At 36.2% G+C, this 144,179-nt stretch overlaps 6 protein-coding genes, 1 long non-coding RNA gene and 1 other non-coding gene across 9 annotated transcripts in view; 4 read left to right on the top strand and 4 right to left on the bottom strand.

The window, feature by feature from the left end:
• Positions 1–7,254: 7,254 nt before the first annotated feature.
• Positions 7,255–9,848, bottom strand: LOC125678844 (uncharacterized). Its single transcript, XM_048917565.2, has 3 exons — positions 9,529–9,848; positions 9,153–9,286; positions 7,255–7,651 (listed from the first exon to the last, which is right to left on the bottom strand). The coding sequence occupies exons 1-3, from the start codon at positions 9,593–9,595 to the stop codon at positions 7,259–7,261; spliced, it is 594 nt and encodes a 197-aa protein (XP_048773522.1). The 5' UTR covers positions 9,596–9,848; the 3' UTR covers positions 7,255–7,258.
• Positions 9,849–9,919: 71 nt separating this feature from the next.
• Trnam-cau (transfer RNA methionine (anticodon CAU)) lies at positions 9,920–10,013 on the top strand. The gene is made up of 2 exons: positions 9,920–9,956; positions 9,978–10,013. It is a non-coding gene; the product is annotated as a tRNA-Met (tRNA).
• A 4,571-nt stretch (positions 10,014–14,584) lies between these two features.
• LOC125678832 (maltase A3-like) lies at positions 14,585–49,962 on the top strand. Its single transcript, XM_048917544.2, has 10 exons — positions 14,585–14,952; positions 30,210–30,389; positions 32,320–32,492; positions 33,511–33,636; positions 35,068–35,175; positions 36,547–36,659; positions 37,136–37,322; positions 37,458–37,643; positions 44,138–44,269; positions 48,236–49,962. Exons 1-10 carry the CDS (start codon positions 14,724–14,726, stop codon positions 48,575–48,577), a joined length of 1,776 nt encoding a protein of 591 aa, XP_048773501.1. The 5' UTR covers positions 14,585–14,723; the 3' UTR covers positions 48,578–49,962.
• Positions 41,205–43,829, bottom strand: LOC125678841 (uncharacterized). Its single transcript, XM_048917561.2, has 2 exons — positions 43,042–43,829; positions 41,205–42,602 (listed from the first exon to the last, which is right to left on the bottom strand). Exons 1-2 carry the CDS (start codon positions 43,306–43,308, stop codon positions 42,219–42,221), a joined length of 651 nt encoding a protein of 216 aa, XP_048773518.2. The 5' UTR covers positions 43,309–43,829; the 3' UTR covers positions 41,205–42,218.
• An 8,950-nt stretch (positions 49,963–58,912) lies between the features above and the next one.
• LOC125678843 (myophilin-like) lies at positions 58,913–66,960 on the top strand. Of its 2 annotated transcripts, none has more exons than XM_048917563.2 (6): positions 58,913–59,180; positions 61,646–61,701; positions 62,794–62,874; positions 63,200–63,273; positions 64,027–64,231; positions 65,695–66,960. In XM_048917563.2, the coding sequence occupies exons 2-6, from the start codon at positions 61,651–61,653 to the stop codon at positions 65,875–65,877; spliced, it is 594 nt and encodes a 197-aa protein (XP_048773520.1). In that variant the 5' UTR covers positions 58,913–59,180; positions 61,646–61,650; the 3' UTR covers positions 65,878–66,960. The 2 variants fall into 2 exon arrangements, with proteins under 2 accessions (XP_048773520.1, XP_048773521.1); XM_048917564.2 differs by lacking the exon at positions 58,913–59,180 and adding an exon at positions 60,295–60,413.
• Positions 66,961–74,254: 7,294 nt separating this feature from the next.
• Positions 74,255–107,445, top strand: LOC125680067 (WD repeat-containing protein on Y chromosome-like). Its single transcript, XM_048919508.2, has 26 exons — positions 74,255–74,737; positions 80,015–80,155; positions 82,419–82,448; positions 83,638–83,871; positions 84,756–84,815; positions 85,286–85,374; positions 87,180–87,272; positions 87,509–87,601; positions 88,118–88,238; positions 90,738–90,807; positions 91,239–91,452; positions 91,809–91,914; positions 92,145–92,296; positions 94,058–94,078; positions 95,532–95,634; positions 96,135–96,241; positions 96,791–96,870; positions 97,414–97,468; positions 98,076–98,187; positions 98,635–98,797; positions 99,485–99,636; positions 100,169–100,331; positions 102,260–102,388; positions 103,819–103,979; positions 104,669–104,817; positions 105,999–107,445. Exons 1-26 carry the CDS (start codon positions 74,384–74,386, stop codon positions 106,159–106,161), a joined length of 3,315 nt encoding a protein of 1,104 aa, XP_048775465.2. The 5' UTR covers positions 74,255–74,383; the 3' UTR covers positions 106,162–107,445.
• A 7,379-nt stretch (positions 107,446–114,824) lies between these two features.
• LOC130051502 (uncharacterized protein K02A2.6-like) lies at positions 114,825–116,081 on the bottom strand. The gene has a single exon (XM_056153470.1). It carries the CDS (start codon positions 116,079–116,081, stop codon positions 114,825–114,827), a length of 1,257 nt encoding a protein of 418 aa, XP_056009445.1.
• Positions 116,082–140,935: 24,854 nt separating this feature from the next.
• LOC130051601 (uncharacterized) overlaps positions 140,936–144,179 on the bottom strand; it is a 3,994-nt gene continuing 750 nt past the window's right edge. The window contains exons 2-3 of the long non-coding RNA XR_008799857.1: positions 141,834–141,980; positions 140,936–141,381 (exon numbers count right to left, since the gene is read on the bottom strand). This is a non-coding gene — a long non-coding RNA (uncharacterized LOC130051601). The remainder of the gene's footprint in view (positions 141,382–141,833; positions 141,981–144,179) is intronic.

The raw sequence follows: 144,179 nt of genomic DNA, 5'->3' as shown, positions 1-144,179 counted from the left end.
CTATCAACAAAGTACGAGGCCAGTGTTATGACATGGCTGCTTCTATGGCTGGTTAAAAGACAGGTGTTGCAACACAAATTCATGCACTTGAATACAGAGCCCTTTGCATGTAAAACGTATACGGTACCAATACACTGTTATGGCCATGCTCTTAACCTAGCTTGCAGTGATTCTATTAAGGGGTGTAAGTTGATTAGAGACACCCTGGGCACTGCAAAGGATATAACAAAGTTGATTAAAGAATCTCCAAGAAGGGAGATGATTTTCAATACATTAAAAATGCCCACAATCTAGAGAAAATGTCAGTGGAAATAAGGGTTTTGTGTCCCACAAGATGGACAATAAAAGCCGACACATTTTGAGCATTTTGTCAAATTATGAAATTCTAAGAAATGATTGAGATGAAAGCCTCCAATACGTGCGTGAGGTTGAAATGAGAAACAGAATTAGGGGAGTGGCTGCTTATATGTGCAGGTTTGATTTCTTCTTTGGGTGTTTACTGAGTGAAAAACTTTTACGTTATAGTAATAATTTGGCAAGGGCTCTGCAGGCTCCAAATCTCTCGGCGAGTGATGGTCAAAAAATGGCATCAACGACAATGAGTGCTTTGCAAAGTATCCGAGATGAGACAATCTTCACTCAGTTTTACGAGGAAGTTGTTGAAAAAGCAAAACAGATGAACATCGATGATCCTGTTCTTCCTAGAAAACGTAAAATTCCTCGTATGATGGGACAACAGCACATACTTTTTCATCGTGTGCAGATATGTATAGGAAAGATTTCTACGAGGCATTAGATCTGCTTTTAGCTGGCATAAAATCTAGATTTTACCAACCAGGTTACAAGGCTTATGATTGTCTTGAAAACCTCGTAATTAAGGCTTGCACAGGTCAAACGTTTGAAGAAAAATTCAATTTTGTCACGACCCTATATGATACAGATTTGAAGCCAAAGGATCTTCACTTCCAGCTTATAATGTTAAAGACTGTTTTGCCAAAATACTTTACGCCAGATATACCAAGTGTGGTTGAAATTTTCAGACATTCAAATGAAAAAAGTCTGTTTGCCGAGATCCTCAAAATTCTCAAACTAATTTTGGTACTTCCTGCAACTAACACTACCAGTGAGCGCTCATTCAGCGCCTTGAAAATATTGAAAACATCACTGAGATCAACAATTAGCCGAATACGAACAAACAATTTGCTTTTATTGCATATTCATAAAAATGAGACTGATGAACTGAATCCAGAAAAAATAGTTCGTAAGTGAAAGTGAACACAGACTGGCGATTTTTGGAAAGTTTACCGAGTACTAAATACCTTACAAGTAAAGCTTTTTAAAAAAGCTTGCCGTCTTTAGCAGCAACTCTATAGAGCGAAGTTGAATTATGTCCCTTGTCTTCATTATTGAATTGAGCTAAAATAAATAATCTCACGGACATCATGCCTACAAAGCTGTGTCCTGACTCCCATTGTAAAAGTTTGTATTTATGAAGGGTATATGTACTGGAAATCAAAATCACTGTTCCCTGTATTAGCACTGATTGAAGCTTCTATATCAAATGAAACTGAGATTTTCAGTGTGTATATCAAAATATTTATTTTTTAACAAAGTTATGAAACAAAACAAACTAAAAAGATTTAAATTGCTCAAATTTGCATAAAAATTATTCTTGCATATTGTACAGTACAACTGCTTTAGAAATTAACCAGGATAAAGACCTGAGAATATTGTAATAGTTTTGCCAAAAATTATATCATAAAATACATAGAGTTTGATTTGATGGAAAAGATTAATAATTGTTATTCAAATTTGAGCAATTGTAAGGAAAAAAATATTCTGAAGGAATAGGATAGTTTTAGAACAGATGTGTTGAAAAAAACAAAAACTTCAAGTTTACCTGATACAGACAGGGGTAATTTTAAGCAACATAATATGTAATGAAATGTTACTATTCTATTCCTTCTTAACAAAAATGGTTGCATTGGAATCACTAATCCCAAAACACAAGCAATCAAAACAAAAAACGGCGAGTTTTTCTGTTTGTATGCAAAAATGAAAACATTGCTGTAAATGAAGTAACCATAGAAATGCTTTGTATTAGTTGCTTTAAAAAAAGTAATGTGTCAATTTCATGAATTGCATTTTCTTTTGTTCGTTTTGTCGATTTTTTAAAGATTGAAAATCTTGAAAAATTGTTAAGTCGTACGAAAATTAGAACACCAGAAAATTATCTCCCTTGCCTTGAAGAGCATTTCAACCAATGAAATAATTGAAAATTTTCACTTCATGCACTTTCTACCAATGAAAAAAGAGAGGAAGTGCAAAGTACGAAGACTGTAAAACACTTCAACTCTGTATACCGTCTTCCAAGGAAGACGGTAATGACTCAGAAATGATTGATAACAAAATGATAAAGATATAAACAAAACACAAAACAAAAAAAGATTAAAAATCCTTAACATCCCCCCCCCCCTCCAACAACAAACAAAGCAGTTATCTTTTTACTAATGGTTTTGTCGATATCACTTTTTTGTCGTAAATTACTTTGGTGTGCCCCCCCCTCCCCCCCCCCCCCCCCCAGTGAAATTGCGCATGTAAATCCACTTTTTATGCTCCGAGATCGAAGATCGGGGGGCATTTTGTTTTTGTCAGTCACTCCTGTCTGTCATTCTGTAATTATGTCTGAAACTTTAACCTTGATAATAACTTTTGAACAGTAAGGGATAGAGCTTTGATATTTCACACGAGTATTCCTTGTGACAAGACCTTTTGACCTACTTTTTAAAAAATTGATTGTTCATAACTTCTAAATGGTAAATATTAAAGCTTTCATATTGTACATGAGCATTTCTTGTGACAAGATCTTTCTACTGGTACCAAAATATTTGTCCTTGTGACCTTGGCCATCTTCGGAATTGGCCATTATCGGGGACATTTATGTTTCACAAACACATCTTGTTTTTTACGGCTATAAAACTAAGAATATCAAGAAAATGTTGACAAGCAACTATTTGTAGTCCCCCCCCCCCCCCCCCCCCCCATTTTTGCATTCTTATTGTACCTTAGTCCGAAAAAAGAGGACCTGGCACGGTAAATATCAAAATCATAAAAAAAAAGCCAGGAAAACATCAGATATTTCGGACTACATGTACATATGTATAGGCAACCCAAATCAATGCCTCTTGTGTCACAAAAAGACTTGACATCTGCTCAGTATTTATAAGCTCTTCTGAGCCAAAGGCTCAAAGAGCTAATGCTATGGCCATTTGTGCGGTGTGCGTAAACTTTTTAGAAAAAGGGCTATAACTCAAGAACCCCTTGGCCAATTTTTTTCAAATTTGTTACAGGGTATCATTGGCCCAAGGGCTTTCATACATACTAAATAGAGAGATGTGACCCTTTAACAAGGGGAGATAATCAGGAAAATACAAAAAAAAATAGTGGTTGCTAAAAAATCTTCTTCTCAAGAACCACAGGGCAGATTATCACCAAACTTACACATAAGGATGAGGATATGTTGTAGATTAAAAATTGTTCAAGGCATTACCCTGGGGCAAAGGGCGTGGTCTCAAGGTCACTTTAAAGTTGACCTAAATTTAAATTTTTTTTAAATTCCTTAAATCTTAGATATTTTAGTCATTATAAGGACTAGGATCATCAAATTTTGACAGTTGATGCATCTTAGGACCTTGTGTCAAGTTGTCTCAAAAGTAGGTCACGGTGACCTACTTTTTGAATTTTGCAGGTATTTATTTTAAAATTAATTTTGATGCATATCTTGGACACTTTGAAGCCTATGATCATCAAAACTTGTCAGTTGGTGGATCATGGGACCTTGAAATGCGTCAACTGAAAAATAGGTCACCGTGACCTACTTTCTGAATTTTATGGCTTATCATTTATAGATATATTTTAAGTTGTTATTTCAAATACCGAGAGGTCTAGAATCATCAAATCTTGTAAGTTGATGCATCTTGAGGCCTTGAAACATATTTATAAAAAAAGTAGGTCACAGTGACCTACTTTTTGAATTTTTGCAGATATTCAAATTTCACATTTTCAATTTTAGATGCATATTTTGGGCACTGTAAAACCTAGGATCATCAAACTTTGTCAGTTGATGCGTCTTCAGTCTTCGGTTTGTGTCGACCAAAAAGTAGGTCACCGTGACCTACTTTTGGTATTTGACAGCTAAATTACTATATTTCAGACACTATTTGACCTGCAATCATCAAACTTTGTCAGTTGATGCATCTTGAGTCTTCGGAGTGTATTGACCAAAAAGTAGGTCACTGTGACCTACTTTTGGCATTTGACAGTTATATTTATATATTTCAGTCACTAATTGACCTACAATCATCAAACTTTGACAGTTGATGCATCTTGAGTCAACAGAGTTTGTCGACCAAAAAGTAGGTCACCTTGACCTACTTTTGGAATTTTGACGGCTATATTTATATATTTCAAATACGATTTGACCTACAGTCATCAAACTTTGTCAGTTGATGGGTCTTGCATGTTCGAAGGGTTTCGACCAAAAAATAGGTCAACTTGACCTACTTTTGGAATTGGACGGCTATATTTATATAATTCAGATACTGTTTGACTTACAGTCATCAAACTTTGTCAGTTGTTGGGTCTTGCATGTTTGAAGGGTGTTGACGAAAAAAATAGGTCACCTTGACCTACTTTTGGAATTTGACGGCTATATTTATATATTTCAGATACTATTTGACCTACAGTCATCAAACTTTGTCAGTTGATGGGTCTTGCATGTTCGGAGTTCGCTGACCAAAAAGTAGGTCACCATGACCTACGATTGGAATTTGACAGCTATATTTCAATATTCAGATACTAATTGGCTTAAAATCATCAAACTTTGTCAGTTGATATTTCTTGGGTTCTCAAAATATGTAGACCAAAAAGTAGGTCACATTGACCTACTTTTTTTTTAATTCTTAGGATTTAACTAAAGATTTAGAATACTAAGAGGCTAAGAATAGAAATGGTGGGGTTGTACAATTTATCAGAAGAGCGATTCTAGGCCCTTGGGCCTCTTGTTTATTTACGTATATTTTTTGTAACTGAAGTCGATACCATACTTTATTTGAGCATACGTGCCATTTTACAAGAACCCTCGCCGCTGTTTATGTGAGAGCAAGGAAAGACAACTCTGGGTAGAGATTGGTAAGCATACGAGGCGCAACTGACCCCAACGCACCCCCTCCCCCTAATTTTTTTTAAAAAGTTGTTGCAGTTATGCATGTGTACTTTATCAGAACACAATTCAAATTCTCATTTTTTATGAAGTAAATGCATATAAATAAGATCAATATTGTCGATAAATTCCATAACATATCATGTATTTGAAGGTTGTGATGTGTGCTTGTTTCACACCATACAACGTACACTGAAGACTTTCCCCTGTTCCCGCGACATATTGCATACACTTGTTATCTTGGCTGGATATTAATTTTTTTTAATATTGGAATATCGTTTTATATTTCTCTGTTGGTATTGTATTGGTATGTGACACTTTGATAAAATATTTCTGATTCTGTTCTCATGGTGTCCATTGTCCCATAGTTTATGTGACAATCTAAGATTTGAATTCCTTTGAAATTGTAATAGTTAAATTTAGCTGCAAAAATATAGTTCTATCCGATTTTTAAATTTTTAACGCATTTTTATTTTATTTTTAACGCATCCCAAAAAACCACAATTATGGAACCCCCCCCCCCCCCCCCCCCCCCCCCCCCCCCCCCCCCCCCCCAATCGGAGAGGGCTACATTATTGCAGGCTTGCAGCTAGGTTAAATTATATATTTCCTGCGTGGAGAACTTTGATTGTAATTTTCACTGACATCTGCATTCCTCTTATTATCCTACTATTGGTTAATCATGTTAGAACGTGGGCGGAGTTAAGGAAAATGGCCACTTTACATTGACTGTAGAATTGTTGAGGGTAAAAAAAAAAATAGCATTTGATGTACGATTATGTTAGATAATAAAAGAAGAAACTTTATTATGTAGTGACGTGTTATTATAAGTAATAACCACATCGTCACACTACCAATACTTATTCTTAAATTAGATTGCAGCAGGTGTACATGAAAACAACATACAAAAACAAAATTCAGCCTTTTTAACGCACATTGAAAATTCACTTTTAATCATTTAAGTAAATCGATCCCCAAAAAAGGGAGAAACTTGATTTCTTTCAAAAATATGTTCATAATCATGATAATTTGGCAAACTATAAACAGATCGAAGAGTAATCTCCCTTTTGGTTCAACCGGACAAGGCCTTGATTTGAGCTATCTTTCTTTGTCCATGAGTTTAGATTTTTGCCTTATAAATAAATTTCCTGAACTGCAAATTACCGGACCGAGATTCGAACCCGAGATCCTGATTAAATCTCTGGCAAATGATGGTTCTGTCACCAGTGATCGAACCTGCCTGACAACCCCCCCCCCCCCCCCCCAAATTTTAGCTATTTCACAGAAAATGAAAGGAAATCCAGTTGATGATATTCCAAATGATAAACAATAAAATTTGAAATGGAGAGAACATATGTATGTATTGCCCCGTTATATTCCTCTGAATTTACTTCTTGTTTGAATCACACAGTAAATTCAAGGACCGGTCACAGTGCTCTAACAAATCAGGTCCCGTGAATTTCCAGTTAGGAGGACTAGCAAATCAGGTCCCGTGCGTTTTCAGTCAGGAGGACTAGCAAATCAGGCCCTGTGAATTTCCAGTCAGGAGGACTAGCAAATCAGGCCCTGTGAATTTCCAGTCAGGAGGACTAGCAAATCAGGCCCTGTGAATTTCCAGTCAGGAGGACTAACAAATCAGGCCCTGTGAATTTCCAGTCAGGAGGACTAACAAATCAGGCCCTGTGAATTTCCAGTCAGGTGTATTTACAAACTAGGTCCTGTGAATTTCCAGTCAGGTGTATTTACAAACTAGGTCCTGTGAATTTTCAGTTACATGCTTAATATAACAATTTAAGCACAACGAATCTTCAGACAGGTGCTTTAATAAACCAGACCCCGGGAATTTCCGTCGGGTGCTCTAACCAATCAGGTCCTAATAATCTTCATTAAGACGGTCTAACAATGCAGGTCCTGTAAATCTTCAGTCATGCACTCTAACAAGTGATTATATTTTCTGTGGCCTCCTCCACGGATACAAGTATAAATAGATTCCGATAAACGTCAACAATGACAAAATACAAATATCTTAACACAATATTATTTTTCATTTTCATTTATTACAGTTATTTTTTTAACAACATTATTAACATTTTTCTTTTTCACCCAGCCTTCATTTGGCCTAAAACCAAATCCATCAATTGTTCCTCCTTTCAATGAAATTTGAACCAGCTCCTGAAAATTCTCATCTGAGCAACAGATAGGACTCAAAGCATCATCAAAGTTTGGCTCATAGAACAGAAACAATAGAGCTTGAACACAAGTCTCAAAGTCACACTGACCGCTCCAGGTTCCGTGATCCAGGACACTGACGCACACATTGGAGGTGACCAAGTCTTGGTCTAAATGGTCAATATTTGGGTGGTAGATGTCGGTAAGACATCGTATGATGGGTGGTTCCTGGGACCATTGTGCCTCGTTCTCAACAGATATCTGAAACAGGAAGGGAGACTGATTATCAATGCATGATATAGTAAAACATAAAACTCTCATGATTTAAGTTACGTGATCATTTTCTTTTTCAATATTAATCAAATCAATTCATGGGTCACAAAAATATCTTCATCTCCACAGACTTTTTTCTTTGAGTTTTTTAAAAATAGATTTATTCTAAGCTTTGCATCATGTCTACTGAGGTCAAAGGGTGCAGGAATGAGTATCTGGGTATATGATATGTATATGAAAAGATATTCTATGTCCAAATTCATGGGTCCACTGAGAGGCATGAAAGCATATATATTAGGGCAAGAAGAAGAAATTGCGATGGTTGTTTAGAGGAGAGAAAAATATTATTTAATATTCAATTGAAAGTGCTAAAAAATTGAAATGCTGACACATTTATCATTTTTATATATTTACATTTCGAACGTTTTTCGATATGGTATCTCTGTGTAATGATAGCCATTTTCTCATGAACAAGGCATGTATGAATCTTTATAAATATAGTTTGTGTATTTTAACAACTGGGAATTCCAAGAGATAGAAAAGTAGAATGTAAATATAAGAAATAGATCTTATTTTTGGAAATACACAGAGTAGTTCATGCTGGCATGCTTTTCATGAAGCGCTAACGTGCTTCATGAAGTATGCCAGCATGAAGTATCACAGTTCATACCCTGATCGATGTACATAATATAATGTATTTTCAAAAATGAAATGCACATGTATACTTTCAGCTATTATCTGAATTGTGCAGAGAAAATGTACCAGAAAGACTGAGAGGAGGAAATGAGGGAAAGATTGGAGGAAAGAAAAAGCTAGACAAGTAGGGGACAGAGGGAGAAATGCTCCCTCTCAAATTATCAATGGAATGTCTAAAATGATCAACTGGGATATTTTAATCAGAGCATCATGCAGACTGTCCAGCACTCTGAGTCTCTGACAAAATATAAAGGCTAATTTTTGGACTGAAATTATGAAAATTTAGAACTAAATTTAGGAATTTCAAAACTAAATTAGGGCAGTTTTACGAAAATTTAGGACTAAAATTAGGAATTTCAAAACTAAATTAGGGCAGTTTAAGACATTTCAATTGTTTTACTTTCGCAAATTTGACATTAAAGAAACTCACAAAAATTACTCTCCATGCAGGAAGGGTGTTTTCCAGCTATAATTGGCCATAACCTTAATAGTCACATCTTTGTCACAAAGTCACAAGCAATAAACACTTGACACATGGATTCACTGGTCAAAAATTTGAATGCATTTTCAAAATTGCTAAAATAGAAATGTATTTTTAAAAAAGGAATTGGCAGGGAAATGTGGGTTTTTATTTAGAATTTCCCCTTCAATTTCACATTTTAAAAGGAATTTTAGCAGAACTTACACTAAAAAAAAATTTTTTTAAAGGAATTTTAGGGCCACTGGAGTGGACAGCCTGCTTCACGTGTACATTATATATGGAAATTGTTTCTAATGACATTCTGGTCGTTACCTCAAACCTAAATGTTCCTCCTTGGTAAGGCCCCCCACTAGGCGTGATGTCCACTTCAAATCTGAACTTGTTCTCCTCTTCATTGGAGTCGTGGGCGCCACTCTCACCTTCCATCACAATGCGGGCTTGACCATCTAAATGACAATGGCAAGAGTTACCTCGCTTTGTACACCTTCCCAACGCATCGATGATTGAGAAATAATGCCATTTTATTTCCAGCTTATCTTTAATTAAGTTACACACACGGCTAGATCAAATATTATATGCACTCTTTTATTCTAATAGATCTATATATATATAGCTACCTATAATGGACAAGAAATCGAGCAGTCATGTTTAGAAAACAAAAATCCCATCTGCTTGTGTGAATTCTCACCTGAGAAGCTCTTGATGGTCCTCGCTAGGCGATGGAAGTCTTTTGTTATTCTGTGTGTTGTCCCCATGATTTCTCTCAACAAGGCCTTTTTTAATGTTTTTAGAAGGACACATTTTTGATATATAAATGTACGCACTTTGTAGTGCGAAGTATCTTCACATTGTAGTTTTGTACATCTTGCCCTCTTCAGTACATTTCGATAACTGTGTACCTATCGCGATAATCAGCTTTATTTTAAGTTCCAAACCTAAATTTAGAATATCGCTAATCTATATGATATGATGAAACCACGTTGCAATGTTTATATATACCATTTAGGTACACTGCCAGGGTATTCCGAGTGAAATAAAAAATAATATTTCGTAACACTTCTACCCCTCCATTAGTATGTGCCTCGGTAGCGCAGTAGGTAGCGCGTCAGTCTCATAATCATAAACTGTCACTGAGCGATCTGAAGGTCGTGAGTTCGATCCTCACCCGGGGCAATTTTTTTTTTTTTTTTTTTTATTATTATTATTCATTTAGTCTACTGATTGCGTGGTAGTTTGATTATGTTTCCACACCGATTTGACAATATTTCAGCCATTTTACGGCGGTATCATTGGCTCATCGCTTTAGTCGTTAACTAGGCCTAGCCATGATATGTCGATTACTTCTTGTAGTAGACTACATATCATATGATGTTATTATATGTGGCTATCAAGCGAATGAGAAATTGATTGGCGTAATTTGGGGTATTTTATATCTATTCTTATCGAATCTCTCCACAAATTCTCCTTCCAATTTGAAAAAAAAAAAATATTCAGAATGACTGACACCACAGTCTTCCACTTCTGCTTAACACTGGCTCTTGATCCAACACATTGAGAGAGAGAGAGAGAGAGAGAGAGAGAGAGAGAGAGACAGACAGACAGACAGACAGACACAGACAGACAGGGAATAAACCTATGTCAATGATTTTTTTCCGAAGCACATTAGATAAACTATTTTTATTTATTTAACTAAATACGTCATGTATATGGAAATATTTACTCAATAAAATGTTTAGATATGATTAGGCCAACGTGGTAAATATCCGCGTATTATAGGCTTATCGATAATGTTTTTGACTAGACCACAAAATCTGAAAAGGTACTTAAAAAAATATTAAAAAGGTATCCATTCCCTATACATGTGTAGTTTACGTGAAATTCAAACTTTTAAAATTTAATTCAGAAAAAGTTTGTAAGGACTTATCGGTTTCCATTGGTTTTTAGGGAAGGTAAATCTTCCATGCCCATGGCATGATCAGAACATGTTTCCATGGATATTTGTATAATTGAGGGTCCCTTATACGAATATGCCTCAAAGTGGGCCCTGTGCACTTCACATGGAAGAAGAAAATTTTACCAAGGATGAGGAAAATTCATCGACAAATAATGTTTCCACTGTTCTGTCTACCTGTGAATGCCTATTCCACCTCCACCAATATTTACAATTTTCAGCTCCAATCTTGATTAATCTCAGAGTGACTCAAATGCTATTCATTTTCTTTCGATGAAATGTACAGGAAAAAAAATTTACAAACAGATCCATAGTTAAATAGATAGACTGAAAACACAAACAGATACGTATAGTTAGATAGACAGAAATAATGTTCACCGCCACGACCCGTCAAATGTTTATTAATCATAATTATAAACAGATGAGACTTGGTGTGCATGGGATAAAATCATGTTAACCTCGGTACAACAGTTGACTTAATAATAATACATATATCTTCAATTGCTCAAATAACTATATTTCAAAACATGTTCCGCTCCATTTTATTGCATGTAGGCCTATTTAGATTTCTTTCACAATGACATGGTATCATTACGTACAATTTTGGGTTGTACAAAGGAGTGACAAATTATTTGCACAACCTTCTTACATTATATACTCATTAATTAATCTTGGACAGATGTAATTTGACCCTTATTAAACTGATCTTTGCACGTCCAGCTGAACTCTTTGAAACACCATAGCTTAGATCATCACTCCCAAGGGACAAATGGAATTTAACTGGACAGACTTTGGCTGAAATCAAAACTTCCAACTGAACTCCTTGAAACACCATGACTGAGATCATTATTCCCATGAGACAATTCCTCTATCTGTTCTCTGATGTGTGACTTTTAAGGACTATTTACACGATCTGATTTGTAAGAGCTGTTTTCAGATATGATTTCACAGTTTCATGTACACTATGATTTGTTAGACGTGTACTTCATTAATATTTCCCTCCATATTTTTTTTTGGTGGTGGTGGTGTGTTTGTTTACAATTCAACATTCTGTAGGACGACAAGTATATTTTACCCGTTTGCGCCCTAACGTTAGCGACCGTCTACCATTTGAATATCCGTAGAACACATATAGAAGAACATTGGTGAGACCTTGGTTTGGTATAATTGCATTAAGGATGTACTCTACATCGTCATAATGGCTGACTTCCTTTTAAAACTTGTCTATTCGTTTCAAGCATCATGGCCTAGCTGAGGAGCTAAGTAGGTTATTACGTCGACTGATGAACTGTAAATCGCGGGTTCGATTCCAGCACGGGTTTTAAATTCTTCTTTTTTTTTTTCTTTTTTTTTAGATTGCTTTCTACTAAAACTGCATTTTTGACTAAATAAAATAAATTTGAAAGTTTTAAATTTCAAGATGTTGTTGTACATATCGTCCACCTTTCATCCATATCAAATTTCTTCGTTGTAGCATTCCTTCTTAACCGCTCTGTTCAGTTGTTAATTTCAACTCCTCTTTTTTCTTTCCTGCCATCTTGAACTCAAACACGTGGAATGAAAATTTCCAACCAAGATTTCCCAACATCTTGATTCCCATGATATATCAAATTAATTTCTAAAGTCATCTAAATTACTTTGGAGTAAATATTTGGGGGAAATTTACGTGTTATTTGTGCTGTATTTAGATTAACCTTCATGACCTGGTTTTTAATTGGTTGAAACCATCTGACTTGCCAGACGGAATAGAGCATGTCTCTATTCGATCTGACTCCATCTGACTTCATAAATGTCATATGATTTTCCTATTTCAATACGATACGATTTGCAAGATGTAGCGAGTCAGATCTGAATAATCAGATCGCAAATTTTGTAGTACAATACTGCATCCATTTACATCAATATAAATGTTTAAAACAAAATAATTATTCATATCAATTATTATGTAGCTACATTTTATGGGGAAAAGTGTATTTCTTTGGTGTAAAATTATTGAATAGGGTTGCTGAATTACTCTCTCATATGTAGTAGGGATTACCTCCCTTAAAACACAAGCCAAAAAAAGTTGCCATTTTAAAAGTTTAAATGATCTGATTTTATGCTGCAATTCATATTCCTCTATAGATGCACAAATTGACAAAGTTTGTTGATTTTAGGACTCAAATATATATATAAGCCCCCAAAATGGCTAAGCCATATATGACCTTATGTTAATTATAGGTCACTCTGACCTTGCTTTAGAGTGCGACACACCTTCTACCTAAGATGCAGAACTGACCAGGTGAGGATTCTAGACCATATGATTGTCCAGTTACAAGTCTGACAGGATTTTGGCTTATTGGCCAGATCGTCTTAATCAAAGGTCACAGTGACCTAACTTCAAAGTGCGACACACCCTCTACCCAAGATGCATCAGCAGACAACGTCTGATTCTGTCTCACAGTATCTAAGTCATGAGCCCGACACGAAGCGCGACAGACGGACACGACCGCCATACCATAAACCACATCAGAAAGATTCAATCAGTTTACAATTCATGAAACTTTGTTTTATTATCACCCAGACCCTCTAGGGGTTACGAAAAGGATTTGAGATTTGGGAGGGGGAGGGGGGATCAATATCAACAATGATATGCTATGATATCAGTTTACACATCTTCGCTAGTCAAGGGTGACGAAACACCATGTATCGTCACCCTTGGCTAGCGAAGATGCAGTTTACAAAGATTTGTTTGTTTGGGTTTCTTTTTTTTTTTTTGCCTCATCGCTGCATCTATCACATACTATATCTTTGGCAATGCTTTTTGTTTATTATTTTTCCCAACTTTGTACCCTCTTAGTTCTTATTGAGAAAAAATATCTATTCTATCCTATTTAACAAATAGTCAAATACAACCTCTCTCTCTCTCTCTCTCTCTCTCTCTCTCTCTCTCTCTCTGACCAAACTTACTAGATGAGGACGTCCTCACAATGTGTAGACGAGAATACACACATATATTATTCTAAAGGCAAAGGAGTACTATGTTAGGTATAGCTATAGGGATATCTATAAAAGTTTATCTAATACTCTCTTTTGAATTATGAAAAAAGGGATTTTGAGAGAGAATATTAGTGAGGACATGTCCTCACACCACTTGTCCTCACTAAGCTAATATTTTGTATCTACATCTTTCACATGCTGTAGGTCATTTATGAGGACGTAATTGTGAGGACAATTATTTGTCCGCATAGTGCAATTCTTGTCCTCACAACGTCTGCCCATTGGTTGAAATTTGTCCTCACTTTACAGTTTTACTGCCTCTCTCTATCTCTATCTCTCTCTCTCTCTCTCTCTCTCTCTCTGTGTGTGTGTGTGTGTGTGGGTGCGTGCGTGCGTGCGTGCGTGTGTGTGTTTTCTTGTTCTTTTGAAGTTCAGATCTGAATTGAAGCTTAAAGGGGTTTAAGTAGGTTAAACGATTACCGTACGCTGTTTTGTTGTTGATATTTTAAAAACTCAATTCCACAACTCTTTGTATATATAGGGTAAATGATGTATACAATTATATGTTTGTTGTTGATTTTTTTTATTCTTATTTATTTATTTAAATTCGATTTCACAACTCTTTGTTTATATAGGGTAAACAATGCCACTATTTTGTTGTTGATTGTTTTTAGATTCGATTTCACAACTCTTTGTTTATATAGGGTAAATTATGCCGCTGTTTTGTTGTTGATTTTCACAAATCTTGAAATAGAATCCATTTACAGAGTTCACTCTTTATCCGTATTGACCTAAAATTCCAAAGTATCTATGTATCTATGTACATATAAGTGTGTAGTTGAAAAATGCACGAGTAAATACCGTTATCAGACCCAGTGATATACGGTCATTATTCTGTTAAATTCACGCCAGAAATTGTACGAACCATCCTGTGGATTCTATATAATACCACAATGTCATCCGACAAAAAATTCTGTCAGACCAATAAGTGTCTTATGGTCATTTTAGTGGCCCTCATTGCGGCGATTGCTATCGTTTGCGTGGTGACGTTTACGGACGAGGATGCACGTGAGAAGGCAAACAAGAAAGCAGCACTGAAGTGGTGGCAGACCAGCATCGTGTACCAGATATACCCCCGATCTTTTCAGGATTCTGATGGGGACGGGACAGGCGATCTCAGAGGTCAGTATAATATTCAATCACTACAAGATCAAACATGCGCAAGCGCGGACATAATGTCCAAAACAATGGTTTAATTCTAATAGTGAATGAATTTAATAGTGAATATGGTTCGTCACATAGAATACTGAACGAGACATTAATGCTGCGAAACATATCAGATCTGTTTAGAACCTGATCTGATATCGGAAAATATTTTGTAGGTTCCCCATCAGTTCATTTTCAAATTAGGTATATTTTTACCCAAAAAATTTCGGGTGTTTTTTTTTTAATCCAAAAATGATATTCTTATTGGAATCCATGAACTAACTAGATGCTGTCATAAGACAGTAATATATACTCCCCGTCGTACTTGTGTAAATAGCAAAGAAGCCGCAATAGTCACCGCGTAACATACCTATAGTACCATATATATTGTTCCTGCATATGTAACATGCATAAAGTATTCTGTTGGTAATCTCAGCGAGATTCGTTGAGGCTGGATATTTGCACTGATGCCTGAAATATCCAGCCTCGACGAATCTCGCTGAGATTATTCTGTTGGGTAAGTGCCCTGGGGGTCATCCAAAACCCTATTTCATAATTGTTGAAATATACTTAAAACAATTGAGGTCCTGACCCCTAAACCATATGTATTTCTCTGGCACATATCAAGATGCATTGAGTATTCTGATGGACAAGTGCACCGGAGTCATCCCAGGTTGAGATTCCAACCCTTGAAGCAAATATATTCTTGTTGCACATGACACAATGCACTGAGCACCAGGTTTTCCACACCATTTGCTCCTCAAGATGAAAAAGAAAATGCCGAAAAATTCAGGACACCACCAATCATCTCCCAAAAGATGATTTGGCTACTGCAAAAAATATAAGAGGAGTTCCGGAAACCAGGTTTTTCTATAGAAAATTGTCGTTTTTCAACCCCCAATTGGACCCCAGGGTGAAAATGAAAATTCCGAAATCTTATTGCACATCTACAGGACACCATATGGTCTTCCGAAAGATATCGACATTGTGTAAAACGTAAGAGTAGTTCTGGGAAGTAGGATTACCTCCAGGGTAAAATTAAAAATTCTGAAACTTTATTGAAAATCTCCAGGACACCACCTATCATATTCCAAAAAACTAATTAGTTACTACTTAAGATAAAAGAGGAGTTTGGGGCAGACGAAAGTGTGACAGACGGACGGACGAACGGATAAACCAAGGTAATGTTAACAATATACCCGAACTTTCTTTAGAAATTCAAAACTTTCCAACCAGTTTTTTTTTTAAAGTGCGGTGTAGGCTTCAACGAGAGCGGAGCAACCAAGCGTGACTACTGATCCCCCAGTTTGAATTCAACCCGTGCACATACCTACCCCTCATAGCATACTAAGTTCGATTCGGCCGAGCTTTATCAGGATCAAGGTATAAAACATTTTTGTTGACATCCACCCTCTCAGTGGTTCATCTAAACTTGAGATATGATAACGGACAATATTCTTAATGTGCACACACATATTATTATTGTATAATAACACAATTTTTAATTCCTTAATCCTGCTTCATTCAAATGAATGGTGAAGATAACGAACCGTGATCAATCTCATAACGCCTATATAGTATATACTATACTATACTATACTATATTTATTTCCAATCAAGGGCCCTCAAGGGACAGCATGAAAATACATACAAATAATGTACATATACATATAAAGAAATATAAATAGATAGATGTGCAAACACAGACCCCTGAACACACCAGAGGTGTGATCAGGTGCCTAGGAGGAGCAAGCACCCCCTGTCAACCGGCCGCACCCGCCGTGAGTCCTATATCTTAATCAGGAAAACGAAGTTATCCGTAGTCAAAATCAGTGTGCCAAGAACGGTCTAACAATCGGTATGAAACACGTCAGACAGCATTTGAGCCAATGACAGGTTATATTGACAAACTGGATCGTTATAACGACCATAGAATTTGCGAAATGCTGACTTTAATCAAGACTGTTGAAACTCCTGCACCATCAATTTGTTTGTCAGTAGTTTGTCTCGAATTAAAAACTGACCATACGCAGAACAAGCTCTTGCGTTAAAAATCAATTGAGATATATAAACACCATAAAGATGAAGGGCCGGGTGAACACGGATCCCTGGACGCACCAGAGGTGGGATCTGGTGTACAGGAGCAATAAGCATCCCCTGTTAACCGGTCACACCCGCCGTGAGCCCGATAGAAGAAGTCGTACGTTAAATCATATTTACCACTAAACAAACTAGATTTAAGCGAATTGACGAGTAAGTAAATCCGATGAATTGCTGTTTTGGAACACAAAATTATGTTTAAAAATCCGGAAGAATACAATAATGGTACACTTTATGATTTTAAAATTCAAGATCGAAACCAAGTTAGGTATGTTGTACGTAATACATGTATATAAATGCTAAGTACTGATCTAACTTTTGATTAATAAACATTTTTCAACACAATCGCTTATCCCAATCTAATTAAAGAACAAGGGACGTTATTGGCCAAAATTGGCCGAGCTTCAAAAACCGATCATATTTTGCAGGTAGAAAGGTGATAATTTTCTCGTTTCATTCATATATAACAAGTACCATTCACTTGTTGCTGATATTGAGAAAATAACGTTACAATATTGCATTGTTAACTCTGACGCTATCTCCCGACGGTCGCTTTTTCGGAACGACGTCATCGACCTTATAGGATTTACAGTCCCCTGATTCTTCTAGAATATTTTTTCTAAAAGTTACAATTTTAATTTTTTATATAAAAATACTCATTGAGATCAAAGACAATTGAAAACTGGCATGCTATGGAAAATGCATAATTCATTTACATGTAACTTTATCGTGGTCATAGACATTTTGCGGAAGAATCATGTGTTAATTAGAGTGAGGAAAATAATGCGTGTATTTGTCAAAAATTGTTCCGTAGAACGCAATCATATTTTCGAAGGTGCTGTTCGATGTCCTCCTATTCAAATGAAATATGAAAAATAAAATGGCTTTTGAATTTTCTTTTTGCTGGTTTTGTTTTTTGGTCATAAATATTAACACTTTGATTAAAAACGTCGATTGAGTCGGATAAAATTACTTGTTATGCCATGTACACCAAGGACTATATAACAGGTCTGCTTACATGTGTATGCAATTTAATATACATGTTACAGTACATACGAATAAAATATGCTGTGGGTATTTACAAAATATATTGAATAAAGTGTGGTAAATGTACATATACTAAACGATACAAATTTATGTTGCATGAATGGGATATCATTTTCTTGGGTACAGAAAAACACGTCAAGTAATATGCATGTAACTTCAGATGGTATATTTCATATAGCAAATGCATTTAAAAACCTCACAAAAATGCGTCCAATGTATTTAAAAGCCTCACAAAAATGTGTCCGTGTTTATATCTTTACATTCCCCTAAATGGTCAACAAAGTAGTTCCAACTCTCTCCCTCTCCATATAGTGTTCATCTTTGATAAATGAAAATACATCAGTCAGTGGGCATGTCATTGCATGCACCGACATTCAGTCCAAATCTAAAACGGACTCTGGGAAGTTGTTTGAATACATGTATAGACAATGTGGTATATGTAACTGCTTTTCCCAGGCACTTATTTTCATATGCGAATAAGGATATATTGAGTGACACCCCCCCCCCCCCCCCCATATTCTTGATAGTAGTATTGAATGAGAAAAAAATAGGCTTAAAATTATTAATTGAACCCATGTAGCGAAGGATAACCCTCCACTCCCCGACGATTTAAAATTCGAAGATCAGGCAGAAAGGTTTTTTTTTCATTTGCTAATTAACTACCAACTTATCCTTCGACCCCCCCCCCCCCTCCCGATAAATGATGCTACGTGTCTGTTTCCAAGAGACAGTATATGTAACTAAAACAGACCTTTTATAAAAATTAATTTAATAAATATCATGCATGTATTTTCGTTTTTCAATGTGCGGGCCAGGCCTATCCGGAACACCTTGACATGAGAGAGAGAGAGAGAGAGAGAGAGAGAGAGAGGTGTGTCTACATCACCTTACGGTTATACTCCAGTATTCCTAATCATGGAGGGGGCGTACGTCAATACTAATATAAACTTTTAGTAACAATCATTACAACACATATATTATATATTTTATAAGATAGATAAAAGTTGAAGTGTCATTAGGCTGGTCAAGTTGTTCCCATAGCAAGGGAATGGTCAACATCACACCCCCCCCCCCCTCCTCAATACTACGGTGTCTGAATATTCATATCTATACATGTATATATACACATGTTCATCCTGACCAATTACCTTTGTTATATATGTGTACCTGTAAATGTGCATCTATTACATATACATGTATATATGAACCCGTGGGGATCCGGGTTTGAGTAAGTCCTCAGTACTCCTTGCTTGTCGTAAGATGCGACTAAATGGGGCGGTCTTCGGATGAGACCGCAAAAACTAAGGTCCCTTGTCACAGCAAGTGTGGCACGATAAAGATCCCTCCCTGCTCAATGGTCATAAGCGCCGAGCATAGGCCTAAATTGTGCATGCAGCCCTTCACCGGCAGTGGTGAGGTCTCCATGAGTGAAATATTCTCAAGAGGGGCTTTAAACAATATTCAATCAATTATAAATATTATATTATATTATATTATATTTATATTATAAATATTATAAATATTCAATCAATCAATCATATGCGATATAGAAAAAAAATCTGCCACCACAATGGTCGAAGTTTCAAATCGATCACAGGTTTTCGACGTTTTTTATTTAAAAAGAAACCACATCTCGCTGGAAGATATAAATAATGATTTGCTGTTATTTTATTTTTAATTTAAACCGTTTTAAGAACCTTTGGAATAAATATCTAATTACTAATGTAGTAATATTTAATTTCAACATGCATCATATATACATACATCCATGTACGTAAAAAATTATGTAAGAAAACTGCTTTAAAAAAACCGCATTATATTTGATAAATTTGTATAAAAGATAGTTTAAAATTTAGCGAAAAAAGTAACAGACATCCCAACTATCTAGCTCTTGAGATATAACGTATCAGTACCCATTTTCGCCGAAAATGAACGAATTTTGGTCCGATTTTTAGTAAAAAGAAAATAAATTCGAGTTATTAAAGGTCTATGTGTGTCTTTGATTTTATTATTATTTTAATGCAATCTATTCTTAAATAATCTTATTTTGAAAAGACAGGACGTCCAAACATATTCCCGTGACCTTTAAAAACGAAAGTAGAATAATTTCCATTCATCATGCGGTGGATTTTTGATCCGCCTCCGTGACTCGAAAGGCAGACATCATCTGCATTTATTGGGTGCAGATTTTTATGGCAAACTAGGTAACGCATTAATTGTTTGACTGGACATACATGTATTTATTAAATCGCAAAGAAAGTAAAAGTTTATGAGGTTAAATGATGGAACAGTTTGCTTCAGTTCTATAACATGCAAAATATTGACTTTGTGTAACGAAAACGGCCGATTTCCGCATTCATTCTTTTTTAAAAATAATATTGTTTGCAGCCAACAACCGACACCATATTGATAATGAAAGAAGAATATTAATGGATAATTAAACATGCAAAATATAAATCTGGTTGTTGCATGCAAAAGTGGTTTCTTTTTCAGTTCTATAGCATGCAAAATATTGACTTTGTGTATCGAAAACAGCCGATTTCGCATTCATTCTTTTTTAAAATTCATATTGTTTGCAGCCAACAACCGACACCATATTGATAATGAAAGAAGAATATTAATGGATAATTAAACATGCAAAATATAAATCTGGTTGTTGCATGCAAAAGTATTAGTTTTTGCTAAAGTTTATTCATAATTTATTTCAAATCAACAGATTCCGCTAAACAGCTCATCTTTAGCGTATATTCATGACGTCATAATAAAATATTACGTCATTTTCATGTAAGTGGGATTAGAAGAACATCCTAGTTGTGTAAATAAGAATAATAATTAAGCATAGTATGAAAGTTGAAAAAATGAAAAAAACCTCGGCGGTATATAGCCAATAACGTCCCTTGTCCTTTAGATGTTAGATCTGCTCACATACTAGTTACGTCAACAAACGGAAGTTCTTGGAGTTGAGACTTTTCAGTTTGCATGGGGCTTTAATGAATGTTTGGACACAAGAGTAGTGTGAGTAATAGGAATTTTTTACATTAAAATTTTGAGACTTGCAGCGATACCAATATAAGCCCGCAATTATGCGCAGAAAAAAAATTACTCTGTAAATCGGGGGTTCTTATAAACTCTCTGAAATACCCCCCCCCCCTTTCAGAGAGGCTATGTTGTTAACTGTAATAAGAAATTCCATATTGTTTTCACATTTTTTTGCACATGAGAGAATACTCTGTTATTTCAATGCCCTTTATCTGATACTAGCAACTCAGAAATTCTGCACACCTAATTCCCTTTACCGTGAAGAGCAGACATTTATCTGTGTTCCATTAACCTTCCAACACAATACACAACTGCCTTATTCAGTTACCCCTTCCAACAATTTTTTCTACATCACATGTACATGTAAAATATATATGACCGAATAAAATACAGCATTCGATTCGTTACATACACAGGAACTAAGCCCGTTTTGAACTCTGCGATACCTTATATATACTAACACCAGCGATGAGAAAAGATATAATATTGCTGAACTGGTGGGATTTCGTAGTATCACAATGAAACATCGACTTACAGGAAAGTCTCATATAAAATTCTACTTCATCACTGTCCATTACATTACGGAATCACGTAATATTTTATAGCTCTGAGCCTAATGGTGTAAATGCAGTTCAGGTGACAAATTCATTTATTATAACTTTTACATTTTTTACTACCAGTTACAGCTGTAACTGACGGTAAAAAAAAAAAAATGTACAACTATATACGTCATTGCAAATGAACAGGCCAGCTTCATTTATCAAAACAATTTAACAATGCTCCTCCAAAAGAAACGTACTCCACACTATTTTTTTAGTACATGTATAGCATTTAGCAATTTTTTTAATTTTCTCCCCGGACCAGCCCACTTGCGCCATTATATTACCTAATTCGAACTCCAACGAAGCTGTGCGATATTTGGACGCAGCACGTACACCAAACAGCGAGCGTTACTTGAAACAGGGTTGGTTTTTTTTTTTTTTTTTTTTTTTTTTTTGGCGGTTTATTGATGAGGAATCTGTGTTCCATATATCTGTTGTCTTGTCAATGTATCTCCTCAAATGCGTAACTATACACACGCGTCTGTCCTCATACACCGGTCAAATAGACATTCATGTATAAAAGGTGAAGAGAAATCTCTATGTAAGAGAAACCTAGCAGCTGAACTGTACATATCCGTTCCGTCAACATAGTTTTTTTTTTCTCTGAGAGCTTCAGTTCTGCAGCTAAGAGAAACCCAGACTTACTTTGTTTAGCATACGAATCAGTCAATTCTAAATCGTTAACTGACAACACTTGAGAGTTTGTATCTTTTGTCCAGATAACAATGCTAAAAGCATCACTTGTCAGATAAATTTCCTTAAAACCAGTTAAAAAAAAACAACGAAACATCTTAAATTCCTAAATATCTTGGAAAGGGCAATCTAATTAAAATCATATACTTAGATCTGCTCAAAGGATCTAATTTTAATTAGATTGTGGAAAGGATTTGGACTCAAATTAAACTTTCCGATAGCTGATTGAAAAACTTGTTTATAAAGCATCCATTCATGGTCTTGTTTGAAATGTACAATGTATACTTTTAAAATCAGCCTTGCAGTTTATTTTACCTCGGAAAGCCAAATATTTCTTTCGTATGCCCACATCCACTTATCATTTTATTGCACTCTACAAGAGCGAATACCTCGTAGTTCTCTTATATTAGCTAAGGCAATTGTAGGCCTATTTGTCAATTAAAAATTAACATGCATATCTTGTCTGTCATTACATATTGCTTGCTGCGATAAGTTCTAAAACATTGATATCATGATCTTCAGCCGTGGATGTATTCAGTGACTGACAGTTGCAAAACCAGTCTTGCATCGGTTTCAATTATCAAATCTGGCTGACCTCGGTTAATGGGTGATTTGTATCCCAGCATCTACCGCTACATGACATTAATAGTTAGATTTGATGAATGAAGTTCAACATCCAATTGACCCATTGAGCCGAAATCTCATTTTCTAATTCCTTATAAAACAACAGTCTGTGAGGTACAGCTGGAAATAACATTACCGAGATCTCGATCAGAATTTCTCCTCGATCTAAACTGTTGCCTTTTTTATCTCCGTGTACAATGCCACATGCGGGGACCGTGATCGGTGTAGCGCGGGGATGTGATTTCGAAGCGAAGAAAGTAGGTCAATAAGTATTCAAAGACTGATTGTGTTTAATCAAAATAAATCTAGATAGCCAAAAGTATTGCACGGAAGACAGTGGTTATTGGCAAGCTAGCACTAGCAACTGGGGAGTTTAGAACTCTTTGAAAATACCCAAACACTTCGACAATATACAAGTAGGGTAGGCGCCGGGTATATTTTTCGGTGTATTTAATGAGAAATCTCCACTCCTACTGCATAAACTCCAAAGTTTTTTTTGACCAGAAACATTACCTTTGAATGGGACTCAATATTCGACTGAAAAAACCAACACAAAAGCATGATATGCCGAGTATTTGACTGAAAACCCTGTGTGGCGTAGGGGGGTGAAAATCTTGTGGCGTAAGGGGGCCGAGAATCCTTTTAACGTAAGCAAAGTTTCTCACTAAAATACACATCTTCAGCACAGCGAATATTGTCTTTATTCAAAATTATATGGAAAATTCTCAAATCATTTTGTTCAAAGGGAACCCAAGTAAAATCACAGTGTATGATTGACTGTTATCTATATGTTTAAACTTATGTGTGTTTTGCAGAGTAAAACTGATTGCATGTAGAGGAAATGATGGAATCCCAACCAAACAAGCACATATACGATTTGTGCGAGAAATATTATATGCGTCAAAATCAAACTTAAGGCATTTTTCACAGTGCAGCGCGAGATATTTCCCCCTGAATACAGGTGGCGCATAACACGTTGCGGTCCTATTCTCCACTCAAAGGTTCGTGCGCTACGAGCACCAATCTAATTAAAATTAGATGTTAGATCCGCTAACATACTCGCTACACGTCATCTTTGTTGAAGTATACATGAAAAGATCCCCCGATGTCGCCATAGTTTAAAATTTAAACAAAACACACGATAAATAAGTCACGATCGTGGGTGCCGCCATTTTTTCTTTTCCTTACGTAAACAATATATGGAATTGCGATATGAAGGCGGAAATTTGATTGGCTGTTGCAAATTTGACCTCTGACGTGACCCTCTATGGGATGTTAGATGTTTGTGTAGCGAGCGGATCTAACATCTAATTCTAATTAGATTGTACGAGCACTAGACCTCTGTCAACGGCTTTTTACAGAAATCTTGTAAAAGTTTCTAATAATTCAACATTTATGTTTTGGACTAAATATTTAGTCATATTATGAAATGCTTTTGGTGCAATTTGATGGGTGCTTACTGTAAAATGTTTAAAATCACGGTTTTCTGATACTAAATTTGGAACTACTTCGTAATATGCGTATGAATGTAGGTCATTCACGTGGTAGAGATCACTGTAAACATGGAATCAAAAGTAAGGAAGGCTGTAAAACATTCCATAACACTTGTAAAATAAGAGACAAACAGCTTAATGGTAAAAATGTACTTATCAAAGTGCCAGTGCGCTATGAAAGAGCCTGATGTATCACATGTTGCCAGAACTTTTAAAAGGAAAGGAAATGAGAATGGTTGTGTATATCATTTGATTGTATTGTCACGTGATTGCAAGTGTTGACAGAGATGTAAGAGAATCTTGCGTAACGCACCCTTTGGCGAGAGAATGCTTGCGGTCCATGTTCAAACAAACTCTGGCTGAGTTTGGTTGCGGTCCTCAATTCATTGCAGCATTATAAGGATTTACTATTTCTGATTGTACATGTAAATAAGTGCCAGTTAAGGAATAGTGTAATTACTAACAATTTGAAATGATATTGCTGACGCTGTACAATACTTTTAGTCATTGATTATATTTATGTGTCCCTTGTGTGATTTTTCGCAGTCCTAAAAAAATTATACCAGGGTAAGGATGTCATTAAAATATCAAGTTTTCATTATTACTTTTCAGAAATTACATGTAGAAACAAAGCATGCAAGTATTATCTTGTAATCATTTCACACTGTGGACAAAAATATACATGTACATCAGGAGTCAATAACCGCAACATGTTAATTTTATCGAACACGCTTCTCTAATGCAATATTTTTGTTGAAATATGTTTACTCATGTGTAATTCGATCTTTTGAAAATCAATGTTAGTGTAAATCAACTTACTCAAATGTACACACAAATAATTATCAAACACGTAGCAATAGAAGGGAGTGTTTTTACTGTACATGCATAGTTAGTTAATTTTACAAACAAAGTTTGATCTATAAAATACCTCCATTAATAAAATAATATTTGAATTATAAAATTTAAGGAACCGATCAATCTCTTGCCCTCCATCCCCCGCGATTTAGGATTTAAACTGGGTTTTGTTATATTTGTTTCGTTTTTGCTTTTCAAGAATTTTCAGACGCTTGTGAAGTGGACGTCTCCCCCCACCCCTCCCCTCCCCACTTTTTTGGGGGGAAAAATCCTACGTGCCTGAAAACATTTATATCATATGCTTTCATCTTGCTTTATTTCTGGATATTCGTGAAATTCTTGGTATTACATGTAATTGTATCATAACTTTGACAGAATTAAACCTTAGACATGACAGTCTATCTCATCCTCATGTCTAGTTATGTAATCGTTTCATACTGTTTGTAAGCTTTAAGGTAGTACTCTACATCGTCATAATGGCTGACTTCCTTTAGAAAAATGGATGACAAAATCGATATCAGTAATATTTGACTTTTCCTTTTCTATTTATTTACCTAGCCGAGTAGCTCAGTGGGTTAGAATACCGACTGCTGAACTGTAGATCGCAGGTTCGAGTCCAGCAGGGGTTTTAAATTTTTTTCAGATTACCTTCTACTAAAACTGTATTTTTTGACAAAATGAAGCAAATTTGCAATTTTTCAACTTCAAAATATTGTTGTACATATCCGCCACTTTTCATCTACATCAAATTTCTCTGGTGTAGCATACCTCCTTAATACCAGGACAAGGTAAATATCTAAAGCTTTCAAAAAAGTGAAACGATTGTACATAAATCAATATTAGGGTGAGATAGACAGGGAATCCACACATTTAAAAGATATTATGGTGCAAAAAATGGGGGGGGGGGGGGGGGGGGGGGCTAAGTAGTATCCATACCTCAGGTGTCTGTGTTTATTTAACCAAAGATTGTTTTTCTTTCTGATCATTGCATTATCTGAAATTATCAATAGTTCATGTCAATTTCATTAAAATATGAAACTGTCTTAATCATCTGGTATTGTGGTATTTTAGAAAATGTTTTTAATGAAAATGTAATGGCATAGAAAGTCACACACATCATTATCGGTTTATCGTACGAATATCAGAGTAACTTTGAACAAGTTTGAATTTGATATTTATATATTCACTGTGTTCAAGATGAGGATTTTGGTAAGAAACTTTGCGAGTCTCAGTCCCCCTACGCCACAAGATTTTCACCCCCCTACGCCACACAGGGTTTTCAGTCAAATACTCGGCATATCATGCTTTTGTGTTGGATTTTTCAGTCGAATATTGAGTCCCATTCAAAGGTAATGTTTCTGGTCAAAAAAACTTTGGAGTTTATGCAGTAGGAGTGGAGATTTCTCATTAAATACACCGAAAAATATACCCGGCGCCTACCCTACTTGTATATTGTCGAAGTGTTTGGGTATTTTCAAAGAGTTCTAAACTCCCCAGTTGCTAGTGCTAGCTTGCCAATAACCACTGTCTTCCGTGCAATACTTTTGGCTATCTAGATTTATTTTGATTAAACACAATCAGTCTTTGAATACTTATTGACCTACTTTCTTCGCTTCGAAATCACATCCCCGCGCTACACCGATCACGGTCCCCGCATGTGGCATTGTACACGGTGTATCTGCAATCTATTGAATTCAGAACTTCTTGGCTTGGGTAAAACAATTTTTTCAGGATTTACTACAAACCCACACTTTTTAAGCAATAGTAGTATTGTTATAGCAATAGCATATTTTTTACTTGCATCAACATTTTCATCTTGCAAATATAAAACGTGATGAGTGTCAATTACAGGTCGATTATCATTTTGTCTGAGCCCTAAAAACTTGTTCTAGTACTTTTATAAATAGCCGAGAACTTAAACATGAACCCATCAGACACACCCTATATATACATTATACATATAAACTTTTGAAGTTCAATAAACTTTTAGACACCGCTGATAATAATCTGCAGCAGGTACCGGTATGCAATGAAAATCATTAGAAGCCGCGTAACAATTCGTGTTGCATCCTCAGTACGGAGACCAATGATCTCATTTTAAAATGTCGATACTGAACAGGGCCGTAAATTAACCTTCAATTTGGAGGAGGAAGGAAATTAGGCGGGGGTCTGGGGGCCGCCCAGGCCCCCAGACGCTGAGCACATTTTGTGCACACTGAACAGGTTTCGTGCAAAATCCTTGATTCTAGGACCTTCTAAGATGTTACTTGACTAACTCATTCTAAAAGAAAGATTTGGAATGCTTTTTAATGGAGGTATCATGTTCTTAGTTATTGGAAACAACATAAATTCTAATGAACTTTAAATTTTAATTTTTTTTGGCTCAAAAGTTGGAGGAGGCAGTTGCCTCCTCCGCCTCCATGTAATTTACGGCCCTGCTGAATGAATTAATTCAAATGTTTCAAAATGCATGTACCATCCTGTATTTGCCGACTGAGGAGACACAAACTGATCTGTTTCCGTTACATACTGTTATCAGTAGGGTTTTTTTTTTTTTATCTACATACAATTTCTTCATATATTTTCCAACATATACAATCGGCACTAATTACTTGTATTACTAATTACATTAAAATGTACACACGATACACCTTTTTTAAAACTCGAAAAAAGCGGATTTTGGTGGTGGATTTTATTAATAAAATCTATTATTTGGACACAAATAATGCAAAACTTCAATATCTGACAATTAATTGTTCAAAATTCTCATGCAGATGGTGTTTGATCTTTAGATTTACCTTGCTCGGTTTTCTTGAAACGGTTTATGTTTAAGACTCTCATGTCCTCGTTGGTTTGGATCTTCCAACCAAAATCTTTCTTTTGTCAATTCCTAAACCGTTCTTCATTTTTTGGACTGATTTTCCGCCCACATTGACTAAAGTGACTTAGCGACATCCACAAACAAGAATGACGTAATATCAATTGACTTAGCGACATCCACAAACAAGAATGACGTAATATAAGAACATTCCTATCACATAAGGCAGAATAATCAGCAGAATAATAACTCCACAATACTGGGTTTAGATGATCTCTTCTCCGAACAACAGAATAATCACTCCACAAGCTCTCTAATCTGAACAACAGGATAATTACTCCACAATAGCCATTAAAATGGAGATAATGGGGAGCCTCTTGTCATACGAGATTGTCAGGGGTGAAGCTTAGAACTGAAGTGAATTTCAACATATTTTATGTCATCATGCGATGGGGTTAAACAGAAACAGCACCTGGAGTCAGATAAACGGGCGACCACAGGGGATCGGTTGTCAGATCGGTTGTCAGATATTGAAGTTTTGTATTATTTGTATCATTTAACCAGTGCGTAAGTCCACTCGGCCACAACGACTTCCCTATCCACTCGGCCACAACGACTTACGTACTGGTTTGACAGTCTTACTATAGGCGGTGGGTGCCGTAGGTCGCTGGTTCGACCCCGGGCTGGGGCGAAAATTTTCAGTACCTAGTTGTGATTATTCAGTGCTTCATATATATATATATATATATATATATATATATATATATATGCATAATTGTATAATTTTTTGTATTGGACCTTGTATCCATGTTGTGGATCCGACACTTTTAGGTATCGAGTGTTGTTGGAACTTAGTGATTATATATATATATATATATACATGTATATATATATATATAGAGAGAGAGAGAGAGAGAGAGAGAGAGATTATATATATATATATAGAGAGAGAGAGAGGGGGGGGGGGGGCAATCCCCTCCCACTCCCTTCCTCCTCCACGAATTACGATTTTGCAGATCGTGGAAAACACTTTTCTCAGCGCTATATAAGAGAAGCTGGATGATTTGATTAATTCTATTTTGTTCACTGCATGACAAACTGTTTTAATTAGCTAAAGGTACATGTATATAACAACAGGAGGAGTATAGAACTTGTAGAGTTGATAGAACTGGTGTCCTTTCCTTTTGCATATTAAATTATGGCAATAAAATATGTTCAAAATCACCACTGATAAGCCAGTTATAAAATTCGAAATTTAGGTTGTTTTTTCATTAAATGATAATGACGATGATAAAATATCATTTTAAAACTTTTTTCAAAATTCTGTTTCAAAATGGTTTTATTCTGGGAGAACAATCTTGCATTCCCGCATCTTTTTGCGCAACTTCACTTTGATAATGTCATATTGTTATCGACATCGGAAACCAGACTAAAATTGTCAGTATGATAAACTATATAAAAGGGAATTTCTGGGGAAAAAATTTCCACAAATCATTAATTGATATCAACGAAGTACTGGACTTTTCAATATAAGGGGAAAACGGTGGTCATGCATATTTATGAAGGGTTGACTTTCATGGTTGATGTGCCTGTGTGCGAGGAAAAAGTGACGTAGTGGAGGAATTAAGATAATTTGCTTACAATATGTAGCCGTATTAAAAATTATTTTGAAACCCACCCACCCCCTTTCTCACGTTCATTGCCCGGAGTAGTTCTCCCCATCACGTTTTCCTGTCTTTTATCGCTGAATGTATTCCGCCGACAGCATGTAGGCCGTCCAATATTTCGTTTGTCCGACTAAAAGAATAAATAGGAAGTTAGCTTGATTACTTTTTAATCCGATTGAGTAAGATTGTATAATTTGCATAAAGTGTATAGATATAGCTTGATAAATTTATTTTCATGAAGTGTCTCCATTTTACTGCATGTAACAATTCTGTATAAAGTTTCATTTATTGGCAGGAATCAGAAGCCGCCTGGGCTATGTGTCGTCGTTGGGGGTCGGTGCAGTGTGGCTTAGTCCCTTCTATAAGTCACCCATGCGTGACTTTGGCTATGATGTACAGAACTACACGGAAGTAGACCCGCTGTTTGGAAACATGACGGATTTTGAGAGCCTTATGCAAGAGGCAAAGTCAAAAAGTAATGCATTATTTATAGTAATGTGACGCAAACAATTTATATTCGGTTCGTGTGATTTTTCTTTTAGACATTACAGCATATCTCTCTCTCTCTCTCTCTCTCTCTCTCTCTCTCTCTCTCTCTCTCTCTGATTTTCACTGGTGAGTAACATTAATATATATGTATATGGTAAAGTGGGGTGGGAGTTTTGTGTGTGTGTGTGTGTGTGTGTGTGTGTGTGTGTGTGTGTGTGTGTGAGAGAGAGAGAGAGAGAGAATGAGAGAGAGAGAGAGAGAGTGTGTGTGTGTGTGTGTGTGTGTGTGTGTGTGTGTGTGTGTGTGTGTGTGTGTGTGTGTGTGTGTGTGTGTGTGTGTTTAGTAGGAAATTTAGATAGGAATTTTAACTATTGTAGTATAGTGGGAGTACAAACAACTGGATGAAACTATTTTTATAACACAAGGAAGTGTTCGTATCGTGTAATTATAATCAATGTGGGATATATGTTACCTCTTTCATTGAACTTATATATAAGGTATTGCGTTGCGATAGTAGCGAGCGCCTTTATACGAAGATCATTATTTATCTCATAATGATCATTATCTACGATATCTCTTAATCTCATGAAGATAATTATTTATCTCTTTATCTCATGAAGACTATTATTTATCTCTTTATCTCATGAAGACTATTATTTATCTTTTTATTTCATGAGGAGTAATATTTATTTCTTAATCTCATGAAGACTATTATTTATCTCTTTAGCTCATGAAGATCATTGAAGCAGCGGAAAGATTTTCATCCTTGTAGTTTTAAAGAAAATATTATGAGTTTATTGGATATAAGCATGTTTTACCGAAATTTTTCATCCCCAGCACTTCGTTATATGCGTGTTTTACTGTAATTATTTGTTGCCAGAAATTTGCTATAAGCATATTTGTTGTAATTTTTCATCCCCAGCACATTGCCATAAATGTGTTTTACTGTAATTGTTCGTCCCCAGTACTTCGCTATAAGCGTGTTTTACTGTAATTGTTTGTCCCCAGCACTTCATTATAAGCATGTTTTACTGTAATTGTTTGTTAACAGAACTTCACTATAGACATGTTTTACTCTAAATATTCGTCCCCAGGACTTTACTATAAGCGTGGTTTACTGTTCATCCCCAGCATTTCGTTATAAGTTTGTTTTACCGTAATTGTTCATCTCCAGCACTTCATTATAAGTTTGTTTTACTGTAATTGTTTGTTCCCAGAAATTCGCTATAAGCACATTTTATTTTTATTTTTCATCCCCAACACTTTGCCATAAGCGTGTTTTACTGTAATTGTTCATCCCTAGCACTTTGCTATAAGCATGTTTTACTGTAATTTTTCATTCCAAGCATTTCGCTATAAGCGTGTTTTACTGTAATTGTTCAACCCCCCCCCCCCACCCCCCCACCCCACCCCCAGCATTTCGCTATAAGCATGTTTTACAGTAATTGTTCATCCCCAGCAGTTCACTATAAGCATATTTTACTGTAATTGTTCACACACACCCTCACCCCCTAGCATTTTGCTACGTAATTAGAATCCCTCACGATGAATACACAAGCTATTCTGGATCAATTTCACGATATGCTTTCTCTGTGTTCGGCACATTGCTTGTACTAGCAAAATATGTTCATGAACATGCCTGGGTTTCTCGAAGAAAAGAATAATTCAGTGGAAACTGGACTTTTAAAAAGTTTGGGGTCTTTGACAATCTCCAATTCGTGAAACTCATTTTTTTTCATGACGCGCTGTCACCTTTTTTGTAAAATTTGTATCTACATCAGACTACATGTATAACCATTTATATCGTGGAACTTTGCACGTGTCACTCACGTGGTTACAGACAATGTTTTCCACGCAGACTCAGAACTGGTGCTGTTCCTTATTCCTATGACGTAATATCTAACTCTTATCTTCAGAATTGCGTGTAATTCTGGATTTTGTCCCTAACCACACCAGCAATGAGAGTTACTGGTTCTACGAAAGTGAAAGAGGAAATCCGAAGTACAAGGACTATTACATATGGAGCGACGGGTTGACTTGTCCTTCAGGGTGCACAGACACGGGAGGAAGACAACCCCCAAATAACTGGGTATTTTTTTTTTTTTTTAATTTCATTCTAATTCCGATTTTTTACTTACACCCGCAGCATGTACATGTAGTATAGGTACAAAAAGGTCACGGGTAAGTCAGATCCCCTGCGATGCCCTTTTTTAAAAATTTACATTGTAAATCATCCGAATGATATTTACCAGATGAATTTGTATTCACACAAGGAAAAGAATCCTCCAATCTGGATTTGAAAGACTTACACTTTAAATCCTTGATTAAAGAAAATTTCCTGGACTTGACTTCTTTGTTTAAATAACAACTAAACAAACGGGATCCTATGAACAGCCATCTGTTTTATCCTGGACCCCTTCATATTTTGTTTGGATCCGCCCCTGTATTTGATGTCTCAAAACTTTAGACTTTTGTTGTGTTTTTCAGAAAATGTACTAGTATCCAGTGGGCACAAAGAAATATTACATGACTGATAATTAAGTGAATTCACTATTGGTCCACGTGATACTGATTACAGTTATATTGATTTTATAATTGAATGTGTTTGGATGGTTCATGTGATTATAAGGATATTAATTTTATAATTGAGTGTGTTTGGAGGGTCCGTGTGATTATAGTGATATTGATTTTATAATTGAGTGTGTTTGGAGGGTCCGTGTGATTATAAGGATATTAATTTCATAGTTGAGTGTGTTTGGAGGGTCCGTGTGATTATAGTGATATTGATTTTATAGATGAGTGTGTTTGGATGGTTCATGTGATTATAAGGATATTGATTTTATAGATGAGTGTGTTTGGATGGTTCATGTGATTATAAGGATATTAATTTTATAATTGAGTGTGTTTGGAGGGTCCGTGTGATTATAGTGATATTGATTTTATATTTGAGTGTGTTTGGAGGGTCCACGTGATACTGATTACAGTTATATTGATTTTATAGATGAGTGTGTTTGGATGGTTCATGTGATTATAAGGATATTAATTGTATAGTTGAGTGTGTTTGGAGAGTCCGCGTGATAGTGATTATAGTGATATTGATTTTATAGTTGAGTGTGTTTGGAGGGTCCGCGTGGAAATGGAATGGAATTAGGAACAAGTTTTACTACCACGCCTTCCTAGACTCACAGCCGGACCTCAATCTACGAAATGAAAATGTTCAGAAGGAACTCGAGGTAAATGCTCACTCTACTTAGATATCCCCACTTCACATAGATCCACCACATAAGAATTCAAATCTCAAGTTTTACTGGACTCCCAACCAAATCTCAATCTACGAAAGTAGAAGAGGGATCCAAATGACCACCCTACTTATAGGTCCACCTCATAAAAATTCAAATTATAAGTTTTATTAACAAACCTTTGTTCCTACGGACTAAAAATTCAACACTCGAGAGGAACTTTAATTACTAATATGCCTTCCTAAGGAATGAGAAAGTTTAGAATGATTTCAGGTAAAAAAAAAAAAAAAAAAAAAAAAAAAAAAAATCAAAAGATGTACTAGTACAGTACTACTATGCTTTCATATGGAGCGATCGACACCTTCATAAATCTATCTAGATCCACCACTTCAACTACTGGATCCCATTACCACCATACATTTGTATTCTTTATCGTCTTCTCTGTTGTCACAGGAATTTATTCGACCGTCTCGTTTAAAGTCAGCATTTTGCAAATTATGGTTGTTATATTTATTTAATTTGCAAATACAAGCTATCGTGGGTCGAATGCTGTCTGGTCAACGTGTTTCATACCAACTGTCAGACCGTTCTTTACATACTGATTTTGAGTACAGATTACTCCGTTTACGTGATCATAGCGGATGTGACCGTTAGAAAGATTGTGTATACTCCTCCTAGGCTCCTGATCCCACCTCTGGTATGTCCAGGGGTCCATGTTTGCCCTACTCTTAATTTTGTAATCTTTGTGGGATTTATTAATCATAATTATTGTACATTTACATAGCGCTTTATCTAATCAACACAATGGTAACCTAAAACGCTTTACATGTAAAAACTAAAACAAAGAACAATAAATGCATAAAAGACCTTAGATAATATTAACTGAGGTTAACGTTGTGACTAGGTAAAACTATATGGGGTTTTTTCTTCTTGAAAATAACTGTTTACATAATAACAATAATTGTTTATATCTATGAGATCACTGTTTGCCATCTTCGCTGACTTGTACAAATTCTACTTGATATACAGACGGATGAACAGACAGTTGGAGATTTCCTCACGATTGGCAAGCCCCGTCCTAAAACATGCCACCAACATTAAATGGGTTATCTATACATTTATATCCTTTACAAATTTCTAGATGCACGAAGAACCACCCGGTCCCTGTCAAGTGGATCTAGAAACCAAAGAACGCGTCTTATTTACGACAGCAATTAATTAGATCACGTGGTCGTTTACACTACCCTTTTATCAATACATGTACTGACTAACACGCTGGTGGATCCCCTTCCCCCTCCCACAAATAAAGTATTATCGTTCATTAGATATCAACTTTTAATCCCCTATTGGGAATATGTGCGATTCGTAATTGACTGTTCGTCAGTTTGAATGTCAAATTGATTTTCTCCCTCTTTCTTTGGACAGGAAGTACTGAGATTCTGGTTGCGGAAGGGAGTGGACGGATTTCGAGCGGACGCCCTGAAATTTATGTTTGAAGCCAAGAATGTCTCTCAAGACGAAGTCGGTCTTCGGGTAGGTGTCCCATGACGGGTATTGTAACCAGTCTTTGTGGGCTCACGTGCGCACAGGACTGGTTTAAGGACGTTACTTGCTACCAACTACACTTCTCTGTTCCAAATATTTCTGTACAAAATGTGAATAATTAAGCAAAACATGTAAAAATGGCAAAATTACAAATTGAATTAAATCAAGTTGATCAAATCAATACAGTATAAGGAAACATTTAAACTTGCCATTTTGTCAAAAACTGTAAAAAAAATGGAACTCTTTGAAGAGAGGTAGAAAAATTAGTTTGTAAAAAGTTGAAATGATACACCTGGAAATTTATCTGAACCAATTCCTCATATATTTACATTAGAAAAGTTGATATAACCCCAGATCACAAGTATTTGTCGTTCATTTTTCGCAATTTTTTTATTCATTTTTATCTTTAAAAGAAAATTGAATTTCATCAATTCTCAAATGTAACCCCAGAACTCCACTGTATTTTGATATATCCCAAATTGGAACTCCTCTGGTGTATTGGCACTCGGAAAAGTCCCGATTGTTTTTGACAGGCCGTAAAACAGTGGTTAATATTCTAGTGTTTCTAGCCTGGACTATACAGTGCTAGATAGTAACAGGAGATAGTGTTACGGCGTAGAGCGGACGTCTAAGCTAGCCCTACGTAGAGATGACAAGTGTTAATTCATGCAATACGTTCAGTAGACCTAGATATACGATCTTGAACTTGCCCTGGTTTCCTGCCCTGCTGTGTTTCGCGTCGCAAGGACCAGGTGGACTACAATCGATTCAGGGCAGAATCGCCCCGAATCTTCTGCGCATGAGTATTTCAAATTTGACAAATGCTCTTATGCATTCTCATTGCAAAGGTTTGTGCTTAGTGTAGTTCACTCTTTGAGCAAAATATACACACGACAACGTGTATTTTAAACGTAGACTGCATTCCAAATATCTAGTTCACAATCTAATTAAAATTACATCCTATGATCCGCTCATCTACTATCGCTAAACCTATGTGTAGCGATAATAGATGAGCGGATCATAGGATCTAATTTTAATCAGATTGATCTATAGTTCACTGTTTGAAAACTTCTTCAATATCAAAACTCCGCCATCTTCAAATAAAACTACCCCAGAATGCTGCGCGAGTATTAACCAATCAGAACACAAGATCGATTGTAATCCATTTGGCTCTACTGGCTTTAGCCGGGTGTTTCCTACAAACGTACATTGTATTTCCGAGCTTTTCGGAGAAGGCCGAGAAGTTGCGATTCATGCTCAAGATAGGATGATGGCTTGATCAAGGTATCAATTCATTGTGACCTTTTATGATTCTTGTGACCTTCTAACACCTGTCAGTAAAACGTTTTGATTGTTTAGGACACGTTTACATGGTATGAAACAGATAACCACAACCTCACGACGAACTTACCCGATGTTTATGATATTCTGAAGAATTGGCGAGGTGTGTTAGAGGAGTTTGCTAATGATAAGTAAGTCACAACACGATTTCTAAAAAAGTCTTCGTTTTCCCAACATTTTGCATCTTCGCTATCCATGGTTTTCAGATGAAACCGTTGGCTAGCGAAAATGAGTCTATTGTAAGACCCCCTATATGCCCCTGTAATCAGAGATTCTGGGACATACAGTTTTTGGTACATATGTATGTCTGTCTGCAAAAACTTTAACCTTTGACATAATTTTGAATGCTTAGTGGTATGTGTATTCTTTGTGACAAGACCTCTCTTTTGGTACGAAAATTACTTTGCTGCCAGGTGTGGGTATCGGTGTTTTACAAATACATCTTGTTTGAATTTAATTATATTATTCAATATTTCAAACCAAACTGAAATCGAATTTAAACATACTGACAATTTGATCAAGAACTGACAAGGAGGTGAAGCGTGATTTCCTTTGACCCATTCACTGAATGCATTCGGTTATACTCATTGGTTGTTTGTTTTGACAGATTCTTGATAGCCGAGTCATATGGAATTAGTAATGAAGTCAGGAACCAATATTACGACCATGGTTCGATTCCATTTAACTTTGCTTTGATACAGTACCTGAACAAAAGCTGTAATGCATTATGTGTGAAATCTGTGATCAAGAATTCGCTGGCGGATCTCAGTCCGAGTTACTGGCCTAACTTTGTGGTGAGCACGAAATAAATGCCGTATCATAAATCAAAATATGAGAAAAGAGAGAGAGAGAGAGAGAGAAAGAGAAAGAGAGAGAGAGTCAGAGAGAGAGAGAGAGAGTTACTGATTGTTGTGATTTAAATTGTTTAGATTGGAAACCATGACAATAGTCGAGTTGCTAACAGATTTGGAGTGGAGATGATAGATGCGTTTAACATGCTCCTCTTAACTTTACCGGGAACCCCGACATCATACTACGGTGAAGAGATCGGCATGCGAGACACGTTCTACTCCTACAAGGAAACCAAGGACCCAGCGGGGCTCAACTTCAACGAGGTATTCATACAAACTTTTAATTCTGAAAGTTGATCATGATTTGCTTTGAAGCCTATGGAATTTTGTGTAGTTGAGTGTTGAGAAAGCGTAGAGAAATCGAATGGCGAGGAGGCGACCTGAATCCAGGCCGGCCCTCGTCTGTTGAATTCTCTCCCTTCTTTTTAATGCATTCCTACTTTCAGGATAGCAATATCTTCCCGGGATTTTGTTGTTGTTCATCTTACTTACACTTTTTGAAGACAAAAAAACTTGGACCCCTGCCCCCAATGAAGTCCTTATGGTCCAATGATCTAGTAATCAATTAACACGCGCTTTTGGACGAACATTGGTAAACTCTACGGCAGTTTTAAATAGTTTGTTTCTGAATGAAAATGGTGTTTCCGGAGCAAATTTGTGTGTCCTGATACATGTATTGACCAACATACTAACGTTGGTTGGAATGCAGATCCTTACCCACATCGAGTCCAATTGATTAATAGGTAAGAGAAATCATAATTTGTAAACAAAGGGCAGGTGTTATTCTAATATAAACCTTTTTACGTCAAAATGATAAAAACTGTACTGTATATCAGTTTAATTTCGCGAGACCTTATTCTATTGTATTTATTTACGAAACACAACTTTCGCGAACCATTATTATAGCTAAAGTCTTCATGAATAAGAGTTTATTCGCGAGAAAAATCAAAATTTTCGCGAGTGGATAATGTCGCAAAATTACACGTAAATAATGTTCTCATGAATAGAATGTGATTTACATTTTTTTTCATCAGAAGCATCTTCATTACTGACATTAAGTTTCTTTGATAATTGAATTAGCGTTTAATGATGTTTAGATAATGTAACACGTGACTTTTTACCTCATGTATGTACTCGTGATGTTGATAAGGAAGAAAACATGTTCAACGTAGAGAAAACAGTGATCATTTGATTTTTCAGGGGAAGACGTGCCTGCTAGGAATGATAAAGAATGATCGGTAGACATGGATAGTGGAAAATGGTACGATGAAAAAATACAACAACTCGAGATACAGAATCAACAGAAAACAAACAGTCTGGCAGTTTAATGTACCATTTATCTCAGTCTGGCAGTACTACTGTATCATTTATCTCAGTCTGGCAGTACTACTGTACCATTTATCTCAGTCTGACAGTACTACTGTATCATGTATCTCAGTCTGACAGTACTACTGTATCATTTATCTCAGTCTGACAGTACTACTGTACCATTTATCTCAGTCTGGCAGTACTACTGTATCATTTATCTCAGTCTGACAGTACTACTGTATCATTTATCTCAGTCTGACAGTACTACTGTGCTATTTATCTTAGTCTGGCAGTACTACTGTGCCATTTATCTCAGTCTGACAGTACTATTTCACATTACTGTAACCCTGTCTCACGTGACAGGATTTCTTCAAGTTGCATCATACAGTTGTACAGCATCTGGTATTTGTAGATATAACCACACGGCAGCATTGCTTTTTTACTCTACTAGACTCTATACAACAGCATGGACATGAGCTAGTGGTGTGGATGGATGATTCCGTTAAACAATCTGGTAAAGAAGACAAAGGTACATGTTGTTGTAAGTTGTCATCATTGCGATAAGGATCAACCGAGGATTCAAAGAATGAACTTTTGTGGGGGTCAGGTGTGACTATATGGAATGCCATATTGTTTTGAGTTTACACAGATTTCGAAGTAGACGATTCAGAGAGAGGGATCGTTAAATAACAAATAGAAAATCATTGCACGAGAATCATGACAATAGTCTGGGGCTTCCGACATTGCAGAGAATCTGACAATAGTCTGGGGCTTCCGACATTGCAGAGAATCTGACAGTCGTATGGGACTTCCGACATTGCAGAGAATCTGACAATAGTCTGGGGCTTCCGACATTGCAGAGAATCTGACAGTAATCGGGGGCTTCTGACACTGCAGACAATCTGACAGTAGTCTGGGACTTCCGACTTTCAGTTCACCCTGTGCTCCATGTCAATGAGCAGCAACTAAAAATTGAGTCCTGAATACAAGATTGATACAGGGCTCACAATGGGTATGACCGGTTAACAGGGGATGCTTACTCCTCCTTGGCACCTGGTCCCACCTGTCCAGGGGTCCGTGTTTGCCCTACTCTTAATTTTGTATTCTTTATAGGGGGTAATGAGATTGATCACTGTTCATTATCTTTACCTTAAGAATAACTGCTTTGAATGCCAAAGGTATTGAAACCATTACAATCTTAATTCCATGTCTGCTATTTCTATTGTAATCAACCAGGTTGTGTGGAATACAGCCTTATAAAGTTATAGGCAAAATTGTATGGACGGCTTAATAAGATATAGGGCAAGAGAAGACTACCTACAACACATGAAAACAATCCAGCCAAACCTCCAGCTCCATGGCTATAAGCTAAGATACCGGAGTCAGATTTTCACATTGATCTTATTCAATCTTAATTTATATTGATAGGTTAATAAAATTAAAATCAAATCTTCACTAGCTCATTTTTATTTTGATTGTCACGTGGTCATGAAACCAGGCTGGGTTGTAGAGAAACAGGATTTTGTGTTAACCCAAAATATCCAGAGCTTGGTTGTAGTCTTGATGGGTTAGTCGTCGATGATTGGGATGGACTTTAGAATGAACTTTTTGAATTAAAGTGTCCAAAAACTTTAGAACACAAGTACATTCTAATTTGAATTTGAAAACTTTTAGACAAAGGTTAACTTAAAAGATATTGCTTAGAAAGAAAATAAGTGAAATAAACCTTAGAAAGGTCTCACCAGTTTTATTTCCAAGTATAAATGCATGCAGTTGAATAAATGCAGTTCGACTTGATGAACAGAGCAATCTGATTAAAACCAGATCTTCAATCCGCTCCTCTATTGGCCATGTCCCGTTGAAGTTGGGTTGCAAAAGGGGATTAAAGTTTTATATAGGGAACATTTTCAAAAATCTTTCATCTTCAATAACAGAAGGTCATGATTAGTCAAATTAAAATGCAATCATCTTCAGGTGTTCAAATTCAAGGACCATGGGGGTAGGGTGTGACACAATAAAAGACAAGTTTTTTTTATATTAGAACAGGCAGGAAATCAATTTTAAAAAATTCTTTTCAAGCTGTGTTGATTCATACCCCTCCCCCTCCTCAAATTATTAACAATAGGGTTAATGTGTTTCAAATTTTACAGAATGTACATACATGTATAGTTTGTATACAGGAAAGAAAATCTTTTAAAGGTATTTTTCTCCAGAACAGCAAAGTCATGTTTGTCATATTGATATTGAGACATTCCCAAGTTTGGTGAATTGAATTGCAGTATGTTGTGACCCCCCCCCCCCCCCCCCCCCCTCGGGTGTGTGTGTGTGTGTGTGTGCTAAGTTGGAGCACAACATGGGGTCCAATTTTTAAAGGAATAAAGATTTAAAATAAAATGCATTCAAAATTCACAAGAGCTGAACAACAGCAGGACCATGGCAAGGCCTCATTTCCTTTACTTGAGATATCATATGAAAATCCCCTTGTATCAAAATTATAAAGAAAATAAAGCACTACTGTTAAGTTGTAATAAATGTTTTTTATGTTATTTTAAACTAAATGTACACATAGAAAAGAAACAGAGACATACATGTAATCACATAATGAACATTGAACAAGATTTATTGCACCAAAGATCCTAGAAATTAACAAGACAACTAATAACAAAAATACACAGTGAAAATACATGTAACGAAAGTGGCACAACTTTTTGCAGAATTCTTAAATTTTTTCATAATTCGTTGAATTGAGAGCTCAACATGAATTCTATGTTTTGCTTCTTTGGTAGGTGTCTCTTCCTCCCCCAAAACAGGGAAGATATCATTTCATTGTACATTTCTTTAATTAGGAATCAACAACTGGCCATGTTAAGATCACCAGTTTAAAGGCGGTCTAACGATCCCGATTGTTTTACCATTCCCTTGTAAGAAATACTGCCTTCATATTCATCAAAAACATAGCCTACATAACGAAACCAAATGGTGCACTACACCTTTCAAAATCTGTATGTCTCTTATGTAGGCATTCCTTTGTACCCAAAAACTTACTTGGTTGCTTAACTGGTACCCCCGTATAAATGACAATGCAGCGCAAGCATTTCGGTAAATGTTTCCTCAATTTGACCTTTGTGGCAAACATTTCAAAATTTAGGGTACTGAATTTCATGTACAAATACTATATCTATGTCAAAAGAATTTTAGATATACGATTGTTACGGAATCAATATCCTAAATCAGATTGGAGTAGTTCTAAATGCAGTCTCATCAATGTCATTAATAACTTCTTTTGCGAAGAACTCTGAAAGTTCCCTTTTTTGGCCCCATTCGTTACCCTGGAGTATTTTCAGGGTTTGACACATCAGTGATCCAATATAGCTATATTTTATTTGCACTTGGGCCTAAGATCTGCCACTATGACAGAAAAATGCTGTAAGAGTTTGAATTTCCTGACATCATCTTTCATTGCTTCAAAAACTATTGTCTCACTAAGTTTACAGTTTGATCAACCTCAATTTTATCCCCAGGAAATAAGTCTTAACAACCTTTTTCAACTTGAATCAAGTGTAACTGACTCTTCAAATTTTCTATCTCTTTTTGTAATAGTTTATTCTTTATTGCTAAGGACACATTTTCAGAGATGAGTTTTTGCACAGTTTGAGTGCCTTTATCTACTAGAACTGGTTTAACAGGCATGTTCAAAGTATGATCTTCATGAACTTCATGAACAGTAGACGGAGTTTCACAAGTTGTTTTAGTAGTGCGTTCTTGGCTTTGGGAACCCAAATACTCCAGAAGAATTTGTGCTATTTTGTCATTTTCTGATTTCACTTCTTCAGTATATGTGGTGTTGGATTTTTTCTTCTTTTCTTGTGATAATCCTCTGCCAATGGGAGCCTTTCTTTTTTTGGGACGTGTAACCTAAAAATTACAATGCATACACATGTAGTTCACAAAATCCACACTAGACAAAACAAGTGGTTGTTTCAGTCTTCAATATCAAGATCACCTCCCTTTTTCCACTTGTCAATGTAGAGTGTAAGGAGAATGAGGGTGGCTTTAATCACACACGATGAATGTATCAAAAAGCATCAAAATTAAAAATGCATAATTATGTACTGTAGGTATTTGTCGCATTTATAAGGGGGTGGGGGTGGGGGTCCTTCATTTAACTTACTGTTAATCATGTACTTGTTATTTGTCACTTTTATAAGAACGGGAGTCCTTCATTTAACTTGCTGTTAATCATGTAGTTATCTGTCACATTTATAAGAAGGGGGTCTTTCATTTAAACATGCAATTAATCATATAGGAATTTTGTCACATTTATAAGAGGTGGGGGGTCCTTCTTTTAACTTACTGTTAATCCGAATTTAATCGGGTCGGGATTCTTGTCTGTTGGTCCATTTCCACCTACAAAATGCTGGTTGCATATGTAAGTGTCCTTGTTAACATTATTTATGGTGAAATCTCGACGTCCACAGTTGTTAACCCAACGTAAACACTTTTCTCTGTCCTTTGTCGGTTTCGGAAATCCATTGCCGAATCCAATGAACCACACATCACGCTTTGGATAGCGCGAGTCGTTGACACATACACCGTAACAACAATGCTTTGTTGTTACCATTTCCCAGCAAAGTTATATTTTGAGCACAGGTCCATACATAATTTCTTTCAACACGAGTTCCCGAACCCGATGCTTAATTTATTACGAATCGCGACAAAGTTTGCGACCCCGATGTAATTATTGTGTAAACAGCTTTTGTTTTCTTTTCTTTCTTTCTTATATATCATAGAGTAAAGCTGACTAGAACATAATCCTATATTCAAAACTTAATTCCATTACAGAACGACAGATTGCAGAAAGATTTGTTTTGTTTAAACAAACAGCATCATATGGAACACTATTTTTTATGCCCCCCCCCCCTTATGTATTGTGTATATATAAGATAAACTTCTGCCTTGATTTGAGAGAGTGTCATTATTCTAGCACTATATTGACAAGTTCATTGCCGATTAGAGGGTTTTCAAGGTTTAGACGTACTGCCTAACACGCCCAAGTTAAATGAATAGATTATTAAAACGGTGTTAACTGCACAAGCCCGATGTTTACATAAACAGGTCGCGGTATCTCAGTGGTCGCTTCGTAACCGGAAGGTTAAAAAAAATCGTTCGCGGAAATGGCCGAGTAGTTACGATTTGAGGTAGTGATTGCTCCTTCATAATTATTTATTCTCCTTACCAATAGTACAAAGATATTGAGAAAATACTTATATCAGTATCCATACAAATATACAATATGATGTGTTCACAATGTATAAATATGTACAAACTGCAGCGACCAAACGATCGACATTTACAGAAGTGGGAATCAAGGGTCTTCCGGATATGGCCCTGAAAACAACAACTACTCAAACATAAGATTTTAAATAAATATATTTTTTTTCTTTTTACAGACTTTGTACCAGGACCACACCCGTGATCCGGAGCGTTCCCCAATGCAGTGGAATGACATACTTAACGCTGGATTCTCAAATGGAACACCTTGGCTACATGTAAATAAGAACTACAAACTGATCAATGTTAAGGTAAGGGAGTCTTTCTCATCCACCACAGATTACATTTTCGATATTCTTTTGAACCTGTCTTTGCTCACGTCATCCCGATGTGTCGCCTGGCTTCATTCCCCTAATTTAACATTACCCCGGGGTATCGCCCATGGGGATGTCGCCTTTTAAATAATTTTCCTCCTTTAACGTCATTTCGAAGTTTCACCTTACCCAGTTTTCCTATTTTTATATAAAGTTTTCTAGGGTTTCGCTTAACTTTATTTATTTCAGGGGCTAAACCCGTTTGGGCCCGAACTCTGTGATGCCATAAATATTTATGGTATCACAGAGTTCGAGCTCAAACGTGCTTAGCCCTTGTGATTTTAATGTCATCTCGAAGTGTCGCCTATCTTATTTTCCCTACTTTAACATCATTTATTTGCCTAATTTCAGTTTCCTATACTCTTACGTTATATCGGAGTTTTCCCCAAGTGTCGCCTAACTCTTCCCTGCTCTTCGTACTTTATCCCTGGGTTTCGTCAAAATCAATTTTCCTACTTTAACTCATCCCGTAATGTTGCCTAACTTAACATCCTTACTATAACATTATTCCGGGATGTCGCTTAAGGAGGGGTGCTGCATCAGAGAAATTTTGATATGGATAAAAAGTGGAGTATATGTATAACAATATTTTGAAATTGAAAACTTTCAAATTTACTTTATTTAGTCAAAAATACAGTTTTAGTTTAAAGCAATCTGAGAAAAATTTAAAACCCTTGCTGGACTCGAACCCACGATATACAGCTCAGCATCGAAATGCTTGGTGTTTTTTTGTTGTTGTTTTTTGTTTTTGTTTTTTGGGTTTTTTTGATTGATCAACATACAATTTACACAACAACAGTCATCACAATGAATATCACAGTTTCAGATCTGGTTTAACATTTTACAATAAAATCATGTTAAAAGATAAACAGTAATATCCCATCTGTTTCTTTCAATAGAGGATTGTTCCTCAAAAACTTTTTTAAAAAACATCTTTCTGTTGTTTTTCTCAATACACGAATAATGATAATTGTAATAAATATAATGTCTAAGCAAATATTTGCAAAAACTTGTCAAATGTATTCTTTGTTAGTTTGCAACAATAATTGTCTCCTTCTGTAAATTGTGAATCTACACAATGACAGAAAAAAATTAACAAAAAATGTGTTAACATTTTTCATAACATTTGGAAAAGCAGTCATAAATATTTCATCAAAATCTAAAACATTGTATACACTATTTTCACAATCTTTCAACAATGTTTCCAAATGATATATAATAAAATTGCTTTTGAAATATTGCATTTCTGTGCAATATACAAACATATGTATTAAATCTTAACGTTCTACCGAACAAAGTGGACATTTGTTTGAATCTCTTTTACCAATTTTAAACAATTTTTCATACGTAAAAATTGCATTGTGAAATTTTTTTTAAATCAAGCTCCACAACATCAGGAGGTTTTCCACTTTCTTTAAGTACAATCCATCTGTTGTCAAGCATCTTTATATCTTTTGTTTTAAATTTCTCTGACCAATATTGGTTTGACTTTGGAGGATTAAACACTTTTTGAATCAACAATTTGTAAAATATTTTTACAGTGCATGAAGAAAAATCATACCTTGTATTTTCGACACAAAGTGAAAAAATTGGTAAACTTGCTTCTTTTTTATAAACATTGTTCTGAATAACATTTTCCCATTCTTTAGGAATAATCGATAATAATGTTGAGTAATCATTTTTGATGCGTTTTGCACTAATTTCAGTATCACATTCATGTATCATTTCTACAATAAAAGATGCAGGTAAAAATCCAGGTATCACTTCATATGAAATGTCTCTGATATGTGTGATCCCCACTTTTATGAAATGTTTCCACAATAGTGTCTTGTTTTGATTGACAATTTTGGGATTAAAAAACAAACAGTAATTAAACACATCATTTGTACTTTCATTGTACTCAATATTATCCTTCACAGCATACCAAGCACTAAACATTTCTGTATAGAACAAAGGTAAACATTGTAAATCATTTTTGTTCAACTGTAGTAAAAACATTTCCACTCCTCCTTTCAAATCACATATTCTTGATAAAAAATAGCTAAAAAAAATATTTCCATGCAAGATGTTTTCTTGTGCCAAAATACTTAGCTAAAAAAAATTAATCGAAAATAAAGCATTTTCAAATAAATATCATCCATTTTTAAACCTCCATTTTCTTTTTCTCCGACAATTGTCTTATATGACACTAAATGTGTACCATAACTCCAAAGAAAATTAATACATTCTTTCTGAATCGAATCTCTAGCCCAAAATGGAATAGAAATTACAGACAAAGAATACCATAATTTAGACATAAGTAATGTATTAATAACATTAACTCTTCCGTGTATTGTCAACAATCTTCACATATTAAGAACTTGCTTGATATTTTGAACTTTGCTTTTCCAGTTCAGATTTTCACATTCCAATTTGTTTTCACCAAAATAAACTCCAAGAACTTTCATGACATTTGTTTCTGTTATATTGAGAAGTTTTTTATCATCTAGTAACAATTTTCCTGTCCCTATACACATAACTTCAGATTTTTGTACATTGATTCTGGCACCAGACGCTTTTCCATATAATTCAAAAACATTAAGTATTTCAATAATAGACTTTTTATCACATACTGAGATCGTTGTATCATCTGCATGCTGAAAAACTAATGCTGTTTTATCACACATTGGAATATCTATTCCTCTAATAAATTTGTTACATTTAATTGCACAATTCAAAGGTTCTGAACATAACACATATAACAAAGCAGATATTGGACAACCTTGTCTAACAGAGTTTCGAACTGGAAAATATTTTGTCAAATGACCATTGTTTTTAACACTCGACATACTAACCTACTCAGCTACTCAGCTAGGCGATTTTTTTTTAAAATGAATAAACAAATATTGCCGATATTTATATTTTGATCCATGTTTTAAAAGGAAGTCAGCCATTATGACGATGTAGAGTACCTCCTTAACTTAATTTACATATTCTAATGTTATCCCGGGGTTTCGCCTAAATCAATTTCCTTACTTTAACTCATCCGGAGTGTCGTTTTCTCTACCGATGATAGCGATCGACTTATTTTCAAAACATTTCTCTTCGGTCAGAATGAAAAAGCAACGTTAACTAAGTGTAAACAAACCTACATTGTATTTGAATTTATTACAGATGCTCCCCTAAGAAACTTTCCATTCTGTATTTTAATAATCACATATATCAAGACTTTTATAGGAAATTCAATAGAATGAAATCAACAGTAACAGTAAACAATTCGATGTTAGCTCCAGAACTGATCGAGGCTGTCTGTGAGAAAGATTGTGCTACATGTACATATTTCATTGTTGAGTTCTACAGTTAGTTTTATTTTGTCTATAGTGACAAGTTTCTCGTTTCATTGTTCTGATGTTAAAGTATTATATGACATAACATCCTCTTAAATTTGTTACAGATTTTGTAAACTATTTATTAATGTTTTGATATTGCTAAAATCTCGTATTTACCACAAAACTTTCCTATAAAACCACTTATAATAGTTTTACATTATTCACACATTTTTACTTGAAAATTCAATGGAAAAACATTACCCCAAAATTTAAATCCGTCAGAAATGTCCTTTTATTGGTGCATTTCATATATTAATGACCAATTTACACTGTTGTTTGATCAAGTAATGACAATTCCCATGTAAACACAGCATTTTTGAAGGTCATGGGATACTCCAGATTTTGGACAAAGTAGGATTTTGTTGTGTTTACTTTTCATACATAGGACAGCATTTTGTGGTAAATATGGGTTTTTAGCAATACCAAAATATTTGAAAATAGTTTCTGGGTATCATTTTTGTCCCAAAAAAAGAATATAATGGCAGTTACTATCGGGGGTGTGACTTTGGTATCACTTTCCTGTCCATCATTGCAGACTGAACAGCTGGCGAAGCAGTCCCACTTAAATGTCTACACACAGCTAGCCAAACTACGCCAGAACTCCGCCTTCACGTACAACGACCTGACTTTTGTAGACGTGGATGGCAATCCTGAACAGATTTTATCCTACATCCGCACCCAGGGAGCCGCTAAATACCTGGTGGTGTTGAATTTTGGACATTCTTACGCTAATGACGTGGACTTGAGTGATAGCGTGGGTAGCGACAGAGGACGAATTGTCGTAAATGCCATGTCGGGCTATCTACCGAACACAACGATAAGTCTTAAACAAATAACATTGTCCAGGGGACAGGGGTTGGTTGTTCAAGTTTTGTGAAGGGGGATAACTCTGTTGTGTCATGGATGAGAGAGAAAGTAGGGCGAACATTCCACTATTCTACGGACCAAATTTCAGTTGTGGTCGACGAGTCTCTCATTTCTGTGATACAAAGGAAAATGAGTCAAAATTCACTTTGTTTTATACGATATGCAAAATGTCAATGTACCTGTCAGCATTGTATATGGCACGCCAAATTCACAAAAATGAGCTAAGCATAGTTTCACAGTTGATAAACTAGGTTTATCGACTGTAAACTATACTTTACGGACCGTAAACTATAGTTAACGACGTTAATCTATATTTCACATCTGTAAACCATAGTTAACAGATAATCTATGTTTCACAAGCGTAAACTATAATTAACAATGGAAACAATCATTAGCGATTGCAAAACATAGTTTATCTGATAAATACGGTTTCACGATTGTAAACTACGGTTTAAAGTCTAAACTATTATTAACGAATGTAAATGATAGTTTACGGTTTGTAAGATATAGTTTATAGTTATTTAATGCGCCGAATTCACAAAAAAGTGATAAACACAGTTTTGTAAGATATAGTTTATAGTCATTTAATGCGCCGAATTCACAAAAAAGTGATAAACACAGTTTTGTTTAATATAGTTTATGAGTGAAAATGGCAGTTAGCTATAGTTTACGATCAAAAACTATAATTAACGAATGTTAAACATAGTTTATCTGATAAATATAGTAATACAATTTGTGAAACTAGGATTAACAATTGTGAACTATAGTTAACGAATGTAAATTATAGTTTACAAATGTGAATCTGTATTTATCAGCACAATCTATTGTTAACGTTTATTCAAAGACAGATAAACTTGGATTAGCATTTGTAAACTATAGTTTACAACCGTTAGATATAGTTTTACGGATGAAAACTATAGTTAACGAATCGTTAACTATAGTTTACGGTCCGTAAACTATAGTTTACAGTCGATAAACCAAGTTTATCAACTGTTAAGCTATGTTTAGCTCATTTTTGTGAATTTGGCGTGCCATAATTGCTAAACATTCTCTGCAAAGTTTTGACAATCGTTTTTGAAAACTGTCAGTATAAAGTCACTTATATCTGCGGAAAGCGCTAACGGTACATCTACCTTGGTAGTTTTATCCTCATGTGACGTCATAGCTTTTAGCAAAACGAAAAAATTAGATATTGTGTATGTTAGAAATGTATTTATTTTCTTTGGTTATTGATTAAATCAAACAAATTAATATAGATTTTCTACTTTAAGTCCATAATAACGCAAAGTCACATGAAGATGGAGCAAACATTGCATCGTGTGGTGTGTCATTTTGGACGGATTTTTTAAGTATTAATGTACTAAGACGAGAGAGAGAGAAAGAGAGAGAGAGAGAGAGAGAAAAAATCATATGTCAACAAACATTGACAAATTGCGTGATGTTAGAAATCATTTTGCATAAAAATAATACAGTACATGTCCAGAGACAAGTCGTTATTTGATACAAGTAATAGCGTGTAGAATGTAAAATAATACCCAGATACTTTTATATATATATATATATATATATATATATATATATATATATATATATACCTATTATGTCAAATTGTAATAAAATATAAAACAAATTATTATTCTTGTTTTATTGGTGCAAACCATAACCTTTGTGTTTGGTCTAAAAAAAAAATATTTTCATTTCCCATGTACATACAAGTAGTATGGGAAGTCTTGATCAGATTCTGATACCAAGATCAAATTATTAACACAATGATCAAAAGCTAGGTCACTTAATAGATTCTGATACCATCAACTTATTAACACAATGATCAAAAGCTAGGCCACTTAATAGATTCTGATACCAAGATCAAATTATTAACACAATGATCAAAAGCTAGGCCACTTAATAGATTCTGATACCAAGATCAAATTATTAACACAATGATCAAAAGCTAGGCCACTTAATAGATTCTGATACCAAGATCAAATTATTAACACAATGATCAAAAGCTAGGCCACTTAATGATACAGAGCAAGTCGTTTCCTCATCATTAAAAGTTTCGAATCATCAAGAGGATATCAAATGATGTTAAACTTAGATGGTCTCCCTGTTCAACCCCTAGATTAATTTTGAAATATTCAGTATACATGTTCCCTTTCCAGTATACACCTATATTCGTTGATGCATGGTTTTTGTAAAAAAAAAAAAAAAAAAAAAAAAAAAAGAAGAAAGATCCATCTACCCCTTTCTTCAAAAGTTTATATAAAACACCTTGCCTTCATTTACTTTATAGAGACATTTCGTTAGCAATTTAGGAAAATTTTCAAAATAGTTAAAATAACCGTTTCCACTAGTCTATAGTGGTAAAAGTGCTTGCTTGTTAACCAGGGGTGGGGGTGGGTGGTGTTGTCAATTCTCGATTACGTCGCCACGTCAAACCTAAGAAATTAACTTAGATCGTGACTCTTCCTTATTCAAGCCATGTGTCTATGTTCAAGCACAGGCACTAGACCACAGGCACTCGACGTTTTAAATATCTATAATAAAAAAAAATTGTCTTCCTGTAAACATAATATTGTCAATACATTTGTATTATGTTTACAGGAAGACAATTTTTTTTTAATTATAGATATTTAAAACGTCGAGTGCCTGTGCACTAGACCACTGGATTTAGATTTAGGAAGTTACATCGTAGTTTAGAAAGTTACCAAATGAGCCTGATTTCAAATTCTATTCGAGGAACCAATAATGGTAATTTTTTGTAGATGTAGCCTTGTAATACTTACTTAGAGGTAGACCTATATGATGTAATGCTTATGAAGATTTATAGAATGCCTCTGTTCTGATGTTGTGTACAATATTGTATATATCTGATATATAAAACGGCAAGTATAACAGCAGAAGTCTGTGATGTTTTATTAATTAGATTGAAATAAAAATCCGGATTTTTTTTTTTACTGTTTTCTATACAAAAAAACACCAGGATGGCAACGGAATTACGGGGGGGGGGGGTCCTGAAAAAAATTTCTCGGGTTTAGCTGGGCAATTTAGCGACTATTTCAACAACCGGATGTTTCAACTGTATATTAAACAACTAGGACATTTCCATTGATTTTGCCTTTGATATCTGTACATTGATTGATTGATTGTTTTGCTGTTTTCCGCCACACTCAACAATTTGATAATCATCTGGTGGCGCCCAGCTTAATTATTGGTGGAAGAGAGAACTCACACAAATTATGATGATCATGATGATGGCCATTTCCTCATCAATGTGTTGTAATAAATTGTGAACAGCGCGATTATGAATACCAGGGGCGGATCCAGGAATTCTGGTTAGGGAACATGTAATTTTTTCTAGAGACAAAGTCCTGGTGGGGGGCCAGGGGGCGAAGTCCCTGGAAGCTCCTGAATTTAAGTGATTTTAAGAGTAAAATTTAAATATATAATTAGCCTTCATAGGTGAAGTAACATCCCCTCTTACAAACAGAAACACACCTTTATCAACACTACTCAAATGAGGCCAAATTTATCATCATTAAATTTCTTTCTATTCAAACTTATTTGCTCGTTCGTCATTGAACTGTGATTTGAGTCCATCTATTTGTATTTCTTGGATTTGAATCCCCCCCCCCCCCCCCCACACACACACCTCTTTTCATCACATGTTACACCTCTTGCCCCAACAGATGTTTCTCGTTTTTGAAATAAGAAGTAGCTTTTTTAAAAGAATTATTATAGCCAATAAAAATTAATTCATGATTTTGGAGAGAGAGGGACTGCAAAAAATTAAACCAAGGTATATATAAACAATTCTCAAGAAACGCATGCTAGTATTTCTAGTGAAAAAAATATAATCAACTCGGAATATCTTTACAGTTATTAATTTATGTGTGTATAATATTAGAGCAATATTTTGTTTGAAATTTAATTACTGAGTGCGTGTATTATATAATCAGCCCTGGAATGTAACACAGCTACTCTTTGATCTACTTCGCACTGTTGTGGACAGTTTAATTGGACCCCTTATCACATCTATGAATAGGTGTCCCAGATAACTATTAAAGCTGTATGACCCGATGTTCATGTATTGTATTGTTTTTGTACTTTAAACCAGATTAATTACTTTATAAAGTTATTAACTTTCCCTTAATTACATGCTTGAAAACATCTGCATGTAAAAGAAAACAGTGCGAATATTATTTAGAAAGTAAATATAGTGGCTACATATATAAATCATCCCATAATAGACGTCTATAAATAAACCCACGCGCGTCAGGGGAATCCCAACATGATGTATTAACTCATACGCAAATGTCTAGTTTTAAGGCTGAAAGAGCGTAAACAACGAATTACTAAGAGGTATTTGATATTTTTATTTCTATTAAACTTATGGTACGGTACTGTTATAACAAAATACACAGCTTTACACAGATAAGACCACCGATGATCTGAAAGTTTGAACTGGTCACGTGACTGTCACTTGAAATGGCAGAGTGATTTGTAAACATCGATTTAAAAATCAAATTATTTGGGTTAAAACAGGTGAAATAATTCATGATATGTCATACAGTCTCATAACTACATACGTGCGATGATTTAATAGCGTTTTTAGGAGATGGGAAAAAATATTGTAATTCGGACCATACAGCTTTAACGTAGTTCCACACTCCTGTGACGTCATAGGATTTTGCAAAGTCAATGATTTAATGACAGGAACATAAATTTTGTTGGAGCCTTTTTCAATAGTTATTTTAAAAAATCTTGTTAGCCATAAAATATTTCAAAAGCCTTAGTTATATTTGAAAAGTCAATGATATGTTTTAAAATATTGAATCCAAGGACAATAACTCTGTTTTCATTAAATTATTTATCAAGTCCATTATGCGATAGATTTCCTTTATTTTTGACAAACCTTTTACCAAGGTGATAAGGAATCATTATCTGTGTCTTTTCATGAAATTACATAAAATTTTAATCCCGAGTGATTTTGAATAGCTCAACTGTATAGTGCCAGACTTTGGTTTTTTATGGGGGTATACATACTCTGGAAGCTATAGATTTGAAATTATTAAGGAAAGGTATGGATTTTTCCCCATAAATAACTATAACAGATGTACATCTACTAATATAAACAGAAAAAATGATATGTAAACCATGAAATAAGGAAAATGCGTCCACATTTGCTTGTTTTTTAACATATTGGAGAATAACGCTAATTCAATAATTTTGCACATATCATTCTAAAACTTGATGAACATATTGAAAATGACATGTGTTTTAGTTATTGATATGTTTCCCGATAAATAAATGCAATTCAAAAATATTTTGTTGTTTTTATTTTAGAATAACAACAAATGACTGTTTCCAATGAATTTCATGAAATTCTACATAGGGGTACACGACTTCAGTAGTGTCTGTAATGAAAATTAATATGGAAATCCTTAACTGTTTTGCCTTTTTTCATTACTCTGAATATTAATTTATTGATTCCAAACAAAAAAATGCTACCTAAACCCCAAAAATCCAGGACTAGGGACCCACCTTAACTTTCTAAAAAAAAAAAAAAAAAAAAACAAGAATGAATGAGACAGGAAAAGCAAAGTCTTCAAATTTGTTATCTAGAATTATTAACACTATCAATAATTGTAGAACAGATGTTAAAAGAAACTTTGATCAAAATCGACATTTATTGAAATTGGATAAATGTTTATGATCTTAATGTGCACTCACACTGATTATAGCTATCATTCAAATAATGAATTTTAACATGCATAACAATCACAAACGTTGACATGTCTGGTATTTTAAAAAAGTAGCATATACCATTGTTTCTCTAAATGTGAAATTTCCCATAAAGTCTGGTACGTTGTACATTTTAGATCATTATACTAAATAGGTAAGCTACATTTTCTGAGGGTATCTTTGTGTTCTTTGGATAATTGAGATTTTATCTCGGAATGAATTATCACATCTCGGGACATTTCAAACATTGGGCATTGTCTTCTGCAGCAGTCAGTATTAAGATGATAATAAGTATTTTGAAGGGTTAGCGAAACTTTTTTTTTTTTTTTTAATTGGACTTAAATATTTCCTATAATCAAATCGTTTTAGAACAATATCATTTGGTGGAATACGAAATGCGTCTGAAAAGAGTTGGCCACAACCATAACATTTTTTTTTTACAAGACCTGCTAAAAATGTCAAATGAAAGGGTTGCTCTATCTGATTTTTTTGTGGTGACACATAATTTTGGACTTCTTTGTTTATCTTGCTGTTTAGTCCCTTTCTTATAGAGGTTCCTTTAGGCTTCTGTCCACGGCTTTAGGCTTCTGTCCACGGCTTTAGGCTTCTGTCCACGGCTTTAGGCTTCTGTCCACGGCTTTAGGCTTCTGTCCACGGCTTTAGGCTTCTGTCCACGGCTTCTTGGCATATTAGTAAGAGCCATTCTAGTCAGATTGCCAGAAGTATTAGTATATTTTAGCATATTGTTCTACATAGTTTAAAATTCTAAAATAGAGAGTGGTAGTGGGGGATAATAAAGTTATGAAGCACAGAGACTCCACGACTCCATGACTCCACGACTCCACTCCACTCCACTCCATAAATTACCGCAAGCCAATAAATATAAACTTCATTTTTGAATATCCATGAGGGTATGATTGCCAGTGTACTACATGAAGTACACCAACGTATCGCAGTTCAGACCCACGTCTATTTTCAAAAAAATGAAATTCATATTTCTTATCAGGTTGACTAAACAAACATACTTGAAATCTAATATATTATTTCTAATTCAGTGCTTTTAATTAAGTAGCATCTTTGTATTTTGAGAGTTTCTTTATCGACATATATATATAGACCAGTATATGGGAAGGTTTTGTAAGATTTATCGTTCTTTCATTGATTAACATCTGAATCAGTGGGATAAGACATTTTTTTTTTAAAACGTGGATGAATTGATGTTCTGTGGTAATGACAAGTGTAGTTAACATGTCACAAAAACTAGTGTTTCACTCAAACCAACAATACGTGGTACATGAGGTCAAGTACATGTGATACATTCCAAAGGGAAAAGAGATACAGGGAAGAGAGACACAAACATAATCATGTTCACATCAGGACAGGACAGAAAAGAAGGAAGCGAGAGAAAAAAATAGATTATAGGTATGAGTTATGGAAAGATAAAACTAAAAGATGCCCTTTTATCCAAACTTCTAAATACGAGCGTCTCGGTTGACTTTGACAGATCTGTCTACTTGCAATTGAATAAACTAAAGAAAGTTGCGAATTAATGAAAAGTGGAAACCTCACATGACATTGAATTTCAAAGGTAAATTAGTGAGAGATAAGCAAAACGAAATCCCAGTTCTGAGCATAAATTTGATAGCTTGTAAAAACCAATTTCCATTGCCACAGTGAAACAGGAAAGAGGTGTCAAAGTTGACAATTGCAATCACGTGTGAAATTGCTCTCCGTAAAGACCAAGCAATCAGTTTCCTACTGTAATTCCATTTTTAAGCGAACACCGAATTTAATCTATTTGATTTCGTTTTTAGCTCACCTGAGCTGAAAGCTCAAGTGAGCTTTCCTCATCGCCTATTGTCCGTCGTCTGTCCGTAAACTTTTTACATTTTCGACTTCTCCAGAACCACTGAGCCAATTATAACCAAACTTGGCCAAAAGCATCCTTGGGTGAGGGGCTTTCACTTTTGTTCAAATGAAGGGTCATGCCCCCTTTAAAGGGGAGATAATCAGAAAAATGCAAATATAGGGTGGGATCATTTAAAAATCTTCTTCTAAAGAACCACTGAGCCAGAAGAATGCAGATAATGCAGATTCAAGTTTGTTAAAACCATGGCCCTTGAGGGTAGGATGGGGCCACAATCGGGGATCGGGATGGGGCCACAATAGGGGATCAAAGTTTTACATACAAATATATAGAAAAAATTCTTTAAAAATCTTCTTCTCAAGAACCACTAAACCAGGAAAGCTGAAATTTACATGAAAGCTTCCTGACATAGTGCAGATTCAAGTTTGTCAAAATCATGGCCCCCAGGGGTAGGATGGGTACACAATATGGGATCCAAGTTTTACATACACACACATATATATATATAGGGAAAATCTTTTAAAATCTTCTCAAAAACTACAGGGCCAGGAAAGTGGAAATTTACATTAAAGCTTCCTGACATCGTGCAGATTCAAGTTTGTTGGAGCAACAATAGGGGATCAAAGCTTTACATGCGAATATATAGGGGAAATCTTTAAATATGAACGATGTGGCCCATGGGCCTATTGTCTATCTTCACCTTTTTCATAATATAATCCAATACCTATTTATACATATGTTTACACTCATAAAGGTTTTATCAGTAAAGACCTTGTGTGGTTTTATTCTAATTTACTTCTCATTAAAAACATTGACCCTTAATCTTAACACGGTATATCATAAACACCCTTAGCTGCACAGTTGCAGTTGTGAGTTTTCTGTTCGCATATTTGATGAATATTTGAAGGTATATTTATACACAAGTATAGTGGGAAAATATGTTAGGAATGTTTTTGATATCAATATATATCTATGATATTTTTGAGACAGCGATGTAAGAATACATCTATATAAAGCCCCAACCGTGCGCATTTTTTCTGTGCCGTAAAGCGAGGGGTTTTCCATGTATAAAGGGTGGATCTGTTGCTCTCTGGTCTGTCCCAATATTTCCCCAGAGAGCTAAAGATAAGCTTTTAAACCACCTCTTGGTATTGTTTTAATGAAAAATATGAAATTTCAAGATCATTTTGTCTATATAACTTGCACAAAATTGTTGAAACTTCAAAAGAACAATTTTTCGGGATAAAAACCAAATTCTGGGACGGAGTATAGGTATTGACGTTTGATTTTCATGGAAAAGGTGAAAAGAAAAGATGCAACTTTTAATATTTTTCCATGTACCTCATTGTTTACCACCACACGATATTTTACACAATTAATAGTGAATGACCACGGTTTTCCCCCCAATAGATACTGGTAAACCTGAGTAAGAAAATCCACAAGATAAATTAAAGGGGAATGGAACAATTTCTATCGCAGTTAATGTTTTAAAATAAATATTTTTTTAAGAACGTGGTCATATAGGAGCGGATCCAGAAGAGGCGTCTGATTCCCTATTTACATTTTTCAGTGAAGAAAATTATATTGAAAGAGTGAAATATGAAGACTCGTTGAATATCATTTTCTTTAGATTTGCTGGAATCGAGACCTTCCGCCCCCTATACTCCCAGTCCCCTACCATTTATATAGTTTTATAGATCGATTAAAACGTCACTCGCACGGAGAGAGAGAGAGAGAGAGAGAGAAAGAGAGAGAGAGAGAGAGAGAGAGAGAGAGAGAGGTTGCGCGATACAGAGCGTCCGCCTCCTGTGTCTTTATATCACAACACGATTTAATAGCTATACAGAACCTAAATATAGTCCAACAAAATGCATTGAAACAGATTAGAAAATCAATTTGATTGTGTATTTGCTTTGCATCCCAACGAGAATTTCCCACTCATATCGAGACGTCACCAGTCACAGATGACATGCCACAAATCTATAAAGCTCTATGTGTATGGTGCTCTGAGTGTCCTCATAAAGTAACTCTGAAAATCCTCACCCAACAAACAGTGACGTAGCTTAGGACTAAAAGACATCTCTTTACAAAGAGTTCTGTAGCTAACAATGTCTGCCCTACAAAGAGAGTTCCGTAACAGAGGCTGCTCTCCACAAAGAGAGTTCCGTCACGTAATACAGGTCGCTCCCCATAAAGAGAGTTCTGTAACTTATGACGTCCGCTCTTTACAAAGAGAGTTCTGTAACTTAGGACGTCCGCTCCTTACAAAGAGAGTTCTGTAACTTAGGACATCCGCTCCTTACAAAGAGAGTTCTGTAACTTAGGACATGCGCTCCTTACAAAGAGAGTTCTGTAACTTAGGACATCCGCTCCTTACAAAGAGAGTTCTGTAACTTAGGACGTCCGCTCCTTACAAAGAGAGTTCTGTAATTTAGGACGTCCGTTCTCTAACTTGGTACAAGTCGCGATCCTCTCCTGAAGTCTCGACTGCTTATATAATGATTCGCAGTAATTATTGCATACATGTATATATCTGTTTTGAAATAACCCCATTTGATTTGAATTGAAGTCGTACTTATTTTTTCACGATGTCGACGAAAGTTTTAAAATGTCCCAACGTTTTGTTTTTGAAAGATCCAGAGAGATATAACATGTTATATATGTCTCTCGTGATATTGACTGCATGTCCCTTCTATCATCAGGTAATTACGTCACTCTATACCAATGTGTGCCAACAGACCTGCTGTCCCGAGTCTAGAACTAGGCCCCTATGGGCCACCATAATTTATTTCCTAAGCGCCACCTAGTTTCCAAATAAGGAAATGTTACTCTGTGATTAGGCACTTCGCATTGACAGTAGTTCATTGACCAGTTGACATAACTTTTGCAGTACTAGAGTACTATAGACGCGTCCTAATTTGTTGAACATTATCGAGGGATCGTTACACACTCAGAACAATTCTGTGGATTACCTGCAGTACCTGGGACAGGTGTAAAACAGGTAGGTCACCCCTGCCTTGCAACATACCGGCGTATTCAAGGCAGCACAGGGGGGTTAATTTTAGATCGAGACTATATAATGTGTTTTTAAAAACTTTTCTTGCACAAAAAGTCAAAAATTATTTATATAGCATGATTAACAGCGTTCGTGTGAACACGCTGCATGTTGGGAACGGGTCTAGCGGGGACGATTTCACGCCATGTGCCATGGTCGGTTACCTGCGAATGCGAGGAATGCCCGTCACGCCACCGCACTGCATTCTTTCAGTACTTAGCTTCTCTGTAGTCCTTCCTGTTGAGAACCCACGCCGCATTGATTACTTGTTCTTACTGTAATTAATATGATTAACACTGAAGGCGCTCTTCAGAATCCTCTTTCATTTTGTTGGGGATTTTTTTTTTTTTCATGCGACAGAACTTTTAACGTAATACTGATGTTTTTTGTTTTTGTAGAAAGTGTACATGTTTCTGATGTACAGATATGTCTGGGGGGTCATTTTTAACAACAGGAAGAACTGGCAAAACGACCATCATAAACAGATTAACCACTCACTAACAAAACGAAGGCTAGGATCGAATTGTTTAAAGTCCTCTTAAACCTTTGTTGGTATTTGTGCCATAAAAATCCTAATGATATATAGGTTGACCCGTCACACCCCTCGAATCCTGCTTTATGGTACTTTAACATGCAGCAAATACAACTGTTTTAAAAACAGTTTAGGTCAACTTTTCTATGTAAGGAAGCGAAAACAATATACAGATTTTTACCCAGTGCTTTCAGTAGTTTTGTTTTGAACATATTTTATTGAAGAAATAAAAAGGATTGGGAACAAGTTCTAAGAACTTTAATACAAGTCCCTCCCCTAAAATGTTCAGTAATATTAACTAGACAACAGGAAATGTTCAGTTGGACTCAATGGACTGTGTATATTAAATGAATTGTATTTATAGTCCGCAGAGACCAACTTCACTTCCAGTAACTGTACGTGTATGTTCCAGTTGTAAGAGAATTATTTATCAATTTTGTTCTTCTTTTGGTTTCAATCATGTTATGAAACACCTGGGGCGATTATGATTGGTTGTTTTTAATTTTACAATCTTTGAACTTTTCCCTTGTACATGATCTGTCTATTGCATGTTTACATGCAGAGTTGACATCTGAAGGAAAGACGTTTTCACAAAATCCGGAAGTCCTGCAAGTGGGAGAAATAGTTCACATAACATGTGCTCGTTGGTAATATATATTTAATATAAAACTCGAGTTTAAGTACTAACTCGCACTGGTAATGGAACTTATCTAACTGCGCACGATGGATTTGAGTAGACTCGTGTAAATTTCTTGTAGTTTATGGTTGACTTATGTACTATTTCTGTTATCTTGCGTGGGTACTTTGTAAAACATCACGCCATGGCTTTCAGTCTAAGTACTTTATGACATAGTACTTGTGCAGAGATAACTCCACAAAATATTTAAACAAGTGTCCCAGCCTTCTTAAGATGAGTCTTTTCTGATTGGACAGTGTAAAGCATATTAAGTGTTATGTTTCTAGATTAAAGCAAAGAATAGTTTAGAGATGGTCTGTATAAACAGGCCTTTCATGGCGATAGGAGAGTCTGGGGTATACAAGGACTTTTAAATCGAGATTAGACTTTTAAAAGATTGCATTGATAAATACAGAATTATTATGCAACTGATATGTCTTCATGCCATTTCTGCCATGCTTGTTAATGTGTTTTGATAATGAATCATTCTGCTTCGATTGGTTTTAGCACCTTGTAATTGATCCTGTTTTGTGGTAAATCGAAAAGCGGCTCCCAGCTTTTACATATGCGTTCTTATAATTTAATTCATAAACTTAACAGAATTAATGATCGAAGCAAACGATGAGTGATTTTCTGTTTATATATATTTATATATATATATATATATATATATAGAGAGAGAGAGAGAGAGAGAGAGAGAGAGAGAGAGAGAGAGAGATCAGACATGTAATGCACTACATCTGTGAAAGTCTATCCAGTTACCAGCTTTCATTGCCACCTTATGTTCTTCGCTATTCAAATGACGGTGAAACTCATTCAAGTCTATATACCTCCTGTCAACGTAATTGCTAAACAAGATCTATGTTCTTCATGCCCCAATTGGTTTCCTCAACAGGTACTGACCGTTTTTCTGTGTGAAACTCAAAACCCCACACAAATAGCATGAACAAAATTATTCATTTTGTGTTTGTCAGTTTCAAATAGAAAGTACAATAAAATGACAATTTGAAATCAGATCTTTGATCCGCTCGTAAGTGATCATGATATTACAGGAGCGGATCAAAGATCTGATTTTAATTAGATTGAATAACATGAAAGATAATTTGTTGGTAATGTTTTCTTCACATACTAGTGCATATATTTCAAATTCGTTTCTTATCAATAAATCTAACTTATATAATTATTTTTTGTTTTATTTTGCAGACGACATGGCACATAGGCCCCATGCCTATGGATTGACGGGTGAAGTGCAGAGGAAGGTGAGAAATGACGGGTGGTGTCCTAGCATAAAATTTCTCCCATGCACAAAATCAGTATAGTTCCCAATGACACTTTTCGCCAACCAAGGGTGACGCCGCGCGGTGTTTCTTTCCACGCCGTGGAGCGTCACCCCCAGGCCTTAGTTAGTGAAGGTGCCCCCATAATCACAGGTTCGTGGGTTCATCCCCCAGAATAACTAATTACATGAGTTGATTTAATTATTTTTTGTTGAAAATCTCTATAATGCTTGTCAACAAAATACCTTTTCTGTTATAATATCCAGTGAGGGTATTTTTTGAAAGGAATTAAGTTATTTTGGAATTTTGAGGATATGTAAGACTTAGTTGACATGCATTAGAGAGATTTTCAACATTAAATCAACTCTTGTAGGCTACCCGGGGGTGGGGCTTAACCCAAGCACCAGTGAATTATTTGATACAGGGTTGCCCCTTTAAACTGGGTCGTAGCAAATGTGGGTCGTAGCAAACGTGTTTCAGGATTAATAAAGTAATGGTTTGAAGCATATTTCTTAGATTGTCTCCATATACTTCATATATAATCAATATCATTAGCATCGATCTTCATAAAATCTTTGGAGATATGAATCCTTGTCAGAACAAAAGAAATTATTTATGAATATTAGTCTGTAACTGTGTCCAAATTGTTAATATTCTTTCTGACCCACAATTTTGACCTATGAGTCAGTAGACCCTAGGAAATAAGTTTTTCGGACAAAAACCGTTTGTTGCTTTCAAGTCTACTCTCAATTTCTATTTAGACTTTAATATTTGTTGCATGATGTAGCTCATTATTAGTCTGTCTCTTGTTGATGCTGAATGGTAAAAATTCCACATATCTCCTTGATATTCTGATATAAAACACAGTACACTGCCTAATTAATCAAAATTAGTATAATATCATGTCTGTCTAGTGTAAAATGAAACCATAAACTTTATAAACATAAGCACACAAACAAGATAATCATACAATACTGACATAAACGCGTTTTTCACCCTGTCAAGGGAAGTAACCTATCATTTTTCGTAAAATGCAGTTTTAAATGGATGACTGTTTTACCAATTTTGTCGTAGATTAAGGGAAAATACGACGAGAAATTGGAGCAAGGTGCCCGCCTGTGGATTGAAGCAGTACTGGATATGGAGTTGGTACCGGTAAGTATATGTAGACTGACATAGGAAAGAAATTGCCATAATCATTGTGCTTGTAATTCACTATAATATATATACTTTGTGTCTAACTGTGGGCCCGCAACTCAACTCCACTCAGATAAAATGAATACCAAAGCATGTACTCCGTGCTAGTGCCGTGCATGTAATTTGAATTTCCGCTGTCCGGAAAGACCCGAGAAGTTGCGATGCGTACTCTCAGGAGTCCTCCTGTCAACTGAACTTAAAATTTAATGAATCCTACCTTCTCTCTCTTTCTCTTTTATTATTTATAGTTCGTTCACAATTTTCTGTCATTTTATATATTAAGGGAGCGGATCAAAACACGCCGTTGGGAGAGCGAGATTTCCAGGGGGCCCTTAAGAATGGTGTTATTCTGTGCAGGTAAGTTTACTAAATGAATTCTATTTATAGGCAAAAGATAGTATATTTCCGTGTTTGTTTGGAAAAAAGAGATAGGGAAGTGTTCCAGTTTTTAGGATCAGGGTTGTTTTTTGTTTTTGTTTTTTGTTTTTTTGTTTTTGTTTTGTTTCTTGACACTCCTAGTAGATCTTTGTGTGTATAGTTTAAGTAGGTCGTATAGACTTTATCAGTAATTTCAAGTTCTTTATAAGGCCCAAAATAAAAATTGATTTGTTTGATGTACTCCGACCGACCCGTCAAATTTGCTCCTACCCGATCATTTTTTTGCAGCAATTTTAAATTTCTTTTTTTTTTTTTTTTGGTTCCCTTGAAAAATAGAAAATTCTCCTTACTTTAAAACTAAATATTAAAAAATTTCATGACATTAAAAAACAAACAAACAAAAACACCTACCTACCGACCCACCTTGAAAAATGTGGGTCGGAGTACATCAAACAAAAATATTTTTAATGATGGCCTAAAGAAATGATTGTGACCGGTAAAAATGTATATAGAAAAGATTTGGGATCGGCACTCCGGATTAAAAGATATTTAATTGTTTTAGGGGGAGATGGGAATGTGACTGCAGACCTGTAGCTCTCTGGGGCCCAGGATTCCCGAGAGATATGTTCTGTGGAATATTGCATAGAGATGATTGTTTTAATTTTTAAAACATCCAATATAATTTAGCATTACATGGAATTTAAAGAATTTTTTATCGCCCATTTATTTCAGATTAATGAATGCCATAAAACCAGGTACCATAAGGAAAATTAATGAAAACACTATGGCCTTTAAAATGATGGAAAATATTGAGAGTTTCCTGAAAGCTGCCCAGGACTATGGCTGCAGAGAGATCGATCTCTTCCAAGTAGTGGACCTATATGAACGGCAAAATATGACGCAAGTTGTTAACGGAATTTTTGCATTGGGGCGATTGGTAAGGAACCAGAATGAAAAAGTATTTTGAACAGCTTGAAACTTTCATTACAGTTCGATTTTCCCCTTTCTATACATTGTTGCTATTCCTATAGCGACTTGACCGCCTCGCATGCGCTTAGTCAAATTCTGTTCTTTATTTTGTAAACGTTTATCGCTTTATGCTGACTGTCCGAGGTTAGTGTCAGTATTTCTCGGACGAGACATTTAGCTCAGATATTGCTTTCAACAGCGCCGTGATTGAAATTAACATGTTCATTCCGTATTATTTACATTTCCAATGGGCCTTCAAGAGCCATTTCCTCATGGGTGCGTGTGAGCAATGCATGTCTGAATACATATAAATACAGTATGTCTACTTTAACGGCTGGGAGTTCCGACAAAAATGATACAAAATATAAATTTCATTTTTGAAAATACATCAGGGTATGAACTGCAATGCTTCAAGCCGGTATACTTCAGGAAGTGCAATATTCACTTCTTAAATAACGCTTGCTGACAGTCGCTGCACATGAAAATTCCAATCTTTTCATGCTGTAAGCATATATAAAGCGAGCAACGGTAACACGAAATGCAGACAGACAGATTTTAGTAAAACCAATTTAAGACAATAAACATACTAATAGTATGATCCAACTTAAAGAATAGTAGGCTATACGCTATTCTTGTCGATTGTAGCTGTGCATGTTCATTGGGGGATTTAGCACCCCCCACCCTAAAATTTTCAAATTTAAGGTAAATCGCGGTATCTTGTTTCGGAAAATGTACTAAACGATAAAAGAAGCAATAATTTCTTCCACTCCCGGAGAAATAGATTACAAAATCTTTTGATTTCTTGAATTACTTTATTGGGAGAACTTAATTTTCCCCCCAAAAAAAACTTAAAATTTGGGTCATTTTATTAATTTCACCTTTAAAAAATGATAGTAAATAGTACAAATGACTAAATAGGAAAAATATTTCAAGCCCCATAAATCTGTACAATCCAGGAGCTTCCGGGGGCTTCGCCCCCTGGATCCCCATGAGGGCTTCGCCCTGGACCCACTGCCTCACAAAGTGACGCCCCTCCTAACCGCAATTCCTGGATCCGCCCCTGATGTTCGTACATATGTAACTGTTAGACACGTGTGTATAATATACTCACCCTGAGTCTAGTCGAGAAGGTAAATCAATCATATTGCGCATGCTCATACGCGCATATTTCATTTCTGTGATGTTCGATAACGTACGACGTCGTCAAGCGTTTTTCCACGAATACGGTCTATGAAATGGCTACGAATCGTAGAACAGGGGATCATGGGACAAGACTATGAAATGACAAACGTTCGCTAATGAAGACCTTGGAATGTTCTGATTAGAATGTCATTGAAAATATATATGTATCTTAAAGCAGAACGCATTTTATATTACAAATTAAAGATATAGTTTTGACTTGGCTGATCTTAATTATTTTTGCATTTGCAGACCCAGAAGAACGGTTTTCAGGGTCCTGCGTTAGGTCCCAAAGAGGCCGACTACAACCCTAGGAATTTTGATGAGGATACAATGAAGGCGGGACAGACAGTGATAGGTCTACAAGCAGGGTCAAATCGGGGGGCCTCTCAAAGTGGGATGAACTTTGGTAAAACACGCTCTATCCTGGACTGACGGCGCCATCATCGTTGAGAGTAAGATATCACATCCACCTCGGCATTCTACCCGCCATTGCTAGTGCCATCTGCTGTCAGATAATCAAAGTGTACCACGTGTTCAGTATTATCCAATGGAACAGTTTTCTCTGATATTTAAACATTGATGATATTGTTTGCAAAGCGGAAAAAGAAATATGACAGCAAGTCTAGGTGAATATTCTACAAAATCCAGGTAGTAGATTTATGTCATTGTGTCATGCTTGTATGTGTGCCGGTATGTTTTCAGGGGAAAAAACTATAGCATTTAAATGATGTAACCGGTTTGTGTATTAATGATACGAAATTTTGTACTCCAATATTTTGTGTATGTTTTATTCAGGTCTGATTAGTCATAGTTTTTTGTGTGTATGTTTGTTGGATTACGCAAGCAATGGAATTATTAAGATGATTGTTAATTCAGTTTTTGTAAGAAATATTTGTTATCAGAAAGCCAGTGTGGAAAATGTGTTTAAGTTTTAAGGGGGCTATGCTTTTGTTGAATACATGTATACTAAGTTAAGTTTTGTACTTTCATACATTCCATTTGAAGCTGTTGATGTGTTGATCCACGGAAAGCTATGTAGAATAATATTCTTTCTGATTTTCATGATTAAGAAAAATATTGTAGATGCTTTATGAAGTCCATGACCACTAGTCCAAGCAAATTTGAAATACACAACAGGGGCGGATCCAAAATATTTTCAGGGGTGTGTGTTGTTACCTTAGATTATTATTATTTACAGTATTTATATAGCGCATTATATAATAAAACAAATTACTCTAAGCGCTTTACATTAAAACAGCAATACCACTAGATGATACGGAAAGGGAATTGCACCATAAAGATGACACAAATTAACCATTTTCTGGGTAAAAATTATCCTACGAAAGGGGGTCCGCCTCTGTACAATGTATTAATTTCACAATGTAAACCAAGTTGCAGATGCCTATATACATTTAAGTAGTATGTAACCATTACTGTCTCTGTTTAAAGTATATTGTTGTTTGATATGTACGTCTTGTATCAGCCTAATAAAATCAAAATGACTTTTTACCCTAATGGGCGTTCCTCTTTGTGTCTAAAGTGACAGCTTCACAGTCGTACAAAGTCATGGGACGAAGAATTGTCAAAGGCGTCAACATAGTTCCACCCTAACAGTAACGATTTTAGACGATTGAAGAGATTGTATAGGTACTCGATCAACACCTGAAAACTCTTCAGTACTGAAACATTAGTCTAAATGCACTAAGCCAGGGAATCTCTTTTGTATTTTCCTTGCCAAATTAATGTAGGTGATTTCTAACTTTAGACATATTATCGTTCATTTTCTGTTGTTGCTTTACACTACTCTCGTATATTCAAAATGACCACTGCTATATCGTACACTAAAAGTATTTTAAAACATCTTTTCATGAAATATAGATGCAGAGGAATCTACAGGAAGCGATTATGTCCCCGTAGTAGGTTAGGCAGTATACCTCCTTTAGTATACTAAAACGTCCCAAATTGTAATCTCGTTGTAAAATGTTTGGGGAAATCCACTGGGGGGATGAACGGGCGAGTGTCTAAATTAATTTTCGTAACTGATATCAAGCAAATTGTATAATATTGACTCGATGACGGGTGCGTTCCGGCCTCTCAGTGTCGGGATATGGAGCGGTTAAATATAGCACGAGATATTCCCACCATTAAGGTAAATCCATACTCGTAGTTTTATCTGATACAAATTTTAAAAGTGTATTTATTTCCATTTATTAGAGTTAAAACTAACAAATTATCAATTAAAATATATAGGTCATCACACTTTTTAAAATGCGAGAGACGTACTTAAACAGAATCATATATGGCACCGTCAGAAAATTGCATGCAATTTTCCTTAAACAGCCTTATCAAAATTTCATACAAACTGGTTATGACGATATAATTGCATTCATAACAATTTTATGAAACTATCTTCACAAAAATATACAAAATGTCTATAAAAATAAAGGAAATCTATCACATAATAGACTTGACAAAGAAATCAATAAAAAAAAACCCGAGTTATTGCCATTGGATTCAATATTTTAAAAAGTATCATGGATTATTCATCTATAACTTAGACTTTTGAAATAGTTTATTTTTAACTAGATTTTGTACAATAACTATCGGAAAAGACTCTAACAAAATTTATGTTCATATCATGCATAAATCTAAACAAATCATTGATTTTGCAAAATCTGATGACATCACAGGAACTTTAATTCAAATAAACTTATTTCAACTCTAAAGTTTCGTTTTCGTAATCTTGAATGTTGTGGCCGAACCCGACATGGGTGTAACCCTGTCTGGTACAAATGTGACTATTTAATGATGCTGTGAGACATTAAAAACTTGACAATGATGGTTAAGGTGTCAGGCCTTTATCCTTTGTGAAGGTCAGTCACTGGTATTCATCACGAGCCTGTGTATGGCGGTCTCTTACTTTATCTTGGTCCACTTATTAGCTCACCTGAGCTGAAAGCTCAAGTGAGATTTTCCTGATCACCTATCGTCCTTCGTCCGTCTTCAAAGTTTACACATAATTTACATCTCCAGAACCATTGGGTCAATTTCAACCGAACTTGCCATTAGTCCATGTTGAAGGGTCACATCCTTTTTTAAAGAGGAGATGATCAAGAAATAGCGAAATGATGGTTCGTCTTTAAAATATGTTCTCAGGAACCACTGGACCAGAAAAGACAAAACCTATGTGAAATCTTTCTTTAAGAATGCAGATTCGAATTCGAAATTGTTCGTTCAAATAATTGATTCGGGTGGTAGGGGCCACAATAGCGGATTACAACAAGGCCTTAATAAATCATATTCATATCAGGCGCGTAGCCAGGCGTACAATCGTTTTTGTAACAAGAACAAAGAGAGAGAGAGAGGGGGGGGGGTTGGGGTTAAAATATCAAAAGGTAGTGAAGGGCAATATATATGACAATTATATTTGTCTTCTCCTACAATCAGTCAATTACTTGGTCTGTCAAAACCAGTTAACACTCTATCTTTCTCATTTTTGAGAGTTTACAAGTGTTTCTCCGCATTCCGTACAAAAACAGAACAGACCTCGAATATGGCTGCGTAACAAATTTTATAAAGTGTACGAAAAATGTGTTCAGGAGGGTCGAATATACACATCGAAATCGCCTAAAATTTACCAGCTTCGCCCCTGGGCCCCCACCAGGGCTTTGCCCGGGACTCATTGGGGCCTTAAGCCCCCCCCCCCCCCACCCCCACTGCCTAATAGGGTGTCGACATCAAAAGTACCCTGGCTACGCCCCTGCATGTGCAAGCATCCCGATGTAGTACATATTCAAGTTTGTTTAAATCATTATTACAGTGGATAGGGCGGGATCACAATATATTATCAAATATTTTTCTCAAGAACAACAGGGTCATGATAAGTCATAAATGCAAATATCCTCAAGTAATGGAGTCAGGTTTGTTCCATTTGTGACTCCCGGAGGTTGGATGAGGCCACAACAGGGGTTCAAAGTTTACATGGTAATATATGTATAATAAAAAGTCTTTAGAAATCTTTTTTTTGTTTGAACAGCTATGCTATGATAAGTCGTGAATATACTGATTCCAAGTTTTACATGGTTGGGAAATTAGAATTTTCTTTACATATGGAAAAAAGGTAAAATTTTACATGATACATGAACATAAGGGAATACAAGTTGCGTTTCAAGTTGGGTTAAGTCATAACCGCTTTTGTCTTAGGTTGGGTTTTAACATGGGTTCAAAAGTTTTCGTGGGAATAATGAGGTTAAAATTTTCTTTTCAAAAATCTGCTCAAGCGTCTTCACTGTTAGTAATAATGATAGTTATGCCTCCCTCATTCTGCCAAGAACAAACGAACACAATTTGGCTAATTTTCACCCTTTACTATTTGGCGTCATACAATTATGATTTTTTCCCCTGCAATGCTAGCTACCTTTATCACCCTATAAAACAACAAAGAGTGACATTTCATTGTTTATATTTATATGTATCTATTAAAATTTAAATATAATTAAACTAGATTTAACTGAAATATCATATAGTTGACCATTTCGTTACTGTAAACGGGACAGCCAATGCACCCCTTGACCTTGACGACAATATAAAAGCTGGGGCGTTAGCCGAGGCTTTTACATTTCAAACACAGGGGCTAAGCCCGTTTTTGTTATTTTAAAAACCAGTGACTTGAAATTTGGCATGCAAGTAGTTAAAACATTAATCTATGCAAGGAAAACGACAAATTACGCATAGCTTACCTAGTTTAAGATTTTTTAGGCATTTGAAGCGAGTGGTTAGTTTTTTTTATCTGTGTCAGAGTTAGACCCCTTTCTATATAGTTCAGGCCCAAAACGGGCTTAGCCCCTGTGATTTCAAACAACATTTCGAGACCAAGGAGGTTATCCTGAAACATACATAAAAACAAGAACTTTATTTCTATTTTACTACGGCTCAGAAATATACAGCCGATCGCTTTCTTATATAGCTACGAATTAAGTCACGGTGACGTCATGGCAGTTTTCCGAAACGGCCAACATTGATTTTTGCTGGCGAAAAAGGTGAGATGGTAGGGGACTAGGGGTATTCTAAATCTATTTTGAAAAAAAAAAATTCATGTATTTAGTTTAATGTTAATCCATATATCAATTGTTTTGGATACACAGTTGACGGAAAACTTGTCCGTGCATCGCCGTGTTTACATGGATATACAGCTCTCGGAATGCAGACGAATGGTTTATATACTCTTCAGTCATTTATGGATTTGTTTTACAACATATATTGACTGATTTTTATGATTATAAAATTGAATTATCAGTCATCGACTTTATTGTTGCATTAGAAAAACTCGAAGTGCAAGCGAGATATATGGAGCGCCAAATTAACAAACTCAAATAATTGAAGATATCTTCAATTATTTGAAGATATCATCAATTCATTTGATGCACGCAACAATTGAATCAAAGATCTCTTCAAATAATTAATGATATCTTCAATTCTGAATTATTGCGCGCATTAATTGAATTGATGAGAGAATTAATTCTTCAGCTGATTTGATGCGCGCTTTAATTGAATTAATGATCTCTTCAAATGAATTAATGATATCAACAATTGAATTGATGCACGCTATGTACAATTCAATTGAAGAGAGCAATAATTGATATAATGCGCGCATTAAATCAATTGATGAGAGCAATAATTGAATTGATGTGCGCATTAATTCATTTGATGAGAGCAATACTTGATTTAATGCGCGCATTAAATCTGATTAAAATCCGCTCCTCGATCCGCTCCTTTATTTCATTTGATTTGTCGCTACTCGAGTAGCGACAAATCAAAAGAAATAAAGGAGCGGATCGAGGAGCTGATTTTAATCAGATTGTGCGCGCATTAATTCAATTATTGCTCTCTTTAATTGAATTAATGATATCTTTAATTCATTTGAAGAGAGCAATAATTCTTTTAGAGAGAGCAACTATATAATTAAAGATATCTTCAATTCAACATATCCACAATTGAATTAATGATATCTTTAATTGAATTGTTGCTCTCTTTAAAAGAATTGATGCTCGCATTAATTCCTTATACAAAAGCATTGTAAATGATTTAAAGATATCTTCAATTGAATTAAAGAGACCATCAAATTATTTATACCGAGCTCTAAATTAATTATTGCGAGCAATATTTCTATTAAATTGATGCTCTCATCAAAGATGAGAGCAATAATTGAATTGTTCAAAGCGCGCATTAATTCATTTGATGAGAGCAATAATTGATTTAATGCGCGCATTAATTCAATTAAAGAGAGCAATAATTGAATTGATGATGTTTTCAAATAATTGAAGATATCTTCAATTATTTGAGCTTATGTTAATTTGGCGCTCCATAGAGATGTGTATCAATTTTCTCATTATCAGTTAATTTAGTACGTATGAAGGTATATCGTAGAATAATGACCGCGGCATTCCTTTGATCTTTACAATAACCGTTGTAGAATTGTATCTAACGGACACAGAAAGATCCCCATTATGTACATAGGTTAACACGAGTCGGAGCGATTGAGACAAAAGTGCATATGTCATTAAAGTCAGAGCTACCAAAGGCGGATCCAGCGCCGGTGCGCCCCCCCCCCCCCCCCCCCCCCCCTGTTTGAATTTAAAGCCTACAATTATATGTTTTATTCATTACCAAAAAAATTACAAACGTCCACAAAAGAGCAAAATATACGTATGTAGACGTTATATGTTCATTATCTAAATGAAAAAGAACCTACTCGATCTCTTATTGGCACAATTTCGTTAGCTTCTGGGGGCTTTGCCCCCTGCACCCCCATCAGTGCAAAGCTTCAAGGCAACCCCAGCCTTCTACTGCGCCCCCCCCCCCCGTTATGAAATTCCTGGATCCGCCACTGGCTACTGTACACATGTTGTAACCCCTTCTATTTTTTGCACTTATAAATGCGATGTGTTTGTTGTGTCTACTTGTGAGTACATGTATATTACAATTCAAGTGTTTCTGGGGCCGAACCCCGATTGTACCCTTAAAAATAGATATTGACTATTCATTCACAAAACGCTTTATAAGCCAAAGTTTCGTGTTGCAGCAGGCAATGGCCTCACTGCTACGACCTGAACGCCATACATAGCACTTCATCCACAGAACTCTGGTGACGGCGTGAAAAAATCTCGAAGGATCGACACGTAATAAAAATACTGCACTATGTCATACACCACAGCTGAAAATGATGATTATATTTCAAATTAATTGATTTTGACACGTTCTAGCATTCAACGTACACTAGCTGTTCAAAACTGGTTGGCGATTGACAATGACGTTTCATAGTGGAGATCGGTAATAATTTGCGTGGGCGGTGATGACCAGTACATTATGACGTCATAATTGCAAGACGAGCTCTTGTGATATCACAATGGCGGGAGTCTAGACACGTACACAATTTATTTTACAAATAACATAAAATTAGGCGTTTGTTCCCATTCCATTCTGTGAGATTAATGCATCAAGAATCTGTCTATTGATACGTGTTTCAAAAGATGGATGTTACTAGATCCAGGAGGTAGGGTTTTCAGATTATTAATTATTAATATATTTATTGACTGATTATGATATTGTTTTACAATATACATGATATAAATGTACCTCGTAGAAGAGATTGGGAAACATACCCATAGGCGTAGTTTGGGTTCGAATATTACCGAGGCAGGGGGTCTGGGGGGCTGTGCCCCCCAGAAGCTATCGACATTTTAACAACGTAAAAGGTGGGGTTTTTTTTTTTTACCGAGGCAGCTGCCTCGGTTGCCTCAATGGAAGCTACGCCACTGATGCCAGTCTTACATAAAACTTAAAATACAGGGTCAAGAAAATGTCATCAATTGGCTTTCCGAACCCAAATATCACGGCAGTCATGGTGAACATCAATCTTTTTGAGGCATCAATATGGGGGAAAAGGTAGTTTGTTAAAACAAGTACGCTTCGAAATACACGGGAACTCCTTAACTGATCATGATTAAACTTTGGTTTAATTGCATAAATCTAACGAAATAAAGGATAAAACGAAATCCCATTTTCAGACCACCGCCATTTACGCCCCCTCCCCCTCTTTCTGTGACAACTGTTACTAATTGACATTGATACAAGCTATGATGATCAGTAGAACGATTTTTATCATCAAAGTCTGAATTTAAAAGCCAAAACAGGAAAGTAGATCTGCATACAACCTCATTCATGCACACACCTGATGACTCAATACCAGACCAAACACTGGTCAAACACAGGTATACTGGGTCTTCTGATGATAAAACAAGAATAAAGGATTATAATGCATTATAATGCCAATCTCTTAATTACATAGAATAGATCTTTTTTTTCAAATTCAGAGTCGAAACCGACAGGGTCTAAGGAAAGAAAGCCAAAAGATAAAAATTGAGACACCGCCATTTAGATTAGCTTTGACAGTTTTGTCACTTGGCGCTCTGGGTTGTTTTCTCGATAAAAGCAGGTGGCCTTATAATTACGATCCAGAAATAAGTTTGAATAATGTTATAGTAATGATTAGATCTAATGAAATTGAGCCCGGAATGAAATTTGTCTAAACGTTGGTCATTTTATGTACATGCGATCGAATCATTCGTGATTTTTTTTTTTAAAGAAGAAAATGATACATTTAGGAAAATTTAAATTAAAGGACTGATTTGGAAACAGTCAGTAAATGTCTTACTTCGTCAAGACCTATTCGTCGTATTCACATGAAAATGTCATTTAAATTTCGCACCTGTAAGTACTAATTAATCACGTGTTTAGAGGGTCAACGGAAGCAGGTCAACGGAAGTGCAGTGTAAATCCATGGACGCCGTTGTTTGATGGAAGTCTGTTGATCAACGAGAGCGAGGACAGTCTGACTGAGAGTTTGTTTGAGGGATACTTGTACAACACACACCTCACAATGCCTCCGAGCCGGCCGGTGACGGGCTCAAACAAGGCTCGTAAAAAACTCATCCGTCCCAGTTCTGCGTCTGCAAATCTTCACTGTTATTCTATAAGTGTACTGGACAATGCCCAGAGACCGGCCACAGCAGCCACGTCCGGACTGCTCTCAGACAAACCCCAAAGACCTACCACCCAAGCAGGAGGGTCCCGAAAACAATGGGAACCGCCAAAAGAAGACAACTCCTTTATCGAGGCGGCAAAACAGCCCCGCCGTTTGACTCTTGGGGCCGTGGATGGGATCCTGGAATTACAATCCATCAAAAGACCAGGAAATATTCAAGGATCGGTGTCACAGCAGCTGAAAAACAAGGTAATTTGAATTTGTTACGTGTTATGATTGTTTAGGGTGTCGCAATATTTGTGTTTTGAAATGACCATGTCAACATGCGAGGATTCCCGGTGACACGGTGGCATTGCTGCACACAGAACTAGCATTGCTTTCAAGTGAATGAGAAATTAAGAATAACAATATTGATAATGTGTTTCCTTCATGAAGTATTTAAGTAGCACCTTGTTCCATGTGCTGTACGAAAATGTAGGTCATTAGTAAAAAATGGCGATTGTTGTAGCAACTGCAAACTTCCGGTGGAAGTTAGGGGCCTGTATAAAGAGCCCAAATATTCCCTACAGCGGATCGAGTATTTTTAACAACTTACATATATACACTTACACGATGTCATGCATTATGAATTAAACCTACTGTACACAATATCAAACACATGTGGATCAAATGACTTGAAACGTGCACAATTTACAATATATAAACGTGTTAAAATTAAAATTTGTGTAAAAGACATTGTATAGGATGAGAAACAACATTACATCAAAATGTTGAAATGACAGGTGTGTGTGTGTGTGATATGTGCAGTTAATTAATTATGGGAAAAAATCAAACTAATTGCAAATGATATTGTACATGGATATTATATATCCATGTTAGATGCAGACAAAATTGTAAGAAATGTGATTAAAATCATATCAATGAATAACTACACTTTTCATACATTGATTACAATTAAAATCTTACTAATACCAGATTAGATCATGCACTACTTCTTATCAATAATGTGTAGATCTCAATGTGTATATATTACTATGTATATATACATACATGTACAAATGTATTTAATATATGATGTACATTCATGAAATTCATTCAGATTGAAATTATAATATTTGTTACTCATAAGCCATATATTTTTATAGGGTGAAAAGTACTTTTGAATATTTATATGCATTTAAATTATCTAACAAAAGATTTTAAGAACAATTTTCATGATGTAATGCAGATTTGTGAAAATTCTGTTTGCACAATAGAGAATTAACAGCTTATACCTCAGGAATAAATACCAGCTAGTTTGTTGATATATATGGGAATATGAAAACAGTTCAAGCATATACCTGTATTCAGCAAAATTAATTATATTTATTTAGCTGATTGTGCAGAAATTGATCTATGCAATTCAATGTCTTTATATCCCTATTATGCAAATAAGGTTAAGACATTCATTCCATAGTTAGTCACATTTTGTAATAAAGACTGGTTTTCTTTTTTTAATTATTATTTTAAGTTGAAATCTCTTTGTCCTTGTCACAATTTCTATCAGGAATAATAAAAATGAAACATTCAAAGTTTACTACCGACAAAATATAGGTGATTGTAAATTCTTTATTGATATATTTCATAAGAGCCCTGGTTAACGGCGTCCCTACGCTTCTTATATATCTCATTGATATGGGTAGTAAAAAATAAATAAATGAAATAAAATAAGATAAATTGAAATAAAATGTATAATGAAAATAAAAACAATATATATGCATATATATATATGACAATATAGAATAAGTGTTTTTGCTAATTAACATCTAGATGGCTGGAGTATTGGAAATAGATTAATTAAGTATACCAAACAAGATTAGTCATTTTCTGGGTGTCTGGCATGGTTAACTTTTCCACTATGGCATTCCCTCACAAGTACCATACCTAACTGATAGCTGGAATCGATGAATTTAACATGTAGAGAGCATATAAATGTCACATGTTTCTATACTGTAATCAGTCATTACAAATCTCAAAACTAATGAAAGCTTACCTGCCTGTGGAGTGAGGATCTCTGGGTCATTGATGGAGGACAGGTGTAACCCTTTCTGATGGACCTAGAACCATCAGTGTAACGCTGACAGATGTAGCCTTCACGATGGACCTGCTGCAAGATCAACTCCGGTCCGACTCAAGTGTGAACCTCCCCATTATTTATTCATCCCCAGCTTGTAGCCACACTATGATTGTATTAGGGTTTGTTTATCATTATGAATAATTGAATAATTATATCATGGAAACCAGTTCCCAGGGGATGTACTAAAGATCATTTCCCCGACTCTAAAGTTTCCTTATGTAAGAGTGAGGTCTTCTATGTATATAAAGAGTCTCAGAAAGCCCGGACAGTGAAGTCCAGCTGCAACATGGACTGGAAAAGCGTCAATTACAAGGAGCTGGTCAAGCCCATGGTTTTCCCCCAGAGGAGGGACAGTAGTGTTGTAGAGGTGGTGGATTCGGAAGAGGAAAATAGAATCACAAGAGGATGGGTAAAAAACCCCAAGTTTTCCTGTGATGTAATTTTTATTATAATAATGGAAATTGTTAGCAGCAAGTCTGTTTAAATGTGAGCAGTAAGTCTGTTTAAATGTGAGCAGTAAGTCGGTTTAAATGTCAGAGCAGTAAGTCTGTCTAAATGTGAGCAGTAAGTGTGAGGAGTTGGTTTGGTTTTTTATTTGAGAATTTTTCACCCATATAGACATCACCATTGTTAGTGAAGAGCTGGGAAAGTTTGGGCTATGCTCGGCGCTTAGAGCCTTTGAGCAGGGAGGTATCTTTGTCGTGCCACACCTGCTGTGACACGAGACCTTAATTTTTGTGGTCTCATCTGAAGGACTTCCCCATCTGATTGCTTCTTATAACAAGCAAGGGGTACTGAGGACCTATTCTAACCCAGATCCCCACGGGACATATGTGAGGAGTAAATTAATCTGCTTAGATATGAATAAATCTTTAAATATAAGAAGTACATCTGTTTAAATGTGAGGAGTGTATCTATTTAAATGTGAGTAGATCTGTTTTAATGTCAGAAGTAAATCTATTTAAATATGAAGAGTAAATCTGTTTAAATGTGAGGAGTATCTCTTTAAATGTGAGGAATAAATCTGTTTAGATATGAGGAGTAAATGTGTTTAAATGTGATTGATTGAATATTGTTTAACGTCCCTCTCGAGAATATTTCATTCATATGGAGACATCACCACTGCTGGTGAAGGGCTGCAAATTTAGGCCTATGCTCGGCACCTATAGCCATTGAGCAGGGAGGGATCTTTATCGTGCCACACCTGCTGTGACACGGGACCTCGGTTTTTGCGGTCTCATCTGAAGGATCTCCCCATTTAGTCGCCTCTTATGACAAGCAAGGGGTACCGAGGACCTATTCTAACCCGGATCCACACAGGACTGTTTAAATCTCGTTAAATATGAGGAGTAAATCTGTTTAAATGTGAGAAGTGAAATATGTTTGAATCAAATCTGTTTAAATATGAGGAATAAATCTGTTTAAATATGAGGAGTAAATCTGTTTAAATATGAGTAAATCTGTTTAAATATGAGGAGTAAATCTGTTTAAATATGAGGAGTGAATCTGTTTGAATATGAGGAGTAAATCTGTTTAAATATAAGGAGTAAATCTGTTTGAATATGAGGAGTAAATCTGTTTAAATATAAGGAGTAAATCTGAAGCGTAAATCTGTTTAAATATGAGGAGTAGATTTGTTTAAATGTGAGGAATAACATAGATCTGTTTAAATTTGAGGAGTAGATCTAATAGAATACTAGAAGTGAATCTACTAAATGTAAAGAGTGAATCTATGAAAATATGATGAGTAAATCTATTACATGTAGATGTCAAGTAAAAAAATATAAAAATGTGAAGAGAAATTTTGTAAATATGAGGATTAATTCTGTTGAAATATGAAGAGCAAATCTAAATATAAACTTAAAATCATATTAAAATCACATTAAATCATATAAAGTATACTTAGAATCATGTTAAAATCACTTAGAATCATGTAAAGTACTTATAAGATCGTTTTAAGTATACTTAATAAGACAGCAAATGTATTAAAGTCATTTCACTTTCAATTACTTGACTCGCCTGGTTCAGCTATTTTAGTAACTAGATTGTAGTTTTATCAAAAAGACGTTAAACATAATTTACTTGAATAAAAAAACAACAGATTAGCAAGTGTGAGCGCATTTATAAATATTTGACACCATATCTCTATTTTTAAAATATGTTCTCAATTTTGAAATGAAAGTTTAAAAAGGGAAATAACTGCCAATCTGCTCCGTTAATCAGTCTGCAAACCTCATCCTCTGCATACTGAGTTTCTCACCTGATTTCCTATGTAGGGAACGACTGCAAAAAGGCAAAATTAACGCTTCCTGTTGTTTCCAAAATCAATGAAGAAAAGTGGGCTATAGTTCCTATTGAACTTAGCATTCTTCTCGGTAGTCTATTATATAGTTCATTAGAAAAATTGGAAAAGCAATTTATGACACGGTGCAAATGACTACAGCATTTACAATGGCCACAACATTGTGTCGTGTTGCCAAGGCCTCTTGACAATCCATTAAAACTCTTCCACTTCGATGATGATAATAATTTCTGAGCATTTAATCTTGGGGAGGGACTCTCTCGTGATTTTAAGATCAATTTTTGGTGGTATTTATGACCACTTATGATAAGAAGGTTGGTGCTCTGAGTTTGAGAAAGATGTAGGAATTGTTATATACAACACGCGCTCACCCTGTAAAACCCGTGTTGAACTGGACCAGGAGAAATGGATAAGTTACGAAAACAGGTAAAGTAATGGTGGTAAATTATGCCTGATAATTGGACAGTGTTCATGTGTACATTAAGAGAGCTATTAGATGTTTAAATCACATGTGATGATGAAGGTGGGAGGTGATTGTGTTATGGTTTCACTATAATGGAACTGCCTGCACCCATCATGTACTCCAGCTTCCTATTCAGGCCATGCTAATCGTGACCCTCATTTTGTGGTTGATGGTAAGGAGGAGGATGTATTTTCTCTGACTTTGCTACAGATTGATAAGGGAATTAGTCATGCACTAAAGAGGTATATCAATTTAAAGGATGTATCATCTTTATGAGGGGCATCTCCCACAGAAGGAATTGCCGCCCTCGCCCCCACTTATTTCTTGTATGGGTGCGATATCCCTTGGCAGCATATTGTATCATGTTTGAGAACTCGTACCACAAATACTTGTACATGTATCATCTGCACCAGACGTATCGAGGACTACCAACACTTTGGAATCGCATGACTGGAGTGTGTAAATACAGAATAAAACTAACTCTAAACTCTCATTATTTTGGTATATTTTATGATTTAGTTTTCTTCATTGTTAACAAATTGAACATTTAAGCGTTTTAACCATGGTATGCTTTAGATTTGAAATGTTTTTAAAAAGTATATATCCAAGTACAATAGTATTTTACCGCATTCTCCCCTCTTTCAGATTGAAGAGCAGATCAACATAGAGACATTAGAACAGTTGAAGCAGGCATTTGCTGAAGCTGATGCCAACCAATCAGGACAATTGGATTTGGAAGAGTTCAAGGCTCTGCTCAAACAGAGGCTGTACATCAAAGGAAACAAGGTCAGTATTTCAGGAAAGGGAACCAATCCAGCTCAAACAGAGTCTATACATTGGGGAAAGGAGTGTCAAGGTTTGACGCCCCCCCCCCCCCCCCCCCCCCCCCCCATAGATTTTTCATAAATCAATTTCAGTTGGAATACACCTAATGTTAGTAATTTTTGGTCCCCTACCATTTTGCGACTATAACAAAGGGACAGGGGTAAATATAGAGATTATGACAAAGGATAGGGGTAAATATAGAGATTATAACAAAGGGACAGGGGTAAATATAGAGATTATGACAAAGGATAGGGGTAAATATAGAGATTTAAAAGAAGGATAGGAATAAATATAGAGATTATAACAAAGGGACTGGGGTAAATATAGAGATTATAACAAAGGGACAAGGGTAAATATAGAGATTATAACAAAGAGGCAGGGGTAAATATAGAGATTATTACAAAGAGGCAGGGGTAAATATAGAGATTATAACAAAGGGACTGGGGTAAATATAGAGATTATAACAAAGGGACAAGGGTAAATATAGAGATTATAACAAAGGGACAAGGGTAAATATAGAGATTATAACAAAGAGGCAGGGGTAAATATAGAGATTATTACAAAGAGGCAGGGGTAAATATAGAGATTATAACAAAGAGGCAGGGGTAAATATAGAGATTATAACAAAGGGACAGGGGTAAATATAGAGATTATAACAAAGAGGCAGGGGTAAATATAGAGATTATAACCAAGAGGCAGGGGTAAATATAGAGATTATAACAAAGGAAAGGGGTGAATATAGAGATTATAGCAAAGGGACAGGGGTAAATATAAAGATTATAACAAAGGGACAGGGGTAAATATAGAGATTATAACAAAGAGGCAGGGGTAAATATAGAGATTATAACAAAGGGGCAGGGGTAAATAGAGAGATTATAACAAAGAGGCAGGGGTTAATATAAAGATTATAACAAAGGGGCAGGGGTAAATATAGAGATTATAACAAAGAGACAGGGGTAAATATAGAGATTATAACAAAGGGACAGGGGTAAATATAAAGATTATAACAAAGAGGCAGGGGTAAATATAGAGATTATAGCAAAGAGGCAGGGATAGATATAGAGATTATAACAAAGAGGCAGGGGTAAATATAGAGATTATAACAAAGGGACAGGGGTAAATATAGAGATTATAACAAAGGGACAGGGGTAAATATAGAGATTATAGCAAAGAGGCAGGGATAGATATAGAGATTATAACAAAGGGGCAGATTATAGTTTAGTTTCTCATGGTCGTCAAAGGACTAACCTTTATAATCAAATATGAAATCATAGAAATTAATTTCATCTTTTACTCTGATGACAACAATGAATATTTACATATAAGGCCAGAGTGATGTTGTATTTTTGTTTTGTGCTATATGTCTTCTGAGGACATTAATTGGCATTCATACTGTTAGTACGTTATAATAATATTGATGACTGTTAGATTAATGATCTTGACATGACATGAAATATTGTGTTTCTAATTACTCAAGATATTTGAAAAGACAGAAAGTTTTGTCCCATTGTAGATTTTTATTTCTTGTTCATTGTCCCGCCTTGCTATTGGATAATATTTTCAAATTCAACTCGACACAGAAACAGGGAAAAAAGCCTCTGGTCTAATTCTGTACGTCAAGTGCTTGATTAAGCAGGACCCATGTTTAATCATTTAGTGCCTTTGGAGATGAAACAAGAGCTCTGATTATAGTGGAAGCAATATATGAAAATTTTCTATTTTTACATTATCATACATAAAAAGTGCTAAATCATGATGATGCCAATCAGAGTGCATCATCTCCGAATGCATCAAATTTTAAACATGCTGAGACATAACGTATATGAAAATAATAGGCCATCTTTAGAAATACTGATTAGCTGTACACGACTCATTATACCACTACTATGATTCAGTACTGGTGGGGAGGTAATTTTTGTTATTTTTAGGTCAAACACAAAATCAAACATCAGAGCTGCCATGTTATCATTTTTTTAAAATTCAATGAATTGGCGATCACTGCACCAGACAAAATACTCCAGTGTTGCAACTTTTGAAGCCATTCATAAATAACTTGGTATATATACTGTATTCAGATTTTCAAAAATAGACGAAATTGGAGGGATAAAATTTTGATTTTGACAAATTTGGTTGTGTTACATTGCAAATCAACATTTTTAAAGGGACGGCCATACTGTAGTTTTTGAAATGTTGATGATCATTATTTACTGTGTATTGGAATCAGCGACTGCCCAGGACCTCGTCGGTGGTACTTGTAAGTCATTTTCTGCCACATGTCAATAGACTCTTTTGCTCATTTTTTAAAATGCTGAATATAATGTAGTCAATGTGAGTTACAATATATACTAACATATTTTATATGCATTTTATATTTATGATTTAGTAGAATCTTTTTTATTTTCAAAGATTTGAAAGAAGACAACAAAGTAGTAAATTAGCTAATTTAATCGTTGTCAATTAGAGTACTGTTTGTTCTGCACTTTGGTTATTATTTGTGTTTATCAAAATCTTATTTTATTTTAAAAAGGAATTTTATTTAACTATTCTTTATTATAATCTATTTATATAACTCTGTATCCCAGTATGAATGTGTAAAAAATTCCCGGGGGATCAAGGTAATTGATCGATCCTATGTCAAGGATGTAAAAGTCAAGGTTATGCTGATTGACTTATGACCTTGACTAATGACCTTCATTTATGACCTTGACTCACATGAATACGTAGTTATATCAGATTTTTGCAACAGCTATTCTATTCTAATTTTACACACCATAATAGCTGGTAAATATATAGTGAAATAAAATATTTTGATTGAAGGAAAGTAACTTATCTTTGTTTTTGTCTCATGTTGAACTGTTTATAGTGTAGATGTAGGAGACATACCATTATGTGTGTTAGAAGACAATTAGTGCTAATTAATTAATTGAAGGTGATCTGTAAAATGTGATAGGTATTACTATATAGAGTATGTTATGTTTGAATTTAAAATTTTATATGTATATCAAATTATTTTTAAAAAGAACTCTATTACATAGATAAAATTTTATTTAAGTGCAAATAGATCTCATCTTTGTTCCTCTGCATCTATAGCTTTTTTTTTAATGGAATCAGTTTTTAAACATTAATGATAAAAAGCTTTTTCTCCTCCAGGCGTTCACTGTCTAAATATATTGTTTGTTTGAATTTAAAAGCACTTTATAACAAAAATGTATATTTTATTCTCATAACACGTAACTGTTAACTTTTTTTTGCCAATTCACCATTTGCTTTTAGAATGATGCGCAATATGACGAGAAGAGTTTTTGACTCAAAATAGGTCAACTTGTTTATGTGACACACGAATAGTGAAAACTGATTAAAAAAAATTAAGAGTTGAAATTTTATATGACAGGAACCTTTCCTGAAATACAACCTTTCAAAGTGCAGGTTCGGCTTTTTAACAGGAGAACCAGATAGACTCGCTGTTTATGAAGATAGATTGGTCGTCGGAGGGTGTAATTTCCTGGGACGAGTTTTGCACCTACATGCAGCTGGAGTATGCAGAAAAGGAAGATTCGTATCTCCGATCTAAAGAGGTCAACTTTCATCTCCCGGCCAAGATACAAAATCCCCAGCACAAGAATCCCATTCTGAAAATCACGGACACTCCCGACGGAACGTTCATAGCATGTAGTCAGGTAGGAAGTGACCGATAGATGTTTTTTTGTAATCAATGTCTTCCCTCAGAATTAAAGTGAAGGGAGTTGTGTTTTGTAGATCTCTAAATATATGTGAGGAATTTATCATTGCATAATTTTGTGAGAAGCATCATTTGTGAAATAAGATTACTGGCTTCTATTTTCTTATTGCTAAAATGCGTGTAAAGTGTAAATGTTAATTCTTAATCAACAGTTACCACTCACAAATTGATGTTTTCCCAATTTGACATTTAATGTCCCGCTCGAGAATCTTCATTCTTATGGAGACGTAGTCATTTGCCGGTGAAGGGCTGAAAAATTTAGGTCTATGCTCGGCGCTTATACGGCCTTTGAGCAGGGAGGGATCTTTATCATGCCACACCTGCTGTGACACGGGGTTTTTGTTTTTTGTGATCTCATTCTATGGACCGCCCCAATTAGTCAAATTACTTGTGTAAAATAAAGAATCTACAGCAATAGATAATGTTTATGAAACAATGTGCTTCTGACAGGATGAGCCAGAGATCAAATGGGCAAAATTGACCTTTAACATCAATTAACACGTGTGTGTGTCCTTGCAATTTATCTTTTATGTAGTCATGACCTTGACCTCCATCTTGTAAAGTTCAGTCAGAAGTTATATGATTAAGGTAAATGATTCAATTTTACGTAATACCTTGATCTGTGAGTGGGGACTGAGACAGAAGTAAAAATGTTAAAAAATACACCCCTGATCTTTGATTCCTGGGGCAAAAAATTGCTTTTAAATATCTATAGAATCTTTGGAGGGAGATGCTAGTTTGGAATCATTAGTTATTTCTATATGATAGATAATATATCACAGCCTCAAGTTCCTGTGTGAATTCTGTGTCTTTAATTTTCAGGATGGCATGGTGACTTTCTGGGGAGCTAATGTCGAACTGAAGGAAACTAAATATGTTGTGGTGAGTCATCAATATCATAAACTATAAAGATAGAATTTCGTAATGGCATACTGCATAATGATAATCAAAACATCTATTTCTTGAATGAGGCAATTTTAAATTTAATGATAGTGTACTTGAAATTGTTTTTGTTAGATGTAGTAATGTATAAATTTATCACACAGAATGCAAAGAAATATTTCAGTGAGCAACAGGTAACGGTAGAGGCTAGCTGTGAGTGAATGAATGGTTTGCCAGAATTAAGTGATTGGCTCATTTTGTTAATTATGTTTGAACAGAATTGATTTTCAATGTTATTCTGCTATATCAAGTGTCCAATTAGCAATTTGTTTTAGATATAAGCTGCATTGATATTTCTGATGCAGAAAAGACGAGTATGAAATAATTAATTGGTCAGAAAACACTGATGGATTCCAAAGTCAGATAATTTTTAGTAGAACAAATCAGATGACAGTTTTTGTCCTTTACAGAATACTGAGGCCAAAAACAAACAGAAAACAAAATGGATCACCGATTTTGTAATCATGGCCCAGTGGAAGAAGGTTCTTGTGGGAACGGGGTAAGCTAAAGTAGAGTGAGAATGGGGTAAGCTAAAGTAGCGTGGAAATGGGGTAAGCTAAAGTAGCGTGGGAATGGGGTTTATAGACACAAAAAAACCATAACAGCATGACTAGTTGTGGTAGCTCAGTGGTAGAACGTTTGCTTTACAACTGGGAGGTTGTGAGTTCAAACCCATTAGTGCTTGTGCCACGGCAACATCAAAGTTAAGACATAAATATAGGTAGTGATCGTTCTTTCATCAAAATGCTCAACATTTGGAAATGACAGAGACCTCAGTTTTTAAGAGCATATCCAAAAGACCAGTGACCTCCACTTTTTATGTTGGGCACTTGGAGTAAAAACGTTCCACTCTTAGACCACAGCATTGTGTTCCCAGACCCAAAGCATTATAAACTTATCCATACATCAGAGTGAGAACGATCTGAGATATATAGAGTGAATTCAAAGTGTGAAAATAGGATGAGATACAGAGTGGGAGTTCAAGTATGGGAATGAAATGAGAATTCAAGTATGGGAATTGGGTGAGATACAGAGTGAGAATGGAGATAGAGTAAGAAGAGGATGAGATACAATAAAACTGAAGATAGACAAAGAATGAGATGAGATATAGAATGAAAATGGGATGAGATAGAGTGAGAATGGGATGAGATACAGAGTGAGAATGGGATGAGATACAGAGTGAGAATGGAATGAGATACAGAGTGAGAATGGGATGAGATACAGAGTGAGAATGGAATGAGATACAGAGTGAGGATGAGATAGAGTGAGAATGGAATGAGATACAGAGTGAGAATAGGATGAGATACAGAGTGAGAATGGAATGAGATACAGAGTGAGGATGGGATGAGATACAGAGTGAGAATGGGATGAGATACAGAGTGAGAATGGGATGAGATAGAGTGAGAATGGAATGAGATACAGAGTGAGAATGGGATGAGATACAGAGTGTGAATGGGATGAGATAGAGTGAGAATGGGATGAGATACAGAGAGAATGGAATGAGATACAGAGTGAGAATGGAATGAGATAGAGTGAGGATGAGACACAGAGTGAGAATGGAATGAGATACAGAGTGAGAATGGGATGAGATGCAGATTTAGAATGGGATGAGATATAGAGTGAAATTGGGATGATATACAGAGTGAGAATGGGATGATATACAGAGTGAGAATGGGATGAAATAGAGAGTGAGAATTTGATGATATACAGAGTGAGAATGGGATGAGATACAGAGTGAGAATGGAATGAGATATAGAGTGAGAATGGAATGAGATACAGAGTGAGAATGGAATGAGATACAGAGTGAGAATTTGATGAGATACAGAGTGAGAATGGGATGAGATATAGAGTGAAAATGGGATGATATACAGAGTGAGAATGGGATGATATACAGAGTGAGAATGGGATGAAATAGAGAGTGAGAATTTGATGAGATAAAGAGTGAGAATGGGATGAGATAGAGTGAGAATGGGATGAGATAGAGAGTGAGAATTGGATGATATACAGAGTGAGAATGGGATGAGATACAGAGTGAGAATGAGGTTAACTATTGAGTTAAAAATATTACTAGATACAATTTCATGTACTTAGTATTAAACTATTAAAGTGAGATATGTGGTGGATAAAATGTACATTATATGAACATCAGATGATTATACTGGGATTCTGTACCATCTAATTAATCTCAAGATCAAGTTAGTTTTTATTGGCTATTTTGTACCAAATTACTATCATATACAAAAATGGAATTAAAAACCTGCAATATGTTGCTAGCAATTTTAACTACCATCTCACTGTTTACAGAGACAGAGAAATTCAGTTCTTTGATTCCTCCTCCTATAAACCATATTGTCAAATCAGCAGTCTGGAGACGGTGCCATTAAAACTGGATTACTGGTGAGTACAAATTAGCCGTCCGGAGACGGTGCCATTAAATCTGGATTACTGGTTATTACAAATTAGCTGTCCAGAGACGGTGTCATTAAATCTGGATTATTGGTGAGTACAAATTAGCCATCTGGAGACAGTGTCATTAATCTGGATTACTGGTAAAGAATTCTAGTAAGAGACTGTTCCAATTCTAAGATTTGAGTTGAAATGTTTAGTCCTCACTGTCGTTTCTTATATTACAGTGCGACTGGGTCAGACGAGTGTTTGATTTTATTTGGGGACAGCGATGGGTGCATCAACATACTAGTCATTAACTCAGTTGGAGAGTGTCTCAGGTCAGCCTCTGTTTACATTACAGCTTAGTATGTTTTCATATACAGAAAGGTCATAAGTTTCTAAAGTTAAAATACACTTAAAGCAAAGTGCTGGGGACAAGCAAGTTTTATTCAATATAAATGCAATTCATTATATCCAAAAAGTTTTATATAAGATGTTTTAAAACTACAGGGAATGAAAATCACTTAGCTATATAAAGCTGTATAAAGCATCAATTCGTTATAAACCAATTTTTACTGTTATAGTAATTATAAATATATATTGTGAAAGTATTTCACAATGTACAGTCTACACACACATGTACCAGGGAAATGTATTTTGCCCATTATTTTGTGTTTATTTGAAGTGCCCACTATTTTGTGTTTATTTTAAGTGCCCACTATTTTGGGTGTATTTTATATATAAAGTGCCCTCTCCCTTTAAATTAAATTTCCAAAGTTCACTAAAGAATGAATTTGAAGTGTAATTTTAAGTGATAAATTTTTCTTGACAATGAAAATTTTGTTGCTTTGCAGGACATGGAACAAACTCCCCAGTAAAGAGGGGTTTATAGCGGAAATTAGTCTGTCGGATGCTATATCCAAATCCAAAATCCAATTCATCCGTTGGAAAGTTCACGGAGACTGGGTACAACAGGTCAGGGAATTCTATTAATTTTAAGGCTTTTATTGTTCAATAAGACCCAATTGATTTTTAAGTCTCTGAAGAAGTTGTATTTTACAGATCATAGTGATGAGTGCTTACTTCAATGGCTCTGAATCAATGAAGCATAACGCTACACCTCTAAATGATCTGTTCCTCTGAGAAATATTATTTTGTATACACCCTAAGCTGAGCAAATTTTTCTATGGTGGAGGATTAATCTGGACAAAATTCATTATCTGTGTGCAGTATAATTTGGCTGTCATCCTGCACACTCTTTGTCTGATCAGTTACCCCAGGTTTGATTAATTGGGGGTAAAATCACACAGCAAACTGAGTTACGTCCCTTGTGTTATTTTTCAGCAAGATCAGTTTTTATCAACTGATGATTTTGTTTTAATGAGTAAAAAGTTATATTTTACAAATCATAGTGATGCCATTGGCTCTGCGTTAATGAAAGATAATGTTACACACTCTGAATGACCTGTTTCTCAGAGAAATCTTATTAGTCCCATACCAGTGAAACTTGAGTAGACTATAGGTTTCCTCTTTTGTCCATCCGTCCGTCTGTCTGTCCATTCCTCTGTCAGTCAATCTGTCCCAAGTGGTTTTCCACGCTTTTACCTCACCTGAACTGAGAGCTCAGCATGGGATATTTTGATTACTTTTTGTCCGGTTGTCTCTCTGTCTGTTCGTATTTTAACATTTAAATTTTGACTTCTCCAGAACCACAGGACCAATTTCAATCAAACTTGGCATAAATCACCGTTGGGTAAAGGGGATTAAAGTTTGTTATAAGGAAGGGCTATACCCTCATCCAAGGGGAAATGATTTAAAAATGCAAAAATAGGATGGTATAATTCAAAAATCATCTCTAGAACCACTGGTCTAGAAAAGTTGAAACTTCCATGAAAGCTTCCCCACATAGAGTAGATTCAAGTTTGTTCAAATCATGGCTTTTGGGGGTAGGATGAGGCCTCAATAGGGGATCGAAGTTTTGCATGTGGATATATGTAAAATAAAACATAATTATATAAAACACAGCAGGGCCATCATTAGTCATATATATGTGGAAGCATGTTCAGGTAGTGCAAATTCAAGTTTCAGGACCCCCTGGGGTAGGATGAGGCCACATTAGGAGATTAAAGTTTCATATGGGAATATGCAGGAAATCATTTAAATCAAATTCTTTTCAAGTTGTGTTGATTCAAGACAAGTGAAATTTCCATGAAAATTCCCTGACATAAAGTAGATTCAAATGTGTTCAAATCATGGTCCCTGGGGGTAGGGTGTGGCTACAATAGGGGATCAAAGTTTTAGATTGGAATATACAAGATATTAATTAAACAAATTCTTTTTAAAAGTAGCAGGGACATACTAAATCATATGTCTGTCTGAAACTTGCCCATAACTTTTGAATGATGAGTGATATATCTTTCATGTTTGCATGCATTTCTTGCGACTGAACCTTTCTTTTGGTACCAAAGATTTTGACCTACTGTTAAGAAAAATGAACCTTAGACAATATTTCCTGAATTGTTTCTGGTAGCACTTTCATATTTTGTATATAAATTCCTTATGGCAAGACCTTACATTTCATACCATGACTGTTAATCTTTTGACCTTGTATCACGGTTATGTCGGGACCTTTGGGGCCAAAAATCATGGGAATAAAAATTGAAATACATGTACGTACAACAGCTGAACAACAGCATGGCCAATGTGACTCAGGTGAACAATGTATCCCATGGATTCTTGCATTGAATACATGGTACAAAAGAATTGTCATAATTACCTAAGGGAATAACTTGCCATTGTGTTCAAATTTGAAGTTTTTAATGCTGGTTTCAATTGAGTTTTACCAACATTATGTACATGTAACAGGGATTTTTTTAGGGTCTGTAGAGGGTCAAAATTCGGCCCCATTCCCATGCTGAAAAGCAGGTGTTTTGCCCAAAATGATGCCTAAAAATTCCCAAATGATGGTTGCAATGATGAGAATATGCCATGAGGGGCCATCGAACCTCAGTGCCACTCCGTTACAAATTTTTTTGACAGTTTCTTCTCAGCCAAAGACCGAAAATTAAAGCTTGTTTAAGCCACATTGATATTGAAACAAATTTCCCAATATCAATCAAATATCGCTATTTTTCCCAAACTTGAAGGCCCCAGCCCCTGAAGGGGTAAAAAAAATCCCTGTGTAAGCCATGTCTGTAAAACATACTAGCGACCATTAAACCAGCTAAATCTATACTGAAAATTTTATTCTAATGCAGCTCTCAGTATTTTTCATAATATTCACCAGTTATTTCATGGTCTTTTCTTATAAAGTATGTCACAAAATGTTGATTCAGTTGACATTTACTTCCGTGTCATTCCACTATGATGAATTGAAAGCTTTGTGTCTCAATGATGCATGGTTCATTGCTTTATATACCTCAATGCTTTATCCAATCAAAATGCAGATTACAAAACCTGTATTTGTTTTTGCAGTTGAAGTATTACCATGATATAGGACAAGTCATCTCATGCTCAAATCACCAGGAAACAGCATTAGTTATAGGTAGGTTAATTAGCTATACATGTAGTTAAATTAATTAGTCATGTGTATTTGGGCTTGTGTATTCATTGTGTAACGTGATTACTTTGAAACAATATTAGGTCAGAATTAGAAATAATGACAAAATTGTTTAGAGTGCTAAGCATATAGGTTTAAATTTGTGGTACTTCACTTATAACTGGTGATGTCTCAATATGAATATTTTCAAAAGGACAAAAGAAACAAAACATGTACTGTATGAGACTAATCATACAGGCAGTCAATGGTCTGTAGTTAAGATGTTATAACTTATGAACACTACCAGAATACTGGATTGTTATAACTACGCCAAGCAGTTAATTGCCTGTAGCCGAGGCGTTATAATCATGAACACACACTTTATTTATACCTAGTCAGTGTTATAGCCTTTATTGTGTGACTTCTATTGTCTATAGGTTGTACGTCTGGAAGCACTCGAGTCGACCAGGGAGGGAACTCCTACACAGAGAAAGCCAAGAAAACAAATGCCAAACTGAGGCTGGACGCGGACCAGAAAGTGTTCTACGTTTATAAAGGAGTCAAATGCTTCGACTTTTCAAAAGATAAAAACATCATCGTTACTGGGGGGATGGACAGGATTGTGAGACTGTGGAACCCTTATGTCTCCGAGTAAGCGGAATTCGACATTGAAATTTTAACGATCATAGTTTAGCAGATTCCAGAACTTCATTTACTATCCTGCAGGGGTTATGATGGAAATTGTGCTGTTTAGTTCGATTGTGCTGTTAGCATGCATGATGGAAAGTATACTGAATTATGATTGATCTAATGCAAATATGTTAAATCGTGTGTTACGATATCTCATTTCATTATATCAGTGACATGCTTTAATTAAGTTTGCTAATCTACAATCTATTAACAGTATGTTTAGTGATGCTGTAAATAGAACCAGAACAGTAGGGCCTCCCTGTAGGATGCCTTTGTTTCAGTGCTCATATATTTCAATGATTTATTTTTTTCTCCAGTAAACCAACTGCCATGCTTCGTGGACATAACGCCCCCATATTTTATCTGTTTATCGCTAATGATGAAAATCGTGTGTTCAGCTTATCCACAGACAAGTGTATCAAGGTAAGATGTTTCTATATTGTACTAAAATAGAATCATTACTACAGCAACTACTTTTCTTGTAAAGAGTGCATATTTAATAATTCAGCCATCATTTGGCAATGCGTAGTGACCATTTTATGATGACAGACATTATACAGAGATACCTAGATTGATTCAGAATTAGAGAGAATTAATTGTAAATACGTGCAAATTTGATGACTTTAAGGATATTTCTCCTTTATATTGTGCAGGTGTGGGACATTTTGGATCACAATTGTCTGTTGACTGTCCGACCAAAAGGTCACAAGATTCGAGGTGACCTCCAAGCCTGCCATTACTCCAGTGCTGCCAAGAGCATCGCCATAGCAACTGATCAAATGGCTATTCTCAATCTCAAACAAAAGTGAGTAGAATTTTCTGGTCATTTTAGATTGAAGTGATACAGAGATTTACAGGGAAAGGTTAAAACTAAATTAACTAATTTTTTTGTATTCATTTATTGGGAAATAACCGTTACCATTAATCATTTCTTTTTGACGCATGTTTCTTTTTACGCAATGAATCTGATGTTTTTATGGTAGATTCAAGGGAATGATTGAAAATACATATACAACAAAACTGATTTTATATTGGAGTATAATTGTTTTCTGAATATAAAATACATATAACCATATTTAAAATTTTATATTTAACAGTGCTTGTACAATGTTAATCTGATGATGACTGAGGTTTTGTAGTAAAGTGTTCTTTTTTCAGAAATCGTAGGTTAGTAAGTAATGTGTACTTGTTTTACATGTCCTGATCGTTAGGTTAGTGAATGAGTTAATAACACAGATTAGACTCTTGTGTTTACATGTCCCGATCGTTAGGTTAGTGAATGAGTTAATAACACAGATTAGACTCTCGTGTTTACATGTCCCGATCGTTAGGTTAGTGAATGAGTTAATAACACAGATTAGACTCTTGTGTTTAAATGTCCTGATTGTTAGGTTAGTGAATGAGTTAATAACAGATTAGACTCTCATGTTTACATGTCCTGATCGTTAGGTTAGTGAATGAGTTAATAACACAGATTAGACTCTCGTGTTTATATGTCCCGATCGTTAGGTTAGTGAATGAGTTAATAACACAGATTAGACTCTTGTGTTTATATGTCCTGATCGTTAGGTTAGTGAATGAGTTAATAACACAGATTAGACTCTCGTGTTTATATGTCCTGATTGTTAGGTTAGTGAATGAGTTAATAACACAGATTAGACTCTCGTGTTTACATGTCCTGATCGTTAGGTTAGTGAATGAGTTAATAACACAGATTAGACTCTTGTGTTTATATGTCCTGATCGTTAGGTTAGTGAATGAGTTAATAACACAGATTAGACTCTCGTGTTTACATGTCCTGATCGTTAGGTTAGTGAATGAGTTAATAACAGATTAGACTCTCGTGTTTACATGTCCTGATCGTTAGGTTAGTGAATGAGTTAATAACACAGATTAGACTCTTGTGTTGCATGTGGAACTGATGACAGGATTAAACCAGTTGCTAGCTTCTGTGTTTACACCAGAAAATCGAACTTGAATGAATGAACTATAAATAGAATAGTAGTCACTCTGATACACAGTTTATTCGATATATGTTGTCTTTCTTGTTCGTGGTCCAAAATACATGTCACTAGAACCATTTCTCTTGAAGTATAATTTAATCTTGAGTTGGAGAGAAATGTACAAAGTTTGACAGTTCATAACAAAACTCTCCTTGTGTTTTATCAACTCATACATGTATAATTATATATGTATCGTGACATCTCAGTATCCGATGCACATTGTATACCTCGTTTTAACAGAAATTATTCCAATCAGATTTATTTAGATCAATAAGTCAATGAGATTAGATCAATAAGTCAAGCAGATTAGATCAATAAGTCAAGCAGATTAGATCAATAAGTCAATGAGCATGAGATTGATGTGTTAATCAGTATTAGAATGATGCCAGTAAGAGTTTGATATAACAGTTGGTGAGATTGATGTGTTAATCAGTATTAGAATGATGCCAGTCAGAGTTAGATTGATATAACAGTTGGTGAGAGATCTTTTAAGCTGTGTTTGTGACGTTAACTTTTCTGTGAATCTCTTGTGATATTAACCTCGTTTGTCTGTTTTATGTAAGACTGGACGCGAATCTCTGCAGGTAAGGCCAACCACTCTGTCCAAACCCAAACTGCACAGATTTACCTCCCTTCATTTTGGTATCACTCTTGTCTTTTAAAATGCCAATGTGCACATTACTAGACACCAATTTTCAGCAACAGTAATTTAAATAAGAATTTTTTGGAACTATGATAGCAGAATAACAAAGTTTCTTGAGATTAATATAGATCCTGTCGAGTCTCCACTAACCCTTTCCTTTTGTTTCCTTGTCTGGGTGTGGCGCTGTTTCATTGTATAGTGGCACATACTTTTTTTTACGATTTCATTAAGCTCCACAGAAAACACTCTCTTCCCTCGCTGTCTCATGCCGTGTTTCACTGCTGTGTGATTTTTGTTGTTGCTGTTTTCTTTACGCGTTCACAGATTTCCCCGCTTGCTTGTGGTGAACATCTTCCCTCTGCGAGCCTTGGACGTCTGTTGTTTGATATGGAGCCATTAGTTACATTGGGAAGTGGTCACTTCACATTTTCTATCGATCTAATGGTCTAGTTTAATACAGACCAAACAAAATGTGATAGGAAATTTTTATTAGAGATTTGTTTTTCATGATATTAAATATTGATGGTATACATGTACATGTATTATGAAAATACATATTTCTATTGACCCTGTATGTACAATACACGATCGGTTCAAATTAATACTTGCCTGTTTCTGAATTAATCTGTGATGCTAAATTTATTGTTGTTACAGCTTTTTGTAATTCTGTGCTTCGTAACGCTGCCGTAACGTAATATCATGTTTCTGTTTATGATGATAATCTGCCAGAATCATTTGATAGAGTTGCTATTGCAAATGAAGTTGATATTGTCAGTTTAGATGTGTTGAAATTCAAATAAATTTTTGAGTTATTAAAAGTGCAATTATTTAAAGTGCTGAATGATACATGATGAAATAATGATAATCTCCTCTATTTATACATAATCATTTACCTGTGTCTATGTATATTATACATAATCATTTACCTGTGTCTATGTATATTGGTCCTGTGTTACCGTATGTCGGGTAATATTGGCATTAGGAATATCTAGTGGATTTTTCCAAAAAATAAAGTTTGAAATCTTATTGCTTCATTCTTTGGCGTATGTTTATTTAACAAGCGTATCATTTATATGGATAGACATTTTGGCACTTTCATTTTTGGTGAATTTTCCTTTTGCCAAAAAGTTAACATTTCCAGCATGCCGAAATTACCCGATATACAGTAAATAAATCAACACATGTATAACACAGAAGGAGAGATATTCAGGTATAAAAGAAACCGTGAACACCTACAAATCAACATTGTATATACACATGTTACTCTCAACTGTTAATAATGAAATTCAAAATACTGTCTGGCATTATCTGAAAAACAAAGCAGGATTTTAAAAAAAATGATAAGAAACATAGATTTGAAACTTGTCAGCAATTACACTTTTTTTTTCTTATAGACCTACAAAGCATGCAGACATCACCATCACTCACAAAGAACCGGTCACCTGTGTACGATATAATCCTAGCTTTAAACAAGTCATCACCTGCTCGGAGAGTTCAGTAAGTATTCATATTGATTTTATGAATCATTTCCATGTATGAAAGTTTGACTATCATAGTTCTGAATATTTTGATTGGTGATTAAAGTTCTGATGATAGATATTGAACTCAGAAATGCATGTGTACTTTAAAGCAGTGCTTTTGTGTAGCATACACTTTTACATTGAGATAATAATTGAGACACCAGTTGATATGGGGGTGGGGGGTGTTAAACATAAATCGCAAAGAAATAAGACATCAAAGAAATAAAATAAAAATTTATATGTATTATGTATCAACATGTGTACATGTACCTTTCGTTGATAATCCCTTTACACAATTAATTTGGTAATTATTGAATGATCAGCATCTTTTTTGAGGGGGGTGGGGGCAAGGCATGCCCTTTCCCCTCCCCTTCAAGATAAAGCCTGGACCCCCTGCTTCTATTTGCATTCCTTCTCCAAATTTGGTCAGTGTTCTATGGAGTATCTATACTGACTGTGTGTTTGTCTGTGTAACAGGTGATTAAGTTGTGGGATCTGGAGACAGGAACGCCCATCTTTGAATATGGCGACGCCCACGGAGATTCTGCCATCACTTGCATGACATTTGACAACACTGGAAGAAGGTGAGTGTGAACACCGAATGCTTTACTGTTTTTTATGTTTTGTTGATGAAATAAAATCCCAGGGACAGAGGTGTACAGTAAAATGTGCTTATAACGAACATGTTTATAACAAATTCATGCATATTGCGAAGTGATATTCAATCCCCAATGAGAGGAAAGTAACAAAATTTTATTGGATATAACGAAGTTTGGTTATAACAAACTGTTTTTCTCTGGTCCTGGAGGTTCACTATAACTGTGTTTTACTGTATTTATATTATATTATGTGATAATACCTGTATTATGCATCATCTTAGATCTGGAGATGAAAATCAGTAAATGTTTTCTAGTAATGTATGTCAAGGAAATGTCAAACTCATAAAAACGTGTTTGATAATGCCTATTGTCTTTGAACAGTCCATAAGCTCAGTCAATATTGCCTCTGTATATTCAGTCAATGTTTACTCTTTTTAGGTCGTTATAACCATATATCTTGATCTAAACTGTCCATGATTGTATGATAATTTTGTTCCTTGAAATGTGCAGAAAAACAAATTATGTTTCTTACAGGTTAATAACTGGGGGTAGGGATGGCATTCTCAAAATCTGGAACTATAACAATGGACATTGTCTGAAAGTTCTTAAGAAAGGTAAGCCACTAAGGAAACTCGATTTATTACAGTTTTAGTCTCCCATTGAGGATCTTTTAAATTTCCATTTTTGGAAACATTTCCAATATGATACGTCTCCTAGGTCTTAGGTAGTTCATCACATCAAAACTTATACTTTTTATCACACTACAATACATCACAAGATGGCGATTTAAATGTTTTGTAAAATTATTCGAATTGATTGATTTGTTTGTATATCATCGTAGCTCGGTGGATAAATTATCAGGTGAATTAAGGACCTGCAGATCCTAAGTTCAAATCTGCTGGAAGCTTTTATTCATACCTATTAAAATAAAATTAAAAAATTGAAAATCGTGGTTTTTTTAATAAAAAATTACATATTTCCTGTCTTTTTCATGTACTTATTACATATCATCACCTCTTTCTTAAATCATTTTGTGCTGATTTTGTAACTCTTTCAAGGTGTAGTGAGCCACCGTAAATGAAATATTTTCATCATAATATTTATCAATGTTCATACTTGAATATTCACGATTGGTTCATTTACCTACTTAATTACAGAGGATGATAATGACGAGATCTGTGACATAACTTACGTAGAGATGAACAGAAACAGGTAATATAGCATCAAACATTCAAATGACCATGATTATTTGTTTTCAAACATTTGAGTGACATTGACTACTTTTGATCTGGAATCACAAGTATGGCTGTACTTTTGATGGGAACCTGAATACAGGAAAAGATATAAAATCTCTGTTGTAACACAAAATATTCCCAGATCTTATGTTGAATGCTCATGGAGGACCTGCTCCATGTTGTTAAAATAATGCTATGCTATGTAAGCTTAGTAAACTAGGACAATAACACGTCATAAAGCTGTGTAAGCTTAGGGCAATAATAAGACACAAAGCTCTGTAGGCTGAGGGCAATAACACAAAGTTCTGTAGGCTGAGGGCAATAAGACACAAAGCTCTGTAGGTTGAGGGCAATAACACAAAGTTTTGTAGGCTGAGGGAAATACTACCTGTCTTTGCTGCATGGTTGAAGAATTATCTTCGAAGTTAAATCCAAAGTTGATTTTGTAATAGTCCAACAATGATGAAAAAATTCAGATAGCTTGAAATCAAAACTATAATGTTAAATAGTACCCTTTTATCAATCCATGAAATTTAGCACTGTTGAAATAAAATGATTTACAGTATGTGTATGTGTTGTTTCAGATATGTGGTGTCTGTTGGATGGGACAAAAGAATCAATATTTACTCGGATTCTGTGACTGATGTCAACATCCATCATGTACAGCATCCGAATCCGAACTGGTCGGATGATCTGGTAAGTTGAGGAAAACCAACATTTATTTTGTGAGAATGACAGCAATTAATCCCTGTTTTATGAATTCTGCAGAGTCAGTCATTTCTTTGTGATGCTGTAGAGTCAGTTACTTTTGTTGGACCATATTTTCGTAGTTTGACCTGAGAAAAATAAGCATAAGCGTTGATAAGGCCATATATGTAATTATGATGATCAATGAGCTGATACAAACATATTCCTTTATCCTTTGCCTGGTTTCTTTTATTTGTGGAGAAATTTGAATTTGTAGATAGAAAACTCCAAAAATTACCCCACCCCCTTGATGATTTTACAGTATTTCAGCTTGACCTTGTGACTTTGACCTCTATTATAACTGGTATTCACAAGAAATGGGGAGATTCAGTGATTAAAGAAGTCATAATATCCTGAGTAAGGTCAGTCATCCTTGAAGGATTTCTTGTTTTGTAGAAGGACGGTCACAGGGAAGACATCCTGTCTGTCTCCCAATGTCCGCCAAATCTGCTGGCGACATCCGGATACGACGGAGAAATCATCGTGTGGAACATGGTTTCTGGTCACATCTTCTGTCATCTTTCTGCGCCGTTACCCAGTGACTACGAGGACCAATCATGTAAGCTCAATCATAATCATATTTTTTTCTACAATATTACTGCACAGATAAGTAATGCATTTTATGTACGGTAATTTTCTTATTTCAAAAGGAGTAAAACTGAATCATTTCTATCTAATGAACATTGTAATGGTAATTGTAAAATCTGTAAGATTTGAATGGTTTGAGGACAGAAACATTATAAGCTAGTTGATCGTGTGTGGAGACTATACTATTATAAGCTAGTTGATAGTGTGTGGAGACTATACTATTATAAGCTGGTTGATCGTGTGTGGAGACTATACTATTATAAGCTGGTTGATCGTGTGTGGAGACTATACTATTATAAGCTAGTTGATCGTGTGTGGAGACTATACTATTATAAGCTAGTTGATAGTGTGTGGAGACTATACTATTATAAGGTAGTTGATCGTGTGTGGAGACTATACTATTATAAGCTAGTTGATAGTGTGTGGAGACTATACTATTATGACTGAGATACAGTGAGTTGTCTTGTGTATCACCCACTCTCACCATTTTGTGGAGGTCTACACCCTTATTTCTTCTTATTTTTTAACACATTGTCATTAAATTTTGTGGATTTGTTCAGCATATATATTCTTCGGTATTCGCCTCATAGCTTTTTTTTAGCAAACAAATTTTATTTTGTCGTGAGATGGGTTTAATTAATGAACTCACTTTTCACAGTGGATGGAGACCTGAGTATCAACAAGCTGCTGTTTATCCAGAGTCGTGCGTACAACAAGGACTCGGCCTCTCTGATTGCCAGTGGGCCGCGGGCGCACATTCATTTCTGGAACGTCTTCCAGGGCGGCACCCTCATGGCTCAGTTCCCAGGGGTAAGTTAAAATACTGAAAAACAGCACCCTCATGGCTCAGTTCCCAGGGTAAGTTAAAATACTGACAAACACCAAAGAACTTGAGAATCACCCTCGCTTTAATTCCTGAAACAAGACCGTTTCAGCGGTACATTGTACATGCTGTAGGTGTCCACTGATTTGCTAATATACGCTCTGCTGTTGTCGGGGGCATCTGTGTTTTACAAATACATCTTGTTTAAAATTAAGGTATCAAGGTTATCTCTAATTATTCAATGATTTCTTTAGAATCCATTAACAATAGTTTTCTCAGGTATCGGTAGATATAATGGATTTACAGTAAAACATGCTTATAGCGAAGAACAGGGTATGAACCGTTTTGATTCATTATAAATGTAATTTGTTATATCCAATATCCATTAATAAAACTACAAGGAATAAAAATCACTTCACTGTAATTGTATTTTACTGTATTCACTGCGGATACTTCAGTTGTTTTATGTAAAAAGAGAAGGCAATATTCATCACTCATCAGGAGAATTTGATTTTACAGTCCACTACTCGGGGTGCAATGATCAGCACAATGGCCATCACGGATACGACAGAAGGAAACGAGGACAGCATCACGCTGATGGTGGGGGACAGCTTGGGGTTCATCTTCCTGTTTGACATCTCTGGGTACTGTCTGATTGCAGCAGAAGAGGACCCCCCGGAATGTACGTATCATCATAAAACTCCTCACTTTTCATACGGCCCACCTAACCTCAACCCCATCTTCAAGGTTTGAATGTGTCCATGTCTTCATGTGTGTGTGAGTCTTTATTATACCCCCCGAACGAAGTTCTGGGGGGTATATAGGAATCACTCTGTCTGTCTGTCCGTCTGTCCATCCGTCTGTCCGTCTGTGCAGATTCGTGTCCGGGCCATAACTTCTTTGTTCTTTGACATAGGCATACCATATTTGACACATGAGTGTATCACCATGAGACGATGTGTCATGTACCTTCATGACCTCCATATGACCTTGACCCTTGACCTCAAGGTCAAAATTAAAGGTTTTTTACAATGGATTCGTGTCCGGGCCATAACTTCTTTGTTCTTTGACATAGGCATACCATATTTGACACATGAGTGTATCACCAGGAGACGATGTGTCATGTACCTTCATGACCTCCATATGACCTTAACCTCAAGGTCAAAATTAAAGGTTTTTACAATGGATTCATGTCCGGGCCATGACCTCTTTGTTCTTTGACATAGGCATATCATATTTGACACATGAGTGTATCACCATGAGACGATGTGTCGAGTACCTTCATGACCTCTATATGACCTTGAACTTTGACCTCAAGGTCAAAATTGATTATAGGGTTTTGACATAGTCATACCATAAGACATGAGTGTATCACCATGTGTCATGTACATTCATGACCTCTTTATGACCTTGACCTTTGATCTCAAGGTCAAAATTATAGGTTTATGCCATGGATTTGTGTTTGGACTATATCTTCCATTTTCTTCTACAAATGCATACCATATTTTTACACTCAGGAAAGAGGTAATGTATACCTATTAACAACACCCTTTGGGAGATTGGGGTAAGCAGGGGGTATTCTTAGTGAGCATTGCTCACAGTATATCTTGTTTAGAATGAAAAAAGACAAATGTTTGTCATGAATGTTTGTAGCATAAAGGAATCAACTTCTGTATTATGTACTTATTTTTAGTGAATTCAAAATTTAGTGGAATTTTAGGCTACTGTTTGTTTGGCACGTACTCTCATGAATTAGCACTACATGTGTTGTACTACATCAATACTATCATGTACTACATCAATACTATCATGTACTACATCTGTAACAGGAAGGGAGAAAATGCAATGGACCAGACTGGGATTCGAACCCAGGCCCCCTGAATCTCTAGTCATGAGCTCTACCAACTGAGCTATCTGGCCACAGTCGATCGAAACCGGCTGACCGCTTTATTCCTCCCTACTTAAATGTCTTCACACCTGAAGACATCAACCTAGGATCTTAATCCCCTGGCAGGCATTTTCACCTGTCAGTTCCAGGGGCTGGTCTACGGCACCAAATGTAACAGGAAGGGAGAAAACGCAACGGACCAGACCAGGATTCGAACCCAGGCCCCCTGTATCTCTAGTCAGGTGCTTTACCAACTGAGCTGTCTGGCCACCGGCGATCGAACCCGGCTGACCGATACACATCAATACTATCGTGTACTACATCAATACTATCATGCACTATAAAGGATTAGAGGAATATGTTGTATTCACATATAAATATGCACCCATAACACCATGCCGTTTTTTAGCTCACCCGAGCCGATAGCCTTGAATGAGTTTTTGTGACTGAAAATTGTCCATTCTCTGTGGTTGTTGCCCTCTTATTTATGAATGCAGTTGCTTTGTCAATGCACCTGTTAGGTTTTAATAAGCTAAGTAAATGAAATATGAATCTGTTTGGGACTTGGGCTAAATTATCTCTGATTCAGTGAAATTCAAATCCAGATATAAAATTGTGAACCCCCATACCTACTTCCACTTAGTGTAGAACATTCTAGATTATTCTATTCTGGTGAATAAGGTAACTATTTCCGTGTTGATTGGAGTTGAATTGTCTTTCAGTGCTACACAGCTGGCGTGGACACGTGGACAGCATCACGTGTATGGAGCTGGTGGAGAAACACAGACTATTGATGACTGCCTCCAACGACTGCACTGTCCGCATGTGGAACTTCGACGGTGACTACATAGGTAAGTCTGTCATCTAGAAAATAATCACAGAAAAATCAATTTTCACGATCAGTGAAAATTTGTTGGTTTTATTTTGTTTTGGCTTTGAAAGGAATTAGTTTTTTTATGGTCTTTATTGTGAATATTTTTTTAATCAAGAAATTCATAATAGGGGTTTTAATTGAAGTTATTTGGGTATTGAGGTGTGGTTTTGTGTCATAAAGACAAATCATCAGCATTACAGGGAAATTAAATGATGCGTGCAAGCACATTATGAAAATTTTCTTACATTGCTGGTGACAGTCGTACCCCACTAATTATGACAATAAAAATACATATAAATGTCGCTCTTTACATCGACACCAACTGACTATGTTTTAGATCTCTGATAATAAACATGTATTAAAGTGAGAATACTGAATGGAACAGCAAAGACAGGTCACATGATTTTTAGTTGATGGAAAACTGGAGTTTGTTTCTTTTGGGTTCTTCTGATGATTTACTGAGAAATATTTTAAGAAAATTTACAGTTAACTTTATATTTTCATAAAATTATAAACAACTTGTATTTTAGATCAAGAGATACTAACACCGATCATTTTCCATGTTTCAGCAGTTGACATGCAGCCCATTCAAATCGGTGTTTGGCATCTTGCCAAATACTGTCAACTACTGTATGCATCTTTGACACATGAAGCTCTATAGAAATTTGAAAGGAAAAAATGATCATAAATATATGTCATATAAGAGTTTTGAATTATTTCCACTGTGTAAATATTTCAGTCTTTATATGCAATTCTCAGCTTTTTCCACAAGAAGTGCATATAGTATTGGTTTAATGATTAAAACGTCACTTCACTGGATATAATTTTTATACATCAGTTGGCAGACACCCCATATTATGTTATGGTGCTGTCTGTCTGCATCGAGGTAAGGTTTTTTGGACTTTTCCATAATGGATGCATGTAGTGTTGAAATTTGGTCACAATTTCTCCCTCGAGAAGTGTAAGATTGAGTATGTATTTCAGCTGGATTGGTGCACCATGACCTACATCGTCGGATACCGAGGCTGATCTCGTCAGACGAGATCAGCCGTGGGTATCCGACGATGCATGCATGACCTACTTTAGGGCTAAAAGTAGATGAGATTTCCAGATTTTTTTTTTCATAATGGATGCAGATATTGCCCAGAAATGTAGTCACAACCTTCCTCTCGGAGGAATACAAGTTCAGTTCACATTTTCGCTGTATTGGTGTACCTTGACCTACTTTAGGGCTAAGAGTAGGTCAAATAGTTTCCTAGACTTTTTACTCATTATGGATACAGATATTGCACTGAAATTTTTTCAGCACTGTCCAACAGGTATATGATGTACTGTTTGCAGTACTCCTGTTAAAAATATATAATAAATATTCAAAGGCAATTAACTATCTTTTTCTGTTTTCACCAGGAACATTTGGTCAGCCTGACTCTTGGGACATTTATAAACCTTCATCGTATCGCCATCCCATGGTTCCCTATGACGTGTTAATCGACCCAATGAGCCTGCCATCGCACCCCGTGATAGAAGAGAAACAAAATACTCAACAGATCATCCACGAAGGAGAAAATGTAAGGGAAACAACTGTTCCCTAATTTCTGTCACTTTGTTGTTTTCATTTATCCAATATATCTAGCCAACCTTCAACAAAATGAAAGTTTAATTTGTTTAATATTTGTTGCCAACCTTCAACAAACTGAAAGTAGGCAATTAGTTTGCTAGAAGGTGGGTATTGCGAGTTTTTGTAGTTGAAAATATTCAGAAATGGACCCCTCAAATGGGGAGCGATAGGGTTGGTTGGTATGAAGTCTGTAAATATGATTATCTGTCTATACAGTGAAACCTTCTAAGAACTTTACAGTATAGTAAAACCTCGTTATGTGGTTAATATTCCAAACATTGGTGATACAAGAAAACACTTATAACGAACATGCTTATAACAAATGCACGCCTGTTCATTCCCCCGTAAGAGGAAAATAACAAAACTTGTACTGGTTATGACAAAATTTTATTATATTGAACTGTTTTTCACTGCCGCCCTGGAGATTTGCTATAACTGTGTTTTACTGTATAATGAAATTTAGTTATAACAAACTGTTTTTCCCAGACCCTGGAGGTTTGCTATAACTGCATTTTACTGTATTGAAATAATTATCCCAGTTCAGGACAGAGTATTGGTAATGCTCATTATTTCAAATTTTGAGTGATATTACATCATCGCTATTAATAGCACCTGACACTGCATGTTTCCATTATCCAGGGTCATTTGAAGGCTCCTCAGTTTACATTCAAGAAGGAGCAATTTTATATCGATGATGAAGAAATCGCTACAGAACTTCGTAAACTTCAGACTATCCTCAAAGACGAATCTCTCACAGAAGAACAGGCCAAGGCATACAAAGGAAAATGGTGGGTTTCATCACATTTTGTTTGTTAACAAAAATTGCAAGGCTTTTAATGACAGCAAAAATAAGCTTTACCACAGATTCATTATTCCATCGCAATTCATTGTGAGAGGGGACATAGTAACAGAAATGTTTGTGTATGTGATTGTGTATTCAAGCTAGACTAAGTGTGTAACACTGAGCTTGTATACATTCTATACATGTAGGTCACATGTTTTGCTTGATTGATTTTATACTTCACAGGTAGCTTCATTATTAAGGTATCACACCAGTAATTGTCCAATCAAAATGAACTTAGTCAATTGTAGTTCCATATATTTAAAGAAATATTTTTTTCCTTGCACGATTTTTCTCATTTCCTCTTCTTCTTTTCTAAAAAATTTTGTACCCCTGATTAGGAAATTTTGTGTAATTTGTAGAAATAACCAAGTGTATACAAAGGAACTATTTGCTGTTGGTAGCTGAGGCTACTTCCTGAGGTGCACTCCGGCTGTTTACACACGTGAAAAACACGTGGATTTGAGGATAGTCTTGTTTGCTGGCAATTTATTTTCGAAAATGCCGCGTAGGGTATTGTTTTTCTGGTGTCGGCAGACGAGATAGGTAACATAGAACATGTCTAACTGCATTATTCGGCATCAATTTTGTAAACTGATTTTTAATGATTTTTTTCCCTCGATAGTAATATGTAGTGAAAATAATTACCGGTGTGATACCTTAAGGGAGGAAGAACCCTATTATTTGGAGTCAAAAAGTCAAGGTCAAGATGGGACTTCATAGCAAAAGCTTGTAGACACTCTAATTCACATGTAACTTTGTTATCAAACCTGGAAGAACTGTATTTATTTTGGGGTGAAAAGGTCAAAGTTCAAGTTATTTCAAGACTTCATACAAAAGCTGGGATACCGTTCAACTTTTCCATGAACTTTCTTTCACAACCCCCCCAAACCCTAAACCCCTCCATAACAAGTATCCATTTCATTAAAAATAATATAGTATAAGTTAACCATGGATGGGGAGGGTGTCTACAGAGAGTCCTTGGTGTTTGTATTGTCAGAGAATGTTAGATGGGGAGGGAGTATTCTCATCTAATTCTGCTTTTTGTCTCAGACAAGTTCATTTGAATTGACATTGCATTTTGATTTATTATGAAGTAACAAATTCTTTCGAATTCACTCTCTGCAGGTTGCGTCATGAGAAAACTAAGATAAAGGAGATTGACCGAGGCGGCCCCAGCGATTATCAAATGCTAAAATGGTCCCCCATTCAGGAGCCACCCTCCATCCCAAAACCCAAATCCATGAAGAAAAGTAAAGACGATTCGTTCGACATTGCGTTGGAAATTTAAGCCCTCTTGAAGTTCAACATAATCTCAAGTTGCCATGGAAATTGTGTGGAATAATTTTATGAGCAAAAAAGCATGATGTGAATAGATTTTTATACAATTTTACAAATCATGAACAACTTTACTTGCAGTAATTTTAAGTAGCGTTCTCCGGTTGAGCTTTTATTTGAAGAAAAGGCCATTGTTATCAGAGATTTAGGGTTGTGATGTACAGGAATCCAAATCAGATAATCTTATTGTGAAGACATTTATGACCTGTCATCACCCGTGGGTGTGATGATTTAGTAAGTGCACAGCTTTGTAAGATTCCTGGTGCAGTATGCGCGAATCTTTATTGCGAGTACCGACCTTGGAAAAATTGTCGTTAACATCAGATTTGTGAGAAAATAAAATCATGATTGCTATATGTACTTCAAAAGTAATGATGAATTTATTAAAACGAGACTTAATATTCTGCAGGTGACTTCTTTTGAATTAACGTGAATATTGATTACTCACGTAGAATTAGGAATAGATCTGAGTCTCGTCAGTAGAATAAGATACTGCCCTAACGTTTCATGGGTAACTTTTGTAATGTTTTAAAATTAGAGCATTTTGACTGTTAATTATTCTGTCTATGCTGAATGTATACATTTCAAAGTTTATATATACGTTTTGGAATGGCAGGTTTTATCCTTTTGTTTTACGGTGTGAATTTCTATCTGTGTATGAAGACAAACTTGACATTGGTGTTTGTTTGATCATGCTGCAATAGGAGGTGACCTCGCTGTGTAGATTCTCGAACTGCGTGAGGTATAGATACAATAATAGCTGGTATATTGCTGAAAACTTATAACATTAAAATTCTGTTTTCTTTTATATATAAAAAACCCCACATTGGACTGCTGTCTCATCTATGTAACTTGTACTACACATATGTGTAAGGTCCATTTTGTATTCTACATCATTCAGATTCTCAGTTGTTGTTTTTTCAATCTCTCAATACTGTTCTTTGTAGACTTCCTTTTTTTTTGTTGATATTTCTTAATGAATGTTTCTGTGGTCATCTCCTGGAATTTTATGGAAGAAACATTTTGAACAGAGAGACAACATCTTAATGATAGCGGAAATCTTTACCCTAGTATTATCTACCAGTCCCATCCAGCTGTATAATATACATGTTTTTATACAAGATTTATATATATGCATTGTTGCTTTGGAGATTGTTCAGTATAAAATATATATTTATTTTTGTATGTTCTGTTGACTGTGATAAATTTTTCAAGGAAATAAAATTTCACAAATTCTTGTTTTGTAATTTCTTCTGTATTAAATCTCAAGACTTAATCTCAGAATTTCGGAGGGGGGATCTGTATCACATGACATCATTTTGACCTTCCATACCCAAAGAGAGTAAATCCAGTGAAATATTGCTACTCAATACACATTCTAAAGTTCTTAAAATGAAAACTTTCCAATATTTCAGTCATATTTGTAAAACTACACAAGTTACCTAGAACGATGTTTTTTTCTTCTTCTCATTATCTTCATGCAAAAAGTCAAATCATGCATAAGAGTTCCTAAAAACATAGTGTGAAAACACCTTTAAAACCATCGTGGTTTGTGGTGGTACTAAACCTAAGAGATGTGTGTAATAATAAGTTACTTCTTTATTATTGTCAATTTGTTTTCATGAAAGGTGAAGATAACGAACGGTGATCAATCTCATAACTCCTATAAGCAATACAAAATGGGACAGAGTCGCACGACCCATCCGCCACAAAAATTGAGGCGGCAATTTTGCTGCCCAAAATAACAACCCAAAGCACACCAATTGTGCCGAAATTAGGTACAAATTGTACCGCACGACAATAAAAATTACAGAAAAGACGCAAATCGCTTCCTATGAAACAGCATTTTAAAAGAGAAAATGCAAATTGCATATCAAAAAGCACCAATTGTGCCGAAATCAGGTACCAATTGCACCCCATAACTAAATAAGTTACTAAAAGACGCAAATCGCGCCCTATGAAACTGTATACATGTATTACATGAAATGCAAATTGCACACACAAACACAACATTGGCTCATGACAAGCATTAAGGGAATGTTGGTAAAACAAAACTACAATGAAGGAAATGATCCAGGGCATTTCTTAAAGTATTGATAAAAATGCTGTTGCCCAAATCAGACAAATGTACTCCGTCTTTTCTATTAAACAATTCCTTGTGTTGAACCTTTATATCTGGATAACTGATTGATGCACCTCGTCCCCGAAACGTATTGATGACAAATGTTGCACATGCACCATTAATCCAACGTCCACACTTTTGACCTTCCGAGTTCGCAAGGCAGTTTACCCAATTATTTCGAGGCAAAATGTGAGACCAAATAATAAAAGTTTTGGGGAGTAAGTTAGCAATATTAGCCAAAGTTGACTTAAATTAAGAAATAAGATATCATTTTTGAATGTTGTTGGGATATGACATGAAGTTGGTCACGTGATCAAATCCTATAACGCCCGAAGGGCGTTATAGTAGATTTGATCACGTACCAACTTCATGTCATATCCCAATAACATTCAAAAATGATATTTTATTTCTTATATTTATATTTTCTATTTTGATTTGTGTTCTTACCGAGCTTCCATGATTATGTAGCAGATGACCAAAATAAAGATCGTAGAACACAAAATATAGTTCGTAAGAGTTTTATCGAATAAAAAAATTGGAACAATATCAAAGAGAATATAAGATATAGATATTTAATTGAAAATGTTAAAAAAAGACGAAACATGTGTAAAAATAAAGGTAATTTTGAGGGTAAAGTTAACTGAAATGACAAGCGGAGCGGAGTAAACTATATCCGTAGTGTGATTTGGTCGCGACCAGCGATGGAGAAACTGGCGTCGGTCTAGCTTACTAAGTTGAAAACGCAATTGTTGATCACAGATTTCGACAGAAATTCAAAGGATCTGAGAGAATTGATGGTGGATATGATGGGTCAAGTTAACGTTAAAGCTGACATGAATTAATAAATACGTACACCTTTCTCATCTTATCCGCCATATTTCTTTCAGGTAGCCTAATTTACTCTACCCGTACATACCCCAAATGTGATTGTCACTCCTGAGTGGTTTTTCTAGGTGGACTCGACCAGTGTACACCTCCGATAGAAATATATAGGGAATGAGAAACAAATAAAATAACATTTTAAAACATGCTTTGCTCAAAATTACAAAATATTGATTGTTTACTAATGCAACATTATGGAAGTTTAGATAAGTTAGACAAAAATGCAACCAAAAAAAAATTTAAAAAAAAAAAAACCAAGAAGCTTTTCTTGCATACTTGCAAGTGCATGCAAGTATTTGCATTTTCTAATAAAGTAAATGCGGATAAATCATTTGCCAATTACATACTGATAGAATGGAATAGGCAAAGAGCATAAAATATATAATTTATATCAATTCTTGCAAAATAAAGGTGCATGCCATATGCATAATATGCAATGCACAAGGTATAATCGCCAAAAAAAGTATCAAATACGGGCGTCTATTCAACAGGTATCGGAGATGTGCACTTACCGAAAATATTAGATTCTCTTTATTGTGATAAATCCACGAAACAAAATGATAAACTCCATTTGTATCTCGTTAGAACTTTACAACACGTTGTCATTTCATTATACAGACTGCGACACACTTCACCCGTGCCAAACAGGGTGTCTTCAATCAGGGGAGATGTCAGAGTCGACAATTTTTCCTGTATTGAATGCTTGTCTGGTCGAGGTTTTGCAGTTTATAGAAATCGGGAATCTAATATCTGGTTGGATATATTGCGTGCGCAATTCAAAATTTCTCGATGATCATATACAAACTTGGATATACAAATAAGGGAATAATGATCGAAAATATACATCTGTGTGCAAATGCGTGTATTACATTTGCAATCCATAATAAACAGTTCATTACACAAAGACACATATGAAAGGAAATTTATAAACGAAAATATAGTTTTGTTGTCTCTTTTGGAACCACATAATTATTCACGGTCTTTGCATGTCCATATCCATTGAGAGAGAGAGAGAAAGAAAGAAAGAGAGAGAGAGAGAGAGCGACCGTCCTACTTCGATTTATAATATATCATTTCACAGAAGGAAAGAAAATTGATCACTTATATAAATGTAAGCTTACAAGCATTAAAAATTTCCAGCTATTTAAAACTTTGTGATTGACAATATATTAGAAACTTACAGGAGTTGATGCTTATAATTGAATTCATTACAAATTTTTAAAAAAAATATTAGTTTGAACTGTGCATGTAGAAAATACTGACTGTGTATGTTAGAATAACGGGGGAAAAGTAAATTGTCAAAAAAAGTGGGGAAAGCAGACCAGCCTTCCTGCCCACCCCAACCCCCTGTTTTCGTGCCTGAAACAACATATCAATTCGTGTTGAAAGAAAGGTGCATATCTACATTTCATTAAATTCCAAAGGAGCTCGAATTTATGTTCCCCTATTAATTATTTTGTATGCAAGATTCGTTCCCGAATTTAGAATCATGCTTTGAGTCAGAGCAGAAATGAATTCATGTTGAAGTACATCTAGTTTGAATGCAAATGTTGGGTTCCTTCTTTTAATTTCATTAGACTCATTAGAAACCCCTCTCCCAAACTATGCAGCTTTGTTTTTATTGATATATATCTAAATCGGTGTAAATGAATCCGGATATAAATTGTTTAATGTTTTTTCGTGATCATATAGATATTGATACTGATAATGAAAAAAGAAAATGTTTATACTCTTGCCTTCTGCATATCCTACTAATGCATTACAGTATATTGACATTGTATCATATCAAATAAAACCTCAACACGAATTTTACTGATTTATGCATACTAACATCTTATCGAATACATTTGAATTTGAAATTTCTACGTACAGCGGTATGGCCATTGCGCCAGATCTACGAAATGATAATATTTATGAATAAATTACACTCAAGCCTCAAAGTAATCATTATGGCATGTTACAGAAACGTTAAAACACACAAATGCTATAGTCCTGCAATGCATGCATGCGATTTTTCTGAATACATGTATTTATGTATTCATGAATGAAGTTCGTACGCTTGAAAATATCTTGGTCTTTATGCATTTTGTTTTGTGATTTTGGTTTACCATTCCTTACACTGTGTAAATGAAGGAAAATTTGGTAAAGGGTGCAATTCTACATGCACCATACAATTAGTAAACAAAACACCCAAACAAACCAAGATGTTTTGTCCGATGTTCAAAGTCCTAATGTGGGGGTGAAGGGTTAAAGAGTCTTTTACTTTGACTACCTCAATAATTTCCCCCTACACTTCATTTTCTTCAATCGTTGGGGTCGGATGGGGTGGTTAGAGTCCTCTACTATGAGTGCCTCATATCCTCATTTTCTTAATTGGTGGTGGTGTGTGTCGTCTACTATTATATCAGAACTTTCAAGCTGGGGTAAGTGGGGGAGGGGTTGTCACTCAATGTATCTTTTATTTGCATTACAAACTAACAAAAAATGGATATTGTTATTAAAGGTGGGTGACAGACACTCTTGTCCTCTCCCCTTGATGTTTGATAACGACGCATAATATGATATACTCGATTACAGTGTATTACATTTTGTATTAGTACAATCTGCGTCGAGTTCGACGCAGAATGTAATAACGCAAAATGGCATAGATATATAAGATCTATTGAGCGCCAAATTAGCATAAAATGAAGTAATTGAAAATAACATTATTTAAAAATATGTTTAATTTCTAATTATTGTGTGCTTTAAATGAATCAAATAAATCTGTATTATCAATTAATGAGAGGAATATTGAGTTACTAGTACTGTTCTCTTTTATTCAATTAACGATATCATTTGTCTTGATAAGAGCTCGATTATTACAAGATTATCGGTTCTCTCTCTCTCTCTCTCTCTCTCTCTCTCTCTCTCTCTCTCTCTCTCATCCCATACACTCGTACAGTGTTGTGTATATGCAAATGTATGTACCTAAATGATTTCCTGATTTATAAATCTGCAATACTCTGACCAGTAAATCATATGGTATAAGGATTCATGCACAATACAGGGTAAATATTATACTCTGATACTTCCCCTGATTGAAGATAGCTGATCGGCACGGGCTATATTATGTAAGTGTGTCGCAGTCTGTACAATGGACAATGTTGTTTACTGTTGGAATGCAAATGGAGTTTATCGTTTTGTTTCATGGATTATGCAAATAAAGGGAGTTTTACTACTACTTAGACTATTTTCGACAAGTGTACACGTACATCTGCTGTCCTTTACAGATATTGCGAGTAGGCCCAGGTAAATAGTCGTCCGCATTCGATGCGTTTTCATGGCGAGCATACATGCCATTTTTATAAGTACAGTAGTATTTATGTCTTTGCCTTTTACTTGAAGTAATTGTGAATGGTATAGATTGTATACTCTTTGCTTATTTCATTTTATCAATAGATAAAAGATGAAATATTTCTCCGCATTTTTGTATAGTTTTGACATATTTACTGCAAATGTACGCACGTTCACGTAAAGAAAAGGCATTCTATTTATATTTATCGAAATATATATATTTAGAATGATTTACTACTGTACGATATGTTTATTATAATTTTGAGCACTGCGTGGTGTTCCAAAACGTGATTTCATTTCTTCTTGATGTCCTATAAATACTTCTCATTACCAGCTCGTTGGAGTTATCGCGCTTTGATGACTCTTGTGTGTCATTGGTAAGAAAATGCACAAATCTCGTGAGCAAGTGCGAGATTACTGGGACATATAAACGAAACGTTCAGAGCAACCCCCCCCCCCTTTTTTTAAGAGTTAAAATACATGGTATATCTTAAATAAAATTAACATTTGTCAAACTGCACTTTTCAAATATTCTAACACTATCTTATTAAAGATGTTACATGTTTTTTAAACTCCACCACACCTATTTTAAAAATTCCAAACAACGATGTTCTCTGGACACCCAAGTACATCAATATTTTGCAATTTTCAAATTAACTTAGATGCAGTTTGGAAACGCATTAGGTGTGTTAATTAGTGTTATAAACGTCTTTTAAAAATGCAGTTTGGCATATACATGTATATAACTTGTTCTAAAATATGGACAATTACGGGGGGGGGGGGGGTACGTGTACGATTACAAAGTCCATGCCATATGAACCTGTCCTAATTGTATGATAAATTAGAATGTCTTCATAGTCTGACAGAATAACTTTAAAAACATATTCATCACATTAATTACAAGAAAAGTTCTTGTGTTAGATGTGCATATCGGTTTTTCCCTTCACAATTCTTCTTGCGATTGACACTTTATATCGGTCAGATTTGGCAAATTTAGTAGCTTCTCTTCCTCACATAGTTTAATAAGTTCGTCTGTTTTCTTTTAAGAATAATCAATTCCTAAATTTGGCTTTAGAATTTTAATCAGTGTTGTGGTTTGCAGTCAGTTATTATTACGTGTGCCAAAGTAATGTGTTTACATGATGTTGTCCCGGTAGTAGGACTTTACGCGCCTTTAATTTGAAGAGTTCCACTAATGGAAATGATAAGTATTAGTATCGGAGATGTACGTGTTATCTGTCGAAGCTACCCGCACAGGTAAATCGAAGACACTGATGTGAAGTGAAGCGTAGCAAAGCTCGTCCCCTTATATACCAAGCGAACCCTGATACATGTAACAACAGAAATTCCAACTAATATGGCGGAGTAGCAGAAAAATATGGCGGACATATAGAATTATACTATATTTATTAATTCATGTCAGCTTTAAGCTCTTAGTCAGGTTTTTGGAAAGAAACAACGGTACGTTCATCGTTAGGACTCGCGGTTGTAGCCATGCAGGAGACGATTCAAGACAGTAGGACAGATTTAGAACAAGTGCAGGTAGGTTGCGTCTTTTATTTACCTTCAGTGTGTGTAAAATAAAATAAAAATGAACTGACGGAGTTTTTGTTCACTTGAGAGATTTCTGTTGTAGGATTTTAATGTCAGAAGACTCGCACCGGTACCCTGACATGAACATGTAAATTTTTCGAGCCTCGAAACCAGCCTCGCTTATAATCATGCCGAGTCATAGCCGTGATGGAAGTTGCCAGGAAACAACAGGTTAACTTAACATCATGAAGTAAATACATGTAGGCTTATAACTCTGCCTACATGTTTTCGCTTCCAATATCATAGAACTTTATTTTATAAATTCGCCATGCAGAAGTTGCAGACGGTATTTAAAACTGTATAAAATGAAACAACAGAAGTGTTTAGTCGAGCACCATGAAAATACGTGTAGTCTAATCTACCATTTATTCAAGAACACAGAAAACGTGACGTCATACACAACAGTACACAAACAGCTGATCAAACAGTAAATGAATGAATGAACATGAATCCAAAACATCTTTCCCCCTAAGCTATGGAAATACAGTAAATTTAAACAAAATGTCCTTCTGACTAGAACATACATTTGACTAGAATAAATCATTGCTGCTCATCATGAAATAAAAATATCTGAATCATTACAAGGGTTCTTATTATATAGAATTGGATACATACAACTTTACAAATACACAGTCATTCTTAGACATACAAAGTTTTAGCAAAGAACACAAATCTTTAAACAAATGTCATTCAACATAATCGTCCAGGTTCTTGGGACGTTGGACGACTCGTCCGCTGCGCGTTTGAATCACTCCTTGTTTCTGTGACTGCGGAGTTAAGGGAACATCGCTCGTAGCCTTAGGCTCCTGTGATTGCGATTCCTTAGAAATGACGTGTGGTTCTTGGTCTGCATCTGATATGAATGTGTCTGCAGGTACTACTGGTTTACTGTAACGGTCGGAGAACACGGATCTATCAGTTTTCTGAAGATGTCGACGGTTCCTGCGATAAGAACCTCTGGGGGTCCCTACAACGTATGATCGCGTCTTTGGATCTGCCTCCTGTACGGTTCCTTGGGTGACCCATAGTTTGTCTTTGTCCGTCTTGATTCTGACCGAATTTCCTGGCTTTAGTTCGGCTAATGGACGTACGTTGTGATGTTGGTCATAACCAGATTTATACCGCTCCTTGTATCGTAGATCACGACGGAAAACTTCATCACGATCCATCCACTCTGGTTCTAGCCATTCTGGTAGTGTTGGAACAGTAGTGTGTAGTTTCCGTCCCATCATGAGTTCTGCTGGGCTTTTACCAGTTGATTCTATAGGTGTGTTGCGATATGATAACAACGCCTTAAATATATCATCCTGGCGGAGAATTCTTTTCGCAATCTTTACGGCGCTTTCAGCCTCCCCATTAGATTGTGGATAATGAGGACTCGTGAACGTCTGACAAAATTTGTAATTTACTGCAAATTCGTGGAAAGTCTCTGAGGTGAATTGGGTACCATTATCGGAGACTAGCTCTTCAGGAATTCCCCATCGAGCAAACATGTTTTTCATCTTTCCGATAACTTGTGTGCTGGTAGTAGACTGTAGAAACGCTATCTCAATGAATCTGGAAAAATAGTCTATGACTACTAAGAAGTGTTTCCCATCTAACTCACACAGGTCTGCTGCAATTTTCTGCCATGGTCGACTTGGTAATGTTGTATACTTCAACGGTTCTCGTTGTTGTGATCGACGGTGAGTTTGGCAAAATTCACATGTGTTTATAAGATTGCGAATGTCCTGTGTAATTCCAGGCCACCACACAGAATCCTGAGCTCTTGCTCTGCACTTATTAAGTCCAAGATGTCCATCATGTATGCTTCTCAGAACTTCACTTCTAAGAGTCTCTGGTATTACAATGCGATTTCTGTACAAAAGTAGTCCTCTCGACTCTGACAGTTCACTGCGTGTTACAAAGTAGTATCGCAATTCCCTCCTGTAAATGGAATTCATGTGTGTCGGCCATCCATGTCTAGTATGGTTGATTGCCTCTTGTAGGATGCTGTCTCCTGTAGCTTGTTGTATTTGCTCTAGTAGCTTGTCTGATAATGGTCTGTAGTTCTCCAACAAATCAACGTAACATTCAACTTCCTCAGCAAGAGTATCACCTTGATTTGGTTTTCCTATCGGGCTTCTTGACAGTGTGTATGGAACAATAAGGTGTTTTCCAGGAACATGTTCTGCATGTAAGCTGTATCCTCATAGTCGCATGAGCATGCGTTGACAGCGTAAAGGTGCTTTGTCCAAGTCTTGAGTATTTATCAAGGATACAAGAGGTTTGTGGTCTGTAAGTAACTTGAACGATTTCAGTCCTACTATGTAACGCGAGAATTTTTCACAAGCCCAAAGCGAGGCTAGACACTCTTTCTCAATCTGGGCATATTTCAGCTCAGCACTGGTCAGTTTCCTAGAACAGTAAGCCACTGGCTTGAACACGTCTCCTTCCTGTTGAAAAAGAGCTGCCCCTAAGCCAAAGCTGCTAGCGTCTGCACTGACAACAAACGGCTTCTGTGGATCATAGAATGTCAATACGGGAGCACAGGTAAGTAGTTGTTTAACATGACTGAATGCGTTAGCTTGAGCTTGGTTCCATAACCAGGCACTTCCAGATTTCAGCAGATCTGTCATTGGGCTGATCACTGAGGCTAACTCTGGAATAAATCGTCCCAGGTAGTTCACCATTCCGATAAATCTGCGTAATTCTGTAAGGTTTGTTGGAGTTTCCATCTGTCTGATAGCATCAACTCGACTGCTACTTGGTCGGATACCTTCAGATGAAAAACTATGTCCAAAGTATTCTATCTCAGTTTTACGGAATTCACACTTCTCACGAATCAATTTGAGTCCTGAATCATGGATTCTGTGAAGCACTGTGTCAAGTCTGAGGTCATGTTCCTTGCGAGTCTTCCCGTGAATCAAGATATCATCAATGATGACCTCCACTCCCTCAATGCCATGGAATAATTCTGTCATTTTGCGCTGGAAGATTTCTGGGGCGTATGTTATCCCAAATGGTACTCGCCTAAAGCAGTAACGTCCCATGGGTGTTATGAATATTGTCAATCCACAGCTGTCGGGATGTAAGGGAATTTGGTAGAAACCACTTGATGCGTCAAGTTTGGAGAACAGTGTTGATCCTGCTAATCTTGGGGAAATATCATCAAGATTTGGAAGCATGAAATGTTCTCTTTTCACTGCTTCATTAAGTTTTTTAAGATCCACACAAATCCTCACATTGCCGTTCTTTTTTAACACAGGCACCATAGGAGCGCACCAGTCCGTTGGCCTCTCCACTTTTTCGATAATGCCCTCTTTTTCAAGTCTGTTCAACTCTGCTTCTACTTTTGCCATCAGTGGAAATGCTATACGACGGGCAGTTGATAGACAGTATGGCTTTGCACCATCCTTGAGAGTAATTCTAACAGGCTCATATTTCACCAGTCCAAAACTTCCAAACAAACTTGATTCAACATTGTCAATTTTCTTGATGAGTCCAAACTTGTGTGCAGCTGATCGTCCTAAAAGGTTACTTGTCCCTTCGATAACATGTATTGGGAACACAAAGTTTTGGTCCTTAAAATTCGTTTCAGCTGTAAAAACTCCAAGACAATTAATTCGTCCTCCAGGTCCAAATAGAGCAGTATTAGCAGATTTGAGTTTCGGTAGGTACTGAAGTGTGCGGTAGGTTGATTTCCCCATGACTGAGGTATCTGCTCCAGAATCGATCTTAAACGTTACCGTTTTCCCGCAAATTCTTAGGTTCACCTTCCACGCCGCCTCGTCATCATGACAGGTAGTGACGGATCCTAGAAATCCTGTTTCCTCATACAATCCTCCAAGTTTTGGTTGTACTATTTCTGCTACACTATTTTGGTTACAACACACAGCGAAGTGGTCATACTTGTGACATCGTCTGCACTGTTTGCCCTTAGCGAAACAATGATCCCTTGAATGTCGAAGATTACATTTACTACATTTACCCTGACTTTGTCCTGCTCCGTGATGGTTACCTCTGCCACGACCGCCTGAGGATCTGTGACCACGTCCTCTGCCTCGACTAGTGTTAAAATTCCGCTGACTTTGACCCATAACGCTATGCTTGCGGACAGCCTCCACATTTGTAGCTGATACGCTCTGGTCCTTGATTTGTGATTTTACCATTTCTGATTGCCGAGCAATTTCGACTGCTTTCTCAAGTGTCAGGTCTGATCTGAGTTGTAATTTTTCTGAGAGTTCTTTGTCAGAAATTCCTATCACTAATCGATCTCTAATTTGCTCCTTCTTGTCGGCAAAATCACAATACTCGGATATTTCATGGAGATTTCTAACAAAAGTTTCTATAGACTCACCGGGTTGTTGTGCACGCTGATGAAATCTGGCTCGCTCATGAATAATATTCCTCTTAGGAATGAAGTACTCGTCGAATTTCTCGAAGACTTTCTCAAATTTCTTCTCATCCCCACTTTCTGCAAACTGTAAGGACTTGAATATGTGTTCAGCCTCCTTACCCATTGCGTAAATGAGTGCGCTGATCTGGACCTCGGGGTCATCCTTGTGTAATTTTTACGCCATTCTGAAGCGCGAAAACCTCTCCTTCCAGTCAAGCCACTCCGTCGGGTTGCTGAAGTTAAAACTTTCCGGGGGTTGAAACGAGACATGCTTCTGTAGGGATGACTAACTGCTAAATCTGTAGGTAAATTTCTGGTAATATCACTGGTATCCCACTTCTGACACCATGTTTAGTCGAGCACCATGAAAACACGTGTAGTCTAATCTACCATTTATTCAAGAACACAGAAAACGTGACGTCATACACAACAGTACACAAACAGCTGATCAAACAGTAAATGAATGAATGAACATGAATCCAAAACAAGAAGGATATATGTTTAATGTTTCTCTTTTATAAATTGATGAAATTCTTATTTTTTACAAAATAAACTGTATAAATATCCTGCTGCGTTTATTTCTGTTATGATGTCATTGCAGTGGCGGATCCAGGATTTACGAAAGGGTGTGTGTGAAAGTCAAGTATTAACCAAAATGCTTAGCCATTTTGGGTGACAATCTGTAATTTTACTCACACTATTTCTATTATTTAAATTTGTGGCGAGAGGGGGGGGGGTCTAAATCCCCCACTGCATTGCATAAGCAAGAAGCCAGGTGAAAATACAGTAACTGACTTTTGAAGCGGTGATTGTATTCATACGCAAGAACAAACTGATCATATGACCAATTTCATGTCACACGAAATTGAACATCAATTTCATTAGTACTGTCATATAAGGAAGTGCATTGGCAAATGTAAATATATATTTTTGAAGGCCTCTTAGCGTATTGTGTGCCTGACCAATATTGTTGCCCCCACAATGAATAATGATAATCTCTGGCACCTCATTACGAGCCAACAAAAACTCGATTGTGGGATATAACTGGCCGGGAGGCCACCTGGCGCGGTCAAGCGGGTGTGGCACGGTGAAGCTGGGCAGGTGGTCATATTGAAACGAATTTGGTATTATCTCTGTGTGATAAATGTATTCCTATATATTCCTTTAGTCGAGCTAAAGTTGTGAATCCGGAAGTGGATTGAAAGTTACCGATACATTGACCAATCAAATAGCTAGATTTTAGCCAATCATAATGCTCAGTCACTATCCAATCAGCTTGAAGCTGTAGGATATAAATACTGCGAAACAAAGTCAGTCTACACTTATCTGGACCAAGAAGAACATCGCTTAAAAGAGAAAGCTTAACAACGGTAAGGTATAGACGTGGCTGAATAAGTCTTTCCTATACAAAGTCAGTAATAATATAACTTTATTAAATACTTTACATAGGAATGAGACATTGCTCACATTTACCCTTACTTCCGCTACATTATTCTCATTAATACAGACTGAGTCAAATTGAGCAAAGACAAACATTGAGCAGTATTGAGTAATTGAAGTGAGTAATTTTGAGTTGATCAAATTTTGCTATAATTGTGCGTGATTTCATTGTTCTTTGTAAAATAGCTAATCATTGGAACTGATCATTGTCTCAAATCATTTTACTGCCAATCACTGTTCAATATCTCGGAATAAAGCCGAGAGGACCCACATCGCTAATCAATATTTTGAGCAAGTAGCTCAGTCTAAATTGAGAAACCACGGTTGCACGTTACATATCTTTTTGGTGGCAGCGGTGGGATCATATTGAACAATGAATCTCAGTGAGCTCAATGCTACTATTAGAGAAATTGAGGCTAAGTTAGCTCAATACGAGGCCGACAGTCCGTTAGATCACTCAACACCACGAGTACCCAAGTATCAGAGCACGGGATTGTCTGCGAGTGATTCTGGTGTCACTACAATGAAATCAGATACAAGGCAAAATCTGAGCATACTTGAGCACAAAGGTAAACGACAATCGGTAAAATTCCAGTCGGATGATACAAAATACGACATGAGTAAATACCTACCAAAAGTTGAGCAGCTCGAAAACACGTCCACGTTGCATCGACCTCTAGATGATGTCAATGTGACAACCAGACACAAAATACGTGCAAGTAAAAATGAGTAGCAACGAGCTCGGGTTCAAATTGACGAACCAACTAGATCGCCAATAAAATCTTAGGAACCTAGGCGTATGAATGTGAAACCGGCTACTTACGATGGTACTACACCATGGCTTGATTTCAGATCTCATTTTGAGGCGTGTGCTAAACTTGTACAATGGAGTGAGGAGGAGAAAGGGCTATATCTTTCAGTGTCCTTACGAGGGCTGGCGCAAGGAATCCTAGGTAATTTGAGCGAAAATGAGCAGCTCAATTACAGTGCTCGCGCTCTCAATGACCGCTTTGCTCCTCCTGATCAAATGGAGCTTTATAGAATGCAACTAAGGGAGAGACAACAGAAAGCATCTGAGTCATTACCAGAACTCGGACAACATATAAGACGACTCACAAATCTCGCTTACCCTACTGTCCCTGCTGACGTGCGAGAAACACTGGCAAAAGATCAATTTATTGATGCTCTTGTCAGCTCAGAAATGCGTCTTCGTATTAATCAGGCAAGGCCTGTTAATCTCAACGATGCCGTTAGACATGCTGTTGAACTTGAAGCATATTTCAAGGCAGAAGGAAAGCTGCGAGAGTCTAGAGGATACATGCAAAACGTAAATACCGCTGATAAAGCACCAACGAAAGAAACCGAAGTCATTCATTCCATTTTAGATGAGTTACGTCAGTCCATGAAGAAAATGGAAGAAAAGATTAAGTCATTTGAGGTTAGGAATAGCTCTCACAATAAAGATAAAACTGATCGTCAGAACTGGAGGAAAAATGTCACTTGCTATAATTGTGGTGGTAAGGGTCATATAAAAAGGGAATGTAAGAAGTTCAAAAGTGCTGTGAGTAAAGGACGAGTCCAAGAAATACAGGAGTCATCTGCAAATGTGCAAACACAGGGAAACTGCGGTGTAAATGGTTATCTCGGGAGTAATGGACTCTTTCTTGAGGCCCTTGTGGAGAAAGTAGGTGCCACATTACTCGTCAATACAGGTGCTTCTTTGACCATCTTATCTAAAAGGATTTATGACAGCCTTTCGGGAAAACACTCCCTGGATCCCATTCAAAAGTCAATCACGGGTGCAAGTGGTGAAGCGTTATTTGTATATGGTAGAACACAAATACTCATTAGTGTAGGAAATAGGTCATACAACATCACGGCTGCTATTGCTGACATCAGTATGGATGGAGTTCTAGGACTGGACTTCATGAGCATAAATAACTGTACTATCAATGTGTCAGAGCGGAAGATGATCATTGAGAAGGAAACAATCCGACTCTTAAAAAGTGGGCATTATGGATGCTACAGGATTGCAGTTGCTGAAAATATAAATATACCATCGAGGAGTGAAATTATTACTTACTGCAATGTGGTCAAACCAAATGATGCTAGCCTACCAGAAGGAGTGAGTTTGATTGAGCCAGACGATGAGTTCCTTGCATCTGAAAGAGGACTTGTTGGTAAAGTGTTGGTACAAAATACAGACAAGGTCCCTGTTCGCATTATGAACATTTCAAACGAGGTAAAAGTTGTAAGGTCCGGAACAGTTGTGGCCAACATGACCCTAATTAATGATATAATTGAGGAGACACGTGCACCAGACACCAAAAAGCCAAACATCACAGGGGAACTTCCACCTCATTTACAGAACCTTTTACAGCGCTCAAGCTCATGTCTTACTCGAGAACAGAAGCAATGTGTGAGAAAATTTCTTGCACAGCATTCATCTTTATTTGCTTCTGATGATAAAGACCTGGGACGCACCAGCCTAGTGAAGCACAAAATCGATACCGAATCGAGAGCTGCGATCAAACAACAACTCAGAAGGACTCATGTACGTCTTGAGGACACCATGGATCAACACATAGATGACATGTTGCAAAGAGGGGTTATAGAAAAGTCATCTGGTCCATGGGCATCACCAGTCGTTCTAGTTCGCAAAAAGGATGGCACTACAAGGTTTTGCGTCGATTATAGAAAACTAAACGAGGACACAGTCAAAGACGCATACCCACTTCCTCGAATAGATGAGACATTAGACCATCTGGCCGGAGCAAGCTGGTTTTCTACTCTAGATCTACTGTCGGGGTACTGGCAGGTGGAAATGGAGGCAAGGGATCAAGCAAAGACAGCATTTATAACTAAACGTGGCCTTTTCCAATTTAAGGTAATGCCATTCGGGTTATGTAATGCACCAGCAACATTCGAACGACTCATGGATACTGTCCTAAGCGGCCTTCAATGGACAACTTGCTTGGTGTACCTCGATGACATAATCGTACTCGGGAAGTCATTTGATGAAATGATGGTGAATCTTGAAAATGTGTTTACAAGGTTATCATCTGTCGGTTTGAAGATGAAAGCTAAAAAGTGCAATTTATTTGCCAAAGAAGTTGAATACTTGGGACACATTATCTCGGAACAAGGTGTATCAACAGATCCGAAGAAAATTGAGACCATCAAGACTTGGACTGAACCTACTTCGGTGAAAGAGCTTCGATCATTCTTGGGTCTTTGTAGTTACTATCGTCGATTTATTAAGGGATTTGCCACAGTAGCCAAACTGTTGCACAAATTAACTCACAAAAACACGAAGTACATATGGTCAAAGGAATGTCAGGAGGCTTTCGACTCATTGAAACATCACCTTATAAATTCACCAATTCTAGCATATCCCGACTTTGGGAAATCATTTATATTGGACACCGACGCAAGCGATAGTGGTATTGGAGCAGTCCTTTGTCAGATGATTGAAGGCAAAGAGCAAGTAGTAGCCTATGCGAGTCGAACTCTCTCCAAAACAGAACAAAAATATTGTGTGACTCGTAAAGAACTTTTAGCAGTGGTCACTTATGTTAAGCACTTTTGACATTATCTGTATGGAAGAGAATTTACAGTCCGAACAGATCACAGTTCATTGCGTTGTCTTATGAACTTTAAGGACCCGGAGGGACAGTGGGCAAGGTGGCTTGAAACGCTGGCAATGTTCAATATGAAAATTGAACACAGACCAGGCTCTCGACATCGTAATGCGGATACTCTCAGCAGGAAAACGTGCAAGAAATGTAAATTCATATCTGAGCACAATGAGGTATGCAACACAAATGTGGGGTGTAACACTTTGGAAATGACTCCTGTTGAGGACGTCAGAGGAGAAGAGGAGAAAAACATTTCTGATGTTCAGAAAAAAGACATTGAAATAAGCAAAGTGAGGAGTTGGTTGGAACAAAACGTGAGACCGGAACCCCTGGAATTATCGTCGGGAGGACCGATGCTGAAGTCTTTATGGTCCCAAAGATCACTTTTGGAGGTGAGAGGTGATTTGCTCTGCCGAAGATGGACTGATAAAGAGGAATCCACCCTCCAAGCTATTGTGCCTTTCAGCGAGAGACGACATATACTCAATTACAGCCATGATCACAAGACCGCAGGCCACCTTGGAGTGGCAAAGACTCTAAGTAGAATAAGGCAAGCATTCTACTGGCCTGGGCTACAAAGAGATGTCAGACAGTATATAGCTGGTTGTGAGATCTGCATGAAATCAAAGAGCCCGAACAAATCTCTGAGAGCTCCAATGCAGCTCGTAGGAGCTGGAATACCAATGGAACGTATAGCAATGGACATTGTAGGGGAACTCCCGCGCACTGACAGAAACAACAGATACATTTTAGTTGTTTCTGATTATTTCACCAAATGGGTCGAAGCATTTTCTATGCCAAATATGGAAGCAGCAACTGTGGCAGATATAGTTGCAAAAGAAGTTGTTGCAAGGTTTGGAGTTCCATGTGTTATACACTCGGATCAAGGGAAGCAATTTGAAGGCAAAGTATTCACAGAAATGTGCAAAGTTCTGAACATTAAAAAGACCCGTACGACGCCCTACCATCCCCAATCAGATGGGATGGTGGAGCGATTCAATAAGACACTGCTCTCGATGCTTCGCACCTTGGTGGATGAGAATCAGAAGAACTGGGACGAGCTCCTCCCATTCGTTCTGATGGCATACAGATCTGTTGAACAGGAGACTACAGGATCTAGTCCAAACTACCTAATGTTTGGAAGAGAAGTAACAACTCCTCTTGAAGTCATGTACAAAATGCCAAATTTAATGAGGAACATTCCGCCAAATCAATGGGCATGGGAACTGAAAGAGAAGCTAGAAGCTGCTCATAGCCTTGTGAGACAGCACACAGCGCAAGCTATCCTGCGACAGAAGTCGCTGCATAAACAGAAACTCTATTGGCAGTCATTCAAACCCAGTGACGAAGTTTACGTGTATTTTCCCAGGTACCAAGTTGGAAAATCTCCAAAGCTCACACAGTTTTGGAGAGGTCCATTTGCTGTTGAGGCAAAACTGTCAGATTTAACTTACAAAGTTAGGTGTGGTTCAAAGGGTAAACCGCAAGTTATACATGTGGACAGAATGCGTCTCAAAAGAAGACAGGAACTGTCACACGAGAAATGTGTTGAAAAGGAAAATCCAATTGATTCAATACCAGAAAGAATTGACCAATCTGACTCAGTACAAGGGTACAAAGAGAACAACGATAAGAGTTATGAGCAAATAGACAAGATTCTTAACAAGCAATGTCTCATTCCTGAAGCAAGATTAAGAAAACCACCAAAGTGGCTTTCAGATTATGAAAGATTTTGAAATATATGTTATTTCTTTTACAGAAGATGCCTCCAAACACAAAGACTAATACATAGAAGGAATTTAAATGTCCTATGTGCCCAGTTAAAATGTATAATCTGGGAGCCATGAAGGAACATTTAGCAAGTTGTGGCTTACAGAAGATGGAAAAGAGGTACACTTGTACAGCAGGCACTTGTACTTACCGTACCAACAGACTGGCGAATTTGAATAGACATCGGAAACGGCATGATGAGACAAAGGCCAAAGAATCCGATGGAGAATGAGCTAAAAATGATCCAGGGAATCCCAGTGACATCTTGGGAGATTTAAGTACAGACAGTGATGCAGACGTTACCCAGAGAATCAGTTCTTCATTCACTGGGTGTGACTATATACCTGTGAGGAAGCCGACTCGACCTGCTAAGGTGTTTGTTCCACCACCAAAACCGGTGTTGCCATCAGTACAGGAGGTACCAAGTTACGATTTACCGACTGTATCAGTAGTGACACCTGAAGTCCCGCAAAGTGAAATTCTGTCATCCACGAGAGCATCGTCATCTGTAGTGACCAGCAATTCACCGACAGCAACGCAAATTGAACATGCCACTTCGGAGTTACCTCCCCGACGTATGGCTGCGAGTTTGCATCCACCTAGGTTTGCTTTAAAGCGAAGTCGTCTTGACAATATTGAAAGAGTGGACGTTGGGACTCAGACGTTGCAACCAGCTCAGAAGACGACTCGTTGGACAATTACAAGGTGGACAGATAATGGGAAAGACTATGAGGAGATTCAGCTGGTAGAGGACCTATTCGGTGCTATGTAAGATTTTCGTGTCATTGACTTATTACGTTAACAAATTAGTGTAGATTTTTGTTGTTGTTGCAAACATTGTTCAAAGCTGTGAGAAAACAGCAGTGAAACGAGTTTAATTTTTATATCTTTCTTGTAACTTTTCTTGAAATGTTCATATTAAAATCATTTGAAAAACCTGTCCAATGTTGAGTTATGCGATGACGCATATTTTTATTGAGGCGTGGGTAATGAAACGAATTATATGTGTGATAAATGTATTCCTATATATTCCTTTAGTCGAGCTAAAGTTGTGAATCCGGAAGTGGATTGAAAGTTACCGATACATTGACCAATCAAATAGCTAGATTTTAGCCAATCATAATGCTCAGTCACTATCCAATCAGCTTGAAGCTGTAGGGTATAAATACTGCGAAACAAAGTCAGTCTACACTTATCTGGACCAAGAAGAACATCGCTTAAAAGAGAAAGCTTAACAACGGTAAGGTATAGACGTGGCTGAATAAGTCTTTCCTATACAAAGTCAGTAATAATATAACTTTATTAAATACTTTACATAGGAATGAGACATTGCTCACATTTACCCTTACTTCCGCTACATTATTCTCATTAATACAGACTGAGTCAAATTGAGCAAAGACAAACATTGAGCAGTATTGAGTAATTGAAGTGAGTAATTTTGAGTTGATCAAATTTTTGCTATAATTGTGCGTGATTTCATTGTTCTTTGTAAAATAGCTAATCATTGGAACTGATCATTGTCTCAAATCATTTTACTGCCAATCACTGTTCAATATCTCGGAATAAAGCCGAGAGGACCCACATCGCTAATCAATATTTTGAGCAAGTAGCTCAGTCTAAATTGAGAAACCACGGTTGCATGTTACAATATCGCCCGTGAACGTTTTGATATTCCTTGTGTATTCCATGTGTATTCCTTTTTGTTAAATTTCAAATAAAGAATTGAATTAAAGAAGAACAATGGTTGAAAGTTTACACATTTATTAAATGAACAATTTACACGCACATAATTTACTGACCCGTAGTATTGCATCATGACTAAGAAAATAGATAGGCGACAGGTTTCGTTTTCATTTCTCGGAAACGCGGCTATTTCGTAAACAATGAACTCGGCTATTTGGTAGTTCTATTAAACTGAATTCGGTTAACATGCAAAGAGTTTATGCATATGTTCACTATATTGTGTGGTTTGAGTCAGATCTTTCTGCAGGAGACGTCATTACTGCCTGTGAAGGACTGCAAAATTTAGGCCTATGCTCGGCGCTTACGGCCTTTGAGCAGGGAGGGATCTTTATCGTGCCACACCTGCCGTGACACGGGACCTCGGTTTTTGCGATCTCATCCGAAAGACCGCCCCATTTAGTCGCCACTGACAACAAGCAAGGGGAAGTGAGGACTTATTCTAACCCGGATCCCATATAGTTTTACGCTATATATTATAGGATTAAACATTCTTTTTGAAGGATTTATCGATGTGTAAACTCCGGACATTTTACTCACAAACTGAATAAAAGTGCGAAGCACTTTTATGTTAAGTTTGTGAGTAAAATGTCCGGAGTTTACACATCGATAAATTCTTCAAAAAGAATGTTTGATTCTTATAATTCCAATTTATTCACTTAATTTACAATTGCAAAAATTTGAATAGTTTCCCCGCACTATGTTATTTGTTTTCCGGCGTGTATCAATACATCGCGTTTTCGGATTTATTAATGTATAAACTCTTGTTCAGCTTTATTTTTGTCCAATCAAAACAATTGTAATAAATAACATTGGAATTATTTAAAAATAATTCATTTTTACTCTAAAAGTACTTTGGACATCAACTCTATAATGGATATAGCAGAACAGTTTTATAGTATATAAAAACAACTATCTGTGCACTTCGCATCCTATGAGATCACAACCAAAAAGTACGTCACGGCGTACGTCTTACAATTCATGTCTATATGTTGTCGTTATATTGATAGGCGTTATCAAGTGATAAGCTGTATACGTGAAAATTTTTCTTGTCAAATGCTGGTTAGATAATATATTATTTCAATTTCGTATCAAATCACTCAACATTTTTATATTTGAGCGAAGGTCATAATTCACATTGTGACCTTGAAATCGCCCCTCTATTTTCTCCCGATCCCGATCATCACTACGTTATGTAAGGAAATATAATTTACATAATTATTGCGAGCAGAGTGTAAAGGGGTGACGATATACGGTGTATGGTGGTGTATAAAGTGTATATATTTATATTCCTGTTACAAGAGGAAGAGTTAGGACACACTTCTGACACCTAAAGAAACCCCCCGTTCCGCATCTGATTATTTCTAGCATACTCTTGAAAATGAAAAAGAGTATCCTGCATTAGATGCATTTTAAACTTCCTTTTATCGGAGCACTTGCTCTCTCTGTAGATCTGGGTTTTTACTATATCAACTATCTTTTCTTTTTTTAATATAGGAAGTCTCATAATTTTTCATGAAAAAGTGAAGATAATGAACAGTCTTATAATGATTACACAATTGAGAGTACGGTAAACACGGATCCTTGTTAAAGTAAATATGAGTGGTGGCAACTGCGGTGCCAGTAGTGGTGTTCATGAGAATGTGAGGGGGTGGTATGTGGTACATAATTGGTGGTATATGGTGTGAATGAAAATTTGGGTGGTAGTGTGTGGTGTTAACGAAAATGTGAGCGGTGTTATGGTGGTGAAACATGCAAACTAATAAAACTAAATCAATCTCTTCAATTAATATTATGGAAAGAAATGCAAAATTAAGGACCTATATAGGTAATAGTGTGAGTAATGTTAAAGAAACCCAAAGTCATGGGAACTGGTGTGCCGATAGTGGGGAGTAGGTTTTATTTAGCGTATAAGTGGTAGTGTGTGGTGTACAAGTGGTGGTATGTGGTGTTAATAAAATGTGGGTGGTAGTATGGTGGTGACACGCAATCTAATATCGGTAGATCTATCTCTTTCGTTGATACTGATATGTAAAACTATCAATGCTCAGACCTGTATAGGTAGTGGTTTGAGTAATGTTAAAGAAGATGTAAGTGATGGCATCTGATGTGCCAGTAGTGGTGTACAGGTGGTGGTATGTGGTGTATAGGTGGTGGTAAGTGGTGTGTGAGTGGTGGTATGTGGTGTTAATGGAAATGTGAGTGGTAGTATGGTGGTGTTAATGGAAATGTGCGTGGTAGTATGATGGTGATACATGCAAACTAATAACGGTAGATCTATCTCTTTCGTTGATATTGATATATAAAACTATCAATTCTCAGACCTGTATAGGTAGTGGTGTGATTGATGTAGGAAAACAAAACGGTGTTAAAACACAAGTGTTAGTATCTGATGTGGCATTAGCTGCGTGTAAACGGTGTTTATGGAAATGTGAATGGTGGTACGTGGTGTATAAGTGATGGTATGTGGTGTTCATAAAAATAAGGGTTGTGGTATGTGGTGTTAACGAAAGTGTAGGTAGGGTGTGTGCGATGTTAACGAAAGTGTGGATGGTAGTAGTTGGCTGGTTATTTCACGTCTCCCGGGAATTTTTCACCCTTATATACACCACTTGTAGATGAAGTCCTATGGTTAGTGGTTATTACCTCTAGCAGTGAGGGCTCTTTAGCGTGCAAACGCCTATCGCCATAGGGCCTTCCGAAAGACCCGTAAATGCAGTGCATTTGGAGGACCAATCACTACCAATGTTTACGTCTTAGGTTGGCGATGGCATGAGGAGGAGGATTCGAACTCATGAGCTTCCGGTTAGGAAGCGAACGTTCTACCATTGAGCAATGCGACCGGTAATTGCGTGGTGGTGGTGGTGGAAGTATATAAAGAACCTAAAAGCCAGGAATTATTCATTCACTTTTATGCATTCGAGCAGTTAACATGATTGAGTGCTCAGAGTGTCATGCTTTATTTTCCCGCAAAGATGCCATGATGCGTCATAAAAGACTAAAACACGGGGACAGCGATCAGAAAGAGGATATTGACATGAGTGATGTCTCTCCAACACAGAGTGATACTGACAGTGACGCAGAGGAAGACAATATCGTCTTTCGCCAAATGGCACATAAAGCGCGAAAACATATTGCCGGAGAGTGGCAGAAGAGATACGAGAAATACTTGAACCAAAATATGTCAGAAAAGAAAGCTAGTAAGGAAGCAGACGAAAAGACCAAAGGAGAAACTTACCAACAGTTTAGAAAACTGTATGAGCGGTTCCTTTACGATCAGTATCAGTTGCAAGAAGACACAACGCACGAACAGATGACGGACGCCATCGATGAGTTTGTGTCCGACAATCATGGATTAAAGAAATCCATTAAGATAGCTCTTCGCAAACACAAATATTTACTTGAATCTTACCTAGATAAGTACGACAATGATGAAGACGAGGAGGAGGAAGACTAACCGATGCGACAGAATCACACTTCTGTATAACGAGAAACACGGTCTTTAAAAACTTAATTCATTCAAATATTGACCTGCATCTACTTGAAGGGAAAAGCTACATCAAATGACATTTTTCATCTGAAATATGCAATAAATAAAGTTGTAAACCTACAAAAATGTGTGATTTTTATAACACGGGTATTACGAAGCGAACTCACATAAGATACTTTACAAGATGGGCACCAGTATGTAGAGACGGGAGTTGGTCATTTTCATCATTTGAGTCATCATGGCTCAATGTGAAGGGTTTTATTTTACGCTCCCCAGTGATGGGTCTAAGGAATCCTTTCCGAGCAATACGGGAGCTCAGTTTAAAATCTTATTACCCCAATCCCTGGATTTGACGGACGGGGATTGGGAAGTCGGTTTAACCGAAATGATGTTTCCCAATGCCTTGAAAAACATTACAGTGGAAGAGGCTTATTTCGATATCCTCGTCCCAGAAGATTTCCTTCCCCACGTCAAAAATCCGGATATTTTCAAATGAGGACAATTTCGACTGGAAAAAGTCAAGCTGCTTCCTTTGAGACAGTGTCCCGTACTGGTCGAATGGCCCAATACCCCCTGGACTCAGCTCATCGATAGCAAGATGGCTATCGTCCGAATTCACTTCAGACCCGGAGCTTACGTTCACACCATTCACATTTCCATAAACACCGTTTACACGCAGCTAATGCCACATCAGATACTAACACTTGTGTTTTAACACCGTTTTGTTTTCCTACATCAATCACACCACTACCTATACAGGTCTGAGAATTGATAGTTTTATATATCAATATCAACGAAAGAGATAGATCTACCGTTATTAGTTTGCATGTATCACCATCATACTACCACGCACATTTCCATTAACACCACCATACTACCACTCACATTTCCATTAACACCACATACCACCACTCACACACCACTTACCACCACCTATACACCACATACCACCACCTGTACACCACTACTGGCACATCAGATGCCATCACTTACATCTTCTTTAACATTACTCAAACCACTACCTATACAGGTCTGAGCATTGATAGTTTTACATATCAGTATCAACGAAAGAGATAGATCTACCGATATTAGATTGCGTGTCACCACCATACTACCACCCACATTTTATTAACACCACATACCACCACTTGTACACCACACACTACCACTTATACGCTAAATAAAACCTACTCCCCACTATCGGCACACCAGTTCCCATGACTTTGGGTTTCTTTAACATTACTCACACTATTACCTATATAGGTCCTTAATTTTGCATTTCTTTCCATAATATTAATTGAAGAGATTGATTTAGTTTTATTAGTTTGCATGTTTCACCACCATAACACCGCTCACATTTTCGTTAACACCACACACTACCACCCAAATTTTCATTCACACCATATACCACCAATTATGTACCACATACCACCCCCTCACATTCTCATGAACACCACTACTGGCACCGCAGTTGCCACCACTCATATTTACTTTAACAAGGATCCGTGTTTACCGTACTCTCAATTGTGTAATCATTATAAGACTGTTCATTATCTTCACTTTTTCATGAAAAATTATGAGACTTCCTATATTAAAAAAAGAAAAGATAGTTGATATAGTAAAAACCCAGATCTACAGAGAGAGCAAGTGCTCCGATAAAAGGAAGTTTAAAATGCATCTAATGCAGGATACTCTTTTTCATTTTCAAGAGTATGCTAGAAATAATCAGATGCGGAACGGGGGGTTTCTTTAGGTGTCAGAAGTGTGTCCTAACTCTTCCTCTTGTAACAGGAATATAAATATATACACTTTATACACCACCATACACCGTATATCGTCACCCCTTTACACTCTGCTCGCAATAATTATGTAAATTATATTTCCTTACATAACGTAGTGATGATCGGGAGAAAATAAAGGGGCGATTTCAAGGTCACAATGTGAATTATGGCCTTCGCGCAAATATAAAAATGTTGAGTGATTTGATACGAAATTGAAATAATATATTATCTAACCAGCATTTGACAAGAAAAATTTTCACGTATACAGCTTATCACTTGATAACGATTATCAATATAAAGACAACATATAGACATGAATTGTAAGATGTACGTCGTGACGTACTTTTTCGATGCGAAATGCACAGATAGTTGTTTTTATATACTATAAAACTGTTCTACTATATCCATAATAGAGTTGATGTCCAAATTACTTTTAGAGTAAAAATGAATTATTTTTAAATATATAGCGTAAAATTATATGGGATCCGGGTTAGAATAAGTCCTCACTTTCCCTATTCTCTTTAGAGAAGTCGAGAGGCATAGCCTTCATCGACTTCTCTTCGCAAGCATTCATGTTTTGATTCTGGAAAACGTGTAAATGCCGGAGTCGGTGACGGTTTATGCTTCGACCGACGTTTCGACTCACATGTGCCTGGATTTACGCAATAGACAACTTGTTTTCAAACATTTAGCAGTAATGCACAAAACCGTCACAAGGAAATCAACACTTACATGCTTTTAATCCATTTTCAACATGTCCCCTGTCCCAGGTTTACGTTAACTGGTCTTGGGAGTTGTCACAGTAGGGGACCAAGTAAGTGTTGATTTTCTTGTGATGGTTTTGTGCATTACTTACTTTTCCAAAACCGAATAGGTATCATGGAGGGATTGGAATCTGCCCAAGGAACCAATTTACGAAACCTGGTCCACTGAAACCGAGAAATAGCATCTGCAATTTTATTTTTTATACCTTGAATATGCTGCGCTCTTTAATATTTGTATATTAAACCTTTGAGTTTGCAGAACTAAAGTCCGGACCAGAGTCATAATTCTCTTGTTTGTGGAAGATTTGCGATTAATAATGTAAACTAAAGATAAATTGTCAATATGAAGAATGAGTTTTTTATTCCTGAAATTTTCAGCCCATGTCATAACCCCTAGTACTATAGGAATGAGTTCTAACAAGGTAATATCCCTGTACATTTCCGCTGGCCAGCAATGAGGCCACTACAGACAACATCAATGCCTACCAAACACAACACCGCAACCATGAGAACCTGGACTATCGGAGTAGAAATTTAGTGCCTCATCTTCCTGCCGTACAAGATTAGGAAATGGTGTCCTTCCATTAAACTCACTAAGGAATTGCACCCACATAAGCAGATCTAACTTAATTTCCTTTGTTATCATTACAAAATGATAAGGTTTTTTAACTCCTGCGAATGAACCATAAATCCTTGTACAAAAAGCCCTGCCTGCTGGCAATGCTTTAACTACAAATGCAAGTGATCCTGCCAATGATTGCATTTCTTTCAAAGTAACCTTTTTCGACTCGAGTATTACATGTATTTTTGCCAATAACTCCCTAACTTTATCACCAGGAACAAAAATAGTCATTGAAATAGTATCAATGCCCAAACCTAAGAAACCCAAACAAGTAGATGGTCCTTCCGTTTTTTCTACAGCTAAAGGAATACCCAATTCTAAGCATAACACCTCAAACTGCCCCATTAAGTCCTTGCACTCAAATGAATTGGCACTACCAATGAACATGAAGTCATCTAAATAGTGAACAATACTTTCCGATTTGGATCTACGAGACAATTCCCATTGCAGAAATGTAGAAAATTTCTCAAATAAAGAGCACGACAATGAACAACCCATAGGTAAACACTTGTTAATATAATATGAACCCGAATGTTTCAAGCCTAATAAACAAAAATCCTGTGGACAAACTGATAAAAGTCGAAATGCACTGGAAATATCCATGTTTGCTAATAAAGCACCCTCACCCTTACTTGCAATTAGAGAAATTGCATCATCAAAGGTTGAATATTTTACCGAACATAGATAGGGGTCTATAAAGTCATTAACACTGTTGTCAGGAGGATATGACAGATTGGTGATCATTCGCCAACCACCTTGCTTCTTTGGGACTAAGCCAATGGGGTTACAACGCAAATTAGATATGGGAGGATACGAAAATGGACCCAATATTCCCCTTAACTGAACTTCTTTATCAATTTTTTCTTGTACCTGCAAACTATATTGAAATGCTGATATCATGTTCTTAAACTCCACCGTCCTTCTGGGACCATTAAAATTCAAAGAAAATCCCGACTTGAAACCCACAGATAAACAATTAGCATCTTTGATATTTGGATATGTTGATAACAATTTATCCAAATATTGTGAATTGATAGGTGAATGACCCAAATCCCACAAATCTTGACAATTATGTGGCAGAATTGAATTGTGACCGGCCTTTTGAATACTGGGAATGCTGGTTCCTGGAATGAAGATGCGAACGATTGTTAGAATTAGATTGAGATGGTTGATCTGACACAGCAGTTGCATTAGCCTTGTAACATTTAACTAATGGGTGGAAATTATTGCTTTTAAGACAACTATGCAAATAATTACAAATTGGCTTGTTGCAGATACCTTGATAATTATAACTGTAGCATTTATTGCAGGACTGTAATAACTGCTGATGTGATACATTATTAGTATATATGCAGTTGATGGTTGCATGTAAATCATCCACAACTCTGCATCCACGGATGCCCAGCTCAATGAGGTGTTACAAGATTGTTTGAGCCAAAATTGAATATCGTAATCCAACCAGTTGCCTTTGATTTTTTCAGCTCCCCTCTTTTTATTAATGCCAAATATCCAAACAAAGGGATTGCGTATGTTGGATGTCTGACCAAATAAACTGATGCAAAAATTGCAAAGGCATCTAGCCATTGGGACAGATTTGAAATTTTCTGCTCCTTCTGCTTAGGTTTAACCTGAAATACTCCATCCTCAAACACAACCTGATTTTGTTCAGTTGAAGTTGGGTCATGAAAAAGGAGGGCACCGAAATTACAAAACTGATTATTGCAAATTTTGTCTTTAATATTTTGAGGCAAATGTACTGCTAATGGTGAAACTGCAGTAATAAATGGATTAGGTAAATCATTCAGAGGGTCAAAATGAACCGTACCTGGATTATTTAGAGTTGGACCATTTTCCACAACCACAGGTTGCTCGTGAATTACATGTAAAGGTATTGCAGTAGCTGCCCTCTGCATTTGAGTTACAATAGGTTGCTCAGGTTCTAAAGATCCAGACGTCGATTGCTCCAAGATGGCGGATTCTGGCTCACGAGGTTGAGTGGTTGCGGTTACTCGCTGTTTTTTCGGCCTAGGTGCAGAATTTGCTATCCTCCTCCCGGCATAGGGACTCTTCGACTTCGATGCTCTGGATGCGCGAAGCATATTTAAATTTCACTGATACCAAATTAAACGATGGCAATCGATTGAATATTGATAAAATTTGTAGCGTCTGCTCTGTTCGAATGACGAAATGAAAAGGAGTAATCTATGACATGCGCGCAGAAATGAAAATAGGAATTTCGTACGACGAACCCGATGCATTTTGAATTTTTAAATCAAGATAAAGCTGCACGAAATAACCCGGTTTATCCATATTAGATAAACCCCATTATAATAAATTAGATAGAGACCACACAGTTTTCATTTCTCATGTGAAACATGTAATAAGTATGTTGTTAAACTTTTTTCTCGCCACTCGATTGGGTCCCTAGCTTCGCTAATTGGCACCAAATCTCTTGGTACTCGAGAAAAGTTTACCAACATATACATATCTAATTCAAGCCCCGAATTCAAAAATATTGCCAAAACGGCGTAAAATCATAATTAATCAATCTAATTCAAGCCTCAATCCAGGCACACTCCAATCTGAGCATTCATTGCGATTACCCAATTGTGTCTATATATCACGAGCCTGAGGTACACATGAATATTTATGAGATACGTCTAACAATTAAAAGAAATCCGATGCATTATTTTATTCCCGGAATGTATTTCCTTCTTGTGCACGGTTACCAAAATGAAAGGACACTATGTACTTTTTAATTCATACCTATTATAATGTTAATTATAAGTAGAGAGAGAGAGAGAGAGAGAGAGAGAGAGAGAGAGAGAGAGAGAGAGAGAGAAATCACAAACGTGAAATTTGTCAGGTATTCATTGATTTAAAGAACCATTTCTATAAATATTTACACTGTAGATTACTTTAATAGTAGAAAACCAGTACCCTAGGCTATTGATACGCTCCATTGTGTTCTACAACAATAGTGGGCAGTACCCTAGGCTATTGATACGCTCCATTGAGTTTTACAGGACCAGTAGGTAACCAGTACCCTAGGCTATTGATACGCTCCACCGAGTTCTACAAGATCAGTAGGAAACCAGTACCCTAGGCTATTGATACGCTCCACTGAGTTCTACAGGACCAGTAGGAAAACAGTACCCTAGGCTATTGATACGTTCCACTGTGTACTACAGGACCAGTAGGTAACCAGTACCCTAGGCTATTGATACGCTCCATTGAGTTCTACAGGACCAGTACCCTAGGCTATTGATACGCTCCACTGAGTTCTACAGGACCAGTTGGAAACCAGTACCCTAGGCTATTGATACGCTCCATTGAGTTCTACAGTACCAGTCGGAAACCAGTACCCTAGGCTATTGATACGCTCCACTGAGTTCAACAGGACCAGTAGGAAACCAGTACCGTAGGCTATTGATACGCTCCTCCGAGTACTACAGGACCAGTAGGAAACCAGTACCGTAGGCTATTGATACACTCCACTGAGTTCTACAGGACCAGTAGGAAACCAGTACCCTAGGCTATTGATACGCTCCACTGAGTTCTACAGGACCAGTTGGAAACCAGTACCTTAGGCTATTGATACGCTCCACCGAGTTCTACAGTACCAGTCGGAAACCAGTACCCTAGGCTATTGATACGCTCCACTGAGTTCAACAGGACCAGTAGGAAACCAGTACCCTAGGCTATTGATACGCTCCTCCGAGTACTACAGGACCAGTAGGAAACCAGTACCGTAGGCTATTGATACACTCCACTGAGTTCTACAGGACCAGTAGGAAACCAGTACCCTAGGCTATTGATACGCTCCACCGAGTTCTACAGTACCAGTCGGAAACCAGTACCTTAGGCTATTGATACGCTCCACTGAGTTCAACAGGACCAGTAGGAAACCAGTACCCTAGGTTATTGATATGCTCCATTGAGTTCTACAGGACCAGTAGGAAACCAGTACCCTAGGCTATTGATACGCTCCACCGAGTACTACAGAACCAGTCAGAAACCAGTACCCTAGGCTATTGATACGCTCCACCGAGTTCTACAGGACCAGAATATAACCCAGTCAGGCAGGTTTATAAAACAATCAGTTTTCAACCTAACCCAGTCAGTTTAGAACATAACCAGAGAAACCAATATTCCAAAATTGTTTGCTGTCAATGGATCTATTTATGGTAAGTTATTAGCAAGGTTAAAGTTTTCAAAAAGTAGGTCAAACTCCAAGGTCAAGGTTATAGGGTAAAAAATGTTGGTACCTACTGAAAGGTCTTGTCACAAGGAATACTCATGTGAAATATCAAAGCTCTATTACTTACTGTTCAAAAGTTATTAGCAAGGTTAAAGTTTCAGACAGAATTACAGAATGACAGACCGGACAAAAACAATATGCCCCCCGATCTTCGATCTCGGGGGCATAAATATCCATAACTTCCTTTAATGTTAAATTATTTCAATAAAAATCACAGGTGCACAACTTAGTTATACACATACTATATATACAAAGTTTGAATCAAATCTGTTGACTGTTTTTAAGATATTCTCTGGAAAATAACATCCCCTCAAAATCGAAAAAACTATCCATAACTTCCTTGAATTTCAATTAGCGCCACGTCTAAATTCAGCTACAGACATTTCTGTTTTAGTGCATCTTTCATTTGCCTCTTCATAAGGGAGTCCAGTGCTTATGCAAACTAAGTGTATCATGGCCTCTTTCAGAACAACAAATTTTAAGTACTGATGTCCCATTCTGTAAATAATTCAGAAACAAGAAATGTTTTAAAATCATTAACCTATGCCCACTGTGTGGAAATATTGAAAAATACAAACAAACGGAACATGACCTCTAATGCATAATATATCAGAAGGAATACTTGCAAACTTACAAAAGATAAGCAATAAAGATTTGCTCGAGTTGTTCATTTTTGCAGTCAACAAATTTGGAGTAACGGGAGAAAATAGATCTGAAATGAAAAAGTACTTTTCTTTAAATGAAGGTAGCAAAATCAATTCAGTGTTGGTGATAATGATATAAAACAATAGGTCCATGGCCCACAATGCTCACTTGAATAACCCCAGTCCTACTGTTCTTCACAATATCATGTTTCAAAGATTTTTCTTTTGTCTATTCTCATGAAAAAATCTGGGCTTCATATTTTGATTCCATTCTTGTCGCAAAGTATCATGACTTAACTAAACATGAATCCATACAACATGGGGATGCTCCATTATCAATAGGACTAACAGGGCCCTGCTGTTGTTATGATGATTATATTCTTAAATAATCCATTCTATTTTTTCCTTTTCTTGAGTATCTCACCCCTCACTTTATCATACTTGATCTCAATTCATCTAATAATACCATATGCCAAGTTTTGTTGAAATTGAGCAAGTGGTCCTTGAGATAAGAAGTCAAAGAGGTAAATAACTAACACACACACATATGGGCAAATTTCAATCAGAGCCTTTGCCTAAGGTGAACTAAAATCTGCAAAAATTTAACCTACTGTAATGCATATTAGATATCTTAATCATACAAATTAACTGTTACACATGATAACTACATACAAGTTATTCAAGACTGATGTATCTGAAAGTTTCTGAGAAATAATCATTTTAAATGTTTTATCATATTAAGTATATCCCCTTTCCCCCCTAAAATAGAAATCAACATACCCTGGTAAAAATTTGCTGGTGCACATCATTTCATAAAGAAAATTCCTACACAATTGAAAGAAATAAAATTAATTACACATTTAATATGTTAATGTCACAACCTTTTCTTGCTAAAAGATGAATGGGACATACATTTCCAAATATGTTCATTTGACAGAAGACTTTGGCGGACTTTTGAAATGTGAATTAAGTTATTAAGGTTTGTGTATTTTGAATTCAAGGCCAATAACTCTATCAAAAATAGTTCAACAAAGCCCAAACTCTCAAACTTGATCTGAAACCCAGTTGTCGGAATTGCGAGATGAAATCTGAAAATTTTCAATGCATGGATGGATGCACAGACTGATCACTATAGGGCTCCCATCTATAGGCTGGCCCTAATAATGTCATGCTTCTGAAGTAAAAACATGCTGGCTAAAGTTGAAAAGAAACCATCTTTAAGAACACTGATGCACTTCTTACCTCGGGTTGAATATAATTGGCTCCAAAACAATATTTTACAAAATTGTCCCTGTAAACCTTTTCAGCGTTGTTCATGAATTGATGATGCCGCTTATGTTCAACCTTATCACTGAAAATGAGGACAAACGATTTACAAATTAATCTGCTATGATTTGCATCATCGATTCGGACAAGAAGGAGTTTTAGTGATCTTTATCATAATTCAATAGACAGATTTTGTATTTTGTACAGAAATTCAAATTTTACAACAAGCATGCACGGAGGTCAATATTCATGGTATAGAAGAGGTGCATGTAGTACACGAGGGAAGAAGGCGCAAGGAGGGGAGGGGGGGGGGGGCGAAAAGATACATATGTATTCACATACATACACAATATGCATACAAGAATGTGTATTTAAAATTAACAACAGCTAATTATGAATTTTTCAACATTTCTTCTATAAACAGGTATAGATTGGTGATAATTTCATGTTTAATGGTAGCTAATTCCATACAAGTACACCTGAGTAGTGAAGAGCGTTTTCGAATAAGATGTTTGATGTTCTGGTAAACAAAAATTATCATTTAATTCGGAATGCAGGTAATAGGAATCACGAGTTTGAACGACAAGATCTCGTAGATATTCGGGGTTCATACCATAAAAAGTTGTGTACAATAAAATACAGGAGTGATATTACGAATTTCTGAGAAAATATCCTTTTTATTTTCTTTCATCAGTATATGAACTATAAGGTTGAATTCAATATAATTACAAGAAACGAAAGGTTTTAAAATACAAAAATGCTGATATTTACTACATTCCAACAAACACTTTTACCGTAAGTAATTATCCTTGTAAGTGAGTTGGCCTCGATATCTTGCACGACATGTGCACTCAAGATTATTAGAATTAAAATGATAGGGAAATTTTTCAAAAGATAATAAATCCCGCTTTAACAATCAAAACTGGTTCTAGCAGAAGCATACATATGAAAGGCACAAGTGCATGTGGACATATGATTAAGTATTGAAAACATAAACACCTCAACATCTTATTGTCTTTATTGTCATTGAACAGCTTTATGAAATGTAAACCATCATACCTGAAGAAATCATTATACGTCAAACCATGCTCAGTTTTAATAATTCCATGCAGATATCACAAATGTTAAGTGGTTGGGAATCGAACATAGTCTACATGTGTATATACAATATAAATGTATTTGCTTCTGCAAAATGAAGACGTTCCAACATGTTGATCTTCGAGAACAGGGCTCCTTCTAACGTGTGGCAGAACTTTAGATTCATGTGCGCGGTAAAATTCTCAAACACTTAAAGATTTTCGAGCTGGCTCTTCCGGCTTACTGATAGTTCCTTGCTCTACGTGCTCTTTTGGGTTTGTCAAAACCATGATTTTAGTAGGAGACATAAAATAGAACACACTTCATCCACTTGCAACTTTTAAGCTTAATGAAGTCCGCTCCTGACTGGATCTGTAAGAAAAAAATGCATGTATTTAAGAAAGAGTCCAATCCTAAACCAAAATCGAGGTCCAATCCGGCACGTTTATCGTGGAAACGACCGTAGTCCAACCCTGCACATTAGCAAATGTTCAAGTCAAGATATTTATTTAACCAAGGCGATTTAAGGGACAAGTCGCATACACTGGTTCAAATTTTCATCAAAAGATATGTGCAGAGTCTATTTTACCGAAATTATCTTTCTCAAAATGCATGAAAACATGATTAGAAACATCTTCGCCCGCTTCGAATTCTATTGAGGCAACATCGTCAACTTCGATCAATGAATTTAGAGTTGTTTGTGTACATGAGTAAGAATTCCAACAACCAATCAACTTAATAATGCCTCCCTGGCCAGGCAGTGTTTTAAATTCATAAATTCGTCGTCTAATAAGTCGGTGAAATAAAGATTTTTAAGAGCCTACCTTTCTTTGGATCTGCCGTCTGTCATCTTGTTTTGTCCAATCCTGCACACGATCATGACAGTGGTACTGTCATGTACTGATCCTGCATCACAAAATTCATACCTTTAATGGATGTTTTCTTAAATCATAATGGCCTTCCTTTTGAGTCTTCAATAAAAACAAACAAAATTAATGAACATACTGTATGTAGGTGTAAGTGTACTAATACATGAATCTCTAAACAAGAGGCCCATGGGTCACATCACTTACCTTGGTCCATATTTAAAGATTTTCCCTATATACTCGCATGAAAAAATTTATCCCCTATTGTGGCCCCAACGTACCCCTAAGGGCCATGATTTGAACAAACTTGAATCTGCACTATGTCAGGACACTTTCATGTAAACTTGTACTTTCCTACCCAGTGGTTATTAAGAAAAAGATTTTTAACGATTTTCCCTATATATTTGTATGTATTTTTAAAATAAAAGTCTTCTTGAATTTTGATCAATATGACGGGAACTTTTAGGTAGCAAGTATTTCACAATAGTTAGGTGGTTAAAGTTCTTGATATAAAAAACAGACGGACAAAGAACAATACACCATCTGGTGGTGGTGGTGGTGGTGGTGGGGGGGTAATAAACAAAATCTAACAAGAGTACCGCAAACGGTACATAATATGCCCGTGAATTGCTTACATAGGGTGTTTTTCTTGTGCTATAAGTTGTATAACTTTGCTTCAGGTAGTATCAGCCATCATGAGGCTGTGACAGACTTTCATATGAAAAAAGGGTCTTAGCTTAAAAATCGAGATTTCCTCAAATGGACCAAGTTCAACAACCTGTAATTTTTTCAAAAATTGAAGAAAATCAAAATCCTTCCCCAGATGCACATCTTCAGTACCCATACAAACACTCCACAAAATAAGATGGTCCTCACTTGAAAACTGTGGGAGCAGTTGGGCAGACAAATTATGTACCTTCCATAGAATATTAATTTCCAAATAGACAAAGTTCAACAACCTGTAATTTTCTCAAAAATTGTAGAAAATCAAAATCCATCCCATGTGCACATCTTCAGTACCTATACAAACACTTCACAAAATAAGAAGGTCCTCACTTGAAAACTGTGGGAGGAGTTGGGCAGACAAATTATGTACCTTCCATAGAATATTAATTTCCAAATAGACAAAGTTCAACAACCTGTAATTTTCTCAAAAATTGTAGAAAATCAAAATCCATCCCATGTGCACATCTTCAGTACCTATACAAACACTTCACAAAATAAGAAGGTCCTCACTTGAAAACTGTGGGAGGAGTTGGGCAGACAAATTATGTACCCTCCATAGAATATTAAATTCCAAATAGACGAAGTTCAACAACCTGTAATTTTCTCAACAAGGTCCGGGCAGACAGACGGACGACGCCATACCATAATACGTCCCGTCTTCATCCTGGAGCTTACGGTTATGTTTGTATCCTGCCCATAAGGTTTTCCTAATAAGTGATACTACGACCTTGACCTTTGACCTTGAAAAACAATAGGCATCTTCCTCTCATCATGGTGATCACATGTACCAAGTTGTAAAGTCCTAAGGCTTATGGTTCAGTCTGTATCCTGCCCACAAGGTCCGGACAGACAGACGGACGACGCCATACCATAATACGTCCCGTCTTCGACGGGCGTATAAAAAAGATATACACATATCAATAGCCTAGGGTATGATTGTCATATTGAACAGGAGTATCCGATAGACCGTATCAATAGCCTAGGGTATGATTGTCATATTGACAAGGAGTACCCAATAGACCATATCAATAGCCTAGGGTATGACTGTCATATTGAAAAGGAGTACCCGATAGACCGTATCAATAGCCTAGGGTATGATTGTCATATTGAACAGGAGTATCCGATAGACCGTATCAATAGCCTAGGGTATGGTTGTCATATTGACAAGGAGTACCTGATAGACCGTATCAATAGCCTAGGGTATGATTGTCATATTGACAAGGAGTACCCAATAGACCATATCAATAGCCTAGGGTATGACTGTCATATTGAAAAGGAGTACCCGATAGACCGTATCAATAGCCTAGGGTATGATTGTCATATTGAACAGGAGTATCCGATAGACCGTATCAATAGTCTAGGGTATGGTTGTCATATTGACAAGGAGTACCTGATAGACCGTATCAATAGCCTAGGGTATGGTTGTCATATTGACAAGGAGTACCTGATAGACCGTATCAATAGCCTAGGGTATGATTGTCATATTGACAAGGAGTACCCAATAGACCACATCAATAGCCTAGGGTATGACTGTCATATTGAAAAGGAGTACCCGATAGACCGTATCAATAGCCTAGG

This window comes from Ostrea edulis, chromosome 2 (genome assembly GCF_947568905.1).
Source record: "Ostrea edulis chromosome 2, xbOstEdul1.1, whole genome shotgun sequence".
Lineage (NCBI taxonomy): Eukaryota > Metazoa > Mollusca > Bivalvia > Ostreida > Ostreidae > Ostrea > Ostrea edulis.
The sequence above is the reverse complement of the archived record's forward strand: the minus strand, read 5'-3'. Positions and strand labels throughout refer to the sequence as shown.

Coding starts and splice junctions, on each gene's coding strand:
- LOC125678844 (XM_048917565.2), bottom strand. CDS start 9,595: ATGGGGACAACACACAGAATAACAAAAGACTTCCATCGCCTAGCGAGG. Junction 9,287..9,528: donor GACCATCAAGAGCTTCTCAG/GTGAGAATTCAC, acceptor ATTGTCATTTAG/ATGGTCAAGCCCGCATTGTG. Junction 7,652..9,152: donor GAGGAACATTTAGGTTTGAG/GTAACGACCAGA, acceptor TTCCTGTTTCAG/ATATCTGTTGAGAACGAGGC.
- LOC125678832 (XM_048917544.2), top strand. CDS start 14,724: ATGTCATCCGACAAAAAATTCTGTCAGACCAATAAGTGTCTTATGGTC. Junction 14,953..30,209: donor CGGGACAGGCGATCTCAGAG/GTCAGTATAATA, acceptor ATTTATTGGCAG/GAATCAGAAGCCGCCTGGGC. Junction 44,270..48,235: donor ACAAACTGATCAATGTTAAG/GTAAGGGAGTCT, acceptor CCATCATTGCAG/ACTGAACAGCTGGCGAAGCA.
- LOC125678841 (XM_048917561.2), bottom strand. CDS start 43,308: ATGGTAACAACAAAGCATTGTTGTTACGGTGTATGTGTCAACGACTCG. Junction 42,603..43,041: donor CGATTAAATTCGGATTAACA/GTAAGTTAAAAG, acceptor TGTAATTTTTAG/GTTACACGTCCCAAAAAAAG.
- LOC125678843 (XM_048917563.2), top strand. CDS start 61,651: ATGGCACATAGGCCCCATGCCTATGGATTGACGGGTGAAGTGCAGAGG. Junction 61,702..62,793: donor CGGGTGAAGTGCAGAGGAAG/GTGAGAAATGAC, acceptor ATTTTGTCGTAG/ATTAAGGGAAAATACGACGA. Junction 62,875..63,199: donor TGGATATGGAGTTGGTACCG/GTAAGTATATGT, acceptor TTATATATTAAG/GGAGCGGATCAAAACACGCC.
- LOC125680067 (XM_048919508.2), top strand. CDS start 74,384: ATGCCTCCGAGCCGGCCGGTGACGGGCTCAAACAAGGCTCGTAAAAAA. Junction 97,469..98,075: donor GTAGAGATGAACAGAAACAG/GTAATATAGCAT, acceptor GTGTTGTTTCAG/ATATGTGGTGTCTGTTGGAT. Junction 104,818..105,998: donor AAGGCATACAAAGGAAAATG/GTGGGTTTCATC, acceptor CACTCTCTGCAG/GTTGCGTCATGAGAAAACTA.
- LOC130051502 (XM_056153470.1), bottom strand. CDS start 116,081: ATGAATTCCATTTACAGGAGGGAATTGCGATACTACTTTGTAACACGC.